General features: G+C 44.0%; 7 protein-coding genes and 1 long non-coding RNA gene across 14 annotated transcripts in view; 5 read left to right on the forward strand and 3 right to left on the reverse strand.

Annotated features, from left to right (window-relative positions):
- Positions 1-13,361, forward strand: part of ppip5k1a (diphosphoinositol pentakisphosphate kinase 1a) — a 49,261-nt gene extending 35,900 nt beyond the window's left edge. For 2 of the 4 annotated variants that reach the window (XM_080843658.1, XM_080843659.1), the window contains exons 28-32: positions 5,403-5,459; positions 6,995-7,171; positions 9,422-9,559; positions 9,873-9,986; positions 10,207-13,361. In XM_080843658.1, the coding sequence (XP_080699784.1) occupies positions 5,403-5,459; positions 6,995-7,171; positions 9,422-9,559; positions 9,873-9,986; positions 10,207-10,889 (1,169 nt within the window). In that variant the 3' untranslated portion in view covers positions 10,890-13,361. Of the gene's footprint in view, positions 1-2,135; positions 5,173-5,402; positions 5,460-6,994; positions 7,172-9,421; positions 9,560-9,872; positions 9,987-10,206 lie in introns of those variants that run through there. The other 2 variants (XM_080843660.1, XM_080843661.1) reach the window with 2 other exon arrangements.
- A 6,155-nt stretch (positions 13,362-19,516) lies between these two features.
- On the reverse strand, positions 19,517-56,461 carry map1aa (microtubule-associated protein 1Aa; the record flags this gene model as incomplete). The annotated part of the gene is made up of 7 exons (XM_080843001.1): positions 19,517-19,672; positions 21,238-21,461; positions 21,644-28,634; positions 28,788-28,928; positions 29,551-29,633; positions 55,384-55,485; positions 56,185-56,461. The coding sequence occupies 7 exons, from the start codon at positions 56,459-56,461 to the stop codon at positions 19,517-19,519; spliced, it is 7,974 nt and encodes a 2,657-aa protein (XP_080699127.1).
- Positions 56,462-61,503: 5,042 nt separating this feature from the next.
- Positions 61,504-86,988, forward strand: tp53bp1 (tumor protein p53 binding protein, 1). Of its 2 annotated transcripts, XM_080843233.1 has the most exons (30): positions 61,504-61,573; positions 62,224-62,440; positions 62,924-63,005; positions 63,165-63,231; positions 63,380-63,438; positions 64,952-65,023; positions 65,485-65,533; positions 66,333-66,466; positions 66,681-66,807; positions 70,626-70,705; positions 71,049-71,227; positions 71,440-73,309; positions 73,889-74,005; positions 74,335-74,529; positions 75,066-75,132; positions 75,999-76,088; positions 77,217-77,589; positions 77,766-77,834; positions 78,158-78,310; positions 78,621-78,847; positions 79,896-80,033; positions 80,551-80,897; positions 82,013-82,204; positions 82,644-82,841; positions 83,960-84,031; positions 84,446-84,646; positions 85,026-85,120; positions 85,583-85,779; positions 86,141-86,274; positions 86,487-86,988. In XM_080843233.1, the coding sequence occupies exons 2-30, from the start codon at positions 62,261-62,263 to the stop codon at positions 86,669-86,671; spliced, it is 5,949 nt and encodes a 1,982-aa protein (XP_080699359.1). In that variant the 5' UTR covers positions 61,504-61,573; positions 62,224-62,260; the 3' UTR covers positions 86,672-86,988. The 2 variants fall into 2 exon arrangements, with proteins under 2 accessions (XP_080699359.1, XP_080699360.1); XM_080843234.1 differs by lacking the exon at positions 79,896-80,033.
- A 294-nt stretch (positions 86,989-87,282) lies between these two features.
- On the reverse strand, positions 87,283-94,224 carry tubgcp4 (tubulin gamma complex component 4; the record flags this gene model as incomplete). The annotated part of the gene is made up of 18 exons (XM_080843144.1): positions 87,283-87,289; positions 87,575-87,714; positions 87,949-88,065; positions 88,519-88,653; positions 89,010-89,187; positions 89,340-89,484; positions 89,945-90,052; positions 90,370-90,475; positions 90,635-90,685; positions 90,926-91,050; positions 91,244-91,409; positions 92,429-92,630; positions 93,050-93,129; positions 93,310-93,366; positions 93,458-93,511; positions 93,632-93,754; positions 93,854-93,982; positions 94,147-94,224. 18 exons carry the CDS (start codon positions 94,222-94,224, stop codon positions 87,283-87,285), a joined length of 2,001 nt encoding a protein of 666 aa, XP_080699270.1.
- Positions 94,225-94,335: 111 nt separating this feature from the next.
- Positions 94,336-99,503, forward strand: cdkn2aip (CDKN2A interacting protein). 2 transcript variants are annotated; one of them, XR_013968743.1, is made up of 5 exons: positions 94,336-94,449; positions 95,183-95,432; positions 96,140-96,255; positions 97,695-98,298; positions 98,496-99,503. XR_013968743.1 is itself a non-coding variant. In XM_080843430.1 (4 exons), the coding sequence occupies exons 2-4, from the start codon at positions 95,185-95,187 to the stop codon at positions 98,192-98,194; spliced, it is 864 nt and encodes a 287-aa protein (XP_080699556.1). In that variant the 5' UTR covers positions 94,336-94,449; positions 95,183-95,184; the 3' UTR covers positions 98,195-99,503. The 2 variants fall into 2 exon arrangements, 1 of the variants encoding a protein (XP_080699556.1); XM_080843430.1 differs by having other exon boundaries at positions 97,695-99,503.
- A 1,976-nt stretch (positions 99,504-101,479) lies between these two features.
- On the reverse strand, positions 101,480-102,148 carry cartl (cocaine- and amphetamine-regulated transcript-like; the record flags this gene model as incomplete). Its single annotated transcript, XM_080843209.1, has 3 exons — positions 101,480-101,587; positions 101,789-101,872; positions 101,984-102,148. 3 exons carry the CDS (start codon positions 102,146-102,148, stop codon positions 101,480-101,482), a joined length of 357 nt encoding a protein of 118 aa, XP_080699335.1.
- A 14,549-nt stretch (positions 102,149-116,697) lies between these two features.
- On the forward strand, positions 116,698-118,465 carry LOC308369432. Of its 2 annotated transcripts, none has more exons than XR_013968757.1 (4): positions 116,698-116,801; positions 117,249-117,288; positions 117,498-117,607; positions 117,705-118,465. It is a non-coding gene; the product is annotated as an uncharacterized lncRNA (long non-coding RNA). The 2 variants fall into 2 exon arrangements; XR_013968758.1 differs by having other exon boundaries at positions 117,498-117,581.
- Positions 118,466-126,369: 7,904 nt separating this feature from the next.
- Positions 126,370-144,179, forward strand: part of iqgap1 (IQ motif containing GTPase activating protein 1) — a 47,906-nt gene continuing 30,096 nt past the window's right edge. Inside the window, exons 1-2 of the mRNA XM_080843054.1 lie at positions 126,370-126,541; positions 128,339-128,441. Coding sequence (XP_080699180.1) covers positions 126,496-126,541; positions 128,339-128,441 — 149 coding nt within the window. The 5' untranslated portion in view covers positions 126,370-126,495. The remainder of the gene's footprint in view (positions 126,542-128,338; positions 128,442-144,179) is intronic.

A 144,179-nucleotide genomic window follows, 5' to 3' on the forward strand; every position in this document is an offset into this window, starting at 1 on the left:
AAATGGAGTTGTTGTGTGTCCTGCATGACATCAGCTTGCCTCAGTCGATACAGGCTGGTATGCTCCTCATGTCTACACACTCAAACTCAAATGTCATGATTTCTGGTCCACGGATGTACACTGGCTAGAGTGATCCATGGATGTCACTGTCAGATGGGAAATGTAGTTTTTCTTCCGCTATTCCTCCACCCCCCCTCCTTAGTTGTACTTGCTTTTCTGACACAAGGCTAAAGGTAAATGTGTATTCTAGAGGTTTACACACACATTTGCAGGGGTTTTATATGCAGTCTTAGTTAAAGTCTACATTATATGCAGATAACAATAAACAATAACAATTTTGATTAGCACATACACATTCAATTCAATTCAATTTGATTTGTATAGCGACAAAACAATTAAAGTTGCCTCAAGGGGCTTTACAGAGCCCAGGGCCTGAGACCCTATACATACATCAGTGTATAATCACCATCAGTGTTTCTCCTACTGACAACACCATCTCTTTCCTTCAGTAACTGTTTCTCTCTTTCTTTTTACTTAGCCATTTTCAGTCCTGTTGTAATGACCATGTAGTCCACTGGGTGTCACTGTGTTGTCATGGAGTGTCAACCGACGTCTGTGTCTGCCATTTTCTCTCTCGTATGTGTGTGTGTGTGTGTGTGTGTGTGTGTTGTGTTGTGTCTGGGGCTCTTCATAAGGAGCCCTTTGTGCAGCGTCCACTGTGTCTGGCTCACCCCATGCTCATCCCATATCGTGTGTGTGTGTGTGTGTGTGTGTGTGTGTGTGTGTGTGTGTGAGTCACGCTAGACTTGCTCACTGCGGTCACACTTTCCTCAGGCAGCAGACTCTGACACACTCTCATCCGTGCTGTACGTCTCTTTTGTGCCATTTCTGTGTGTCTGTGTTTGTGGATTGATATACTAGTCATGTAGTCTTGGAATAACTGGCTTGGTATTAGACATGGAGAAATGCTCCTGATACTAACAGTCCAGCCAGACAAAGGGAGAGCGGAAAAAGCATCCCAGACAGTGCGGGAGGGGTGGGGAGATGATAGAAGCGGAAAAAATGAGAAGAGGGTCTTGGAGGCTTTACATTGAAGTACTCTGACGTTTTTATAAGACATTTCTTCAGGCTTTTTGGCTGATTATTTTGTCATCCTAAGCCTTATTTCATGTCTGTGTTTTTCACAGGCTAAATGAAAGAAAGGTACAGGATTATGACCTTCTTACTTTAAGTTTCAATTCACATTATTATGGGAGGTTAAGCAGCCTTTTTTTGTTTTTTAAAACTACACATTCTTAATCAAACTTTACATTTTATTTGAGTGTTAAAAAGTATGAGGCTGCTCAGGCTTCCTCTAAAAGCTCCCTGTAGACTGGTGGCCATTTTGTTTTAGTATTCCCCTGGTGAGATCCTCTGTCACTTGCTCCGTCCACTAGACAATGATGGAACAAGAGGCCAGTCTCTCTCTCTCTCACACACACACATACACATTCGTGCGCACACACACACACAGACACACACACACACACACACAGCAGGCCTACTGCCGTGGCTTTGTTTTTTGTCGTTTTTTTTTGTTTTTACTTCTCCAGTTGTTTGGGCGAAGGAACTGACACAGGTGACAGCTTGTCTGTCTTCGTCTTCATAAAAGTACAAATCAGACAAAAGCAAAGCCCCTGGGTGCTTTGTAGTGTGTGTGTGTGTGTGTGTGTGTGTGTGTGTGTGTGTGTGTGTCTGTGTGTGTGTCGGTGTGCTCGTGTGTGAGAGAAAGAGACTGTGTGGGGGCGTGTGTGATATGCCCTTTTAGATCAAGTCAAGCCCGCTACCACAAACACTGTACCCTGACAAACCTTGACAACTTGTCCTGGAGAAGCCTCATGTCTTATCACACCCCTTGTGTACAAGCCCAGCAGTATCTAGAGAGGATGACTGGTCCGTCAGCCTAAACCGTCCCCCTTCCCCACAGTCCTAAAGGTCCCACCTGTAGCTGCTGCTGCACCTCTAGTTCCCAGTGCAGATAGAGGAAGAGACAGATAGAGGTAGAGATGTGTTCATCCACTCCTCCCCTCTCGCTCTCTCTCTCTCTCTCTCTCTCTCATGATGGTAACGCCAGTGACCTCTTTTTATTTCCTCAGAGTTGTTGTGTATGCCGGCAGTAAAGCGATTTTCTGTGTCGTTTGCAAAGCATCCGACTAATGGTACGTCTGCTTCTTTCAAGTATATTTCCACTTCCTCTCCACTCCCCTTTGTCTTGCATGTTTGTGGAAACACAAAGTGTCTCACTCTTAATTTGTTTTCTTTTTGTTTTGGGAGGTTTCGTTCTTTTTCGTTTCTTCAGTTTTTAACATGGGGCACAGCCGTGTGTCTCCTTTTTTTTTTTCACTCTTTTCTTTTTTTCCCCCACCTCAAGTTCCTTAAGTTTCTGAGTCTGTGGTTTGTCCCCCATCTGCCTGGATACTTACAGTCTAACACCGCTGTCATGTCCTCTTCATAACCTGCGTTCAGAAAGTCACTCTCCACCCAGTGAAGTCATGTGTTACCAGTGGATGACTGCACCTGTGTTGTTTGTGCCGTTATTTGTGTGACTGCTGGAATGGTGATGCACACGTTGACGTTTGTCTTTCGAGGATGTGAGTCGACACCATAGGCAGCACGTCCTTATTGTGCTGAAACAGCCTTTCCCTGTTGGTATGGTTCTTCACTGGAAGTGCCTCACTGGATGAGGAAAAACTCAGGACAAATCAGCCATCTTGAATCTGAGCTATTCAGATCAAGTGTTTTTTTTTTCTCCTCAAATTTCAGTCGCTGCCAGCAGGGAAAGCGTGTCATCGTGATTTGTTTGTGTTTGTGTTTGTGTGTGCTTGTCTCCTTGCCATGTTGTGTGTTTATGTTTTGGTCTCGGGGGTATGAAACAGATGCATGTGAGGTCCCTTTGTTGTTTGGATGTGTTGTGTAGTGTGTGTGTGATTGCTGGTTCTGAATGAGGTCAGTGTTTGGGTGTTTCCTGAGCCCTGTTTGGTTGAGCAGGCTCCTGTGGTGGAGCGAGGAACATCTGTGTAGAAAAGACAGACATGACCCACCGAAGCTGCCCCCAAGAAGAGCAGGGCGCTCAGACCACGAGCGTCTGTCAGAAGCAGTCAGCCATAAGCAGGGGTGGGAAATGAGCTAATGGCGGTTAGCGCAGAAGTGGGGTTCGAACCAGAGCTGTGACAGAGGCTGCCTGGCCTGACCTGACCTGACCAGACCAGACCAGACCAGACCAGGAAGAGTTTAATTTAATTAGGTTTTTTTTTCCACAGCTATGTCAGAACAGAGATCTGTAAGTGCTTGGGTTTGTTCTGGGCAGTGTTTTGCTGTTGACCAGGATCGACCCATCATGCTCCAGTTCTTGCTTTGAGTGATAGCCTTAGTCATGGCCCTTAACTCTGGCATGGCCCTGGACCGCTCTTAGTTTTCAACTTTTGGAGTAGCCCCCCCACCCCCCTCTGCATTTGGTTTAGTTCGACCCAGTTTCAGGCATTAATTCATTTTATTGACTTAGAAAATGTAAAAAGGATGTGATTTACTTTCAGTGGGATGTTGAGCTGTTCTGTGTGTGGCTTTACACATGACACTTCATCTTTAGCCGAGGTGCCAGACTCATGAGGGCGGGTTCAATGGTGCTTTGACCTCTTTGTGGCTCTTTTGATGTTTCGTGGCTGAAACTACTACTAGAGCTGTTCACTGAACTGCCAGGCCCTCCCGCAGTCTAGCGGTTGCGACTCATTTTTGTTCAGAAGAAATGGAATACTCCCATGCATTAAAAAACCAACACCTGTAGTGGAATTATTCTCAGTTATGATCGTAAATATTATTTTTTAATTAAAACCTTGCTGCTTGAAAAATCCTTTTAGCATTTCAAGAAAGGTGATACTTTCTCAACTAGAATATGTTTAGCTATTGCATGTGAACAGCATCACTGTAGTTTCCATTGTGTTGCATTGTGGATAATGTAGTTCTTTTCCTCTGGATGCTCTAGACTTCCCATTAGGTGTGGTAAAATCTACATTCATTTTCATGTGTGCAGATCAACCTGCACAAGTTCATCACTGCAAATGCATATGAGTATGCATACAGCCATGATGTACTCTCACAGGTTATCTGTCGTGGTATAGTATGAGGTTTCCACATAGTAGTGTGTGGATGAATGAGCATAAGAAAATATCAGAATGAATAAACCAGATGACTATTAGCCAGTGTTATTGTATCATCTGAGATCTTCAAGGCAGTCTCTAAAAAAGTGCCTACATTATTAAAAAATTCTGAATGACAAGTTATAATAATTTATTCATTACTTAAATCAGCTGCCAGATAAAAGCCCTTCAGTTTTGTCAGAGCCAGATTGTCAGCATTGGGACGGCCAGACTGACTTCAGTTGTTCAAAACAGTACCATGGACTGACTGGCCTTGATAGAGACTTCTGTCAGCTTATCAGTCTTTCACAGTTAAGGAAGGCTTTGTGTGGCAGATGGATTTGTGTGTGTGTGTGTGTGTGTGTGTGTGTGTGTGTGTGTGTGTGTGTGTGTGTGTGTGTGTGTGTGTGTGCGTGTGCGTGTGTGTGTGTGTGTGTGTTTGCACGAGCTACTGTATCTGAGGCACCAGGACTATTCTCTTCTTCCACACACTTAAGAATGCATTCCACACGTCATACTGACACACACACACACACACTCACACACACAAACACACACACACACACACACACCTTGGAGCCTTGGAGAGTGTTTCTTATGTCCTTTCAGCTCATGTGCTGCTGTATTCATCTTTGACTTGTTCCGTACACACACACACACACACACACGCACACACACAGTCTTTCTTATCAAAAGAATCATGTCTATGTACACGTATCTATCCATGTTCCATTTTCCATTTTCTTGTGGTTAGGTGAGTGCATATACCTTGTGAAGCAGCTCTGTCAGGCTTGTGTAACACTGCTTCCCCCGGCGTGCTCTGTTCTCCGCCCTGTCAAGACTCTTCTTATCTCAGAACTGTTCTCCTTCATTGGTGTGGCAACACCAGTGAAACTGATTCACTTTGCCTCCATGGCTGCCACGTCTGTATAGCTGTATGCATTCTCCAGCTCCTCAGGGGAGAACACTGAGCTGTCTGCGGATGGTAACATTGTGTATGTAACAGCTCCAGCAGAGGCAGCCAACAGAGGGCATGTCAAAAAGAAAGTTTGGGGTGGGGGGGGGGGGGGGGGGGGGGGGGGTCCAAAGAGATTCTTCAGAAGCTGATGGACAGATTTTGGCGGACTGTGCTGCTTTAAGAATAAGATACCCATGCTGTTGGAATACATACATGGGATTTGTTTGGGGGAAGATGTGCTAAAATGTTCTGAAAAGCTGTCTTCAATATAGGGACGAGGGATGATGCCTATACCCCGGATAGGCCTTTACTGATGTGGTCGGCTTCAGGTAAAGTTCGGCCTGCAGCTTCGTCAGCCAGCCGAGTCGATTGTCAGATATCGACTATGCAAAAATAAATAAATACATTGGATTTTTTTTGCATATGGCACATGAGCCACCTTGCAGATCAGCTTATTTTCTTCCTGTTTGGAGAAAATGAGCTGTTTTCCTTTGTGCAGGAAATGCAAGCACGCAAGAAACAGGGGCAGAAATTCAAAACTTCATGATTAGTCAGCATGTTGGCAGAACCTGTTTTGACTTTGGATGCATTCAATGACCTCACTCTACTAACAGCCCGATTCTAAGGCTAGCATGCCTCAAAGTGTGAGTTTGAGGGTAATAATATGATATTAATAATTGTAATATGCTAGCAATCATATGAATGGACATCTTCAAAATAAAAAAATCGTGAAATATAATTTAGTGTATTATTATAATATAATAATAGTTAGTGCATATTGTGTGTGTGTCTGTGTGTGCGCGTGTGTGCTTTTACCTAACATATCCTCCATAGGTTTTCTTCCTCCAGAGAAAGGCCATTAAACAGTGGTTAAATTCTATGGACAGAACACACACATATACACACACATGCTACGTCGTGTGGTGCTTGGTAGGCTTTGGATGAAGCAGTTTGGCTATGGGTCCGTGCCGGCTGTTGGACTTGGAAGAGTGTGTGCCTCATTGGATGGTGTGTTGGACATTGCAGTGGAGTGCAGTTAAGTGGGTGTGTATGGTGTGGGGGTTGGATATTGGTAGTAAGATTGAGAAGGTGGAGTATCATTCTGTTAGTTTGTTTGTTAAGGGATCTAGAATAATAGAAATACATGGGATTCTGAGGCTTCTACTTGTGCTCATTTGAATGGGAACAGAGAATGCGTTGGGATTGGGTTTGAGATTAGATTGTGTAATCCTGGGTTAGGTTTGAGATTAGATTATGTAATCCTGGGTTGGGTTTTGACTCCAGACCCAGCACACCGCTCTCCTCTTCCATATTCTCCCTTTTTTTTCCTTTTCTCCCTCTTCTGTCTTTGTTTGTGTTTCCTCCCCCTCTCTCTCTCTATTCTGCTCTCCTATCCTTGTCCCTTCACCCCTCCTTACTCCTCAACCTGTTCTCCTCTGCCCCCGCCCTCTCACCCCTCCCTCTCTCTCTCTCTCTCCTGCTATCCTTTATGCTTTTTCCTTGTTTGGCCTCCTGCTTTTTTTCTCCCTTCTGTCCTGTTGCCCTGCGGCCTTCTCCCGTGCTTTATTTTTCCTCCCTTTCCTCTCCTCCTCTGCCTCCTCCTCTCCTCTCCTCCTCTTCCTCCTTTTTTCTCTTCCCCCTCCTTCTTCCTCTTCCCCTCTCCTCCTCTTCTTCCTCCTCCTTCCTCCTCCCCTCTCCTCCTCTCCACTCCTCCCTCTACCTTCTCCTCTTCCTCCTCTCCACTCTTCCTTCTACCTTCTCCTCTTCCTCCTCTCCTCTCTTCCCCTCTCCTCTTCCTCCTCTCCTCTTTCTCCTTCCTCCTCCCCTCTCCTCCTCTCCCTCCTCCTGCTCTCTTGTCTCCCAGAGCCTCTGGAGCAGCACGTTGTCCAGCTGCTGCGCCGCTTCTCCACCGACCCGTGTGGGGGCCTCCCCCTGTGCCTGGATGCAGGGCTGGCCCACCACCTCCAGCAGTGTTCCTACCACCTGCGCCTCTTCAGAAACTGGCTCATCTCTGGCCAGCACCCCCTAGAGTACCTCTACGGTCAGACGACCCCCGACCTTGCCCCCCTCCCCCCTACCCCCTCAAAGCTCTGCCTTAGCGCCGCCATCATTGGTGGAGATCTTCTCTGCTGCTGCTGTTGTTACTCAAAGCATGCACGCTTCAGGCTACATGTAACTCTGGGAGTTGAAACGCCCTTCTACTGGAGTGCGCTTGTGTGTGAGTGCGTGTTTGTGAGTGTGAGTGTGTGAGTGTGAGTGTGTGTGTGTGTGTGTGCGCGTGTGTGTGTTTGCGCATGTGTGTGTGTGTGTGTGTGTGTGTGTGTGTGTGTGTGTGTGTGTGTGTGTGTGTGTGTGTGTGTGTGTGTGTTTTTTGCAACCACTGCGTTTTAACCCATTTTGAGTGGTGCTGTGCTCTGTAAATGACCCAGATGAGATGTCAGCCATTTGAAAACAACAGACACGTTTGAGAGCTCTCATGTTCCTGCCACTCAGGCTATGGATGGGAATATGAGACGGCACAACAGTCAAACGGCAGCTGCATATCATTGACATTCTATCTTTGGCCTTGACGCTCAGAAACACAGATGTGTGCTTGAACTTTGCCTGAAACAACATAGAGTTCTGCATGTTTGTCTTGGGATTTCAGAAATCAAAATAAAGAGAGGCAGAAAGAGGACAGACAAGCCCGTCCTGATTTCGAGATGTGAACAGCTGTGATGTCAGCGGTGGCCTTAGTGGCTTCAGACTGAGACAGCAGCTGCGGTATGAGAGATGTGATAATCTCTATGGAGACGTTTCGATACATCTGCAGCTCAGGAAGGAAGGTTTTTTGGGGGTCTGATCACACACACACACACACACACACACATACACACATACACACACACACACACACACCTAGTGCCACAGTGATGTCTCTGTGTGGCATAATGCTGTCAAACTCCATTTGGACTCAGACCCAGTGTAATTATCCGTCTAGCTCCTACTATAATAAGTGGCTGACTGCAGTCCCAAAAAGAGATTGAGATAAGAGATTACCTTGCGGAGGTTAATTAAAATGGCTTTCAGTAAAGAATTGCGCTGTGAAGGACTATTATGAAATTACAAAGTCTACGTCGATGTAGTAAATCCCTCAAAAGGGAGATAAAGCTGTTGGCTGGCCGACGCCGAACCAAATATATACCAGAAACCGTTCTTCTAGCCAGTGATTAAATGCCACTTGAATAGATGATACTTGGTCTTTAAAATGTTTTAAAATGTTTTTACTCAGCAATCGTCTAAGTGTCATGACTGGAATGGTGTCTGGTAGAGTTCTTGGTATGACGATGGGTACCCCACATGCGTAGAGACCGTTCTGTTGCACCATGCTTTGGCACATTCTTAAGTACAAGACAATAGCAGAGGAGAGGACCACCCCGCTGCTTGGAGATGGCATGCCCACCGGTGCTGTGAGTGCTTGGGCTATGGCCTCAGCTAATTATTCAGCACCTCTTCAGGCAGCGAGTGGGAGCTAAGTGCAGCTGCCAGCGGGCACACTGACTGGTTGACATGGAAACCGTCTGAACTCATTGCCCTTAGTTGTGTCTGTGGGGACTTCCAGCTGCCAGAGACACACTGACAGGTAGACTGACACCATCATCATCGCCATCACACACACACACACATTCTGTAGGTGCTTCTGCTGTTGGAGTAGGACCACGGGTATCATAAAGATGGGAGAGACTTGGTTTTGCTGAAGTAACCGGTCACTAGATTTCACGTTGCAAGATTTCACATTTCTGGATTCCCGAGTTCTAGATTCTAGGGTCTAGATTTGGCATGCGTCCCTGCTTCTCAAGGTTTTAACAAGTGTGTGGTTTGAACCCTTTAACATTCTGTAGGTTTGTGTGTGGTAAAGTCACCTGGTGGACCTCTTAAAAGATTGACTGGAGTCTGTGTCTCTGTGTGTGTGTGTGTGTGTGTGTGTGTGTGTGTGTACTCCTCTCCTGGTACTTGGCTTGAATTGGCATTGCAGTGTTTGAGTGTTGTAGACCTGGGGAGAGACGGCTGTTTGTGTTACACTAACCTTATTGGTTACTGGGACTGAACTCTGTGTCTGTGTGTGTGTGGCGGTGTGTGTGCGTATGTGTCTACATACTGTCATGGTGCTGGGTGTACTCAATTGAGCTACCTACCCACTGTTTGGTGTATGTGTGTATATGTGCATGTATATGTGTTTTTGGAAGTGTGTGTGTGTGTTTGTGAATTTAACATGTCCGATTGTGACGTGTAGCGTTGACGTTCTCTGCAGGTTTTGAAGGCTGCTCTATGGTGCCCTCTATCTACCCTCTGGAGACGCTGCACAACTCACTCTCACTCAAACAGGTGGACGAGTTTCTCACCGGAGTGTGTGAGAGTGCTGGATACTCACATGCCAGAACCACCAGAGGTACACACACATCACGTTTCTTTACGCACACACACACACACACACACACACACACAAGCACACACTTATCACCCTTCCTCACTCTCACACTCGCCTATTACTCCTCCTCATTCACATACATTCATTCAAGCACACACACACACACACACACACACACACACAAACACACACACTGTATTACACCCCTCTTTCTGAGGCACTGAGGCCCTAGGGTTGATGCTGAAGCTGGAGGCTAGCGTGTCAGATGTGTGAAGGTTGTTGTTGGACTGACCCGGCGTGTCTCCCCGTGTGTGTGTGTGTGTGTTTCCTGAAGCTCTGTCGGCCATGTTTGATGTTAACCAACAGCCCAACGTGGACTCCTACATCCCCCAGCGCGTGCTCTCCTCCTCCGTGTCGCTACGGCAACGCTCCGACAGGCCTCCATGGTGTGAGTACTCAGACGTTGTCCCACACACCGTGGCACACTCACAATCCTGCAGTGTGTTTAATTTAGGGATTGGGGTTTCATTCTGTGTGTCTGTCTGTGTGTGTTTATGATTGTGTGTTGCTTTTTCATTTGTCCATGAGGGTGTTTTTTGTGTGTGTGTGTGTGTGCATACACACTCATGCGTGCTGTTTGCTCCGTGTGTGTGTGTGTGTGTTTACAGACAGCAGCGGCCCCTCCAGCACCGTATCCAGTGCGGGCCCATCCTCGCCCACCACGGCCGACACGTCGCCCCGCTTCAGCTTCAGCGAGAAGACCCCCTTGACCCCCCAGAGCAGCGAGGAGGCCCACTCCGCCCAGCACAGCCTCCACAACACCCCCACCAGCCCCCCCGCTCCCCCCACACACCCCATCGGTGTCGGGGGCGTCCAGGAGGATCACTGTCCCTCGGAGGGCCCGTCGGAGAAGGGGGAGGCTGGGGATTGGGCCGGGGCAGACGTGGGTGGCGACGGAGCTAACAAACATCCCAGAGAGGAGGGACCGCCAGACGGAACCACAGCCGACGAGCAAGATGTGAAGCCAGCGAAGGAACCAAAGGAAGACTGGGAGGCGCTGGAGGAGGAGGAGGAGGGCGCCCTGCTGAGCCCCAGGCTGCCGTGCCCGTCCCTGCTGGGGCTGGTGCGTGGGGAACCCCTGTGCTCGGTGCCGGGCTCGCTGCCGGTGCTGCTGGAGCTGAGGGAGAGCAGCTCCGAGGCGGAGACACCCCTCTCGCCCGACGAGCAGGAGTTTTTCGACACGCAGGAGGCGCTGGAGGAGCCCTGGAGGAGCAGCCCCCCGCCCGTCGCCCTGCCGCACCCCGGCACCCCGCTGGAGGTGGGGGGGGCTCCCCACGTGCCCGAACCCTGAACCAGAGGGGACGAAAGGGATGGACAGATAGATAGATAGGAAGAGAAAGAAAGTCAGAAGACGGGAGAAGAGTGACGACCATGAGGAAAGATGATAGCTCCATGTCACACAAACAAAAGGCTGGAGTGAGGAAATAGGGAATGGGAAAAAAAGGAGTGTGGAGGAGAGGAATAGATGAACACACGTGGAGCCTCTGCGTGTCTAAAGACAAATAGACAGACTGTTTTAGGCATCCATCCCTCCATCCTTCCGCTCCCCAGCGTTTGCTCTTTTAGTGCTGTGTCCAGAGCCAGTAGTCTTGTGTCTCAGTGTCCAGCCTGTCAAGTTGCTTCAAAGTGAAGTCCTGTGCCCTTTGTGACATCACGCCTGTCTCCATAGCAACAGCAACATTGACGGACATGAAGAGGGTCCAGGTGCCTCAGCCCCAGACGTGTGTTGTGTAGTGACTTAGTAGGAAGGGTGACTGTGTCGAGCTTATGTTAGAAGGGTCGTTCAAGGACCTAAGTGAAGAACATGGTGATTCCCTTTCAGTGGGAATCAGAGTGGACTGCCATCGCTTCTGAAGTGTACGAGTGACATTTAGACCCGGAGCCGCTTGATTGAATCAGCCCCTGGGTACATGAAGAAAGGATTCTCTCTCTTCTGTGGAGGTGTTTGCCAACATTCTCATTTGCACAACGCTTGTCAGAGAGGAAGGTCCGGACGCTTGGTTGACCAAAACTAAAACAAAATGGCCACCTGTTGTGATCGCCCTGCCTTTCAGAGAGTGTTCTCTTACTCCAAGGAAATGGTGCACCAGAAAAACCCAGCAGATTTGAAATGCAGAGTCCCATCCCCTCCTCTCCTCTCCTCTCCTCTCCTCTCCTCTCCTCTCCTCTCCTCTCGCTGACTGACTTGTGTGCAGCTGACCATGCTCTGACTAGTGCCATTGCAAATGTTCTCCCCTACGCTCGCCTCGCCTCTGGACCTTTTATTCCTGTGTGTGTGTGTGTGTGTGTGTGTGTGTGTGTGTGTGTGTGTGTGTGTGTGTTCCTGTCGGGTCGGGTTTGTTTTTGTGTCAGGTGTGCTTCAGTAGCGCTTCAGTAGCTTCACAGGAGGCAGGAAATGCCCCCACCCCCAGATATGGCGCCAGCAGTCTCTGTCTCTATCTAGCCGTGCACCGCCTCTGTCTGTATCTTGCCGATTCTCTTTCTCTCTGCCCCAGCTGGCCTTGCCCTCCGCTAGAGGAGCATGCTTCATTCGCTCAATCACTGCCAGTCTCTGCCAGGCACACATTTGAAGCTTAAACACACACACATACTCTCCCTCACAGACTTGCAAATTCTCTCATAAAGACACACACACACTTTTGTGTGCTCTCTCTCTCTCTCTCTCTCACACACACACATAAACACTGACATACACACACTCTCTTACAGACACACACACACACACTCATACAATATTAAGTACTGCTTCTGCCAAAGTCTCTTCTGCCTTGCCCACCATCAAAGCTTATAAAAATCATTTTTGCAAATGATGTATAAAAACAATGCACACACACACACATATACGTATATATATATATATGACAGAGATTGATGAATTTATCAGCAGTTGTTATGTTTAGATTTACAGTATTTATCTGCAAATGTAAATTGATATTTTTAATGTTGAGAGACAACGAACGAGATACTGTTGCAGTTTGACCCCGTGCTGTATCTGGTTTCTATTTTTGTAAATGAACAAACTACACTTTGAAAGGGGCAGTGTACTCATGACTTTTTCTATCACCAGTCACCACATCCAGACCTGCTTTCTGAGGTGCTCCTGTGCGATCGATGCTCCATGAGATTACTGTTCCAATGAGATTCAGTGCGTGTTTTTGCGTTATTGGGAAGGGTTCTGTTTTATTGTGTCTAAGCTGTCTTTTTTTTTTTTTTTAAGCTTACATCTTAAGAAGTAGAAGTGAAAATATAATGTGTTACTCCAACAATAGGACAGAGATACTGCTGCTAAACAGCTAACACTGTAAATCGACAACAACAAGAGCATTACTGCCCATGGGCACACACAGATGAAAGCCATTTGAGAAAAGAAAACTTGTGTACGTCGTTAAAAATAAAATATGTTACCTTTGGACAGCATTGGTACCCTGTATTGGTGGTAATATCTGTGTTTCCATTCCTGTTTTCCACTGTTCGTTCAAAACTTGAACAGAGAGCCCACTCTGAGGACATTTCAATTTAAATCAAAACCGTTTGAATGACTAGATTGAACAGGTTCAAGGTAAAACTTCATCATAGACCTTCCCTTTATTTTTTGTGGCCCAAGTGAATCATAATAAGCACTATTAATAAAAAAAGGCACATTTTATTTTTATCTCTGAGAGATCCTCCACTCAAAGGTGTACCTGCTGTCTTTAGGCTGTTAGTTTGAATTGGTGCAATGATTGATTTTGATGTTTCGAATAAAAACAATGCTTTGTGTATACCAGGTTATTCTTTTCTTTTTCTTGTGGGTGAGTGTGTTTGCAGGTGCGCATGTCTGAGCTGTTAAAAGGCTTGTGTTTGAGTGTGTACATTATTGTGTGAAAAAGTATGAAAGTTAATAAAAAAAGTAACAAATAAAGGTTTTAATGGAGTAGGGCTTTGCTGATTTATTTGAAGGCTTTTTAGTGATCGACATTAAAAGCATGCCATGCTTTATTTAAAGATGCAATTGGCAACAGTGCTGTTGAAAAAGTAAACATAAGAGAATACATTATATGTACATCTTTATAAGAACTATTTTCATTTTCAGGGTGTATACCATCTTCCATTCGGTCCCTCCATTCTGCTCACTGCTAAATCAAGAACAGGAACCTGAATAAAGAACACTTTTAATAAAACAGCCAGCAGGATAACGTAACACATACTTTTCTTTCTTTCAGAGTATTGTCATGGTAATGTGGGAGTGAAATGGCATGCCGTGTTCGATGAGAGGCAGGCGAATTTAATCCCAACTCCGCCTCTGTGGTTCCGCTAGTTCTTGGCCTCGCGCCTTGCCCCCTTTTCCCTGTTGCCCCTCACTCCCTCTGGAGGTCTAGGGCTCATTTTAGTCCCAAATGCAGTCAGGAGGGCCAAAACACACCAGACTGCGGAGACCAATGGACAGTGGACGCAGATGACTGAGCCACTGTGATGACTCTCTTTTGTCAGTCTAAGCGCTGCAGTCGCAACCACAGGCTGAGAAGAGAACATTCCGGAAGGTGTAGATATCTCGCTGTGAGAATGTGAGGAGTTGAGAGACAATTGTGTGGTCTTGTAGTAGTGCTGGATGAGCTCCACCATTTCCCAGTTTGTCCTCGATCGTCAGTCTCTGCCAGCCAGAGCATTAATGTGCGTGGTGAAAGAAAAAGAGGGGGCAAAAGATAGAGAGCTGTCCTCTGAGAACAGAGACATGTTGTCTCCACTGTTCCCTTCTGTGCCTATCCCCATAGGATCTCTCACTCAAACACACACACACACACACACACACACACACAGGCTGTTGTTCATGCTCATTCAGTTCATTTTCAATTCAATGAGGGAGAAAAAACAAAGGGCGAAAAGACAGACAGAAAGGAAAGAGTAGAGAAAAAATTCAAAAGAGGACAGTCAGGACATCTGGTAAAAGGTTGGGCCTTGTGACCCAAGCTATGAGATCATTGCATCTTTAGCATTAGCCCTATGCCAAGTTGGCACTCAGAGAGGTAGGTATTGTGTGTGTGTGTGGGGGGGGGGGGGGGGGGGGGGGGGGGCTACAATATCTCAATCACTGAAAGACAAAAGAGCTCCCTCTGTCTTTTCTTTACCTCTCTCAGTGGACGTGTGAGAGAAAAGTAGTAAGGAATAGATTCTGATACAGAGGCATTCATGTCTCCTTGACACGGTTATTTTGTACTATGTGCTGTTGAATGGTTTGTCATAATGAGTGAGTGTTTAGAGCCTGAGAAAATGATGACACAAACCTCCCTTCCTCTCTCCCTCTTTCTTTCTCTCTGTCTTCCTGTCTCTCTCTCTCTTTCTCAAAGACAGTTTGTGAAGGAAGATAAAAACATTTCTTCATACTCAGTAAACAATATCCTTAGCGTGGGAAGAAATGTGTCACATCTAACTGTGAGTTCTAGTTTTCCATTGCTCAGCAACTCTCCATAGAAAGACTTTGTCCTACTCCAGTTGCTGTGTACATTGTGCCTTTCGCAAATGCTTTCATTGTGTTGAATGCCTCCCACAGTAACTGGCTAGCACACTGTTCTGAAGCTATAGCCAACTCTGTACACAAGCTTGCCATCTCACCATCACCTATACTATGTGACTCGAGTCAATTCTTATATACTAGTATATATATATACTGTAATTTATAATATTAATAACAATATCATATTCAGAAAAAAAGCTATACCCATGGCTTACAATTTCTTGCACATAAAAGCAAATACACACTTCAAATCAAAGGAAGTTTTTCCATAAAGGTACTTTATTGATGATCACCAGGCTTTTGTTTTACTTTTTTTCTTTTAACAATAAATTTGCAGAAATTCTACACTTTTGAGGAGAGATCAAAGAGAGAAAGCAGGATATTGCACATAAATTAAGTCATCAAAAGAAGTACAAAGCAAAAAAAGGTGGAAGAAAGAAAAAAAAACAGTAAAACCACAATGCTCACATGACACTGCAGGCCGCAGGCAGTTCACATGTGCCATGTCAGAACCACAGAGACGGTTAGCATTTCTCTTTCCCTTACATATTTAAAATAGTATTTCAATTAGATACCTTAGCTATTACATACAGCGTTTTTGTTTTAACCCTAAAAAAATCACATGCAGAACAAAGCCAGGTGCGTTGGAGAGATGGGTGAGATGAAACTACACGGAGGGGAAGAGTTTGATTGGTTTTAAAGGTGCTACTGTTGTTTATGACGTTTTAGTAAAATGGATGGGTTGGGAAATTGAAGAGAACCCATCGAGATAAGGTGATCAGTGATTATTGTTATCATCACGTGATCTGGCAGTCTGGCACACACATTAGTGTGTGGTCTGTGGTGATGGGGACGAAGATGGTGATGGTAATGATGTCTGTGCATTTGTTTCTATAAGGAAAATTAAACCAGTGGTATAGGCCACGAACCAGAGGCTCTATATTTGAGTTGTAAACACTAAATTCTTTCAGAGATATTTCTTTCTTGGCAGTCGGTTGCTACAGATTTGAGTTGTTAATGTTCATCTTGGCTGTTTTCAAGCACAACTGCATTTTCGGTGTGTGTGTAGAGAGAGGCTCATCAGCCAGATACAATTACTTATGGCATATTGAGATCACTATTTCTTCTGCAGCGTCTGTCAGGTGTTTTGATCTAGAGACTTTTCTCCCGTTACTGACAAATCCCTAGGTTTCTCGTTCCATGAGTGTACATTTGTGAAAGCAGATTAAAAAGTCAGAGTATGAAACCCAACAAGAGCCGTTAGACTTTAGAGTTTAGAGTTTAGAGTTTAAAATCAAATCCTCATCTGTTTGCTTTGTATGAAAGATGAAAGACTATGATGAGACCATGCAATGATGCGCAATGGAGAAAAAACGCCCTCCAGAAAAACTAAAAGGGCGATCTGCAGCTTTTATTGGACATACCAACTTCAACATGTCATTCTCGTTATTTGCAATGAAGGGACTGCATGAACAATGCCAACCAGTCAGAGGAAAGAAGAAATGTGAGGGGGAGAAAAATCATAGCATTCACAAGCTCAAGTGTGCAGGCTGTTGGCTTGCACTCTTCAGGACCCACATGATATGATATACATGCACTTATTGTATGTGGTGCACACACTTCACATAGCAGCTCACGCCAGCGTCTTTAATTCTTTTTTTCCTTTAAAGGATTGCAAACGGCACCACTGTTAAGTTCACTATTGAGGTTGTACATTTTCTTCGTCATTTTCCGAGACAGAGAGAAGACACAAAGGAGTATTAGCAGTAAAGATTGTAAGGGAGTCTCCAGTCGTATCGTCAAGGGCATAAGATACTTTCTTTTTCGATTATCACACATACTGGTTGAATTTAGCTTAATGGTGAATAAGTATCCAGTTTTATCCTAAAGGGTCAGACACTGAAACTTTGGAGAAATGGACTTGAGTAAAGCCGATCAAGTCAACAGTTTGTTAGTGCAAACATATCACCGTTATTGTTCTAAAAGCATTATTCCAAATAAAATCTCTACTCACACTGAAAGGACGCTGTCAACAGCACCTTTGTCCATGTTTTCATAAGATCAGAAAAGAAAACAAACCATTAGAACTCTGGTCCCTTTAGACAGACACACACACACACACAGCTGGCAACTGTGTTACAAAATAAGTGATTCACCATGCTTGTATTGGACTCCCCATACCAACAAACTTACATATTGCTACCCTATATTCATTTCTATTGTCAATATTACTTAAATCGCAATAACCAGGGTGAAATACGTTTGCAGTCAGTGTGGGGTCATTTCCGTCCAGATGCATTTGAAGTTTAACATCATTAGCAATTCAGGTGTGTGCTTATTTTTAACATCTACAAGCCAATGGTTGCCTTGCAAGTTAAAATCACTATAAACTACTATTCACGAGTCCTAATTCAAACTAATTCTCCAAGCCAGGTGACACTGATAACTGTCTAAGTCAGTGTTACCAAGTGAAATCTGCACTGAATTATCCAAAAAGCATACAAGCTGGTGATGTTCACAATGTGCTTATCTATATAAGTAAAACCCAAGCCACCATTTCAGTCTTGCATCCATGTGTAAATCCCCACTCTGTCAAACGAGTAAAGACAGTCCCAACCAGGTCTTTTCTTCTTTCGAAGAAGACAGGGTGGGCGTTTCCAGGGGGCAATCATATTGCTTGCAGCCTCCATTTGGTCTGAAACACCCCTCTGCTGTTCCCTCTAAAGGGGATCACCCCCCTCAAAGCACATCACCTCACATAAGTCAAATAAGTCATGATGAGTATCCTATCTTCATTAACATGCATAAAATATCTTAATTAGGCGAGGGAACAACAAAGCAACCTGAATAGTATTAGGATAACAGAAAAGTGCAACTTCATTTGATGGCAGAACAGGGAAAGGATGAAGTATGCAATGGTAAAATGGAAGGTTTTTTACCATCATTTCATACAGTGTCCTGTTCCCTACCTTCCAAAAGGCTTCAAAACAACCCCAAAGATTTAGGATCCTTGAGGTCTCTAAAAACAACTCTGAAGAGTAAAGATGTTCACGAGGCATGTAGCTAACTGTTAGCACAAAGCTCAATCTACAATCAGCTCAATTGAAATTTTACAACTGTGGAGTCCAGTCCAATCACATTTGTTCCTTCCAGTAAAGCAACAATACAAGATCATAAATAAAAGACTGGAAAACATTTGACTCTCATATTAAGACATAACCTTAAACGTTTACACAATCTAGTGCTTTTAGGCCTTGTTAAAGAAAACTAACATACACTAAATAATACTTAGACCACACTTAATTATCATGATCGGCAGAAATATTCCAACAAAGTACAGTTACTCTCTAACATAGCAGTTTACACACATAACTGATTGTTAAGTGAATAGCAAATCTGGGAGAGTAAATATGTGTCTATGTATATATATATATATATGTCTATATATGTTTGAGTCAGGATCGGGATATTATACTTTATTGTACATAAACAAAACTGTACTGCCAGATGAACATCCATTCATCAGCCTTGGATCACTACTTTGTCTGATGCACAGCACTGTAAAGGCCCAGTGCACTGCATCAGTGGGTATTGTGTATACTGTGACTGCCACACAGAAGGAAAAACTAGGACTGAATGCACAGGCTAGCAACATCTCTACCTCTAACTGACCACAACCTACAATGAGCATTGTGCACACGGCCTAATGAAAGTCCTATGGTTTCTGTACTATTTCAGAAGTGTGTTTGTGTGAAGAGGTATTTAAAACAACATATACAATATACACCTGACTAACCAGGAACACCAGGAACACTTGTGTAACCGTATATTCTGACATCCACTGAAGTGGAAAGATGAGCATATGGTAGCTGTGAGATACACACACTGGAGTGTTGTGTTGTTGTAGAGTATGGTCGAGAAGAGGCAGTACTTGTTTGTTTTCTGTCATTTTGTTGTCGCTTAGTTTGGGCTTAAAGGCAGCAATGCATCCACAAGTTAAAGGCACATCTTCTCTAACACTCACAAGAGACACAAGTAAACTGTGCCCCTTAAGCCTGTCAGTCAGTCGATCAATCTGTCAATCAATCCAACTCTCTGTACCTTCCCACTCTCAAGTACTTTTTTTCTTAGGCAATGACAGAACAGTATAGCAAAACTAACATAAATGAAATTGTCATTAAAGAAACAAGAAAAAAAAACAGAACTACAACCAATAAAAAACAGACATAAAACATCCTAGGATTCGTGGCTGTTACCGAATAACCTCACAAACAAGGCTCTAATGGGCCAATCTCTAACACACAGAGAGCAGTAGTTGGGGGTCAATGGGGTTAATTGGGTGTGGGTGTGGGTGTGGGGGGGAGTGGGTAAGGGGAGGACGAGTAAGGTGCGTAGAGACCTTGGGGAAGATGGCTGTAGGGGGCTGTTTAGAATTCGATCTTGCAGGCAGGGAAGGACTCGTCCTGCATGACCACCGTGCTGCTGCTGGCCAGCACCATGATGTTGAGCTCCTGCTGCCTCTCGTGCGTCTGCTGGTACCAGTCACGCATCACCTCTGTGTCATGGGTGGGGATCAGGGTCACCTGGAGAGGAGGCGGAGGAGATGAGTAGAGGCGTGAAGCAGATTAGAGTTACACACTATGTGGACTGCATCCTTAGGCTCTCTGATGTCGGGGTTTTAATCATCTTTGGCGTCTTGCAAACCACACAGTCTTTCTGAGTAACCAACCTTTTTGCCAAAATTGTTCTAAAATGAGCTATCTAAAAATTCTCTCCGGATAGGAAGCTTGACTTTCAGATAACACTGGAGTAAAATACATTTATTGAATAACATAAAATATCGGCTACAGAATAGCTGTAAACGTTGTTGAATAGACTAAAGTAGAGTCCAGAGTCTCCTCTGCCATTAAATGTAGATATGAGGTGGAGCTGGTTGCCTCCAGATGTCCTTGCAGCGGCTCAGTGAGTTACTGTACAGAGTCTGCTGTGATTCTTATCATGGCTCTCCCGGTGCAAGGGAACCAGACTCACAAAGATGATGTGAAAATCCTTCTAAGGCGAAAGGGCCTAAGGTAGTGCCAGAGGCCCTTCCTGTAGCCTTTGCCCCACACCGCACATGAACTAACACTATTTAAATCATCTAAAGCACGAACATGGGTGGGTCAGCGCAACGCTCCCAAAGCCACACAATAGCTTTAGTTCATGCCCGATGGACCTCATGTTGTTCATGCTTGTTGCTCATCAATGAAATTAGAGCCCCTACACCTTTACCTAGAATTTCCACTTTAAACTTCACCAAAATCTCACACGGCTTATCTCCATAATGTTAAAAAAGAAAAAACTGCATGAGAAGAAATGTTGATAAAAATCCAATAATGCATCCAAGCAAAAGTTTCCAAAGAGTCAAGGGAGGTGATATGATGACATGTTACCCATCAGTTGTATCAATTTCAGCGTGTATCTAGCTTAAAAATGAAATAATTTACATTACATAATCAATACATTAATCAATAAGTTCTTATGAATTATACAGTACAGTGTGCAGGTAAGTGACTGATTCATACCCCACAGAGAAATCAGACATTCAGAGGAAGTGTTGAGTACAACTCACGGACAGAAAGGAATTATTTTGACAAAATTGTCTTTGAAATATCAAGGATGCTGCCAAATGGTTCATGAAATCTCATATTTTGATTTGGAAATGCTACTGTGCAAGGAAGAACTGAGCTATATACTATGGCTGACAAAACATACAACACCCCTCTCTTTTGCATTACAAATGACACTGCAAAAATACACTTGTAAGTTAAATATAGCACAATACCCATGAGAATCACGCATGCCTTTAAATTCCATGGTTCCTATTAGACATACTTGGAGATATAAAATTTACATTTAGCACATATGTATTGGTCCCAAGTGTCCTATGGCAGCACATACTGTACAAGTATCAGATCCTCCATGACAGCAATTGTGTTCTTAGCAGTGCAATATGCTCTCACCTAATGACTGGTTTTATACAGTCACTGATCTAACCACTGAGACTGTATTATTTGTCCTTAGATCATTTACTTGATCAGTAGCTGCTTGGTGCCAGTGAGTAATTCTATCAAATGGGACAAAAAAACACTCCGAGTTCAAACTTTACCTGGAGATTGGATCCCCAGTGAGCCTTCCCCTCCAGAAGTGCGTCCAGAACCCTGCGGCTTGGCTCCTCGCTTCCTGTGTCATTTCCGCTCACCACGTAGTAGGCCGAGCGAACGCGCTTAAAGAACTCCTGATCCACATTCTTTACACTGCAGTGATTGGGAATGTAGGCTAGATCCACATAGATTGGGCTCCCGGAGGAACTGGTTTTAGAGAAGTTAGAGCCTGCAAATAGAAAAGCGCACACAGTTTATGAGATATATTGCAGGTTTTTTGTATTTTTTATGGTTTATACATAAGTGGCCTGCATATTGCATGGCAAATCATACATTTGAATTCATTATCATTGAGCGTATGTCGTTAACCATTCATTAATTAGAATTTTGATGAACCATGTAGAGACCCACCTGTAGTACTTTTTACTCCATTAACAAGCCCTTTGGCAGGGTTGTAGCTTGACCTGGACATGTCATCCTCTTTAGATCCCTGTCCGTCTGATGTGCGAGACATCCTTGATGATTTCTCGACATCCTTCTTCTTCAGTGAAGTGTTCCTCGGTGAGGAATCCTTCGAGGTGTGTTTGACAGGAGTTGGGGACCTCTTGCGTCTGCCCGCTGGAGAACCTGACTTTGGTTTCCCAAGCGATTTCTTGGGACTCTTGGTCTTCAGCTCTTTCTTCAGCTGCTGCTTCTCTGAAAGGTTCTGGTCCAGATTCAGTGTGTCTGGATCCACCATGCACACGTCTGGGCCCGGAGGACGAGGAGCTGGGTCCATCATGGGTGCAGGTGGAGGATCATGGGTTTTTCCAGATGACCTAGATGAGGAGGAATAATAGCTTCCACCACCATAAGCCATACCTGAGGACTTATCCACTGGCAGAAAATCAGCATCCTCATCTGAGTCTACGTTGGCCCCTTTTACCTCACTCGATGGGGACTCCTCTGTTCCGGGTGGCACGTCAGAATCTGATTGTGAAGGTAAGGACTCGCTAACTGAGGTTGGCGGTGTTTCTTCTGCAGCAATTCCGGCTGCCATTGCTCCAAACATGTCCCTGTTGTGGCTATAGGAATGGTGAGAGTGTGATTTCCCCTTGTCAGATGGATGGTGTTGGTCAGCGCCCTCCTTGGACCCATCACTATCCTCATCCTCATCGCTGCCGAAATGCTGAAGGCTTGGGTTGATGAATGATGGGGAGATGTCACCCTTCCTCTGTTTGAACTCTGACGCTGAGTATCCCGGGGATTTCTTAGTCGAGGAGTAAGAGGAAGCCCCCAGGCAGACATCAGGAGGCTGATCAGAGTCATCACCATGGCTACCACTTTCCTCTGTATAGTAAGAGGAATGGAAGGTCTGGTCGGCAGATGCTAGTGAGAGAGGGCGAGGTGGATGCTCTGGTTCCGTCTCCTCCTCTTCCTCATACTCATCCTCATGTCTGTAGTGAGGAGGAGATGCTCCTGGATAGATTCCTTTTTGCTGCTGCAGCTCCCACTCAAAGGGACTCCTCACTTTGCTAACATCAGCCTCTGCTCCTCTCAGCGCTGGTGTAGCCTGGCCCATCACTGGCCCACTGGCCAGACTAAAAGGATTTGGTGGGCTCATGGTTACCTCGGAAGGTCCATTTGAGGAGTCAGGCTTTGTGGAGGATGAGGATCCATACGAGGTAAGGACGTCAGGGAGAGCTTTGCCAGAAGGTGATGTCGCCTTTTTCTCAGACACACTAGACAGGACTCCTTCCCTGCTGTCTGTAGTGTAGGTATCAAATGGAGATCTTTGGCACGGTGATTTGCTGAGCTTGGTTTCACAGACATAGTCTTCTTCCTCCTCACTTTCACTCTCGGTGTCTTCATAGTACTGTTTTTCAGATAAGTCTGTGGGAGCCTTTGGAGGTGCTCCATAAGGGTCCTTCATGTGGTCTTTTCCTGCAGACTGGATGAGTTGAGAATATGGCCCAGATGCACCAAACCCTTGACTCTTTAAGTCATCCGACCACTCCGGTTTGTAAAAGCATGCTGGTTGTGAAGCTGACATGGCTCCAGCAGAGCTTGCATGTTCTTTCTTGTCATCCATTGAGGCGGTGGACTGTGGCGGGAATGGCTTGATCTCCTCAAAAGGGCTAAGGGGTGAGAATCGAGCGAGACTCGAGGCGGACTCCGCTGTGGTGGTGGCAGGCGTGAGCTTCTCTGAGACTTCGAGGTACTCGTCTTTCACCAGCCCACTGGAACTTGAAAACGGGGAGTCCATTACCAGGGAGTGTTCATCTTTGAAGGAGGAGTACTCAAAGCCAGCACTGGCAGGTGTCTCGGGGTCCTCTCCAAACTGGCGGCTGGTGTTTAGGGAGGCTGAGGCTGAGGAGGAGTGGCTGTAGGAGGAGGAGGAGGAGTAGGCAGTGGCAGTGGTGGTGTAACTGAAGCCCAGTGACACTGAATCACCTGATTTTTTACCCAGGATGTCAAGTGTCTTCTGCTTGTCACTGTCCTGGTCCTTGTCACCATGGTAGTATTTATCCTCACTCATCTTCATTGATAGAGGTAAGTATGACTGGTCATGGGTGTTCTTCTTGTCTTTGTCTTCAGACTCCTTTTCACCACCATAGGAGTAGTCAAAACCAGAGGAGAATCCTGCTGGACCAGCGGAAGTCTTATTTGTGGAAAAGGGGGAGGAAGAATCACCTTTTCCAAACTGTGACAGATCCTCAGTGGCTTTGGTGCTGCTTGAGAATCCAAAAGGACCAGATGCAGCAGATTTTCCAGAGATTGTCTCAAAGTCACGTTCATGTGTGCTGATGTCTTTTACATCTTTGACATCAGGTTTTGAGGTGGGCACAAAGTCAAATGGATTCTTTGACTCTTTCTCAGATTTAATCTTATTCTCTTTTTCAAAAGCAATCTTGTACCTTTCATCTTCTGAGTCATCATCGTCATCTTCATCATTGCACCCTTGACCATATACTGATCGTATCACATCTCTGTCCAAAGCAGCTTCCTTTCCAAGGTAGCTCACGGTTTTGCCTGTAGAAGAACTATCCAATGTAGAATGACCTGAGAAAGGGGAACTCATTGGTACAGTTTTTTGCACACACTCTTTTTCTGTCTCACTTGCTGTGTCGGTAGGAGGTCTCACAGTCATAGCGCCGAAGCCTGATTGGCTGCTTGTGGTTTTGAAATCAGGCTCGGTCAATGATGGTGTTGCAAAATCTTTTCCATATGAGCTGAAAGGTGCCTCTTTGTCATCTTTTTTCTCAATTCCCATTGAATGGAATGATTCTGTTTTCTGTGTTTCCTTTGAGTCAGCTTTATCATTTTTTTCAGTTTGGTCCTTTTGACTCTCAGGGCCATATCCATACAAGTCAATTGGACTTGACTGGCTGTCATAAATGTCAGAGTAAGTGAAACTTTTCCCGTCTACGTAAGGAGTGTCTTGTCTTGTTTCTGCAAACTCCTTCTTTCGGTTCTCACGTTCCGCAAGGGAGCCCTGGTCAAAGTGTACACTTCGTTCACTCTCCTTGAAGCCTACTGAAGGGTGGCCTTGTTTGTCTGATGTTTCTTTTTGGCCATACTTTGTATACATGGCATCAGATTTGCTTGTCTGTGAATAAAGTCCAGCCACGGTCACTCCTGAGATAAGGACATCTGATGGCTCATCATCTTCTTCATCATCATCATCATCATCATCATCCTCATCTGAGTCTTGATACTCAGCTTTAGGTTTCTTCTCCCATGCTGAATCGGCCTTTTCCTTCTTTTCTGTTCCGTCCTTGTCCAACAACTTCCCATCTTTAAGGGACTTTGGCTCACAGGTGTACTCTTCATCCAAGAATGTGCCTTCCCTTTCCTCGTCAAACTTCGACTTGCCAAGAATTTCCTTCTCTTTGTCCTGTTTGGTAAAGTAGTCACCCTCACTGTCTTCCTCTTCCTCTTCCTCTGACTCATCGAAAGTAGCCCTGTCGCTGGAGAACCCCCTTTCTATTGGCTCACTATCCTTCTCTTGAGGAAGAGTAACTGTCTTTTTGTCATGTTCAGATTCAAATTTGTCTACCTTGGGCTCCGACTTTGGTGTCCTGTCCTCTGTGGGTGAGTGCCCACTACTGGTAAGCCCTGACAGTGTGGGAGAGGCTATCCTGGCAGTGCTGTCATCACGGCCCTCGCTCTCGGAGCCAGCACTTCTCTCAAAACCACCAGAGAAATATGGGGATGGAGAGACTGATTTTTCAGTGGAGTCACTTTTTGTTTCGTGTTTGTCCTCTTGCACTTTAAGAGGAAATGATGACAGTGGAGAGATAGAGGGAGGAAACACTGAAATGGGAGACTTCTTGAAGTCTTTGTCTTTGTCCTGGAGAAAAGAGGAGGATGCATATCCTTCATGAAGTTTGCTGAGTGAAATGTCAGCATTGGGTGTCTGGTCCTCATCTTCTTCATCATCATCCTCTTCCTCCTGGGCCTTGGGGATGGTCTTAAGACCAACCTCCATGTCTGGCACTAGAGGCTGATACTCCTCAGAGGGAGGAGACTTGAAACACTTGTCCTCTTCCAGTGAGGATGTTGGTGAGATAGTCCCTGCGGAATGTAAGTTCTCCTTCCCTGCGGTGGCATCAGTGCGAACAGAGAAGGGGATGCTGTTCACTGTATCCAGAAGAAGAGAGCTTCGGCCAGTCTCTTCTGTGTGAGGGGCCGTCACAGAGGCAATAGACTGGTCCTCAGTGATGGAGGCAGCGAAAGATGACAATTTGTCACATTCGGTGATAGAAGTAGCTGAAGAAATGTGTTCTTCCTCAGCCAGAGGAGCCGATATGACAACATTAGAAGCGTACCCTAAGGTAGATTCATGGCCCCCCATATAGCCTTTTGCTGAGAATGCAGACAAACCGGACATTGCTGAAGCTTTCATTTCCTTCATGCCATGGAGGGTGTCGAAGGAACCTGGCTTATCAGGAACAGAAATGTCATAGGAGCCAACATCATAGCGGAGGTGAGGAATCCTGTCTTCAGATTCGTCGTGGATCTCTTCATCAGAAATGGTCTGTTCAGTTTCTGAGTAGCCGGGGATGGTCTCATCTTGAATGAAAGAGATGTTCTCTGAGACACTGGTAGTTTGGCCAGCTTTAGATTCCAGGGATTTGTCTTCCCAGTCCTTGCCAATTTTCTCTTTTTTCCCTTCATCAGTTTTGTACTTAAACTCATCCTCACAAACTATATCTTCAGCCTCCTCCAGCTCTGCCTTCTCAATTACATCTTCTTCTTCCTCACTCTCATTCTTTTTTGGCTTCATTCTGACATCCTCTTTGGTGTCTTTAACATCCTGCCAATTTTTGTGTTTCTCCTCAAATCCTTTATCCACAAGGGGTTTCCTTTTGATTGTGTCCATGTTGTACTCTTCCTCTTCATCATCCTCTGAATCAGCATCCTCATCCTCATATTTCTCTGAGAATTTTCCTTGAGGTTGGCTTTTTTCCTCTTTCAGTGGCTCCTTGTCATCAGGAGGAGATTCAGTTTTAACATCTGCTGTGGTTGTTCCTTCACGTAGAGACGTAATGTGGGGGACTTTAGTATCAGAGAATGCAGGAGGGGCAGCCTGGAGGACTTTGTCACCTGCAAGGGCTGCCACAGGCAACACCCCAGCAGTCTTGATTGGCTCCATTTCTATCTCCTGCTTCAATGCCTCAAAGTCCTTGGTAAGATCCTCAGGAGACGAGAGCAAGGACCTGTCCTCCAGGAGTTCTTTGGAAGACTGCTTTTGGGGTACCTTTTTTTCAGCAGATTCTTTTGCCACTTTATTTTTGTCCGTCTTGGGCTTTGCCTGCACCTTGGCCTTGTTCAAAGTCTTTCTGACCTCAGGAGTGAAGGGCTTCAGGTCTGGCTTAGTGATTTTCTTTAGTTCTGGTTTACTAGTGGCTTCCTTCTTTTTCTCTTCCTTCGCCTTGGTTTCTTTTTTCTCCTCTTTCTTCACACCATCCTCTTTTTTGACTCGTTTCTCCTTCTTTATCTCTTTCTTTTCTTTATCCTTCTTTTCATCCATCTTAGATGCCCTCTCGTTGATGTGCTTTTTCAGTGACTTTTCTTTGAGAATTTTCTTTTTCTCTGGTTTATCCACACTGGCTGTCTTTGTCGTGATCTCCTTGGCTTTTGGTGGTTTTGATGCATTGACACTCTCCTTCAGTTTTTTAACCTCTTTCTTCTCCACTTTGCTCTCTTTGACTGAGTCACTCTTGGATTCTGCATCATCAAGCCCATTTGTTTCTTTCTTGCTAGCTTTCGGTTTCGGGGAGGATTTTAGGCTTTCCTTACTATCCGTTCTCGGCCTTATTTTGGTTTGCTTAATAACCGGTGGTGGAGCCCCAGATGACATGTCCTTTTGAGTGGCAACAGGGTACCGCAAGAAATCCAGGTGCTTTAGCCTTTCAAGTCCCTCAAATATCTTGTTCTGTGGGGTATTGCCTGGGAACAGAACTCTTACAATCTTCTCTGTAGGGCTGGCTGGAAGCCAGACCACCAGGGCACTTACAGACGTAAGATACGGTACAGATACTTCCCCTTCTTTCCCGTTAGGCAACACAATGCCAGTTTTGGCCTTGCTGTTCCCTGCCCACTTCTGCATGAAGAACTGCATTTCTTTGCTGTCCTTCACAGGATTGAGGACATACATGTCTAGTTTGCCAACGCCCAGTTTGTGAAAGAGAGTGACAGGTTCAATGGTGTTGCTGACACCCCTGCTGAGTGGCTCAGGCCTAATTCCGAGCTTGCTGAGGTACTGCAGAGTTAGTGAGGCCTCCTCGATGCTCTTCTTCACTTTCAAAGTTGATTCAGGTGATCGTAGCTTCTCAGGAACGTTGAAGAACACAATGCCAAGCTCCGGTGAGATCAGGTTCTTCGCCCAATCACCGTAGCCATTGACGCCTTGCGCCTGATCCTCCTCTTGCTGCTCTGCAATCTTCCTTTGGAGAAGACCATTGATCCCTGGCAGATTGTCTGCCCCAATGTGTGTCAGAAGGACTGAGTCTATACGGTCCAAGTGTCTCACTAGCTTCCAGAAGCAAGACCTCCGGTCAGATCCACCGTCGATCAAGATATTGAAGCCATTCACGGCAAACAGGGCTGAATCTCCCCGGCCTCCAGGGAAGATGTAACAGCAGGGTTTGGACAGCTTCAGAAACCCTCCGGAGGTGGGAGGCTCCAGGAGCTCAAAGGGTGATGGGACATCCACTGTCTCCGCGATGTACTCAGTGAACTCTGTGACTCCTTCCATTTCTGGCAGTGTGGGGTCTGGGTTTAGACGGTAGTCCAGGACCTCCCGAAAGCTCTGCTCCTCTATGAGGCCCAAGGAGCTCCAGCCCCCCTCTCCCTGGCAGGACACGGTGAGATTGGCTTTCTGCTGCTGAGCCGACTTGCTTAGGAGATCTTTAACCTTTGGAGAAAGATACAGGAAATCATTTTTTTATTATTTCAAAAATATTCATAATAATAGTCATAAAAGTCACACTCAGAATTAGCTTCAGAATTTTGGTATATACAGTATAATCTTCACATTATATTGTATGACATTATATTCCCCTCTTACCACAGGATCAGTAATAATGTCTGAGAAATTCTTGCAGGTGAAGACTCCACTTTGCAGTATGATGTCACCAGCCTGGTCTGAAACCTGACCACTGAGCACGAGAAGCTTCTGCCCAGCAGAGTCTGTGAGAAGAGAATTAATCTGCGCCATAGAGGAGAGAGAGAAGGGTAACAAACAATATTCCATTACATTTCTAGATTTGACTGTATCTTCATTAAGACTGCCAGCAATTTCAACAGGATTTTTCTTTGGCAATAATACTAAAAGTAATAAAATAATGAATCTAACACAACCCACAATAATAATAATTTAAAATTAAACAAATAAAAGATATAATGTAGTTTCTACAACACAAAATACTAGAGAAGATACTAGACTAGACACTAACACTAAACAATATGCATTTGTATGGGTGTTTTGGCTGCTATGATTGTCATACTTCGTTGGAGCACTTTTATTGGAGCACATAAAACATTACTGCCTTATATGAAAGATATAGTACACTATACTACACTATACTATATAATGGCTGTCCCAATATTATTTGGCTACACATGCTATTCCAATGTCCCTGTAACCTGCCTGTGAGTAAGCATTGGCTAGCAGAATATTAATTTGTGTTATTTGAAGACGATGACTGTAATAATGAATCTTTTGTTTCAGAGCTACCAGCTGTCAGTGTGTTGTTCACCTCTGCCCACACGCAGATTCCCAAAGAGACAAACGCAAAAATAGACAAAGGCACAGCGTCTTTCTCTCTTACCTCAGTAGCACTTGTGTCCTCAGTAGGGTTGACTAAGACAACGGTCTCAAGAACATCACTCTTGTATTGTAGGATTCTTTGTCCTGGAAAAAAAACAATAAAAAGATGTTGGTCAATCATGCAAATAAACAAAATCTAACATGGCATATCCATGAATATTTCTATGTATCTTGTTGTAGTAGAAGTGGTAACACTATTATCATTAGTGTTTCTATAGACTATCTAAGTGAGTCATCTTGGTCGTTTCTATTCTTAGAGAAAATGTCTGCCTTGTGTAAAATGTCCACAAATAAAGCCCTGTGCTTGGTCCAAATAGAGAAGCCCACACCTTATGATGTGAAAATAAACAGATGATGAGAATACTTATAAGGATAGTTAAATAAATGCCAAAGCTAGGGCCTTTTTAGTCTGGCTACAAAGAAGCTGACAGAAATGTCTATAGCTCTATTTTTGGGTCACAGCTCTATGAGTACCACTGAGTGCTTCAGCATCGACCTGCTCTGCTGCTATTCCCCCACACTGGAAATACACCTATTCATTTGTCTTGTGCTGTCTGGCTTTCACAGTGGCAACATCTTAATCCTCAAACATCTGTCTCTTCCTATTCGATGCCAGTCACCTCAACAAATATTGCAAATCTCCTACAAGCCCATCTCATTGGCTGTTGCCATGGGTACGGTTAACTGGCTGTTGCCGGCAGCCGCGTAACACTGACCCACTGTTGGTGCTGCTGAGCGACGCATTGCAGCATTTCTGAGAGAGGAGGGAGGAAAAAATACCCACGCTCCCCCTCGCCTCTCCTCTCCTCTCACTTTACTCTCCTCGCCTCTCCTCGCCTCTACTCTCCTCGCCTCCTCTCCCCAGGAGAAGGCAGGGGAGAGCAGGAGTCGATGAAAGAACAGCTGCAACAGCACTATCAGCATCTACTTGAGCCCAGTAAAGATGCGCTTTTATCAGGCACACTGACAGGAAGTGTGTGCCTCTTTGTTTGCGTGAATATGTATTTTTATCTTGTTTCATTTGTGTTGCCTAGGCGAAATCGGGGCAGTGCTTCACAGTGGCACTGGGTAATTTCCATGGCAGACTGTGTAGTGTGAGCATGCGTATGAGTGTGTTTGTGTGTGTGTGCATCGGTGTGTGTGTGTGTGTGCATCGGTGTGTGTGTGTGTGTGTGAGTTCGTGTGTGTTTGTGTGTGTGTGTGTAGGTGCATCAGTGTGTCTGTGTGTTTGTGTGTGTGCATCGGTGTGTGTGTGTGTGTGCGTGTGTGTGTGTGTGTGTGTGTGTGTGTGTGTGTGTGTGTGTGTGTGTGTGTGTGCTTATTTGTGTGGTGAGAAGGAAGGGGAGAGGCAGGGAGGGCCGGCTGGCACAGTCAAGCCTGTGTTGTTTACACTTTTACTTTCCAACAGAAAAACCCAAGTGATGTATGACAGCTGGCAGGACCCAACCTTTAACTGTAATCACTTTTACTGGTGACCACATACCACAACCACGGTCACTGTCACTCACAATTTGCACTCTCTTTCTCTTTTCTGTATTCTCCCTCTCATCCACAAAACAAAGCATGCCAGTGTGCTTGCGCGCGCGTGTGTGTGGGAAGAGCCACAAACACATGCGTAGCATATCGGGTGTATGTTTATGCTAATGAGAGACTAAAGATAGTAAATATGCTTCCAGGCTAGTTGAGCATTATGCTGCCCTACTGAACAAGTAACTAGAGTAGAAATAATCCCTCAACCCAGGAGAATAATATGGAATTATCTTTGCTGAACAGTTCAAGTGTGAAATGATAAATGTGTAATTTGACTATGAATAAATAGGGCCAATTGTGATTTCTCACGTTCAGAACAATCCATGACCCATGGTTATTTTCGCTTGTTGGTAGGTATAAGTGTGTAGACAGGAAGTCAGCCAGACAAACAGAGAGATCGTATAGACAGTATTTCTATATTAAGTACAAATAGCAGAAATGATTTGACCAAATACCTCATTTCGTCAGGTGAACTATTACAATTTGGAAAGGGCACAACAGGAAATTGTATTTTTGTATCTCTAGGTTTTTTTTCACACAATTGGCCTGTTCTTTCACAGACTCACCCCACACACACAATCCAGAAATATCAGTTGTCCGATTTCCAAAAAGGCCTACCCTCCCCCAAATACTCCTCTCAATTTAGACCGTCAAGGAGAAAGGGCTTAAACGATCAAGAACTATCAAGGGATGGCTTGTCAGCGTGACCTTGAAATCTCCCTCTCTGGAAAAACACACAGCAGAATACTAACCTCATCTTCTAAATTCTAGTACCTGTGAGGGCTTAGCTTTGACAGCTCAGTCATACCCTTACAGTCACCCCATAATAGCATTAAATGTGTCTACATCATCTTATGGGTGACATACGTATCACAGGTTGTGAATTAGATTCAGATTACATTAGTTGCCAATAATCACAGGAGAGCAACGCTGCATTTTGTGGAGGATTAAGTAAATGTTATGACCTTCATAGTCTCAAAAGAACTCTTTCAGTTTTACATTATATCTGTATGTAGATATATATTTTTATATATTGGGAATTATATACACCTGGACAATTTTAAAACAGCACATGTTGATTATAGGATTTCATGTTGGGAATAATGATAGAGGCTACAACCAATAGCCTTTCTAATGTGTGCTTCAAACAGCACACATTATTTTCAGCTGATGTCATGGACATGGCCATGAAATCTCTCCCAATGTCTATAAAACACATTTTATTGCTATGAAAACTGCTATACCTGATAACTTTTTCATTCCCTGTGAACCTTCATACTGAGCGAAAGGGGACCTGTGTGACTGGCATATTATCCGCCTGAGACAGCACTCTTACACACTGCATTACCCCTCCTCCTCCGGAGCCGAGGGCCGCCTGGGTGGGGACCAGGGTCGTTCAAATGCCACGCTTCAGCAGAGTTCACGCCGAGCCCCGCCAGCTTTGAAGGAAGCGGAGCTGACACCGAGGCCCACAGAGCAGAGCAGAGGCAGTCAGTTGGCTACTTATGGGCTGGGAGAAATATGGCCTAATTAGAGGTGTATGTGGATGCCTGTGGGCAGTAGCCATGCCTGACCTTACACCATGCCCAGTGTGAACAGAACAGCACTGGAGGATGGTAAGCAGGAAGACAACAATCATTCACACTCCACATGTGTAAGACAGTTGGTCTACTCCGTTTGTTTTATTTCTTATTTACTCAGTAGAACCCCACAGCCCGAGTAGTTCATATGAATGCTGGAAGAGGCTGTATATTCTATAGATTTAGCCAGAGGTGATATACTGAGTAAGATGCTTTTATCACTAGGTATGTCTGTGTGTTGGCTTCTCAGGGTCTATCAGGTAAGACATTAATAGACAGTGTAATGACTCTTGTCTCAGTGAAGAGATGTTTTGTGGTTTTATGTCTGCTCCACCTTGTATTACAGACAGTCATATCCAGTCTAGAGCAAATGCAAATTCCAGGACATCTGAAAGGGGAAATTACATAAATAGTGATTTGTGCTAAGAAAGGTCAGAGCTTCAGCACCAGGGACAGCGCCTAGTTCCTGAATTTACATCCAAACAGCTGTGTAACAGATTAGACAGTGCAAAATCCAGTGTGTTTTCATCGCTTCATTAGATTATTGACATTTGTGTGGAAGTGCATATCTTAACTGAGTTTTGAATTATTCCGGGTAACGTTAACCAAGTTAATTCCAGCCATCTGAGGACAGAGGCTGACAGGGGCCCTTTGGCAATAATCCCCAAACACATCAATACATCTCTATGGTCATTTTCCACTTGCTGATGTTCATTCTGCAACACACCTTAGACTGACTGGCTGACTGGATGACACTGCTCTAACCCCAGTTAAAATGGCTTCATGGCTATGTTTCCGTCACGCCACGTTCCGATGCCCTTCATGATGTGAGTGCCCTCTCAGCAAAACAGACATTTCTTCTCTGACCATTCCATTCCATTCCATTCACTGTCACTCTCTCTCTCTCTCTTTCTCTCTCTCTCTCTCTTTCTCCCTCAGTCTCTCACTCACTCTTTCTCTCTCCCCTGTCATTCTCATGAGAGAAGAGAAACACTGAGGAACGAAAATAAGGAAATGGAAGTGGACTGCTAGATAAAGAAAGAAAGAAGAGAGAGAGACCTTTCCAGACAGAGAGTGCCCCAGTTTTCTCTGTGTTACCTAAGGTGAGTGATTTAGAGGAGGGGTGGATGTATCTGTCTTTAATCCGCTACAACCCATGTCTTAATCGAGGCCAAAGCGATGAAACCTTTCCCAGCATGGACTTAGCCCCAGCGGACTTGCTGAGTAATAGACAACAGAACTCCACAAATCTAGCTTACGACTAGAGCAAGCCAATTAACAAGCTTTTAACAGGAGGTATGCGTTCGTGCAGGCGGAGTGGTGGGGAAACTATCAAACTTAATGCTTTTGTTTCAGCGTTAATATGGATTTTGTACATTATTGAACAAGTCCTGCTTGTTGGAGTTCCTGATTCTAAAAACATTGGCATTTTTCAGCAGAAACAGAAATTCTGCAAGAAGTTCTCCCAGCCATCTTTAGAGTTTTTGGGCCCTAATTGCAGCTATTGTGAGCTATGTGTGTGATTAATAAAAATCCACAAATGGCGCAACATCAAAGGCAGGAGTCGAGAAGAACTGTCATTTGCACTTATGCAAGCCACATCATTTGTTTAGTTCAAATCCAACAGACATCAGTGCTTGTTATAAAAATATTGAAACTTTTCAATTGTCATTGTGAAATGATTAAATATTTCAGGTTGAATTGATAAAAGCCTAGCACAGTTCAAACCACCAAAGTCATTGCTGTGGTATTATTAAAGGTAAAGGCTAGCAAGCTACATAGACTATTTGGGAAAATGTTTAGGTAAGTGAAGAGGTAAGTAGGGATGGGTAGCCCAATTTCTTTAGGAAGAGGGAAGTGGCAGAATGCCTTCCTCAAAACAATTTACATGCAACGCCCACCTTTTTTGATCAGACACACCCAAATGTCATCCGCCCTCAAAGACCCTTAGGTCATGTTATGAAATTACCAAATTAATGTGCCCTAGTAACCAAAATAACCTTGAGCAATGCCCCTCTTTGTTGCACTTAAGAACCTGCGGTGCGCATTTATCAAATTAGGGCCCCTTGACTTAAAAATAGATACATACAAAATCTGATGTTAAAGTTAATCATTTTGCAATAAATCAATAAAAGATTTTGTAGGCAAGTTTTCGAGCCATTGTGTATTCATAGAGCCTTCTCTGTTATTGTTTTGGTAGTTAATGCCTTAATCTCTTTAGAATTACAGCAAAATGATCACCATCACTCAATATTTCCTCACAGATACTTCATGAGTAATTTGATCACCTTATAATGTCACAATGGACACAGCTCTCTATCTGACTTTATTTGTGAACCAAATCAGTCTTGCATATCCAGGTTACAGTATATGGACAGCTAGAGGAAAGCTAAAGAGCAGCACATGTCTCTGGGAAGGACTGAACTATATGAGAGGGGGTGTGACACTGAGATGTCACAAGAACTAAACAGTGCGAATGAAATACCTGCTAATATATGCATCATGCCTTTTACAATTTGCACGTTCAACTATAAATAGGCTTAGCTGTGATCTTGTATTTAGGTGTGTGTGCTCATTGCTAATCTTCTGTTTAAACTAGCCAGTAATGTTCATAAAACAAACATAATTCTGCCCATTTTATGCTCTTCACCTTCACCTGAGCATACTAATGCCTCTATACTCATTACCAGCTAAACACCTGAGCATACTAAAGCCTCTAGACTAATTACCTGCTGAACACCTGAGCATACGTAAGCCTATATGCCCATTACCTGCTAAACACCTGTGAGTGAGGCTTTGGTTTACCATGATTATCCTCAACAGAGACACCAACTAGTAACCCTGTGGGTTGGTCTCTACTGACGAAAACCAAGAATGTGTTTCCTGTTTCCCAGAGTGACTACAAAAACTCTTATGAGGAAATAGTTCAAGACTGAAACACCCTCCTCAATAGCCCTCTCATTTCACGGTGCAGTTGAGGCTTTCATATGAATACAGAATCATACAGAGAAGAACTTTTCAGGGAGAAGAATTGGAGTTTAATATTAAGCGAGTGCTATGTTTCAGAGGTAGAATAGGAGGTCTATTCTTGTGAGAGTGGAACTATAGTGTTCAGGTGCAGAGTAGGCTCTCTAGAAGAACACAGACCCCATGTCCCATGAGGTGCTCTGCAGATAAGCACTTTGATGATGCACACACCCCCCTCTCTCTGTCCCTCTCACACACACACACACACACACACACACACACACACACACACTCTTTCAATTACTGTTTCTCTCTCACTCCCTTAAATACACGCACACACACACCTCTTCTCAACAGGTCAACTTTCATTTTCCTACAATCATGTATGCAGCTTGTATTCTAGAAAATATAATCCCTCGCTTTCCCATATATTTTCCAGCATACTGAGAATTAAGTAGATTCAAAGTCGATTGTTACCATCCACATGCACAAGGTGGGTAAATCGTGTCTCGTGTCCCTTTTAAAACAGCCCATGAAACACCTATAATAGTAAGATCTATCATACCTTCATCACCACACTTCAGGTAAAGCACCAAAAACCCCTCACACTGCTGTTCAGTCACACAGATCATAGTGTTTGCATTCACACAGAATCAAAAAAGTAAGTCCTTAAAATCAGGCGAAAATGGCTTTTTTGTGTGAATAGAAATTAATATAATATTCACAAAAACAGCCATGATTCAAAAGTTTTAGGAGAAGAGCTAACGGATGCTGGGAGAGGGAAGGATGGAGGTGGGCTATGCTGGTTAAACCTCTTACACATACTATTATACGATTATATATCTATTATTCCTAAAAATACCTCTACCAACTCTGTCACCTCTACTGGACACAAAATGTCAGTGGGCTAAAATGCAATGAGACTATATCAACAGCAAAATAAGTGAGACAAATCTCAAACAAAGCCTAGCACCACACAGCTTACGATCTAAAATCTGATTCTGATTCTGATTCTGATTCTGATCTATCATCCTCTACAATTACACGGAATCACATCTTGCTTCAGCCACTTATTGGACGTCCGGAACCTTGTCGCTGACGAGGGAAACTAAACACATTATGTAGGCCTGCACAGTTTAAATGAAATATTATGTGAATCCCAGCAGTCGTAGCCGAGGCACAAAGCTGTGAGGGGATCCTTTAAATGTTCTTGGTTACGACAAAAGTAGAAAAGATTCTACAGGTTTAGGCTGCAACCTACCCTAGAAAGGTGACGGGGACATTGCCGCATCCAATCATATAGTAGGCCTACGAATAGTTTATCTCTTCAGACACTGTATCATGACCATAAATCTGTAAGTCTATCGGAATTATTGTGCCCTGATTATTAAAGACTGTTAACTTGGCTGGGATATTGCACTGACCGCTACGAGTCGACACAGGCCTACATGTCTTAGGATTTACATAAATTCAGGGAGAGAACTGAATATAGAGTAGGATTAAGGCAGCGAATCAGTACCTCTCACTTAGAGAGATGCCCTTTTTATATGGTAGTGAACGGTTGAGCTCAAATTAGGTCACGAAAGTATCTTGACGGGTTGCTTTTCATTTTCTTACATAGAGCCATCGGGAACATGCACTGTGTTGGTTGCTAGTCCATATCAGACCAACCCGGTACAGTACATGCAGTGATTTTGAATACAATTTGATTGTCTGTGGATCAAAAGCGTGCAATAACGGCATAAAGGCGAAACGGTTTAAAATCCTTTATTTCACCCTTCCATAATCACATCCCCTTTGATAGGAGGAATCGGGTGTTCAAGGACACTATATACCTTACGTCTGTGAAATCCGAACTAGCCCTCCCCTTATGTAGAAACCATCAGAACACCATGATCCACGTCCCATAAACCTGATCCATCGCAGACAGATTATGATCAGAGCCGCTTGCCAAATGGAAACCGACAGCTCAAATTTACTGCATTTTTCCTGGTAAAACGAGATCTTGCTGTCTTTCCTCACTGCTACAAAATAATCAAGCATCGATCATAGCAGGTGCTGGAAGTCTACACATGCAGGAGGTACCAACGAAGCTTACACAAATACCTTTGATGTTTGCTATAAAATACGCGCGATGACCGGCTGTGCAAGGTGAAAGGTATTGACAAGACAGATGTGAATACGGGCACCGACAGAATGACACCTACCGTGGCGGATGCTCCTCTGTGTGTTCCGTGTGAATCCACCGAGCGGTGCGAACGCGCAACCCTACGAGCGTGTGTCTGTCAGGCAAAAGGGTGGGTGGGGCCAGCGCGGTATGCGTGTGTGTGTGAGAGAGAGAGAGAGAAAGAGAGACTATGTGTGGAACATGTATGTGTGTTTTGACATACACTAAAACTACAGACTGTTCTTCAGGAACCACATCATTCAAGCAGCCATATAACTATGCACACCTCACTGACTACCTGACGCTCGACTCAGAAACCTAAAACACAACACATCCAAAGATCAAACAACGCAATGCCCTCTGATTCTCCACCCCCCCCCCCCCCCCCCCCCCCGCTGAAACAGTGTCCCTCTGCAGCCCACAGTATGATTCTCCCTCAGTCCTATTTCAAACATCTGGAGGTGGAAGAGCAGCTGGGCATAATCAATGCAGGGGGCAGGGGAAGACAGCAGGGGTTCATTGGTCTCACTTTGCTCTTTATCAGTTCAACCCTATATGCCCATTAAACGACATCCAAACTGTGCTCAATGCGAAACATTCTTTCATAATCAGTTACACGTTATGTAATCAGTTAGTGGATATGCATCTCTGATGGACTCTTCCTGAGATAAGTATAGTTAGCGTACATTGTCCTATATAAAAATGCTGTCAGTTCTTCGTGGTTGGCCATGTTTGGGTGGCTTGGAGGAGCTGAGGTCTTTGTGTGGGAGCCTGGTTGGAGGCTCAGCCCAAAGCGTAGGCTGAGGGTCGGATCCATACGGGGATCAGCTGCTCACAGGGTGTGCTGTTTCTCTGATCAATACGAGCCCTGAGCGAGGCCGAGCTGAGACATTAGCGGTGGAATTAATCTTCCTCTCATCTCATCCCCTCCATCCCTTCACAAGCGGAACTCTTCTTCTTCTTCTCAGATACACACACACACACAGTGCTGTACCTAGGATTAATGATCCACAGCTCCCCCCTTTCACATAAACATACTCACACACCCTCCCGCACATGTATAGATATTCCATCAAACACATACACACACATACACACTCTTTCAATCACGCTCTCTCTCTCTTTCTCCCCCAAATATGCATACAAACACACATACACACACACACACACACACACAGTTCTTCTCAACAGCTCATTATAGGGCTGTCTTAACTCAGGTAACCCTTACCTTTGAGTGGCTCCTCATCTCATATTTCATTCTCCAAAAAGTATGGCTCCAACTGCTATCCTTAGCTATTGATGTCTGTTGTTGGTTAGTTTGTCAGTCATTTTGTCCTTATTTAGCACAGTACAAGAGGAAGGCCAGACAAGTAGTTCAAACCTATCACATCAGTCTGGCTCTCCATTAAAAATAGATCCCTCGTGCTTTCAGGTGAATCCTTTCATGTCCATTTATAAATGGCTTTGTTTCAGACAGACAGAACCCACAACACTGGGCTGAGCCGAGCTCTGAACACCGAAAGAGACGAGTCTGAATAGGACATCAAGTTTAGGTTGGGTGTGGTGTCCTGGATTGCCTGGCACTCTCCACAGACACACACACAGACACACACACACACACACACACACACACACACACACACACACACACACACACACACACACACACACACACACACACACACACACACACACACACACAAGATTGCCACTGTAGCAGCTGCTGTTGGGGGTCTGCCCAAATAGTCAGACACTGATAGTACTCTGCCTAGCTTGACACAGAGGCACCCAGACAATAAAATGGAGTGTGTTGTGACTGAATTGGCTTAGATTGATGATACAAGACGGTTTCAACAGAGTGTGTTGTGACTGAATTGGCCTACATTTATGATACAGGACAGATTCAATTTCGAAAATGTTCACATTACAGTCATGGACAAAAGTTTGTTGAGAAAATTGCGGATGCCCAGGCCGCTTTCTGTCTGAATAAATCCCGAACAACTGCATTGTGAATGGCAGTCTTACTACACTTTAAAGGCACCCAGTGCAACTTTCGAGGCTTAAAAATAAACATTCAATTTCTAGTCTTTTTTACACGAAGTAAGTTTCAATAACTCCATACCATTACATACCGACATTCAAGCAGCAAAGATGAGACGTCGTTGTGTGGTGAGAACTGATAGAAAATCGATAACAACAACAATCGCCGCCATTTTCTTTATTTTTTGGTAACCTACAATAAATAAAGCAGGTTCCAGTCAATGGAAAAATGGCTTCTCCCCACCGGCGATTGTTGTTGTTTACGATTTTCTATCAGTTCTCACCACACAACGACGTCTCATCTTTGCTCCTTGAATGTCGATATGTAATGGTATGGAGTTATTGAAGATTACTACGTGCAAAAAAGACTAGAAATTGAATGTTTATTTTTCATTGAATGTTTACATAAAGTTGCACTGGGTGCCTTTAACCTCTCACTAATCACTCATTTAGACCATCCTTCCTGGTGAAGATCCACAATGTGTGCCCTCTGAACGTCTGTGACGTGACTGTGAGATGGTCAATTGAAAAGTGACAAAAATGGGCTGACGTTAGATAATAATGATAATGATAATCTCAGGGAATCAGTTACATTTCTGATGCAATCACAGCATTCAGGGGAAAACGTAAATTGTCTTTATCAGTGCCTTTAATAGCCACCCTCTTGTGTTTGGAGAGTTTTTTTTATCACTAGGAACCGATTTGGTTGTCATCTAAGGACAATCTATGACATTACTTCGTTGGAAGAATAGCTTACAAACCAAAGGTTTATAAAATAAATTAAGCTAGTTCATTATAAATAATGGCATAAAGATGTGTAGTGTCATGCACATACTGCCGTAAATCATTTGGGGGTTATAAATAACCTCCAATCTTCTCACAATGAACATAACCTATATTTAGCATAAGCTCCTGAGGACCACCACTGCCATGGCTACAATCCCTGACAACTGGTCCACATTTGTTGCTGCCACACCCAATTGTGAGGCCATTTTGTGTCCCTCCAGAATGATCTCTTTGGCCATCTCATGCGAGTCATGTGAACCATTAAGATGTGATTTTGGGTGATCGTCACCACGCCCTCCCTTTATGACAGCATATCAATGCCTGCCTCAATGCAAAACACATTCACCCTCAGCCATTTGAATATGCAGACACTCCTGAGCCACCTATGGATATGCTACCATCTGTGTGTGTGTGTGTGTGTGTGTGTGTGTGTGTGTGTGTGTGTGTGTGTGTGTGTGTGTGTGTGTGTGTGTGTGTGTGTGTGTGTGTGTGTGTGTGTGTGTGTGTGAAAGAGAGAGTCAGTAAAGTGATAGCTCAGTGGTATTACACACGGATGCTCTAGCACATTGATCAAACTGAGTGCTTCCACAGAGACAGAGAGACTGATGGGGACATGCGGGAGACGAGACAGGCCAGGCAGACAGTGTTTCCCAGACCTTCCCAGGTGGATGCACAAGGGACACACAAGGCTCTACCCTCTATGTGTCCTCAGGCCCGTCCTGCTGAACTGTATAGAATGCGATCTGGGGAAGTGTCCATATTGTGTGTGTGTGTTGGTGTGTGTGAGTATGCGTGTGGTTGGGTGTGTGTGTGTGTGTGTGTGTGTGTGTGTGTGTGTGTGTGTGTGTGTGTGTGTGTGGGTGTGTGGGTGAGTGTGAGTGAGTTGACTGTGATCAGGACCCGGCTCCGCTGTAATCAATGACAAAGAGACTGCAGGAGATGGTGGTGCTACTCCTCCCTTCCCTTTACACACACACACGCACACACACACACACACACACACACACACACACACACACACACACACACACACACATACACACACACGCACACACACACATACACAAACACACACATACACACACACGCACACACACACACACACACACACACACACATACACACACACGCACACACACACATACACACACACACACATACACACACACGCGCACACACACACACACACACACACACACACACACATACACACACACGCACACACACACATACACACACACACACATACACACACACACACGCGCACACACACACACACACACACACACACACACACACACACACACACATACACACACACGCACACACACACATACACACACCAGGATCAATAGGGTCATCTGAATTATTCAACAGTTTGAAAGGCACAACAGCCCTACAATGCTGAGTCCTCACACCCAATACATACACACACACACACACACACACACACACACACACACACACACACACACTGACCATTAATATGGCCCCGCTCGCTTTTCAGTTTGCCCTTCCCATTAGTAGAGGATTTCAGACCATGGGTAAAACATCCTAAAATAACAAGCACTTCCATGAAGCTATGCAAATGAAAGCAATGCTCTCTGTATAAATCATGAACCAAGTCCGTTCAAACAAGCACTTACATTTAATGATGCTGAAGGTGCATTACCTAATGTCACTTGCCTTTGATAAAGGTGAAAATAGGGTACAAATGTGCTGAGAGTAAGGCTTCAGTCAAACATCCTTTATCAGCATGTACATAGCAAGGCTACAGTCCCATGTCTTTCCACATGACTTGTCAACAATATATTAAAGTGAGATTTGAATTCCCTTCATAGTCCGGAGGATCTTAGTCAGCTTATCTTGAGATCTAATTAGAGAGCAGAACATGAAAAGGTTAATGAGGGAGGAATAAATATTGATTAAGACTGATACAAGCTAGTAGGATTATTAACCGTAGTTGTTTAAAATGTTTTGCCCTAAATTCAGAGGAATCAACAAATATTTCATTCAATCCACAGTACTAACCACCTTCCTCTCACTCCTCTTTTTTCTCTGCCATGTTATTTCATGCTCTGCCAGCTTCCCTGGAGCAAAATTATCCCAACTGTTTTCTCAACTCCAAGGCATATCTCCACACTATTAAATATTCATGAAAATGTTTATTTTATTGCGCCGTATTACATCATGAAAGTCCAGGCCTCAATCCATACCAGGCAAATTGCCATGGGGGGGGAGTGGGGGTATGGTGGGGGTTGGGTAAATGGCAACAGAATGCGGCCCCTTTTTTGGTGCTCTTGGGTCATTACAGAGTGATCATCATTTTCTGCTGACCAGCCCTGATTGGAAATGATTAACACACCTCCAAACAGGAACGCACGTCGCACTGGGACCCATTTTAAGTTCTGCAATGATGTGTTTACGAGGACCGAGATCTAATGAAACGAGGTGAAGCCAATTGAAATGAACTCAGTGGCACAGAAAAAAAGCAGCTGTGGTGTAAACGATGTTGTCCTGCTACCAGCGATGGAGTCTGGAGTCTGGAGCCACTTCTGCTGAGTCTGAGGAGCTGCCAGTACACCCCCCTCCGGATATCAACTACGCCTCCACTCCACTGTGGTAATGGCACTCTCCCTCCAGGCCTGATCTGGATGTCATATCAGGAAAAATAAAGTCGGCCCCAGCACCCTTGGGTCTTGGGTGGGGCGGCATTCAATGGGAATATACACCTTTCTGATTGGCTGTGCAACTCAAGGCCTATCTGTCATCCCCCCCCCCCCCCCCCCCTTTCCCTGTCTGACGTTAGAGCGGCACTCAGAAAAACACTGCGTCAGCACTCCGCTCCGCTCGGCTCCAGACCTGCTCGGATGAAAGCCCACGGCTCCAGAGAACACCCCATGATGCTGGGATGTGGCCAGAACCGGGGTCGAAAAGGAAGACATTAGAGCCAATAATTAACTGTTCAAAAGCATGACTCCAAAGACTCCATGATGTGCCAACTGTAGAAGGGATACCTGAAGACTGTATCTCACATGAGGGACAGCTTTATGCCCTTTTCACTATGGTTTTCTGGGCAGTGACGAAGGTTAGAATGTGCAGTCGTGATGGAAATGATCACTTTAGACTAAATTCAGTCACTAAATCAGAAATGAGCCCCATAGCTCAGAGGACACGTTCAAAGATGCCACTGCAGTCCAGGGCCGGATTAAAACAAAGCTAAGGGCGTCTGAAAACCCCAGGGCACACAGACTGGCAGGTCCCTGGTTAACAGAAGAATTAGCCTAGGCCTACATCAGTTCACACTACAAATTTGTAGCCCATTCCTTGTTCGTGTGGGTGTGAGTATCAGTATCTGGGTATCGGACTGGTGTCAGGTATCCTACTCGGCCAATACCACGTCTCTGTATTCGTACTTGGAGTCAGGAAGAGTTACCAATAGCCTACAATGATAGGAGTATAATTCAAAAAATCGGATCTGTCAGGTAGCAATCAAATTGCATGTCATAATAGAGAATTCTCTCCGACTAGAAATCAACGGATTGAAGAATAAGCTTTTCAACGTGTTCTTTCCAACAAATAGAAATACGGAGCTGTCAAAACATTTGCGGCTTTCGGTCAATCTGAAAGCAAAGAAATGCATGACAGATATCCGCAGTCTAGCAGTATTTCGTTATCAACAGAAAGGAAAACGGTCAGACAGAGAAATATGCTATGCAAAGTCAGATAGTTTTGAAACAACTTGAACACCTTATAGGGCCATATGCAGACTTTACAAAAGCTACCAAACAATGCGCATCAACCAACCCTGTAAGCAGTTCTAGAGATAAAGGAGATGATGCCTAACAACAGCCCTGAAGATCATTGAAAATCGAGCTAAATGCACTGCTTCAGACTGCTTTAGCTCATTCCTATAAGTTTATTGATAAGTTAATAAGAAGACACTGATTCGACTGATTTCACTTCAACTCTTATCTAGTATTTGTGTTGATGAGTTGCCATGGAATAGCCCAGGCCACTGTTCCAAAATGTGTTTCGGTGTTTCGTTTTGAGGAGATCTAGCATTTAATTTATGTTGTATAATCATGTTGCCTTCATTGTGGTTTTCTGTACTTTTAGCCTTGATTTTGTCCCTGTTTGAAAAATGAAATATTTAACTTATTAATCATACCTACACAGCTTCCTTAATATTGCAGTGTATTCAACTCTAATATTACTGTAATAGCATATGAGAGTTTTGACATTCTCATTAGCATCACCTCATAGTTCCTCACAACTGGTGTAGCTGATATGTCATTGATAAAAATGCCACTATACCAAAGTGTACATTTGTTTGCTGTGTTAAGGGTGGGATAGTAGGATGTAGTATTTAATTGTGGTTGCAAATTAGTTTTTTCCCAGATGTCCTGAAAATATTGTGTGGTCATTTTGATGGGGGCCCTTTGAATAGGGCCCTTAGTGTTCTTCATCATACCTGCTGCAGTCTGGAGAAGCTTTATGTGAATGTGTGTGTGTGTGTGTGTGTGTGTGTGTGTGTGTGTGTGTGTGTGTGTGTGTGTGTGTGTGTGTGTGTGTGTGTAATGTGCACAATTGCATGTATGCATACATCACCCTTGTGCCTGGTTTGAGTATATGCATATGTGTGTGTTTGTGTGTGTTTGTGTGAGTATATGCATATCTGTGTGTGTGTGTGTGTGTGTGTGTGTGTGTGTGTGTGTGTGTGAGTTTGTGTGAGTATATGCATATGTGTGTGTGCGCGCATGTGTGTGTGTGTGTGAGTATATGCATATGTTAATATCCAAATCCCCTTTCTCCTGAGAGTCATTGAAAGCATGATGATGATGACTGAATGCCTTTTAATACCACAGAGCGATGAATTAGCAATAGCCAGAGAGGCACGCATGTCTCCTCTCCCCCGTGTCTGCTGGCTGTGCCTCTGCATCCCTGATGGGTTCCCAGGGGGATGGCAGCCCCACGTGAGCAGGTGGGCCGGGCCTCGTGAGGGATTGAGAGGACGAGCGGCTCTGTCAGGCCATAAAGAGGGGCGAGCCGGTGAAAGAGCCAAATTAATAGAACAATGGAGGAGACAGCTGGGCTCACGGTGGCCACTTCTTAGCCCACTGGCGTCTTCCCATCCCCTCCCCCTTCTCACCTCCTCAGGGAGAGGAACAGGATCTGCAATGATCGAAGGAGGATCTATTTCATCTGTGCAGTGCTTCACAGAGTAGCTAAGAGGGAAATCTGGAAGATCTGAATCTGAAAGACCTGTGTGCAGTGTTCATTAACCCTTTAGGAGTGATTTAGGGTTTTCAGTTCTCCCCCAGAGTTATTTTGGAATTGATTACTCCACTTTCCTTATCAACTAAATATTTATTACATACAGTATTGATAAATCATAATATGTCAAATAAATCCCTCTCTATACTTTTCCTTTCCAGAAAAGAGCTGGTCTGGTTTAGTTCAGCATCATAGTTGAAATGGAATATGATAATATTAGCTGACTTAACACTACCTCCACTTGCTATTCTCTAAAGTGTCATTCTGCGTTATGAAAAGGTGCATCAGGCAATTAGTCGTACTCCACTGAACTGTTTCTCCAGCAGTAAAAACCCATCATAGTTAGCCCTGCAGAACCACAGCAGCAGCAGCATCACTCACAGATGTCACACAGATGCCTCACGTGTCAGATCCACCCCCGCCCCCCTCCGTCCTCCGTCCTCCGTCCTCTCCCAGCCCCCAGCCTGACCTCCACCTGTCACAGGGCTGCAGTGAGCATCTCCCTGATTCCCCTCATTGCGTTACTCAGCTCTCGTCCGCTCTCCGGCCCTCTCTAATCCCTCCTCCTCCAACCTCCACATCTCTCTCCTCCTCTGTCCATTCTCTAATCCTTTTCACACATTTTCCTCTCCGCTTTACCCCACCCTTTTCCTCAAGCACCTCTGTTTTCCACGCCTCCTGTGCCCTGGGTTTACTCTCACGCGTCAAGGTGCTCGGACGACGGCCAGAGATTGAACGCCCCTCGAGCAACCAGGCCGATTAAAAATAAATCCATCTCTCTCTCGCTCTCTCTCTCCGTGCCAACAGGGAGACAGCATGCTCTCTTCCCGCAACATATGTCATCTGTCAGGGAGGCAGACCCCTGGCCAGATCCGGGTGGCTGGATCATCCGTAACGCCATCCCACCACCTCCCCACCCCCCAATCCCACATCCCTTCACCACAGGCTGACCATTCCCTCATTCCACCGTGAAGGAATTACTCCCTCTATCCAGGATTAGCAAAACTCTCCAAATGATGTGGGATGACTGGCTGGGGATGTTTAATCAGAGAGTCACAGTCATAACTCAGTAGTAAGTAATCTCTTCCGTTTCCCTCGACAACATGTGCAGATGCTTAAAAAGGAGTTCTACAGACATACTCAAAATCTGTGTATTTTGAGGGTTATAACAGAACCGTGCAGAAGAGGATGGAGTGAGATGGGGAACCGTGCAGGGTTTGAGTTTCTGGAAGGCACAGAGGCGTTGTTGCTTGTGTGAGATCAGCCAGTGGGGTTGTGAAGACTCAGTCGGCCATGATGACACTGCATTCCCTCAGCACTGCATTAACATTCCGCTCACATCAGCAGCATGGCCAGAGACGCACACTGAGCATGCTCACAACTCCGACGGTGGCACACTACTACACCCAGCGCCACTGCCGGGAACTTTATGTCTTTTTTCCCTTCCTCTTTGTTTTGGTCTTAAGGAAAAAAAGCAGTGTGTGTGTGTGTGTGTTTGTCAGTGTGTCTGTTTGTGTGTGTGTGTGTGTGTGTGTGTGTGTGTGAGAGTGTCTGTGTGTGTGTATGTGTGAGCAAGTGTGTATGAGAGAGAGAACTAGAGAGAGAGGGAGAGAGAGAGAGAGGAGAAGTAAGGGAGACAGGAGAGAGCCTTAGTCACACCACTGCACATGAACAGCAGGCAGTATTCTACTCTTTCAGAAACACACCAGAAAACACACACTCACACCCACATACACCCACATACATACAAACACACACACACACACACACACACAGACACCCTAATACATACAAACACACACACACATACACACACACACAGACACCCTAATAAATACAAACACACACACATACACACACACACACACAGAGACAACTCGATAATGAACTCTGGCATTCCTTTTCCTGTCATTACAGAGCGAGAAATCTCACTCAGTATTTTCACAGCCCTTTTTTACCCCGGTAGGCTTCACCCAGAAACCAGAAACCCAACCTAACAACCTGCCAGTTGGCAGTGGTCATGGCTTTATTACAGCATTGCTGTGTGGCTCCAGTCAGTGTTTTATACATCAGGGACATGTTAAAATGGGGGAAACAATTCCATCACAGGTATTAATCTATATAATTTACGAAATGACTTTCGCTGCGTAATTGCTACGTAGCGATAAAATTGGCACTAGGCTATTGCAATGGATTCGTATCAATAGTTCAGTTATAGGCAATGTACGTCATACGTATCAATTTCTGTTTTCACAAAGTTAGTGACTAAACATCCGCGCCATGGAGGTGCGGGACAGGAGGCCATTGGGCCCTGTGAGGCACCACTGGGGAGCACTGGTGACTGGAGGAGTGCCCGCACCGAACATCAACTCAGCACACTCGGCACACTGGGGTTCACCACAGCGGGGGAGGCAACCATCCTTTTCACCCTCTCCTCACTACTAACCTAATGCTACGGAATGGGAATAAACCATATGGAAAGAAATCTACAGACAGTTGTCTGTATCTGTGGCAACAGTAGATAAACACTTATAATTTAAACTATTGGTTTGCAATCTAATTCCATAGTGTAGAAATGGTTCCGTAACCATAGTCGGTGCCTATAATTTATGTGCAGCAAAGACTGGGTTCTGCTGAACAAACAGCAACAAAGGATGTTGCTAGGTTACGAAAATTAGTAAGACGTGCTTAAAAGCACTAAAAAGATGATTATCAGCTGTCGTGTGGAGAACAGGCACAGAGGTCAGGAAAGTCTTTTGTTTTTGAAACACTTGGTCAGCAGCAAATCTCTATAATGCTGGTATACTCATTTTCATGCAGATTTGGCATCACATCTTCAATTATGATTTCCCACTTTGAATCTTTAATTTACACATTTCTTTTCAAATCATTAAATGCATCTAAACCATCTAGATCTAGACCATTAAATGGGCAAAATGCTGGGTTTATGTCGGATGGATGTAGGTTTGGTGAGAGAGTCGTGATGCTGTTGCTGATGTTGAGGCGACAGAACAGCATTTAGCTCTTTTGAATAATTATCTTTTGTGACGGGCACATTGTTTGGGTAAATCCAATTAATTGCTGCCTAAGGTCACTGTATTTGCACTTCAGCTACAGTTTCAGTTTCCTTTGTCATCCAATTGGAGATGAAGGTTAGAGTGATTTAATTTAGCCACCTGGCTGATTAGCGAACAACGCCCCTCCTCCTCATTAAGGCTCCATAGACCCCTCAGTCCTCATCTGAATTCAACACGCAGTAAAACTGATATTACAGCAAACTTAACAGAATCCTAATTGTATTGACAGCCTCATTAACCTTCAGAATGTGGTGGCTTTCATAGTGTAGTTAACATGCAGTCAGAGTGCACAGCCTCGGGGAGGGGAAATGGATGACAGAGACGAGAGAGGCTCCAACTGAGGCCAGCGGACAAACACTGTTCCTTTTTCCCTGCAACACAAACACACACACACACACACACACACACACACACACACACACACACACACACACACACACACACACACACACACACGTGCGCGTGCACACACACACACATGTTTGAAGCCCTGATGGCCAGCCTGGTGGATTGAGCTTGGCCTTTGAGGGCACACTCAGTGGGGAGGATTGTGAGTCTATTATGAGGGGAGCTCGCCGCCCCCAGCCCTCCAAAGTCTATGATGTCTGGTACAAAATGAGAATTTTACACACACATATACCAAAGCACACTATGCACAGGTACACACACACACACAGACAGACACACACACACACACACACACACACACACACACACACACACACACACACACACAGACACACACAGACACACACAGACACACACACAGACACACGGACACACACAGACACACACAGACACACACGGACACACACACACACACACGGACACACACACACAGACACACACAGACACACACAGACACACATTAACACACACACACACAGACACACACGGACACACACGTACACACACAAACACACACACTCACACACACACACTCACACACACACTCACAAACAGCGGCGCCTTCTAGTCACTAGCTGCTGTGGAACCATCCAATCTGTCTCCCTCCCTATCCAACTTCATTTGGCATGCAGGTGGCACCCTCTCCCTCTCAGAGATGTTAATTAGACACGCGACTGTGATGTGAAATATAACGGCTGGAAGGAAGGTGCAAATGAAAAAGATATACTTTGGTAATCAAGTCATAAAAACACCTAATTCCACATCAGTGTCTTGCATATTAATTTCTTGTTGGGATAGCTCTTTTTAGGTAAGTGGCCTCTCAATTTTATGTTTATGTTTACATCAAAGCCTTGCCATTTAAATATCCCACAGCTGAATGACTTTTGTGGCAAATTACAAGTTACAAAGATTGGTTCCAAAACCCCATCACGGACAGCAGTCAAAGCCTCTCATCACCCACACTGAACTCAAAGCCTAAAAATACAGACTAATTCCTTGTCTGCAAAACCAAAACATGCTATATTGACACCATCTGCATGTGCTGAGAAGAACATACAAGAATGACCATCATAGCAATCAAACCACACATACTGCACGATTGATACATGGCATTAAGAGTAAACAAAACATCGTCTGCAATGTATGTGTTTAAAACGGCATAATATTTTGAGAGTATGCAGGAATAAGCCAAAACAACACTCCATCAGTCATACACAGAGTTAAAGCTGCAGCACCCCATGTAGTGTGCAGTGCATATATGACACCATGTGTGTTGCATTCATAGAACTACAGACAACAAACAACCCATACGGATGTTAACTAAAGGAGCACAGCAGAGACAACTTACACTCTGCATCACGCCATGGGTTAAAGTGTGTGTGTGTGTGTGTGTGTCTCTTACAGCCTTATACTGCCTCCTGCCAGCAATAATAGAGACATACCCGCCCTGCCCCATCCCAGCCTATCCCATCAGGATGGGGAAACAGGGATGTGAGGGGGGAGAGAAAAAGAGATGGAGAGGGGTAGATATTCAGAGGAGACGGGAGAGAGAGAGAGATAGAGAGAGAGAGATAGAGAGATGTGAGAAGGAGATGAATTGAGGGTGCAAAGTGGACAAGAGGATGGACTGTGTGAGATGATGAGAAGACAGGGAGACAGGAGGAGGTGGAGAGAAAGGAAAGAAGAAAAGGATGGATAGGCGGCGGAAGGATAAGGAAAAGAATAAGTATGAGGTGGGACTGAGGAATAATAGAGAGAGAAACTGATATATTACTGATGTATTATGCATCTGAGCTGGAGTGGATGGATGGATATGGATGGGGGCAATAGAGGAAAGGGAAACAGAGGGGAGAGGGGTGAGAGGATGGGTCGAGGAGAGGAGAGGAGAGGAGAGGAGAGGAGAGGAGAGGAGAGGAGAGGAGAGGAGAGGTGATATAATTACTCGGAAAATTACAACTATGAATCTGAACTACAGGTTGAGGGGAAGGTCGGTTGTGAAGGGGAGACTGTATGTGTGTGAGTGTGTGTGTAAAGGTGTGTATGCGTGTCCACACATGAGTGTGCATGTGTTTCAGTGGGTGTGTGTGTATGTATGTGTGTGGGTGCGTGTGTGTACAAGTGTGAGTGTGGATCCTGTTTCAGTGTGTGCGTGTGTGTGTGTGTGTACACATGTGAGTGTGAATGTGTTTCAGTGTGTGTGTGTGTGTGTGTGTGTGTGAGTGTGTGTGTGTGTGTTTGTGTGTGTACAAGTGTGAGTGTGCATCCTGTTTCAGTGTGTGTGTGTGTGTGTGTGTGTGTGTGTGTGTGCACACGTGTGAGTGTGTACACGTGTGAGTGTGCATGTGTTTCAGGGTTGTCCATCACTGCATCCATAGGCAGACCCAGTACTCACGACACAGAGGTGGCGGTAAAGACAAGATTTGCAGCACAGACCCTCGCCTGGGCCATAAATATTAACACCCCTCTGCAGTGATCCAGCAGCACAGGGCTGGACTGAGAGAGAGAGAGAGAGAGCGAGAGAAAGAGAGAGAGAGCGCGAGAGAGAGAAAGGGAAAGAGAGAGAAAGGAAGAGAGGGGAAGAGAGAGAGAGAGAGGGAGAGAAACAGAGAGAGAGAGGAAGAGAGAAAGGGAAAGAGATAGAAAGGGAGTGAGGGGGGAGAGAGAGAGAAAGACAGAGAGAGAGCAAGAGAGAGAGAAAAAGGGAGAGAGGGGGAAAGAGGGAGAGGGAGAAAAGGAGGGAGAGAGGGAGAAAAGGAGTGATAGAGGGAGAGAGAGGGGGGAAAGAGGGAGAGGGAGAAAAGGAGTAAAAGAGATTCTAGCCGTGCCACACCCTAGCCTGTCTACAAAGCGACTCTCATACACACAACACACACACAACAGATGTGTTTGTTCATCTACTCTCATGCACACAACAGATGTGTTTGTTAATTTAGTCTTCCATATTTACTCTTAAGGTAATACAATATGAACATGTTACACTAAGCAGTGTGTAAAGGTTATATAAATATATATATTTTAAAAAAATCTATATAATAGTGATAATGATGATAATGATGACGTAGGCTATAGACCTAAAGTCTGTCTGGAGAGGAAGGACATTTTCATGGAATTCAAACAATGATAAGTATGAAAAACAAACATTATATTCATAAACAACAGCTACAGATGTAATAACTGATTGATGAGTGGGGACAACTCCAACTATTTATCTTAAATGGTGTTAGGTTTCACAAGCAAGTGGCTTCGTCACTCAGACTTGGAGGCACCAGTTAAATCCTTTAATCACAACTTTCTCTTCTCTCCTCCTCTCCCTCTGTCAGACTCAATGATGAATTCATCTAAGATGTCTTCCCATGATTCATGCAGTGTCCACACAGGCAGAGGAGAATTTAACTGGGTTCTTAGAGTACCAAAACCTCATCAAAAGTTCATTTCCAAAGCCTTTACCGTAACTTTATATATATGCAGTATATGCTGTATATATATATATATATAATACCACCCATGTTTTGCTCATTAGGATTAATCTTGTCTCGTAGTGCCATTGCATAGTCTTCTGTTGTAGCTTACAACATGCAGCAAATACAGTTTCTCAATGACTAATTTCTGTAGTCATTTTCATCTTGAAAAGGGTGCTTTTCTCTTCAATTTACATCTTTTTATGTCTGTAGTTTCACATATGTGGGTGCTATATTGAGTTGCAACACTATACTGCACTATGACAGAAGGGTTGGATTTGGATATTATTTATTCATATTTAATTTTCTTGCTCCCCCCCCCCCACACACACACATCCAAATTATCAATCACACAACTTTTCTCAATCTCGCTGTGCATTTTTATGGGCTGCATCATATTTGTGTTAGTAACATAGATTGTTAATGGAACATCTGCAAATATGTAAAATATATTCTTTCCAGACACACCTGCAAGAAAAAACCCTAGAGGAAACCTTAATCCATATCCTGTATAATCATGCTTCACAGTGCAGAACATACGGAGCATAGAACATATTGTTACACAGTAAGCTTTCTTAGCTAATGTCACTGGTGGCTGTGGCTCTCTGTTCCGCATGGGAAAACTGTATTGCATCATCAGGAGTATTGACCCGTGATATGATAGCATGTGGATATGATGTGGAGATCGATAGAGCCACATAATGTAATGAACACCTCCAGGAACCTATTTTGGTAGGAAGAGAGTGAGGGGGTGCAGACAAGCATGAGGAGACTGTTAAAAGGGTTGAGCAAGTCTGTGTGTGTGTGTGTGTGTGTGTGTGTGTGTGTGTGTGTGTGTGTGTGTGTGTGTATGAGTGTGTGTGTGGTTTGTGTGTACGTGTGTTTGTGTGTGTGTGATTTGTGTGATTGGGTGTCTATGTGTGTGTGTGTGTGTGTGTGTGTGTGTGGTTTGCGTGATTGGTTGTGTGACCATGCTTGTGTGTGGAGAGGTAAAGTGACAGTGAGAGTGACAGAAAGAGATGGAGAAGCAATATACAAACAGGAAAGCCAAAGTGGGTGGTTAAAAACAGAAGGAGGGAAATCTGTAGTCAGCTCTCCCTGTGTTTTTATCTCTGTTGTTACGTCATGGAAAACCGAGGGGTCCAGCAGTACCAAAGCTACCTGGTCCAGGGGGTGTTTTATAAGGCCACAGGTAGTGACATCACTGAAGCCCAACCTGTAAGTCAGTGCTTTCCCTACCATGTGACCAAACCTATCCTAACAGGTGTTCTGAAGGCACAGTGAAAGGACAGTGCGTTTACATGTAATTATTCCAGTGGATTCTATGCATGCGGCTTCTTTGAGTCAAGTCAGGTTCAGCCTTTTTTTTTTTTACATATTATCAGGACAGACAAATACAAACAAAGGGATACTAAGAATAACTGCCAAAGAAATAATGCTTTTAGAATTGCATAAGTCCTTAGAACGTAAGTGTTATGAATCTGTCCCTTTTTAGTTATTTTTCCCCAGCGAGTTTTGCCCACCCTGGTGGTGAGTTAATATTGTTTCAGTTGTGTGCCGTTTGTCACGTCTTTTTCCCGTTTAGTAAATTGAGGTCGTCATTGGCCAACGCTTGATCATCCCCAGCATAAAAGGGCTGCCTCATTGCCTCACAGAGAAGCACGCCTCAGAGATCGATTTGAATTTAGCTTTTAGTTGACATTCGGGCCTTTGGCCAAGTTGATTCTGCTGGAACGTCGTGCAGCCTCACCGTGCTGCCTGGCCCCATTTTTTTTAGTTTGTGTCTGCCTTACCAGCATCTGCTTGCCCGTTTGGCGTCTATGTTACACCTGTGGTCTCTTTAGACCCTTTTACAGTTAAGCGTTAATAAAACCACCTAGAACAACCAGCGGTCTCTGCGTGCTACATCAATCTTTGCTCCTACCTTGCCTGTAGTTCGTAACAGTAAGCAACACATCACAACTAAGCATTGGTCCTCACATGCAGAGAGAGAGAGAGAGAGAGAGAGAGTGAGAGAGAGAGATAGAGAGACTCCAAGACCATGAGCCTGAGAATGAATACATTTGACTAGCTCTGTGCTACCTTCCCCTACTGCTTCTGCCCTTGAGAGGAGCAAGGACAATACAGTTATCTTTTGTTTCCAGAACCTTGTTAACCTTCTGTTGGGTTCTAAATGGTGTTTCTGTGTCTGCTGGTAGTGTGCTTCATACTTCACTTCTTCTATTCCTTCTCACAAAGTAGATGAATCACCCCTAATTCTATATTGTCAAACCTATCTTTAGCACAGCTTACAAAGAGGCAGAAAAAGAGCAGGCCCGTGACATAATCCAACTAAGCTGTTTTGTTATGCATGATATTCACATCACTGTTTCACTGCATGTTGCAAAATCTATATCTAGAAACATTAATAACAAACAACAGCATAGCTTGAACGACTAAGCAGCAGACATTTTATTTGTAGTCAGTAATTTTATCAGTATTGTTAACATACTAAATTATACCAGTGTGATTAACATGCTTCTTTGAACGAGATGCATATCTGACCTTTGACCTCGTGAGAGAACTGGGCGGAGTGGTGTTTCTGGAAGAGTTGGAGCTCTCTGTTCAGGTCACAGACGGTCAGATCAACGTCCCAAGATCTCAGCCCTGAGGATACAGCCACATACGTCAGGGCTTCACAGTTCGTAAGTACTTTTGGAATTGAGAAAACACTATTAAAACATAGTTTGTAAACTAGGCTATACACACGTGAAATCTCTGCTGAGCTTCTTCTCAGACACAAATTTTGGCAACCAATAGATGTAGAGATCTGATCATAACAATGAAGATCGTTTAGCCTGACTTGAGGTGTGTGTGGTGAGGTGGTTCGCAATAGGCTATCCGTACTTGGTGCACTGCCAATGCTAATATTACAGTAATATTTCAAAACCATCCTAAAATGCAGTGCACCATGGGTAGTATCCTATAGCATCACCTAATATGGTCATTTGTGTGAGTTATTTTCAAAATTGTTATGAATCTGTTTTGTCAAGAGTCATGTGTGATTAAAAACTGGTGACATTCAGCTGAACAAAACTAAGACATGACAATGAAGAGACGTTTGTTCCATGACTTCTGCAACAGAAATTGTGTTTTATGAAACACTGGAAAAGGACCCTTAGGCGTGCAGTAAAAAGATAAACAAAAGCTAAATTTGATGCAAAAGTGCGTAATGGATTAATGGATAATGTTTACTGTCAGATTCAGAAAGAAGCTCCTAAACTAAATGTTTTCTAGGAAAAAAAACTTTGATGTTCCTCATGACCGACTCATTAGGGCTTGAGAAACATGAAACTTCAGACTCACCACGTTTGATGTGCTCTTTGGTGTTCTGAAGCTGATCCTCTGTGGCGATTTCTCCTATCACGATTAGCATGTAATAATTCCTCGGGCATAACGGGGGACCAACACAACGTGCGCCTACCCGGTGCTGAGTAAGCTCTCGCGGCTCGTCCTGTTCCGGCTTAGCGCTGCGCTCCTTGTCTCCTGCAACAGAGGGAGCATCTCCTACCGGCATTTCCATGGCAACAGGATCTCGAGCTGACGCTGGGACCTCTTCCATTTCCATGACAACTGCTTCCATGAGCAGTATCTCAGCGAGACAACATCAGCTGAGGACCAGTGGGAGTGTCTCAGAAGAGGCGCGATTTCATTGGTCCTAAAATGATGTGGCTATTTGATGTCAGGCCTTGCCAATTGGTTCATTTCAAAACGAATAACTTTCAAAACCTCATAAATTCTTGTCTTGGTTTACTGACACAAAATTAACATATCATGATAGGGCACCACCCTTTTCACTCACTAACACGCTACTAATAGTCCTGCAAAGCTTTAGAAAATCGCTTTTTCCCTCTTTGCGATGTCCTATTTATTCTCTCATGAACTTGACAGCCTTGGAATGATTAACTGGAGGCCAGCCCGTGTGTCAGCCCAGTGTTTCTCCTGAGTCACCCGACTGTCAAAGAGTGCGCCTGTAAACGCGCCGATCGCAGCTGACAGCATGCTCAGATCCACAGCGCGCTGCCTTTGGGGAGCAAGCCCAGCCGTTTTTCTGGCCAAGAAAAATAGTCCTAGATGATTGTTTTTAAAACTATTTTTTTTTTAACTAAATCGTTTTTTTTTTTAATGTTTTGGTCATTGCTTAGAATAGCAGAGAAATAAGATATTTTAATGACTGCTTGTTTTTTTTAATGACTGCTTGTAATTACAAAGGTACTATCTGTGTGAAGGTGTGCGCGCCCTCACCTAAAAATCAGCCAACATGTTTAATTGTCTTTATCTCCCTCTGGAACGAAATACTGTTTTCTGATTGGCTAATGGGGTGTACATTAAGTTCGTATAACCGGACACCTTGGACGTAGTCCCAGTAGAAACGTTAAATCGCCGTTCCATATCAATGCTCTTGAGTGCTTTAGTCCAGATGTACATCTAGATATTCTTACCCAAGTGCAGTGAGCCAATCATAGTCTGGGCAGTCATTCAGCATACATATCCAGGAAGGGTCAAAACATACGCTCTTGATTCTATCCAAGTAAGTTAACAATTTGGGAGTGATTCTGCATCATAAATGCCATAACAAAACATGTAACAACATGTCAACAAGGGTAGACACATGAGGCCAACAAGATTTAAAATAACGGTTACTGACATATTAGCCATTTAATTTTGGATCATGCAGAGACACACATCATGATGGCAAGAATCGTTCAGGGTCAGCAAGACACACAGTGCACTGTGACTGTGTATCTGGATGGGAACAATGGTTATTGCCGTTATAGATCACCGGAGGCCATAACACGCCTCACTTTGCCAAAACTCCTTTTCACAACAAAATCACAGCGTTGTTCCTCAAAATGTGTAATTCAATGTAAAAAACGTAGCCTACACTGTCATCTGCTGTTGATACTGAAAAAGTGCACCCCAACACACTGCCTGTCAAACCCCTCGAACATTTAGGTATATCAGCAAACGTTGTTCTTCTAGAATGAAATGTAAACGATCTTTTATACATTTTAGGAACGATATTCCATAGACAAGCATAGCTAAGAGTTAAGTGTCAATAAGCCTAGTAACATCGTCAACTCTTTTTTGTGTCTGTAGAATTCTACTTTTAAATTATTATTATTAAACTTTTTTACTGCCTATCATTCATATCTGGGACACTTTTACATAACCGGATGACAAATTTGGGCTAATATAGCCTATACAGGTAATATGTCATTGGTAAAGCCGGGGGGAAGAAGGAAGACATGGCAAATGCATGCGACAACATGAAATATAGATAATCTTATTAACATCTGTATATGTGAATATCATTGAATTCTGTGTTGAAAGAATGTGTCCAAGGACTTTAAAGAATAGTGTATGCATCTGTAGGCTATATCTTGTCCTGCTTACGCACTTGAAGCATATATGTCCCAAAGTGATCAACATCCCTCAACTGCATGATAACATTTTCAATTGTGTTTGGTGGTTAATGTGTAAATCACATGCAGCTCACTTGATTGACGCGCGTGCACATCCAAAAATGCCATTGCATCTTTAATACGTGTGTTCCGCGCCCCGTTCTCCAGCGGATAGCACAAGGGGTGAGAGTGCAACTCAGCGCTTTCATTTTTCTGCAAGGAAGCAAGCTATGAACTTTTAATAATATTACTAGCTGAAGATCTTCTTTTACAGGTAATACGTGTCATTGCATCTTATTTAGTCATAATGGGATACATTATCTTCATTGTCTTGATATAATTAAGACTGTAGTCTTTCTTTTCGCCTGTGATGACACAGATTTGTGTTCAAGGGCAGGTTTCAAGGAGTGCTACATTTGAGCTCCGAACGATACCCACCTTGCTGCGCATTTTTGGTCATAGATTGTATTAGCCTACTAGCCTACTCTGCATCCAAGTTGAGAACATTTCACTTGCGGCATATGGTTAGACCAATAACGTATACATTAGCCGAGTGTTAGTGTGGCACTTTATTTAGTAAAGACATGCGAGTATGTAAATCCCATCTTCCTCCCCCCCGGGCGTTATATTCTAGCCCTGCTCCCGTCTTCTCCGCCGCCCTCTTGTCGGAAAGGGATGGTTCAGGAGATCATTACGGTAATCTCAGTGTATACCCACATGCGATTCGTGAACTCCGTATTTATAAAGGGCTTTGGAAGACTCGGCATATCGCATGTGAAACTCCCCACTAACATGTGTCAGAATTCAAATTAGCAATTTGAAGAGTCGCACAGGTTCCATGGTGACCATCACAAGGTGCAATAAACATATCAGAGGTAGGCAATGCTTGTGTGTATTTGCCGAAAATGACAGTAAGATGGCTGGCAATCAGGGCGGTGTGGATATAGGCTGTATCAGGACAATTTTGCTGTGGCGTAATAACAAATAGTTCATCAGGAATCTATGGCAGGTAATCCAAAAAAACACAGTGAAGTATTTTTTTATGATCAAAATGTAAGAAAAATAATTAAAAATTGTCCTGCTGAGTGCAGTTAGTCAAGTCAGGTTACTGTTATTTATATAGCACATTCAAAAGCAATAGGGATTGAACCAAAGTGCAGTTAACCATGTGGACAACAAATGCATTAAGGTTTCAGACCTACTAACAAGCTGTAGGCCAGAGTCTAATTTCGGCACAATCCTTTGGTATCCCTGATTATGTGGAGGCTGGGGGTATTGCTAGTTGGGTAACAGGGGTAATGGGGTGTTGAACATTCTATTTCATTCGTCTTACGCTTACTTGCAAGCTAGAAGGCCTAATTAAAATGTCTCTAACAACCTTTGTAGGAAATAATAATATAATAGTGGTTAAATTGAAAGGATCTTTTAGACAAGTTTTCCTTAAGGATGTTATCTCATACTGACTCTCTTTTTGAAGGCTGGACAGAATAGGAGTGCTTCAAACTTCCCCCTACACACTCTTTTCAAACTTTTTCCAAACAAGGGTTTTCCAAGATAGGTTTAAAAAAAGACTAGTGTGAGAAGTAAGACTGTATAGTGAGAAGTATTTTATTATGGTGAAAATTAGCTGACCCATGTGAAATTGTAGACCTACCTGTTTCGTCTATCCTACTGAACAGAAAGTTTCCCTGGGAAGTGAACTGGACTGCTGTGACGTGCTTGGCACAGGTTTTGGGCTTGGGTTTTGATCAGAATCAGAATTGGGTTTATTGACAAGTAGGTTTTCACATGCAAGAAATTTGTCTTGGTTTTGTGGTGCATACAAGTTAAGGAGAGCCACGTCATAGAGGACGTTGAAACTGGAGTCAGTAGGCTACTGGGCCTTACTGATGTGACGGGAAGAAACTGTTGGACTGCAGCCTCTTACCAAAGGGGTCTTTTGCAGAGTTTCTGCGCAGGGTTGGCGGGATTGTATGTGTTTCTTCTGACATTGTTAGAATCAGCAATGTAGGTTAAATTCTGACCAGACCAATGTATTTTAGGTGACCTATGCAATCCTTTTTAAACATTTGTGGCTCTTTTAGGTGTTTCTAAAATACTCATTGCATGCATTGGAACCTGATTTCTGAGGTGGCCATTTCTGTCTGTAGTTACTGTAGAGTATGACACAATTGCCACCATATTTATTCCTTAGGCCGGTGTTGTACCCGATTCAGCACCCCCGTCAGAAGATGCACCCCCTTGACGCACCACTCGCTTGATCGGAAAGGAAAGCAGTTTCGCCTAAACAAACGCAGGGAAAAATACTATACTACGATTTCATTATTTGTGAAAGAGATGGAAGAGAAGAACACAAGTGATTACAGTCTTTAGAACTGTTCTAAAGAGTACAAACCACCGATGTTTTTCTTCCAAAAACCTCGGATAATAGCGAACGCAAAAGAACACCTTTTTGTCCTGTGGAAATATATAGCCTACCCCAGCCATGACTACAAAATGAATTAACGTAATTTTGAATGAGCAAGTTGAATGTATTTGACACGGCGTTTCACAAGACTAAATAACGAAATGCAGTTTAGTATCTAACAGGAAGTGCAAATAAGCAGAAAGTGAAGAATATGTGCATATTTGAATGGCAGTGGGATATACATAATGAGATAGTATATAATAAGATACAGTATGATACAGAACTTAAGGGGGGGTGCATATCACGACAGGCCAATTTCATACCATGCAGAATAAGCACCCCCTGTTCAATTCTACTAGGAAGGTGGCACATGCATGAAACTCACTCTGCTTACTCATACTAGTCCCTTGGCTGTACTCTGAAAAGCATTTGATGTTGGGGTCAACAGAATTCTTTTAAAGGGGGGGGGGGGGGGGTGCATATCACGACAGGCCTATTTTCACACCAGTCAGAATAAGCACCCCCTGTTCAATTCTACTAGGAAGGTGGCACATGCATGAAACTCACTCTGCTTACTCATAATAGTCCTATGTCTGTACTCTGAAAAGCATTTGATGTTGGGGTCAAATATGATGTCTATGGGTCTTCCTGTGTCTATAAACGTAAACATTGCAACTCGCACATAAGCACCGCCTTTATCTTACTATGAGCCAATGGGAGTAGGAGTTTCTCATCTAGGGTTGACCATGACGCAATTGGCCAATCATAACGCAGCGTCTTCAGAATTTTCCCGCGAAGCAAGAGACAAGTGGGCATGAACCTAAGTTGAGAAACTTGGTGCGGTGGGCCGTAATCGGCCTCCTTTAATCGTTAGGTTTGGGAGGTACGTTTTTCTCCAATGCATTGCACGGGATTTGAAATGTCCCTAGCATAAACCCATGCTGTGATTGTACAGAGTTAATGTCGTTGTGGTTGTGTGCTGGACTTAACGAACGCTTAGTTTTGTGCTAATTTTAGCTAACGCTAGCATATATTGCTAGATGATCAACTGGGCCATATAATGAAAACCTTGCAACCGACATACTGTTAGTCAAAGACAGTGGTTAACTAAAGTGACCCACTGTACGTGATATATGAACTGATACTTCATGCACTCCGACATTTTCCATGGCTGCAAAGCTTCATTTATAGTGCTTTTCGATGTTGACTTGACAAAGCATTAATATCATCCACGTATGCCGAGCTAATTTAGCTGCTAGCTAGATAGTGTGCAGCAAGGGAGCTAAAATGTTTTCCATGATTAAACATGAGTCCCGGAAACACATTTATCTTAAATCTCTCATATAGTTGGTCGTTATGGTTGCACATATCTTCGTGCACTTTAATATCTTAACGTTACTTGATGCTAAGAATTAATGTTAAAGAACAGTTGTACCAAAACAGGCAGGTCCCTGCAACTTAATTTGAAATGGAAATGGCCAAAAGGCTGTATTTCGGAATAGGTGTTCACTGCATTTGTGTCCCTGATTACAGCTAAATCGATTACTTGCTGACGTCCCCTCCCCTCCACATGGATCCCAGTGGCAGTGAGCTGGACTACAGTCTCCCGCTGCCCGACAACCCGTGCCTTATCGTCGAGGACTCGCAACCTGATAGCCCAGCGCAAGAGGACGATCCCGAGAGCAGCTACCGCACTCTGCTAGCCAAACGCCTGTCCAACCTACAGCCCCCTGCCCCGAGTCCTGTGCTGGTGAGTGGGAATCGCTTTTCTGTAGAGCCATTCGATTGGTGTGCTGGGCTTTGGTTTAACTCACAGGGGAAATTACATTTGTATCCAGAGGCATACAATCTAAGTCCCTTAGGACAACAAACGATACTGTTCTGGCTTAGGACTCCTCAACAGGCCTTCTCGTTTTTTGCACATTTGGCATTTCTGTCAGGACATTGTTCTAAGAGAAAACAACAGATTGTTTGTTTACTTGTGTACTTTAGTTAAACTGCGTTGTCTTGGATATGTGTGTTATGTAATTGTTTTTGTGAATAAGTGGCGATTGTGTTCATTAGCTTCATGGTTTGGCAACTCATTAGTACACTAGTACTGTTTGTGGTTTAGATTTCCCTTGTCCTTCTCACTCGTACCTCCATCACTAGTGGAGTGAATCTTGATCAGAGTATGGACTTGCAGAGAACATGAACGGGAGAGGTAAATGAGGACAGTTGTGTCTTTCCATAGGAACTCATTTCCTCCCCTCTCCGAGACAGAGTTTCACAGACGGAGAACCAAACCAGTGGGAACCACAACAACCACTCCCTCGGTCAGTACCCTCTTGTGTTCTTCTGTTTTACGATTCTCATAGTATTTTTCTTGAGTTGCAGATTAGGGATGTCTTAGGGAGTCTTGTCAGCAGTTATCTGTGGACACTGCACTCTTTGACTGATTTTCTTTTTTTTTTCTCCATGTTTTGTCTTTCTAGAGCCAGACCAGAGCTTGGAGGAAAGTAGTCCAGTACTTGATATTGTCACATCAGGTGACACAAAAAGGTATGACAAGATGATCGTAGGCAGACAGTCCCAGTGTATTCAAGTGGAGAAAAACATATACTTCAATAAATGCCCTTATGTGATTGCATTTATGTCTGCACCTACTTGACCCTTTCCAAACAGTTGACCGGTGCTATTTTTGTAACAGATTGGATATGGAGGATGTGGAGTCAGGAGCAGACTCCACCACTTGTGCTCAGACTGAAGGTAATTACAATTTTTTAACATGTTACACAAGCTTTTCATTAGGCAACAACGATGAGGCCTAACTGTGGTGAGTAGGGATGCAACGGTACAGTGTGGCCACGGTTCGGTTTGTATCACGGTTTTTGGGCCACGGTAAGGCTTCGGTTTCGATATATCAATATTATCCTGCCGCTAACACGTAGTAGGTTATATTTGTCTTTTCTATTTAAAGTCAACAAGGTGCTTCTACTCACACTTGCAGAGACAATGCAAGATGCAATTAAATGTAAAGAAGGTACATATTAAGTCAAATCACAAAATGTATTTTAAACAAGGAACACTATTCTGGCCTTCTGTCAAAAACAGGCAATATTAAATATAGTAAAGTGCAGTATACTGTAAAGTAATGTGAAATGTAAACGTTGACATTATTCAATAAACTCAAACAACAAACATTGTCATTCACACACTTAAACCCTAGAATATGAAGTATGATATGAAGTGAACAGTCACTGTAAGGTAGCTTGTTGTCGCTCTAGATGTCCAGCCATCAGTAGAAAGAGCAACGAAGTGGGTTTGTCTCAAGTCGGTTTCAACTTCTCTCCTAGTCACTTCATACAGTTCTGGAATTATTTTGCTGCTGAAATGCGTGCGGGAGGGGATATTAAAACAAGGATCAATGGTCTTTGTCATGTGACGGAATCCCGTGCCTAAAACTACTGAATAGGGCTGCATGTCTTTCCCTATGAAGAAGCCCATTGAGTTGGTTATTGCCTTGTGTTTTTCGGAATTATAAGCATATTGTTGCTGAAATGCTGCAGCAATGGATGGTTGTGTTTTCGGCGACAAAACCAGCTCTCCGTGCTGCTCCACTTAGAGTTACAGCCGGGTGATGACGGCGCAAGTGGCTCAACATGTTGGATGTATTACCTGTGGAGTAGGCGATCGTAGTAAAGCAATGCTTGCACACCGTGCTTTGCTTGCTGACGATCTTTTTCCCTTTGTCATCATACTCCACACTGAACCCAAAATGTTCCCATACAGCGGATTTGTAAGATGACGGTGCCTCTTCAAATTTTCTTTTCTCCGTTTCTTGTTGACTCGCCATGATCGTGCTGCAACAGGGAAAGTTTCGTTTCTCCTCACATGGATCTCCAGCGTCTGCATTCAGAGCGCTGATTGGCTCTTGGGAAAGTCAGTACAAGTCTGATTGGTTGTTGCATGGTTGTGGAGAGCAGAACTCATCCCCTGGGTCCCAAGCAGTCTTGGCTATCGCCCAATACATGCGTGCATTCATTATAACCACATATTAAATTAAAAGTTTAATGTCACCCATACCGTAATATTGCAGTTCGCCTGGGTCAACCGAACCGAACAGGGCGAACCGAACGGTTCGCTAAAATACCGAAAACCGTTGCATCCCTAGTGGTGAGCCATTATTATAAATGTGTAATTAATCCTGTTTTTGTTCATGTCATTGTTTATTATCTCTGTCTGTGTGTGTGTGTGTGTGCGTGTGTGTGTGTGTTTGCAGGGAGTATGTCTCAGTTTGGGATGCTGGAGCTGTCAGAGAGTCAGGGATTCCAGGACGAGTCCCAGAAGAGTGGTGAGTGTGATAGAGAGGAGGCCACCGTAGCTCACACTCACACAGATAGCTCACACTCACACAGATAGCTCACACTCACACAGATAGCTCACACTCACACAGATAGCTCACACTCACACAGATAGCTCACACTCACACAGATAGCTCACACTCACACAGATAGCTCACACTCACACAGATAGCTCACACTCACACAGATAACTCACACTCACACAGATAGCTCACACTCACACAGATAGCTCACACTCACACAGATAGCTCACACTCACACAGATAACTCACACGCACACAGTTAGCGCACATTCACACAGATAGCTCACACTCACACAGAGAGCTGCCACTGCCAGGTGCTGCAGCAGGATTACACATTGCTTTAAGAATAGGCAATACCGTCATTGGCCGAAGTACACAGTCATTTTTGTATGGTGAAAGATTGTTGAATATGAGTGCTTCTTCTGCAGATGGTAGGAGGACAGCAGGACGGGAGGCCCAAAGCCAAGATTTAAGAAGGTATGTGTACGTCTATTAACACTGACAGAGAAAAACAAATGAATGGAGGAAAACTGCACAGCTGCAGTGGGGGTCATGGTCCAGCATGATCAGTAAAAGGACGTCTGTCTATATATACTGTACTATACTATACTTTCTAAACCTGATTGTTCAAATCCTTGATTGTGATTGGCTAAAAGCCGTTGTAAAATCCAGCATTACCTTACAATTTGACCTGATTACATTCCATATTACTGCGCAGCGAATGGCAAGGCATTCATATAGCGTATTTCATACCCATTGTTCCATCTGGCTGTTGCGTTGCTTCAAGGGTTGCGTGGCAACGATTTATTTAGGAACTATAATTTTTAGTGGCGGAAGAATGACGGTTTATCATTAAACTATTGTTTCTTAAATTGAATTGTCTTTATTTATGAAACCATATAAAATATGTGTAGTAACAGGTTTAGAAAAGCAATAAGCCCCGCGAGTCCGTGCTTTGCGCTGATTTTAGAACAGGTAAGGGGGTTTAACGGCACTCCGCTTCGCGTCGTGCCTAACAACTCCCTTACCTGTTCTAAAATCAGCGCAAAGCACGGCCTCTTGGGGCTTATTGCCTAAATACTTTATATATATATTACACACTACCCTTATTCCTTGGTCTTTGCCAACCTGCTCTACCCACCAATCCAACATGATGTGTTTGTCCTTGGTCTGTGTCTCCCTCATTTCTTCTTGTTCTTTACTTGTTCCTTTGTTCTGTCTGCCTGACAGTGTCCTCATTCTACCTGCCAATTTCTTCTCTCTCTCTCCCGTTCAGGTCTGAGGTCAGCTCCAGCAGCAAGGAGAGCCAGAGGCTGAGCATCCAGGCCCTGCTGCACTCCCAGGCTGTGGAGGATGAGGACATGGTGTCCTCTCAGGAAGACCTGTTCGAAGGGGAGGAGGAGAGAGCCGGTGGGTCATACACAAGTAAAGTACACAATTGAGTGTGATATAGTACTGCACAATTACGTGTATTTGGTGGGTAAAGACACCCTGCTTGCATTACACTGCCTATTCATTCGAGGTTGTTCTTTCCACCTAGTGAGGATGTCTCTCCAGCTATTCTACAAATAGGGTCTGACAAGTAAAGTTAACTTTGATTGTTGATGTTTACATGCTTGTTCAGGTACCCATGTTGACAGCACAGTGAATGAGTGTGGCGGCCGCTCCATGCCCACGTCCACCCCTGCCAACAGCCTCCACCTTCTCCACCTGTCTGGCCAGGGCACTCTGGTGCAGGAGAGCCTCTCCCAGTAAGTGCTGCACATTAGGAGACCTTTTCACCAGCAGTAGTTAGCATTGAAGTTCATGAAGAAATTGTTTAGTTCCTGTACCTCTTGACAAAGCAAGCAGTATGTCTGTCGTCAAAGTTGTTGAAAGCGTCCATTTCTCGACACGTGAGGACCTGTATTTAGCTTGCTTGAAATTAGCAATATGAGGATTATCCTCGTGGATAATTAACGGACCGGTGAGATTAGGAGCTGTGCTAGTAGTAATTGTGTGGGCAGTGTTGTTTATTTCTCATAATTAGACCACACATGAAGTTTGAATCATTTCACCGCCACGGACATCTTTGCATTTTTGCAAATGGAGGCCACACATGTCGAGAAAGCGCCCATTAGTTATTTAAAGTGGAGCTCTGCCCACTGCATCATTTTGAAAAGGCTACTCGTGGTGGGTAAGGGGCATCAGAGGGTGGATAAGAGGGCGTGAACATTCTTAAATCCCAAACAATTGACTCTACATCAGCGTCGGCTCAGGACGATGTTAAGTATTAGATGGGGGTGTTGTGCTTTTTTCCACCCATTGAATGTAGATTTTCATAGGAATGTTAATTTTGTCAATATTAACACCAGCATTGATGTGTTTCTTCACAGTTCCGTCATATTATTTAGTTTACAGCTCGGTGAACACCTTCAAGTGTGCACTACACTACCTAAGTCTGTTTTATATATATGGATTGTTTTATTTTCTTTATGTTTTACAGTGCCCTCCACAAATATTGGCACCCCTAGTGAATATGAGCTAAACAGGCTATAAAAAAAATTGTCTTTGCTGTTAAACCTCTTGGTTTTTCACTCAAAATACAGTGCCACTTGAAAGTATGTGAACCCCTTGAGCACTTAAGCGTTTTCTGTTGTTTTACCATGATTTTTCATTTTTTTATCACCAATTTTCCATAGATGAAATATCAGGTTTATTTTTATCATTTGCATGTACTTGTTTAGAGGAAATTGTTTGAGTAGCCGAAAAACTACATGAAACATGGAATTAGTCCATTTCAAAAGTAAGTGAACCCCCAGCTGAATTGGTAAAGTCAAGCAGGTAACAGATTCAGTGAAACTTATTTGGGTGCTTAATTAGTCAATTGAGCAAACCGATCATCTGAGACATCCTTAGGGAAAGGTTTGGGCAACACAGATTAAAAGAGAGAGGAAACCAACCAAACTACTGTAGTGCCAAGGTGTACCCACACAGATCAACAATGCCGAGAGGAAACGAAATATCCGAGAACATCAGGAAGAAGGTACTGACAGCCCATCAGTCTTGGGAAAGCTATAAGACCATCTCCAAAAGATTCCAGCTCGATCCATCCATCCAAGACAAATAATTTAGAAATGGAGAGCATTCAACATGACCGCATCTCTGCCTAGAAGTGGACGCCCATCAAGACCATCACCAAGAAGCACCAGAAGAAGAATAAATCAGGTAAAAGTCAACCCACACATCACCTCTAAAGAGTTTCGGACCTCTCTGGCAGCATCTGGGGTAAATGTACATGGGTCTACAATCAGACAAAAATTGTTGGTTTTGATCGTGACAAAATAATTCTATCTCGGACTCATCTGTCCAAAGAAGGGACTTCCAGAAGGCCTTTGGTTTATCCAAGTGCTCTCGGGCAAAGTTGAAACAGGCAGTTTTGTTCTTTCTTGAGAGCAGAGGCTTCCTTCTAGCAACCCGATCATGAATGTCATGTCTATTCAATTTTCGTCTGATTGTAGACCCATGTACATTTACCCCAGATGCTGCCAGAGAGGTCTGAAACTCTTTAGAGGTGATGTGTGGGTTGACTTTTACCTGATTTATTCTTCTTCTGGTGCTTCTTGGTGATGGTCTTGATGGGCGTCCACTTCTAGGCAGAGATGCGGTCATGTTGAATGCCCTCCATTTCTAAATTATTTGTCTTGGATGGATGGATGGAGCTGGAATCTTTTGGAGATGTCTTATAGCTTTCCCAAGACTGATGGGCTGTCAGAACCTTCTTCCTGATGTTCTCGGATATCTCGTTTCCTTTCGGCATTGTTGATCTGTGTGGGTACACCTTGGCACTACAGTAGTTTGGTTGGTTTCCTCTCTCTTTTAATCTGTGTTGCCCAAACCTTTCCCTAAGGATGTCTCAGATGATCGGTTTGCTCAATTGACTAATTAAGCACCCAAATAAGTTTCACTGAATCTGTTACCTGCTTGACTTTACCAATTCAGCCGGGGGTTCACTTACTTTTGAAATGGACTAATTCCATGTTTCATGTAGTTTTTCGGCTACTCAAACAATTTCCTCTAAACAAGTACATGCAAATGATAAAAATAAACCTGATATTTCATCTATGGAAAATTGGTGATAAAAAAATGAAAAATCATGGTAAAACAACAGAAAACGCTTAAGTGCTCAAGGGGTTCACATACTTTCAAGTGGCACTGTATTCACAAAAATCTTACCTTTTCATTGAAGTAAAATGATTGAAAAAAAAAAAAACTGTTGACATTAAATAAATATTTTCCCCCAAAACATGTGTGCCACCATTATTGGCACCCTTAGAAAAATCTTTAATTTAAATCTAACTGAAGTATATTTCCAGTCATATTTTACATTTTTAAGTTCACCTGTTTGATAAGGAACTCTTATGAGGTCAACCATGACTTCCAGTTCCACTGGCATACAAATATGAGGTGACACAGGCCAAATTCCATTAGTCATTCATCACTATGGGAAAGACCCAAATAACACAGTGACGATGTGCAACTAAAAGTTGTTGAGCTTCACAAATCAAGAAATGGACACAAGAAAATCTCTAAACAGTTGAAAATACCCATTTCTACTATCATGGAAATAATTAAGAAGTTTAAAGCGACAGGAGATGTTAAGAATCAGCCTGGAAGAGGGCGTGTTTGTACATTGACCCCACGCACCGTGAGGGGAATGGTTTTACTGGCAAAATAATCTCCAAGGATCACAGCTGGAGAATTGTAGAGGTTAGTTGAGTCTTGGGGTCAGAAAGTCTCCAAAACTACCATCAGATGCCACCTACATCACCACAAGTTGTTTTGGAGGGTTGCCAGAAAAAAGCCTCTGCTGTCAATCAACAACAAACTAAAGCGCCTACAGTTTGCCAAATGTAAGTCAGACTTTCAATGGGACCGAGTTATATGGTCAGATGAGACCAAAAAATAAACAAATAAACACAAAAATGGTTCCCCGAACACAGAATAAAGGTCTTGCCATGGCCATCACAGTCCCCTGACCTAAACCCCATAGAAAATCTGTGGGATGAGCTGTAGCCAAGTCTACAAACGTTTACCTCAGATTCTGAAGGATCTGAAGAGATACTGCATGTAGGAATGGTCTCAGATCCCGTGCCATGTGTTCACTAACCTCATCACGCATTATAGGAGAAGACTCAGCTATTATCTTGGCAAATGGAGGCTGCACAAAACATTACATTAAGGGGTGCCAATAATTGTGGCACACATGTTTTCGGGAAAAATATTTATTTAATGTCAATGTTTTTTTTTCTTTTAATAATTTTACTTTAATGAAAAGGTAAGATTTGTGTGTATATTTCGAGTGAAAGACTGAGAGGATAAACAGCAAAGACATATATAGCCTTTTTAGCTCATATTCACTAGGGGTGCCAATATTTTTGGAGGGCACTGTATATATACGGATTGTTTTATGTTCTTTATGTACACCCACTGTTATGATGCATTTGCTGTGATGAACTCTGTGCTGACTGGAGTGTGTGCTGTGATGAACCCTGGACTGACTGGAGTGTGTGTCTGTGTGCATTGACAGGCAGTCAGTGGACTTCGTGGCCGCCACACAGGAGAGAATGAGCCAGGCCCCCCTTATTGTCCCCAACTCCCCCACCGGAGGTAATTAACATCAGAACAGCCCTATTAGCCTCCCCAGCCTCCCCTCGCTACTAGAACACCTACTTGTTATTTAAATGAACATAATCCTTCAGCAGTTTACATAATGCTGACACTGGCCAGAGTTCTTGCATGCATGATTGATTTAAAAAAATAAAAAATATTGAGAATTACTGGTGTGAATGCAATAATAAAACAATGTTTGACAGAGGTTAAAATAGTCAGGGCATTTTATGACCATTGCCCACTATGTGAAAAGATTTGTCCGTACCAGCCACACATACCCATGACACTTGCTTCTTATTTATTCAGTTATCTGATGAAACCTCTGCATTGATTTGTGTAGATGAACCAATGGACATCTCCAACACTGAAGATAACCAATCACAAAGAGGACAGGATCGACCCGAAGGCAGCAGTCCAGTTCCCAAGCCACGCCCCACTTCCACTCCAGTATCCCAGAATTCTCCTGGTTTTGTGCTGGACAAGAGTTTAGCTCTGCCCAGCCAACCTGAGTTTTCTCATGTAAGACCTTAAGCTGAAACAGGCAAAGAAACATTGTGTGTAGAAACATAAAGCTATGTTTGTGATGTTTTTCCACAATCTTACCAGTGCAAATAGCAAAGAATGTTACATTTGGGGCTTATAAATACACTGCATCCCCAAAGCATAAGAAAAACAGAAAGCCCTGAAATCTAACCCCATACCTTTCTATTCTGTCTTTCCTGCCGTCACAGGACACATTCATGGCCACTCCTAGTCTGGAACAGCAGAGGACCAGTGGTCTCTCCTCATCACAGACACAGAGCCCCCCTACAGTGGTGAAGAACTCCTCCTCTAAGCTAGGCCCTAGACCTTCTCTCCACAACCTACCTGCTGCTGCTCCACACAAACATTCGTCTACCACAGCCCAACCCAAAGCGGCGCCCCCGACCACCTCCTCCCAGGCCCCAGAGGTAGGAGCCTCCTTCCAGCTCGAGCTCTCCTCATCCAGCCAGCCCAGCATCTTCTTCCAGAAGACCCAGAGCTTCCTTAGCGACGAGGACGAGGAAGAGGACACCCAGGCCACGCAGATAGAGGAGCAGGAGCCGGAGCAGGAGGCTGAGGGGGTAGATGCCAGTGATGCTGGTCCGAACCGCTCTGCGGCTGCCGGTCAGTCAAACACCTCCGGAGGTCGCCCAGGGCCACGCAGTTTTGGACCTGGTTCTGGGAGTGCAGGGAGGGAGATCCATAGGTCTCAGCCGGATCTGGCCCGGCCTGCCTCTCAAAATGTGAATGTAAATCGCTCCTTGAGTCAGGGATCGCCTCAAGCGATCAGTGCCAAACCCTTGGGTGGTGGTCTCTCCCAGCTGGGGCGGGTGGAGAGCACCGCTCCGAAACCTTGTCCTAGTCCGGGTGTTCCCGGTGGGGTGCCTTCTAGCTTGCCTTCCCAGTCGGTCTCGCAGTCCATGCTGTCAGTTCACTCTGTCCAAAGGCCCGTCCCTCCCGGCCAGAAGAACCAGCCCAGCAGCCAGGCGGCTGCCCAGACACCAAGCCAACGCAGTCAGCCTCTGTCCCAGAAGTCACAGCTCAGCAGTGAGGCGGTCTCCCAGACACCAAGCCAACGCAGCCAGCCTCTGTCCCAGAAGCCCCAGCCCCAGCCTAGCAGCCAGGCCGCCTCCCAGTCCTCAAGCCAACGCAGCCAGCCTCTGTCCCAGAAGCCCCAGCCCAGCAGCCAGGCTGCCTCCCAGTCACTAAGCCAACGCAGCCAGCCTCTGTCCCAGAAGTCACAGCCCAGCAGCCAAGCAGCTGCCCAGACACAAAGCCAACGCAGCCAGCCTCTGTCCCAGAAGTCACAGCCTAGCAGCCAAGCAGCCGCCAAGACACCAAGCCAACGTAGCCAGCCTCTGTCCCCGCAGTCCCAGCCCCAGCACAGCAGCCAGCCTCTGTCCCAAAAGTCCCAGCCCAGCAGCCAGGCAGCCTCCCAGTCACCGAGCCATCGCAGCCAGCCTCTTTCCCAGAAGTCCCAGCCCAGCAGCCAGGCAGCCTCCCAGTCACCGAGCCATCGCAGCCAGCCTCTTTCCCAGAAGTCCCAGTCCCAGTCCCAGTCCCAGCCCCGGCCCAGCAGCCAGGTGGCCACCCAGTCAGCAAGTCAACGCAGCCAGCCTCTGTCCCAGCGATCCCAGGGGGCAGCACATAGCCAAGAGAGGAGGAAAGACCTGGGTGAGATGGACATGGAGACGGGCGAAGGAAAGGAGGAGGGGAAAGAGAGCGCTGCAGGAGCAGGAGCCTCAGGCCTGTGCCTGGCTCTCTCTCAGTCCTTTGACCTGGAGCCGATGGAGGAGGCAGAGACCCAACAGCTGGTACCCGGGCCTCTGCACGCCAAAGGAGGCCAGACGAGCCCCGGGGGTCCCACAAGCCCCCAGAGGACAAGCCAGCAGCAGCAGAGGGAGAGGGAGAGGGGTGTGTCAGCGTCACAGCCCACTGTGGGCATCCGCAGCCCAGAGAAGAGGAAGGAGATGGAGAAGAGCATCTCCCCAGGCAAGGGCTCTCTCTCTCAGCCTGAGCGGGGCTGCAGGGTGGAGTCAGGCCCCCACCGGTCCCAGGGCCTGAGTGACAGCTCAGGGGGTAAGAGAGGAGGATTGTCTGTCCTCTGTGTCAGTTGCACAAAACCACCAAACATGTAGATGTAGTTTTGGACTAGTCCTGGATTGATCATTGTAGTCCCTTTCTGTAAGTGCTTCTGTGAGTTAGTTTCAGCACTTTACCGTTTGTATTGACTTAAATGTTAACTGGAACCTGACCTGATTTTCTTCCCACTGTTGCAAAAAGTCAAGTTATAGGCTAATCTTTTTGATCTGCATATAGAAAGAAAGATGGAGACAGAATGTAATTTTGGTTACATCAGCCTATGTGAGCGTCAGTAGACTTCTCAGTACATCTCAGTATTTATAGCAGCTTATGTGAGCGTCAGTAGACTTCTCAGTCAATCTCAGAGTTCTTCTCCCTGTTGAACCCTGATGTCTCAATGTAAGAGCAGAAGTGAGGGCAGGGCTACTGTTTATCTTTAAAAAATATATATATATATGATTAATAAGTAACTAATTGAGATATGAGTATTGCTCACTGATGAAGCAGAAAGTACAGGACTATATGAGATTTTCATTTGTCGATATGCAATCAATCCATGTTTTTTTTTTTTTTTAGATATTCCCTTCCACTTCACCCTGCCTAAAGAGGGGGAGCTCATCCGGCCCGTTGTCACGGCGACTCCCCCACTCATCTCCCAGCTGAAGAAGACGCCGAGGCACAGCACTCCCATTGGTGGGCGTCTCTCTGTCTCGCCCACTCTCTTTTTTTTTTAACGTTTTCGTTCTTTTATTCCCTTTCATTTTCTCTCCCTCTATCTCTCTTTCTCTCTCTCTCTCTCTCTCTCCTTGTCAGCCTCTTAAGGTCTGTCGCATAACAAATCAAGTCTGTGTTCATCCAGCAGCAAGCCACATTACTGACAGCCTCCTCGCCCTTGTCCTGGCATATGTGTGTGATTTTAAGCAGCCGTTAATGAAGAGTACTTACTAGTCCGTTATCAATCAGAGTTGCTGTGTCATACCAGTGTTTTATTTATTTATTTATTTATTTTCTTACCGTCGCAGAGATGACATCATTCTCAGAGGCGTCAGAAGGGGACGTCACCAGGGAGACCATCATGGCTGACAGCGAGATAATGGCAGAGGAGAGCGTGGAGGAGCCGGCCACCTCAGAGGCCTCTGGGAAACTGAGTCTGCGTATGAAGCTGGTGACCCCAGTAGAGGAGGGGAGTTCTGGGTCAGAGCGCTTCAGTCTGCAGAGTAAGACATGGGTGGAGGGTCAGTCTGCAGAGTAAGACATGGGTGGAGGGTCAGTCTGCAGAGTAAGACATGGGTGGAGGGTCAGTCTGCAGAGTAAGACATGGGTGGAGGGTCAGTCTGCAGAGTAAGACATGGGTGGAGGGTCAGTCTGCAGAGTAAGACATGGGTGGAGGGTCAGTCTGCAGAGTAAGACATGGGTGGAGGGTCAGTCTGCAGAGTAAGACATGGGTGGAGGGTCAGTCTGCAGAGTAAGACATGGGTGGAGGGTTTGTTTCTTCTCAGAGAAAAGAGAGACAGGAAACCGTATAGCTAACTAAGTGTGATTGGTGATTTTTTTACAAACCGGTTTTTGCATGGAAACACACTTTGATAAAAACCCTCAACTGACCTTCAACAGACTAGCTAGTCAGAGTATAAAGAGCACTGTGTGTGTCTTTTTGCATCTGTGTGTGTGTGTGTGTATCTGAGTGTGTGTTTGCATTTAAGTGATAACCCTTTTCATTGACTTTTTTTTTTTTTTTTTTTATATCTTCCAGAACCACCATTATCAGACGATGATGGCTCTGTTGTCAAGGCTACCACTGTTGCCAAGGCAGTATCTAGGTAACCTGCAGCAGTTGCTATGCGCAACATCTCATTTGTGTGGGTTATGATTTTAGAGCTTGCTCCCTCCCTCCCTCCCATATCTGATCTGCTGAATCACTGCCACAGCTATAGGCTGCCACTGCCTCTTGGCACCCGGCTCTGCTTCTGTCCCTATCTTGCCAGCAGAGAGATTAACTGTCCCAGACTGAAAACAATTGCACGCAATTACACGCAGACAAGACCTTGTGATGCCGCCTTAATTGCTTTGAAACTGTCTTGAGTTGACGAAGGGAGAAGGGGGTAGTCTTGAAGAGAGCGAAACGAATGGGGGGAAAAAAACTGCCAAAGTGGAACCTACTCTGTTGTTCTTTCACACGTTCTGAGGCAGCCATTATAGCCAGGGTGCTGTGATGCATGTGGACAGATGACAGGAAGTGCCTGTTAGCGCTGCTGCGCTGTCTCTGCAGGAGTCGGGGGGCTCAGGCAGAGGTTGCAGCATAGATTGTACAGCGCAGTGTTATTGTTTTGTCTTCTTAATCTCTTTGAAGTTTCATTTCAATATGTCCTTTAGCGTTATCTAACTCAGGTCTGCTTCATAGTTGCACAGCGATCAGTAACCTTGGCACGTGTTTCAGAGCGATCCGTAACCTTGGCCACTGTTTCACTACCAGTTGAAATGTGAAATAACTGATGATTTTTTGTCAACTGCTTTATCAGCTGTTGCACAAAATGACTGGATGCTGCTCATAACCAGCACACACTGCTAGTCTGCTTCTTATCCAGTTATATTTGCTATTGGATTATTCTTATGCTTTTATCAGGTCTAAGCAGATCTCTCTCTCTCTCTCTCTCTCTCGCTCTCTCTCTCTCTCTCTCTCTCTCAGTCCATCTGTGTTCAGTCGTGTCCGTGAGGCCCATCGCCAGGAGGAGGCGGAGGAGGAGGCCCAGCCTAGTTCTCCCTCTGCTCCTCTCAGGTACAGCACCTCCTCAGGGCACCTCCACCTACCACAGCACCCCCCCATCACAACACCCCCCATCACAGCGCCTCCCCATCCCAGCACCCCCCCTAACACAGCACCCTCCCCATCCGTGCACACCCCCCACCCCAGCACCCCCCCATCAACACAGCACCCTCCCCATCAACACAGCACCCTCCCCATCACAGCACTTCCCCCCACCATAGAACCTCCTCGCAAAGTTGCGGTATAGTGCGACTAGTTATAGCTTAGTGGTGTGTACAGATTTCAGATTCCCATCATAGTCTCTTCACAGCCAGGCTCTGATGGATGGCCATGTGAGGTGTGTTAAAATAGAGCTCCCACGCTGGTATGTATTTTTGGAAAGGGTTAAGTGGGGTCAAGAGCACAGTATCAGTCAGACCCGTGTGTGTGTGTGTGTGTGTGTGTGTGTGTGTGTGTGTGTGTGTGTGTGAAATGTGATTGTAAGATGGGGCACCTCTCTGGCCGTCTGTCTGTCTGTCTTTTTAACGTTCATTTTGTTGTTCTTTCTTTCCATCTGTCTCTCTATCTGACCCACTTCTCCTCACCGGGGTTCTATTTTAGGCTTCCTACCCTCTGGCTGTCCTAGAGAGTGAGAGCGAGAGACAGACAGACAGACAGACAGACAGACAGACAGACAGACAGACAGACAGAGGAGGAAGGGAGAGAGAGAGACAGATGGGAGGGGAGGGAAGATAGGGAGAGAGATAGACATTGAGAGGGGAAGGGCAGGGAGAGAGGGAGAGAGATAGACATTGAGAGGGGAAGGGCAGGGAGAGAGGGAGAGAGGGAGAGAGAGACCGAGGGGATGGGCAGGGAAGGGAGGGAGAGAGAGGACAAAATGAGAATACAGCAGCTTAGGGAGAGTACTGCATTAACTGTAGTGTCTTTGAATATCTCTGTATCTCATGAAAGCAGGTAGGTTTGGTGTTATGTTAGGACTGGGAAACATGCTGCATGTCAGCAGACTGCAGGTCAGGGGAGAAAAAATCCCTTGAAGGCCAGACCTGCCTGTGTTTTAATACTGTGTTCCATGTGTTTTGGTACTTTGTTCTGATGTGAAAAAAGCACATTATCTCTCCCCCTCTCTCTCTCGCCCTCTAGTGGAGGTTTGTTTAACTCTTCCCAGAAGATGGGCGGAGCCTCTCAGGACTCTGACTCCAGGCCCCGTCCCCTGGTTACTAGCACCCAGCTCAACAGCCAGGATGTCCACCAATCGCAGCCCCTCTCTCCCTCATCACAGAGGGGAACTGTGGGAAATGGGACTCTGGGAAAGCTTTCCCAGAAGGCCAATGGTGCTGCTTCTGAGAGTCCAATTCAACATGGACCTACTGGGACGCCACAGAGAGATGCGGTTCAGTCAGCACAGGTGGGCGGGGCAGAGCTGACCCTGCCCAGAACTCCCGTCAGACAGCGGGCCGTGTCACAGCAGACCAGCTTTGAGGCACCCGCCTCCACCAGCTACACACCCAGCAAGGTGACCACACACACACACACACACACACACACACACACACACACACACACACACACACACACACACACACACACACACACACACACACACACACTTAGTCTCATATACAAGAAGGCTGTATGTGCCCCTTTCACAGAAACTGGTTTCACCACATGTATGGTCTGTGTGTGTCTCAGTCCCACCAGAGAGCCTTCTCCCAGCAGACCAGCTTTGATGCAGCAGGAGCACAGAACTCATCTGGAAGAGTACGTGAACACTCTCACTCTCACTCTCACTCTCACTCTAACACTCACAATCATACTATCTCCCTCACACTCACACTCTCTACCTCACAATCACACTCATACTCTCTCCCTCACCATTACAATCATACTCTCTCCCTCACAATCATACTCTCTCCCCCACAATCACACTCATACTCTCTCCCTCACCTCAACTTCACACCCTTTAAATCTCCTAACTTAAACTCTATACCATATCTCTTTCATGCTACCTGCTAACATTGACCATTTGAGACTGTGTGTGTGTGTGTGTGTGTGTGTGTGTGTGTGTGTGTGTGTGTTTAAAGGGCGAACCAGAGCTGTCTCCCCCTCGGCCCACCCCAGGCGTGCGCTTGCGCAGACACGTGCGCACCATCCAGGAAGTGCGGACTACGGTCACGCGCATCATCACAGACGTGTACTATGACGACGGACGCGAGGTGGACCGAAAGGTCACTGAGGTGAGAACAAGGCTACTCATAGCTAGTCATGTGGAGTATTACATTCCCCTGTTTTACTGTACAAGTGTTTTAATTACATGTTTTCATTCACTCTGAATTACGGAAAGCATCTTGGTCCCAACATGCATAAAGCTGTATAGTGGGTTCCTATTGATGCAGTGGGTGCGTGTCCGTGTGCATGCGTTTTGGTGTGTGTGATCCTATTAATATGCTCTGTGTGTGTGTCTGTGTGTTTTAAAGCTTATGTGTGTATACTTATCTAAAGAACTTAGAATTGTGTGTGAACTCTCTTTCTGTATGTGTTTCCCAGGAGTCAGAGGAGCCTGTGGTTGACTGTCGGGTGCTGGAGAATGACCTCTCACCCTCACGCACGGGCAGCTCCATGACCTCTGGTGACCTCGCAGACGTCAGCTCCCTCTCCTCCAAAGCCTCCAGCCTGGCTCACAGCAGCTCGGGCAGCACGGGGACGGGCACAGGCTCTGGCCGACGGCCAGACTTCCTCATGCCCACTGGCCGCGGCGCTGCAAGGGGTGGCAGGTGAGCCCACTCTGCTGAAGGTTTTAGGTTTCACTGGAGGCGATAATCTGATTCCAGACCTAGAAGTGGAGTGGCTGTGTTATGTTCATTTATACATACAAGAGCCATGGTTCTTTAGCCTAGCCTAGCTTTGTTTATCAGGATCCCCACTAGCTGAGACTAACAAACCCTGTCATTCCTCCTGGGGTCCGACAGTAACAGCGTAGAAATTAAGCCTAGAATTACTGAGATATAAGCTATGTAAGAGCATATGGGTCAATATTTTGCCTACACGTTAGTGTGTCTGCAGGGTTTTTGCATGAGTCCGTGTTTTAACACTCTTCCTGTCATCTTACTAGCATTGTCTTTTCTTAGTGCTCTTACCTTTCACTAGTTTCCCTCTAGCTCCACTGTTTCTGGTGCCCACTGAAGTCTCCTTCACTGAAGTCTCCTCCACTAGTGTGACGCAGTGAAGTTTCCACATCCACCCCCCCTCTTATATCCTCTAGTGTTCTTGTGCTGCTGTGGCGTGTGGAGGCTTTGATGTTTGATCCCCAAATTAAAGCTTTTTTTCAGATCAGAATAAAGGCTATTTCAATCTTGTATGTCAAAGAGAAGCTTAGATCACTTTCTCTTGTCGAGTGATCTTTTCCCTAGACTAAAGAGCACATTCCTCGTGTTTTGAAGGTGCTTTCCGAGTATGCAGGAACCCGTGTAACCTTTCAAACGAACACATAAGTTCAGACATTTGACATTTCAACAAGAGTCCAGGGTGTACAGCGGTAAGGAGCTGAGAGGTTTAGACATTGTTTTAGAATGTTGGTGGGGGCGTTGTCTTATTGACCCGTACCTTTCTCTCTGTGTGTGCGTGTGTCTGTGTGCGTGTGTCTGTGTGCGTGTGTGTGTGTGTGTGTGCGTGTGCGTGTGCGTGTGCGTGTGCGTGTGCGTGTGCGTGTGTGTGTGTGTGTGTGTGTGTGTGTCTGTGTGTGTGTCTGTGTATGTGTGTGTGTGTGTCTGTGTGCGTGTCTGTGTGTCTCTGTGTGTGTCTGTGTGTGCGTGCGCGTCTCAGCCCCAGGAGGGGGCGCAAGCAACTGCAGAGGCCTGTCTCTGAGCAAGCCACAGTGCAGGGGCCAAGCCCTTTGACCCCAGTCACACCTCGTGGCAGGTCACGGCGAGGCAGACCCCCCTCACGCAGCCCTCAGAGCAGGTGAGGGGATGATGAGTGAGTGATTATAGAGAGTGTGATAACAGCCAGTGTGATTGAAAGAAACTTGATCATAGTGTAGATGAGTGTACATCGGAGTAATCAAAACACACGCACACACGCTGAGTGTCCTCCAATTTCGCCACACCCCCACGGCTCTGAATCATGGCCGAATCAACCTCCCACCGCACGGGCCGCACTAAACCATTTTCCTCTTGTTTGTGCCGTCCTCTCTGTGTCTCTGTCTCTGTCCTCCTGTCACCTCACTGGTCTGTACTGCTGCACCAGTTCTGTTAAACTTTCCTATTTTCCTCTGTCTTAACCTCTCATCTTACATGCCTGGGTGTGACCCATGTGTGTGCTTGTGTATCAGTGTGTATCAGTGCATGTGTATGTGGTGGTGTTAAGAGTTTTAAGTTGTGTACATGTTTATGTGAAAAATGCATGCCGTGTGTGTGTGTGAGTGTGTTGAGCTGACTTTCTTTTAGCATTGTGTTTCAACTCACTCCTCACTCCTTAGAGGTGGACGGGCTGGAGCACACAACATCCAGCCTGCACCATCATCCTCACCAGATGAGGAAGAGCGCTTCACCCGTGTCACCTCACCCCCTCCCGGACCGTCTGCACGCGCTGGGGGGGCTTCGTCCGACAGCAGCCTGGTGGGTCTGCGTGTGGTGGCGAAGTGGTCCTCCAACGGATACTTCTACTCGGGGCGCATCACGAGCGACCTTGGTTCTGGAAGGTTCCGGCTGCTCTTCGACGACGGCTATGAGTGTGAAGTGCAGGGTCGGGACGTGCTGCTCTGTGACCCCATCCCCATCGAAACCGAGGTCACGGCGATAGCTGAGGATGAATACTTCTGCACTGGTAAGTGGAAACAACTAAACAGTAAATAACCTAAATGTTTTGGAACACTTTTAGTATTAATTAGTGCTGTCAGTTTAACGCGTTATTAACGGCGTTAACGCAAACCCATTTTAACGCCGTTACATTTTTTATTGCGCGATTAACGCGTTGTTTTTTTTAAGATTAACGTTCTTTTTGCCCACCAAACTGTGTAGTAGGCTAACGTCACGTTTGAGTAAATGGTGAGCGCGATAGGGCGAAATGGATGATAAAAAGCTTCTGAATAGAAAGTTTACCTTTAAAAGTTGTGTCAACAGGCAGCTGGTTGAAAGCACAGAAGTAGTTGGCTTACCTTTTATTGGTAACCTAACTGTTACGGTTCATTGTTTTTGAAATAAGAGGCCTGACTTCTATGTTCACAGCAAACTTGAAAAATATTTATATTAAGCCATGGTTTAACTGCACTATAGGCTGAGTCCTTGTTTATCTTAAATGTGCACTTTATAATTTTATTTTGTACCGCTCTGTTTGGCAATGATGTTTTTCAATAAAATAAAACATTGCTTTAAGCAGGCCAATCCACTTTTCCATGTTGATAAGAGCATTCAAATAAAATAAAAATGATGGAATAAAATAATTGAAGTGACATTTAGAATAGATACAAATTTTCGATCGCGATTAATTTTGATTAATTTAATCGCGATTCATTTTGAGTTAACTATGACAAAAATGCGATTAATCGCGATTTAAATATTTTAATCGTTTGACAGCACTAGTATTAATATTTAGATAACATTATGTATGTCTTTGTGGATAATGCATACAAGCCAGTAAATGGCAGTGGAGAAATTCAACATCACATATGGATTGTGTGAATTGTTTGGCATGGCCAGAGGTTGAGTTGAATAAACGTTTCCATTAACGCCTGTCCGTCTGTGTGTGTATGTGTGCGTGTTTGTCTGTGCTTGTCTGTCTATGCGTGTGTCTGTGTCTGTCTGTGCGTGTCTGTGTGTGTGTGGGTGTGTCTGTGTGTGTTTGTGTGTGTGTGTGTGTGTGTGTGTGTGTGTGTGTGTGTGTGTGTGTGTGTGTGTGTGTGTGTGTGTGTGTGTGTGTGTGTGTGTGTGTGTGTGTGTCAGGTATGGTTAAAGGCCATAAGGCGCTGGGCAGGGATCTGCAGTACTGTGTGGAGAGGGAGGGCCAGCAGCAGTGGTACAGCAGGGCCTCGATCATCCTCTCCATGGAGCAGGGGAGCCGCCTCCGAGAGCAGCATGGCCTCGACCCCTACGAGCCCCTCACACCCCTCACCAAAGCTGCCGACATCAGTCTGGGTAGGTACACACACACTCACACACAAACAATAGACAGGCCTTAGATATTTGATGTCAGACATTGTTTAAACACACATAGTTCACACCCACACCCACACACACACACACAATAAACAAGCCTAACAAATTTGATGTCGGACATTGTTTAAACACACATAGTGTTCTCTCACACACACACACACACACACACACACACACACACACACACACACAGAACTGGTGTTAGTGGCCTTTTCTCTACAGGAAACAAGACAAAGATTGTAGCTCTAAACTATGTGTGATGGATAAGTATTTACACATCATGTTGAGAATTCACATTAGAGCACTACATTGATCACATTGTAAGACATCATTGATTTAGGAAAAATATATATAAATATATGTGTTTTATGTTTATGATATGTATTTATGTGTTTTATGTTTATGATATGCATTCCAGATAATCTTGTGGAGGGTAAGCGTCGTCGTCGTGGCAACACATTGCCAGGAGTGAACACGCCCAATCGCAGCTCCAGTACCAGCACCCCGCGCACCCCAGGGCCTTCTGGAAAGAGGAAGCTGATGAGCTCCACTGAGGAGGAGCAACCCGAGCGCACGCCCGCCAAGAGGGGGCGCAAGTCCGGCCCCAACAAAGCGGGTATGGAGAGGAATGAGTTAGGAGAGGAGGAACACGTGACTTGAGAAACATAGAAACGCTCCTGTAGGGGGAGAAGTGGACATAGATTTCAGTTTCCAGCTGAAACAATCTTGTCTTTTAAAAACGTGTTTTAGCACCTTTTGTGTTTGTAATTTCATTCAGAAGCAGAATTGTAGTAACTTAATCAACTGTTAAAATGTGTTTTAGAATATGTATATATATATATTTGAATGCTTGTATACCTTCCACATTTTAAATAGAAAAGGTGCTAGAAATTCTTGATGGACTTTAAAACATTTTACGGACTTTAAAACAATGTGTTACTATATATAGGTTTCTATGCAGACATTGTGTAAATGTAGATGAATAGTGGTTTTATGAGGTTGTTGTACAGATATTTCTGATGATATTGACTTTTACCATGAGACCGAATGAGTGAGAAAGTGCTTTTAAAGAATGGCCTGCTTTCAGTGCCATGGGCAGTGAATCTCACACTCCTGAGTGCAGAGACGAGGGTATGTGAAAACCGATCCCAATACATTAAAAACCTCACGGGGAGCAAGGAGAAATAGAACACGGTGGATGCCATTGTTTGTGTAGTTTATTCTTACCATTTCAATCATTAACGGTTGCTCTCTGTAAAACTTGTCAAGATGTACACATACATGTATGACATCAGTGACGCTGACAGCAGCTTTCTCCTAAGGAGAAGTTAATGGCAGAATCTATTAGAGCATCTTGCGCTTGGCGACAGCCCTTAATGAGGTCAGAAATAATGGGGTTCTCTGCCTCTGTGGTTCATGCGGTTCGTGTCAGGAGGCAGAGCTCTTGCTCATTGTTTGTGGCGTCGTGTGGCGTCGTGTCACCTTGCTAATTGTTTGACACCGTCACCTCTGAGGGTCTGTCTGTGCACTCTCTGTGGTCAAGGGGCGACACGTTCACTTTCACAACAATTTGTGGTGTTTGGGTAGCACAAAAGTCACTGTAATGCTGAATTTCAGTTTAACTTGACCTCATATCTGTGGGAGGGTGTGTGTCTGTGTTTACTGTGAATATGTGTGTGTATGTTTACTGTGAATATGTGTGTGACTGCTAATTTGGTGTGTGTGTGTGTGTAGGTTCGCGTGCAACTGTGGGTACGGCGGTGAGTAACACCTCAGGAAGCGACGCTGGTGACCTGTCCATCCACGGTGTGTATGGTATATAGTATGTACAGTATGCCTATGGTCATTTTGAAGGAACTGATAAAAACACCTGTAGTTCAACAAGCCTTCCAGGCTATTTAGCATGTAGTTTTATGATCAGGGTGTGTAACCCTGTTAAAATAAAATTTGCAGCATTATGTTGTCAAACTAGATTTTATCAGTGTCAACTGTACTGTTGTTGGTGTTACCATAGTGAGTCTGTTAACTTTTAGCTTTTTAGCTCAGTAGGTTTACACAAAAACATCTTACTGCTTCTTTAATTTAAACATTGAACTTCAACACTGTCTTTGTACTGCTTTGCAAGCACTACTATTTCCTACAGGAAATGCATGAAGTTATACTTAATCTATCTTCTTACTGTTCATTGGTGCTCAGACATAACTCTGTGTGTGTGTGTAGGTTTGCGTGCAGGGGCTGGTATAGGTGTGTGCAATACCTCGGGCAGCGGCACGGATGTGCCCTCTGACCCCAGTGACCTCCTGACCAGCCATGGGCCGCTCCCCACCAGCGATTCCCTCTTCATGGGTTTCGCCTTCCTGCTGACGGCTGCCTCGGTCAACGACCGCCTGTCCAACCTGGCCACCAGTGATGAGGAGGAAGGTCAGTGCTCCCCCCGCCCTGCTGGGGCTCGGAGTAAAGTTAACTCTAAAGTTAACAAACCCCCTGCCTGGGATGACGAGAACCACCTGCGTGCTGGACGTGTTCTGCAGTGTTGGAACCGTCCAATCAGATTTCCTGATGACACGGACAGGGGCCATCTGACCAGTACCAAAAAAAAAATCCCTCAACTTTTCGTTATATTCAGTTTTAAAAGCTTTTTGATTCACATGAGAGATTTTGGGTGCAGCTTGTTAGCTAGGCTGCCCTCCCATGACTTTATTAAGCTTGCTGCACTGAGACAGTGTTTGAAGTGCCCTTATGGCCTTCTGAGGGGCTGATGGTGGACTGACTCAGAGCCGCGCTCCTCTTGTGCCCTCAGACTACCTGCAGACGGCTCCCTATAACAAGCACTACATCGTCAGCCAGCTGGAGGCGGGGGGGGGCCTCGTTCTGCCCGACTTCAACGAGGAGCAGGTGAGTCACACAGACTGCTGTCAGGCCTCCGGTCCGACTGGGCCCCGGCCCATTAGTGTAGCTTGTGTAATGGGTTCTGTCAGACACAATAAAGTCAGAGGGACACAGCTGAAGTGTTGAGACTGTGATGGGGAAACAGAAGGAAAATGGCCCAGTAAAAACATTTAAAAAGTCACATTATTATGTACCCTTGAACCCTGAAAGTTAGACTTGGAATAAGCTCAAATTATTGAACAGTTCGGTTAAACATATTTTTTGGAGAAATTATATTAGTTAATGAGAGTTTTATATAAGCATAGAGGGATGAATAATGAGCAATGCCATAGAAGGGTGACCAATCCCAGAGCCCAGTGTCCCTGTGACTCATCCCTATAATGAGGCAACTATAACATCAGTGAAAAGCCCCTGAAGTGAAAACTTACTAGTGACCGTAGCCATTAACCTGGATAATCCACTCTGTAGTGTAAAGCAGCCTATCAGAGCCTGCTGATTGCTGACCAGCACTGCCGGACCAGGAAGTTCCTGCTGTGCGTGGCGAGCGGCGTACCGTGTGTGTCCAACGCGTGGGTGCGGGACTGCTGCCAGGAGCAGAAGCTGCTCAACTACAGGAACTACCTGCTACCCGCTGGCCTGGGCCCCGACCAGCGCGTCGTAGAGTGGTGAGGATGGCACTGCCACTCATTCTGTGTATTTCATTTGTTAATTTGTACAGAAATCAGGTCACCAGTTGCTTTAAAATGATGCATGATGTAGAAGTGGGTTGTGTTTTTGTAGGTAAAGCATACTGCAGATGTGTTGAACCTAGGTGGTTAAACATTTTAATTGTTGCAACACCCTCTTTAACTGTATGATGGTGATCTCCTCCAGAAGATGGATATTTACTGCAGATGTGAACTCATATACAACCACCTTCCACTGTTGGTGCTTGTTCTAATTACAGCGAAAAAATAGTACCCATGGTTATTTTGTAAATAATACCCATGGTTATTTTGTAAATAATACCCCTGTCATTTTGGACAGGCACCCACGCTGCAGCCCGTTTAAGGCCCTGAGGGTCCTGCTGGTGTTTGGGGGATCAGCGGATCTGTGGGCGGAGCTGCTGAAGCTGACTGGAGCGACCAGCGTGAAGCAGGAGAAAGGAGGGGAAGACACTGGTGCGTGACTCATTTCAGCAGACAGGCAACCATCCCATTAATACACAAGTCCTGATGTTGAAGTCTTATTAAAAAAATATCATTATATTTTTCATATCACATAGACAAGCTTGTTGCTGGAATGAACCTATTAACTGTGTGTGTGTGTGTGTGTGTGTGTGGTTGTGTGTGTGTGTGTGTGGTTGTGTGTGTGTGGTTGTGTGTGTCTGCAGACATTCCAGCAGATACGTTTGATGTGATGGTGACTGAGCGGTCCTGTCCTTCTGTGGTGATGAAACGTGCGAGCTCCCTCGTCCTGCCTGTGGTCTCCCTTGAGTGGCTTGTCCAGAGCCTGATCGTTGGAGAGCGCCAGGACTACGGCGCTGACCCCCAATATCGCCATGACTACGACCTATGAACTGCTAACCACCCCTTCCCCAAACTACCACCACTCCCCCTGTACCACCCTTAACTCAACATCAGCTGCTCTTTTGAATGTGTGCAACAGTGTTGGAATGGCCACAGCCCTGGCCTCAGATCAGTTCATGTATTTTCATCCATAGTGCATTGTGATTGGGATAAGGTCATAGAAGAGATCAGATCTGGGATGAGTTCTCTGTTAACCCTCTTGTGAGCGTGCACGGAGTTATTAGTGTTGGTGCATGTCTCCCCATGTACATAGTTTTAACCTGTCTGTTTTTATGCAGTAATAAATTGTGATCTGTTTGATTTTTACCTTTTTGGTGTTTTATTCATCTGTCTCTTAAACACAAAGAACTAGACATTATTGTTTTATATATTTACAATTCATACACCTGGGAGAAATGGAAACTGCTAAACCTGCTTCAAAATGGGGGTTTTAGTGCTTAACATCAACAGTTGGATTCGGAGGGATCACCATTAAATACTATGTATCAGTATGGCACAAAGTCTCTTCTGCACAGTGGCGTCATGACAACCGAAGTACACTTCTTGTGGAATGTGAATGAATGTAGCCTGGCGACCAGGATTCCCAGCTCCGCCTTAAAATCACAAGCTGCACACAGAACAAAGAAAAGTAATTAGACCTTAATGGAGCTCTGTCACGATGATCAATTTCTGCATTAATTGTGTGCCGGTTTATACTTCATTTTAATTACACTGTCTTTTCTAATCTTGAGTTTCTGTTGAGTTATTGTTGTCAGTGTCCCATACTCCAGCAATGGCTTATCTCACTAATAAGATGCTTTGCCCATAATGGCATCATGACTAAAACACTGGACTGTATCAGGATGCAGGCCTTCTAGGCTGATTACTGTAAGCCCTGCACTGGAGGACTCACCTGCCCAGCGTGCCTCCAGACTGGGTGTAGTATTTGTTGTAGTCGAGTCGCAGCAGAAGCTGGGCCAGGTCCGAGTTGATCTGGTGGTTCCTCACCGTGGATAAGATCTTAAAGAGCAGGAAGGACTGCCGGCTGAAGCCCTGCAGAAGACACATCAAGTGTTTCACTTTTTAACAATTTACTTCATTACAATATGTTCTTTCAAGAACTTTCACAAATCACATCTATAAGGGTACTTCAAACACATTTAAATAATGACTTGTGGCACCCAAATAATTAACTATAATGCAGAATCAGTTTGAGACTACAGTAAATGTTCCAAACACTGTGGCTCCAAAGATTTACTGAGGTGTTCCGTGGAAGAAATGTCAGACCTTGACCAGGATGTCAAGCTGGGCGGCTCCTCTCTCATCCAGTGGGCCAGCGTTCTGGCTGACCAGAGAACAGAAGTTATGGCACAGGTCCAGGATTTCATTCAGACAGTGGAACACCTGAGGGTAGGGAGTGAGACAACAGAATGTATATTATTCTCCTCCCCAGCGACGTGCACAGGAATTTTGAGGGGCAGTTACTCTGGCCTGAAAAAAGCATGAAATTCTTGGGCAACTGCACGTTTGCCCTCCTCGAGTAAAAAAATATATATATATATATATATATATTTTTTTTTCCCCTCGGAGGGGCACTTTTACTCAAGGAGGGCAAACGGGCAGTTGCCAGAGCAACCTTAGCACACTCCTGTGCATGTCCCTGCTCCTCCCTATACTCACCAGCAGTGTATGCGCATGGAACTATAAGGGCAGGGGAGGAATTTAAACTATGAACCTGAACAACCCTGAACATGATATCACAGTAACAGAGAACAAAAACAAAAAGATGAAAACAAGCTACAAGACGACCCAGTGAGGCTCTCCTTCTCTGGTCTGCCCAGCGGACGAGCTACTCACAGGCTTGAGCAGGATGAAGGACTGGGCCAGCAGGTTGCTGAGGAAGTGGTCGTGGGCCAGCCGGATGCTCTCAAAGTCTCTGGTGGAGTTGATCTGCTGCAGCAGATGAGCGAACTGAGACTCCAGCACGTCCACCTGGCCCACAGGGAGGGACAGGAGAGGACAAGGGGCAGAAAGAGAAGATTAATTATAATTAACAAAACACACACACAGACACACAGACACACAGACACACAGACACACAGACACACACACACACACACACACACACACACACACACACACACACACACACACACACACAGTCTAACTGCTTAAAAAAAGCAATAGTATTATAGGGTTAAGCACATCTGTTCCTTTGACTACCATGAGGACTGTTTTGTAGACTGGTGCTGGTTCTTAACCTGTATGTTCACATCTGTTTCTCTGAGCAGAGTCCAGTGAGCCAGACCATATTACCAAATCATGGTGGAGAGGCTTTGGCTGCTCACCTGTAGGTAGTACTGCAGGTTGTCCACCAGGAAGGCCATGTGGTTGCGGAGCCTACATTTGACAGCGTCGGTCTGGTTGGACTTGAGGCGCTTGCGCTGCATCTGCAGGGCCCAATAATGCTGCAGCTCAGACTGGACCCGCCGCACACTCAGAAGGTACCGGAACACCACGTTATACCTAAGGGAAGAGATATGGAGAGAGAGATGGAGAGAGAGAATAGGAAGAAAGTGAGATAAACAGGAAGAGGTCACCTTTACCGCTCTGTGTGTGTGTGTGTGTGTGTGTGTGTGTGTGTGTGTGTGTGTGTGTGTGTTCGGAGCTGTACTCACTTCTCCAGCACGGCCGGTGTGAAGAGGATGTGCAGGGGCCACTGCACCTTATAGGCCAGCCCCAGCACCGCCCAACCGTTAGAGGGGGCCTCGCGCGGAGACGTCTCCTGGGGAGGGGTGTTCCCCTCACGAGTACTGGACGTGTCTGGAAAGGGCCGCACAAGCATACCAACCTCTGTAAAACTCATATCATGCATAATAAAACACAACCTATCCACAGCCAAACAAACTTTGATTAGGGTTACGTTTGCAGGGGACAAAACTTTCAACAGTTCCAGTCAGTATGCTTTGATGGCATAGCAACCCTCACCAGGGTCAACAGAAACTGACTTTTACATCTATAACTCATTAGTGTGAGTGCTGACACCGGCTTTTCATTCTGGCTGCTAATGACCTGATGCAACAATGATTTTACATAGAGAAACAACTCTTCTCAAGTCCTTAAAAGACTTTCAACAAGAAAACATGCCACAACCAGTGTGCAAGGACAGGTTTGCCTCTTGTCATCTCTAAGTGACTACAACCTACTTCAATACGTTATGCAACAAAAAAGAAACGGAGAAGAAACTCTGATCCGGTTTTTTTGAGGTGGGGGTGGTCAGCACCTTTGCTGTCTTTGCCCTGGTAGTCGACGGTGAGATGCAGCAGGGGCAGCAGGTTGTCATCGTCCAGCAGCACCTTATGTGCCGCCTGCTGGAACGCCATGTTCACATCTGAAACACAGCGCAGCACATGACATACACACTCACACCGACACAGCAGAGGAGCAACACTGTGCTTATGCAATGTTACATAACCTTAACCTTGCAGCAACGCATATCATGTAACACATAGGAAACTACTGTGTGACGATAGTAGTAATAGAAATAGTAGTGATGTTGGAATATAAACAATTACAAAGAGGTAGGGAGGTGATGGTAGTATTGACTGAAACAGTTGTGGTAACATTAGTGGTAGTCACAGAGTTATTATGTTATTATAATTATTACATATAACATTGTATGTGATGAGATGAGACTGGTGCGTGTACCGTGTTCTGTAACAGCAGTGGGCGGGGTCTTAAGCATGTGCTGGGCGTGGTCGATGAACACCTGGTACAGCTCCCCACGGCCCAGCAGGTAAAAGTCCTTAATAATCTGAAACACAGGGGCAGTGGCAATTTCACCAAACGGTGGTCAGATAAAGCTGTTGCTTCTTGAGCAACTGATAACCAAACCGCAGCCGGTGAAGTAACCTCTTGTGTGCTCTAGTTCAATAAATATGATCAATGCTACATGCTGATCAGACCATCCTACCTTTAGCTGGCCAATGAGATCGGATTCCTCCACCATTAATGTCCATAGGTGCTGCAAACACAGAGGACTTCATTTAGGATTCATAGAAACGACACTGAACAGGCATTGAGGGAAACTTGTACTTAACAGAATAAATTCACATTTAGTTGTTATATTTTGCTGTTTACTTTTTAAATATGTAATCATGATATTTTAAGAGAACAGGCCCTTTTGGGGTAAATTCCACTTACATAGTAGTGTGTAGGTAACATACACACAAACTGTAATATATTTGCAACATAAAGAACTCACCTCAGCGACTGTGCTACGGATTCTGTCTATGAGATTCTCAAAGTCCACCAGGCTGAAGAGGGGCTGCTGCTTGAGCTTGTGGAGCTCAGCTGCGAAAATATCCTCCTGATGCTTCAGGATGGAGCCTGTCAAACATACACAACATGTCAAACATACATGAACGCAAGCATGCACACACACAAACACACACAAGCATGTGCATACACACAAACACGGGTGAAAAAAAAGGAGGTCCTGATGAGCCTTCAGCCCACAGAACACCCCATTCCCAAAATCCAACATTATTTAGTTGGGTGTAAATCAAGTTAATGATCTCACCGGCTCTGGAGGGGCTTTGGTTGTTCTTCTCGAACATCTGCACAGACTCGCCCACAAACAGAATCTTTTCTGCGACTCGGATGGGGATGTAGGAGGGCAGCATCTCCACACGCAGAGAGAACTGCTGCAGGGACGGAGCCAGCATGTTCTCCTCCTCAATCAACCTCTACAGAGAAACAGCAGAACGAGAGCGTTAACATGAGCACTTAAAGCTACACTACATCAGTTTGTTTGATATGTCAGCAAATCACTTCTTAAAATGTCCCAAGAACCTTTGGTATGCCAGTCGTTAGAAACACTTATGGCCTGAAGTTACTCAGTGAATCTTTATCTAATGAGAAGCTAAGGGAATTCTAGGAGAACTTGAGCAGGGCTGGGTGCAGCTCAGAGAGGGAAGGATGAGAGGAGTGAAGAGGTTTGTGCTGAAACCTCTGGCTCGGCTAGTTTCATTACAAAGTCTTATACGATGCAGCTCTTACTCAAAGAAAGTAAAAAAAAAAAAGAGAGTTGACGACTGCTTCTTTAAGATATGAAAGAGTTGCCAGTGGGTTTAATACTGAGAAAATGTTTTCAAAATTTTACTGGAATTACTTTAGTAATGTCTCCATGATCCTGGGGTGAGACATGGTCATGTATGTTTGGTTTCATGTGCCAGTTTTAGCCACACTACAACAAACCAAAAAGTATACAAAGACTATATATGTAACGTAACATAAAGCTTTGCCTATGAAAAGCTCTTGAACTAAGAGTCCTCTAGGAGCAACAACGGAAACTTTAAAGGTAGCAGTATGTAGGATTTAGTGGCCTCTAGCAGTGAGGCTTCAGATTGCACCCATCGAGTTCCTTTCCCTTTCCAAGCGTGTAGGAGAAGCCTAGGTGCCATCAAAACACGAAATGTCCTCTCTAGTGCCAGTGTTTTGGTTTATCCATTCTAGGCTACTGTAGAATCATGACAGTGCAACATGTCAGAGTCCGTGGAAGAGGACCCTCTCCCTATGTAGATACGATGGACACAACAATTTGTAGTTTCAGCTGATTATACACTAATGAAAACATAATTATGAATACTACATTCCATGTCTGCTAACAGATCCCTCTAAATCCTCCACACTGCACCTTTAAGCGTTCTCTTGAAGAAGCAAGAAGCACTTCTCTCCTAGGAGCTAAGCCCTCGCTCTCACCCACCAGGTCCTGCAGCTCCCTCAGCTGTTTCCCAGTCAGCCCGCCGATGCCCAGGTCTTCCTCCTCCTCGTCCTGGTTGGCTGCCGCGCCCCCAGCGCTCGGGCCCTGCTTTACAAAGAACTCTTCACTCTGATCCAGCAGCAGCCCATGCAGCATCCATGCTGCTAGCTGCTTATACATCACCCCGTGGCACACCGCCAGGATTCTAGAGTTATAGTTTACAGTTTAGGTACTTGGCAGACTGATTTTATCCAAAGCAAATACGATACAAAGAATAGAGTTATAACACCTGTGAGAAATTAGTCATGTTCTATGCCAAATGCAACACATTGACTGACCCACAGGGAAATGTGAACCCCTGTGTGAGAGCTGAGTGGTGACTCGGGATTGCAGATCCATATGAGGACAGACACACAGTACAACATTGGCCTGTGCTGAACTCTTGTTTCAGTACAGAATCTCAGTGGGAAAATATATATTAGGGTCCAGGATGAATGTAAACTGTTAACTTTGCCAAGTTATAACTTTGTTGACAGTTCAAATGAGAGGGAAATTAATTGTTATTATTAAATACCCAAGTATAGTATGTCAGCATGAAGAAAAGAGAGTTTAGAATACACCTACTTTTCTAAAGCCATGCGCACAGGAGGCAGTCCTCCACAGCTGTGCTTGTACACCATCTCCAAGATCTGACAACCATGGATCTAACAAAAAAAAAGAGAGAGAACACCATGTTCGGTCACATTAACAGTGCTTTGACGGGATCTCCATCACACCAATAGTCCCCTTAATTGTACAGTTACTGTAACTGTGACTGTGAGTACACATACACAAACAGGGGAGGGGGATGTGAATTTCAATCCAGTGCATATGTTTTGTCTCACCTTCTGTGATTTGATGGTCTCCACAACCACCATAACTGATGGAAAGAGTAACTGAAACTGGACAGAAGAAGTGAAAGTGAAAGGGGGCAGAGAGAGAGACCAACTGCAATGTATTGACCATGAGGAGCATCCATTTAAGTCCACTTACCTGGTCCAGCATATAGTTCACATGGGAGATTGACAGGTGTGGATCACCAAGAAACTACAAGACAAGGAGGAGTTCCATCAAACATAAATCATGGTTTTCTCAGCTGATACATTTCTATCGATACCACGCCGACCTAGACAGTGCTTATATAATTTATAAGCACGCTGTTCCCACCTCTTGTTCCAAGTCAAGGAGTGCTTGTCGGTATGGTTGTAGCATCGAATCCAGCCCTGTGCAAAAAGCCCGTAAATAGATCCCATGGAGTCCAGTTGGATTTGGCTGGCTCGCATGGTGCTCCTGTGTAGCAAAACAGCTGTCTGTCAAACATCTTGGTCAACCGTTTTCATTATTAGTACTACTTTCAGAAGTGGTTATCAGGCGTCTGCTATAACTTACCTGCTGATGGACATGGCCCGTATGCTGTTCTATGAACTCTGTGAATCGCACATAGTCTGAGCCCAGCTTGCACAGCCGATTTAACACACTTATTTCACTTGGGTGAAGGAACGGTAGCTCTTGTGATACCTATGGACAACATTAATAGCATTAGCATACAAAGACAGATGTTGTGCAGACGCTTCTTCTATGTTAAGGTGCCATGATGTAGTGTTGTTTACCAAAGAGTCTGTAAATTACCCCTGCTAACGTTAACGTTAGCTAGCTAACAGTTATCTCCCATCATATTTTACCTGCAAACCTGTCCTTTTGTTCCATGTGATTATTGTTCCAGGATATCCGCTTAATGCCAACAAAAGTTCGTGTATCATTTTTCAAATGAATAGGAATATCTCACAAATTAGACTCAGAAGGAGACATGTCATTCAAAACTATAAACACCGCCGAATCTCCTGCCGCAGCCTGATGACGCAAATATTCTCTGTTGTCGGTAGTTGGAGTTTAGGACCCAGGTCGTCAGCTACTACAGTTGTTGGTTCATTGTTATGGAAGCTCTAGCAATGGTTTTGTTGAGTGATATACGAAGACATTGAGAGGTTAGTAAAGTAGTTTAGACGAGCATTTATTTTACTACAGCATTTTTAGATTGTGGTGGGCAAGTTTTTACGGCCTGTTTGAGTTCAACGAAAACTTGAGTCGTGTCTCATGCATGCTAATGTAGTTAGCTTGAGCTTTCGTTAGCCATCAAGCAAGCTTGTCAGTAACAAGTCCGTTACACCTTGCTCGACTTTGTGGTGTGTACGAGGATTTTTGCGATCTGTTGTGTGGAGATTTTTGGTCATGCTTGTTTCTTTTGATGGGATGACGTCAACTGGAAAACCTTGTTTAGTATTAAAGAAGCGCAATAGCCTGCATAGCTTGCAGTTCGGATATGATAAGACTCGCCATAGCCAATTGTTCATTAGCGTGGCTAAATGTTCACAGGAAGTTTTCACGAGCTAGCTCGCTGTCCTGGTTGTGCCAACCTGTTTCGTTTCTGTGTAAATGCACGAAATGCCACTGAGGTACCCTTAGTACTGCTGAATTGTTAAATACTGCCTTGTGTTAATGGTCATGTTAAGTATTGGAATAGTAGGATTAGCAGACCAAAGCCAGTCTTTATAAATCAACTGGATAGCTATCCTACACATTAGCTATGTGTAACATAGTTGATGACAGGCTGCTACATACCACAGACATGACGTTGGGTTGGGGTGCTGAATAGTAAAGTGTTGGTGTATTGCAGAAGTAGGTGCTCACTTGTGTCTTACTATTCAAACTGTATCGCAGTGATGGCCGAGGAGGGACCGGGAGAGGACATTGTGTCTGAGTACCTTGGCCAGAACCCTCATCTGGTGCAATGGGTGGAATCGCTCAGAGGGATTTGCGAGACCAACAAACAGTGGAATGCTAGAAAAGAGTTCATTCTCCGCAACTTGGAGGCCTTCCCCACCGTTGAGCCAGGGGTTTCAAGTCCCAGCCTTGATAAGCTACTCTCCCTCTCCATGGTGTGGGCCAACCATGTGTTCCTAGGTTGTCGGTGAGTCCAGTTGTACATTGCTCTTGTAACACTGTAGTGGATTATTATGTTGTGCTCATATTGGAGGTGGTTAGTATACTAGTACATGTAAGTACATTTAATGTCAATTTAATGTATATATTTTTTTTTACCAGGAGCCTTGTCACTCAGATAAATACAAGGATGTGCCTATATTCTGGCTTTAGTCACTGGTACTAGTAATTTAATTAGTAGTCATTAAATGGAGAACAATTAGGTGGTATATTGAAAGTCATATAAGATTTGTGTAATAAAGCAGATTGGGTGCTTCTTGTCTATATTTCTATCTTACACAACGATTGACAACCTGTTCTGTAAATGTTAGTCTAACCTGCCCTAGAGTGCCAACATTTTCTGTTCTCACACTAAGAGCTGTTCATGTAGCACTTTCGTTAGTATTTTGCAATTCAAATCAGTGTTCCCAGACGCTCCCTCTTCATCTGTGCATGCTATCATAGTAGCACACCATAGCGTGACATGAAACAGTATCAATGGTCGAAAAACTATGTCGAAAACTGATAGACCTCCTTTCTGTTGATGCAGCCCGGGTTGGAAAAATGCTGCTATGGTAGTTTTGGTCCGTCATCCTCAAACGTATACGCTTGCAATTGAGATCAACTCTGACCACCTCTGTATCTATTCTGTCTCCTGTGGGGACGTGAAATGCGATCTGTGTGATTGCTTTGCAGCTATCCCGAGCCAGTGATGGACAAGATCAAAGTGATGGCAGAGGGAGTGAAGGTTCTAGATGCCCCGGTGCGGAAGACCAGGGATGAGATCATGGGCAAAGGAAAGAGAGGCCCAGGTAAGACCACCCCCTTACACACACACATACACAGAAGTGTATACACACACACACACACACACACACACACACACACACACACACACACACACACACAAACACAAGTGCACACCCCCCTACATAAACACAAGTGCACTCCCTCCTACATAAACACAAGTGCACACGCTTTAGATGCTCTCTGCATTCCTCTGTCTTTTTCCCCATTCTGACATCAGCAGGATGATCTAGCCTCATTTTTCGGTTCCAATGGAATTAGAGTTGAAATATATTGACACATTTTTATTGACTCAGTTTGTCTTTGTTTATGTGGTGCTTGCTGGTCCCATGGTTAATAAAAAGCGTCCGATAAACATTTGACTTGTTATTATCAACCTAGACATATCTGCCATTTATAACGGGGAAACATATTTGCCCCAAGATTTTCATTTGTTAGACTGCTATTCTCTGCCATTTGTATTCACAGGGGATGGGGAATGTGAAATTGTTTTGGGGTCTGTTTGCAAATCCCCTGCAATTTCATGCAGCAGCTGAGGGTGTTTTTTTGCAAGCTTCTTGGTAGCATGAGTCATAGTGAAGTGATTAAATTCAGCTAGTGACCTCAATGTCCTGAGGGTGGCCTCCAAACAGGGGGAGGCTAGAGCTGACCCTCACTCACATGTGACACCCCCCCTATATTGTGCAACAATATACAGACGTGGACATAATTATTGGTACCCTTCCGTTAAAGAAAGAAAACCCCACAATAACTTGAAACTGACAAAAGTAATAATACATTAAAATGTACTGAAAATGAACTTCAAAATGAGTCATTGCTTTTGAACTGTGGTTCAACAGAATAATAATAATAATTAAAATAATGAAACTGGCCTGGACAAAAATGATGGTACCCCTAGAAAAGATTGAAAATAATTTGACCATAGGAACATGTGAAACTAAGGTGTGTCCTCAAATTAGCATTACAGGTGTCTTCTAACCTGTAATCAGTCAGTCTGCCTATTTAAAGGGGGAAAAGTAGTCACTGTGCTGTTTGGTGTCGTGGTGTGTACCACGCTGAACATGGATCACAGAAAGGCTAAGGAGAGCGTTGTCTCAGGAGATTAGATAGAAAATTATAGACAAGCATGTTAAAGGTAAAGTCTATAAGACCATCTCCAAGCAGATTGATATTCCTGCTAGTGATAGTGCCTTGGACATTTTTTTGTGTCCTTCCCCTGACCTATACTTTTCAATAACCTTTTCTTATTTTCATTAAATATTTAAATTTTATTGACATAACTGTGTAGAAATCTGTCTTCACTTTGACATTAAAGAGGGCTTTTTTGTGATTTATTAACTTATATTGACCATGACTGATTTATAAAAGCGATAAAAGGGTAAAACATCCAAGGGGGTGAATACTTATGCAAGGCACTGTATATTGATGCTTTTTGATTGTGCAGATGGGAAGAGATCCAAGGATGGTCCTCTACCCAATGCCCCAGCCCAGAACCAGCCCTTCTTCAACCGCCTCTACAAGGCTGTGGCCTGGAAGCTGGTGTCCGAGGGCGGCTTCGGCGGGCCTAACCTGGACCACTTTGAGGTCCTGCGCAGCTGCGTGGAGACCTCCAAGGCTAGCCTAAGCTGTGTGTTTGTGCCGCTGAAGGACATCCCTGACCTGCCGGTGGCGCGTACCCAAAGGGAGGGCCAGGTGTGCGAATTACGCTGCCAGACGGTCTACCTGGGCACGGGCTATGGGCGAGACGAGGCAGCTGCGCGTGCTATGGCCTCCAAGGAGGCCCTCAAGGCCTTCCAGGGGAGGAAGGTGATTGTGAGGATCTGCCGCAGGAGGTTTCAAGGCAATGACGTGGAAGATGTGGTCCTGGTGGATGACCAGACACGTAACCCCACCTTCCCTCCCGCGCTCAGCTACCCCTTCACGCCAGAGCACGGCTGCTCCTAGCAAAGCGTGGGACTCCTGTTTTGCAACCCTTACAAACTCACATATACTACATGAGGTTACCTGTCTCATTGAGACTTGTTCAGTCTTATTCAGTGGACTTTGAAGTGAGTGTGTCATTCATCACTGTGTTATCTTCAATCTAACCTACAGTGTAATTAACTCAAAATATTTTCCGTTCTTCAGTCATTTGATTTTTTTTCCTATTTACGCATTTTCCTCAAAATTAAATTAATTTATGATTTAGTGAAACATGTTTTAACCTTTGCACTTGTGGCTGGCTATCTGTGTGTGTTTATTATAGGTCAGGGAACTACATCCATTCAATACACAAAGAGGCTCCGCACAGGAGGCCCCTCGACATGATGTTTTCTCTCTCCTCATCTCGTGTCAGTGCCCATATCAAAATGTGGTTTAGTAAAAGCCGACCCAGAAGCACCCAGCGGTATAGACACAGAACAATGTTTTTTTTCTTGTTTCTTTCTTTCCTTCTCCAGGCCCATTTTGAATGATGAACAACAGCACTGGTTGTGTTCTCTGCTTCCTGAGCAAAAGGCGTTCTCTGCAGTGCAGTTATGAAACTATTTTTATCTGTTAAGTGAAATTATGGACTCTGTGTTGTGCACATGTTTAGCTTTTGCAAGTGGTGCCAGATTAAATTATGAAGGATGCCTATAAGAAAATGGTTAATTTAGGCTTTGAGGCGAGCTCTTTAAAAGTTTGGTTTATTGGAATATGATGAAAGGTACCTTCATTTATTATATTTGATATTGTTTTGAGGTTATTGATTGCGTTTGTGTTGTGCCTTGGGGCTTTGGATGGGCACGATGATGTTATGTTAGTCCATTTTAGGGGTTAATATCTGGTTTAAAGGAGAGTTGGGGGACATACATCTTTTGACTAATTGTCATTCCTCATTCCTGCCTTTTTGATTTTCCAAAGGGCAGTCTTTGTGCCATCTGTCTCCTAACTCTCTGAGTACAGTCTATGGGTTTATGATATATCATTGTAAAGATGTGGCCCGTTCCCGGCATATCAGTGACCACTGTCGTTTTCACAAGAAAAGTTTAAGGCATAAAACCACTTTTAATCTGCTCTGTTGTAACCATGCAGTTTGGACTGTAGTGTGTTAAAAGAAAGAAAAAGTCACAAGAAAGTCTCACTGAGTTCAGCAAATTCAGTTGTTAAACGTCGAAGCTGAATCTGTTTTGATTTTTAATTTCTTTTTAGTAGTTATTTGTTATAGCGCGTAAGGCGGGGTGGCCAAATGAGAGTGCCGCTGCGCTATGTTTGCTTCTTCCTGTTGTCCGTGAGTGGCCGGCCGGCTTGCCTATGGTGTGTGTTTGTATTCGCTATGTCATTCGGAATACTTGTAAATAAAGTTGTAAAAAAATGAACATGATTGAAATTGCATTAATTAAGTATTGATCTCCCTTCAAAAACAGTTAAAGCCCTCACCAACCGTAATATGTTTGTGCAAACGAGAGCTCTTGTTTGGTTTCATTACCTTTGCCTAACAAGCAAAAATGTTTCTTGAATGAACGGTGAGTGAAAATTCCATCGCCTGGGCCAGACATGTGACAAAGAAAAGATGTGCCCAACAGTGCGGCTTGTTTATCTGACTGAAAGAATACAATGATGCGTAAATGTCGTTACCACCCAGTGCAATCAAGTGTTTATTTACAAGAAAGGCAGAAGTGATTCCGGAATAACATGTGATTTTCTTTGCACCAGGAAACTTTTTCAGGTGCATTTGTGCTGTCTATGTGGCTTTCATTTCCCCCGACACTGAAAGCGGTCAGCTTAACCACCCTGACATTTTCAGACACAGCTTTACATCTGTATTGACAATACAGTGTAGCCTTCCATAACTGTCGAACGCAGATTGGAGAAATGTCATCCAAATGTTGGGCAGGATTCTCGCGTCCACCTTTGTGCTAGGTGATGCGTTACCCAGTGTACAATTTACAAGTGGTGCTTCACAGCAGACAGTTAATCTTGATGTTGTGATACAGCTTGAGGAATGTTGTCCCTGTTTATCCACTAGTCGCTGTCTTATTATGCCCATGGGTAAAACTGACGGACAAGCGTGAGGTTAACGCAGACTGAAAAGACCAATGCGGCTGGCACTGTTGACTGACAGTTCGAGAGATTCGGGTGTTCGTCGTTCTGCCTTAATCAACACCGCACTCTAAAAATGTCCATCTCCCTTTGCCCACCTGGGCACAGAGCAAATTGGAGGCGCGTACATGGGGTCCTTGCCTCGCCTCTGAAGCTGTTGGTGCCCCCGGCGCGTCACAGTACTCCCACTGATTATTATTGACGACAAACGGATCTGTCAGACGTGGAAGAATACGTCCGACAGATCAGACCAGCGGGTCGGCGACAGGGCAGCAACAATAACCAGAATAGATGTGAGGATGACGTTTTTAAAAGTGGAAGGATTAATGAGTGTTCATTGGCATTGGTGAAAGATGAATTTATGAACACAACCCTTTTCTCATTTTGAAGCTGACACACACCAACTCCGGGTCTAAATGATCTAATAGAGGCAGAGACGTCTTTAGATAAGGTGACTTAGAGATGGATTGAAAGAGGAGACATGATGTTTTGTGTAGCCTATAATTCGCCATTATCTTGTCTCTTCAAATGTTATTAAACACTATAAAGACAAGCCTTAGAGAACACCTAAAACCACAGTGACTTGACATTATTCAACATTACAAATCTAGATTTCTGTTCCATGTATGTCTCATGCGTAATTTATTATGGTAAGCGTTTCACCAAGAACCCGGGCTTTCGGGTAACCTTTGCTGCGACATCTCATAATACAAGGAACCTTTAGTTGTTATTCGTCTCTTAGGTTTACACGGATCCGTGTTTCAACTTTATAAATAAAAACATATTTGAACATAAGTAAAGGCTAAATAAATGGGTTGCCCATTATTTGCCTATTACTTCATCTTTTGTAACATAATGCTAATACCGTGAACGTAGAAATGCAAACAAATCCACCCAAACAGTGACCACATAGACTGCTTTACAAAACGAATTATGACACAGTTTAATTGAATATATAATATCCGTTCACATAAACATCCAGTCGAAGCATCCAAAATGGGAGTCCTGGAGCCGTACTGTTCGCCGGTATTTACGCAGTCATGTCTTTGTAGTGGCACTTGTTTAGAGTAGGCTATCATAAAGTCAGTCATAGGAATTGTACATACAAGTGACGTGTTTTGATAGACATCAATTATTTCATCTACTGGCATTCAAACAGAGGGCACTTCACAAACACTTCAACAAGAAAAAGTTGCAAAACGCCCCCCTCGGGCAGTCACAGAGCTTGCCGATTCTGGCTCCTTTTCTGATGGCACACTGTTCTCCGACGTCGCACTGTTGAGATATGATATGATGCATGAAGACAACAGACTCTCAAATGTAAAATGTTCTGTACAAATGAACGCACAGGAGCCATAGGTAGCCCGTGTAGGATACTTTATCTGACTAAGTTCGATTGCAGTACATACAGCGAGTTTGTTCTGCTTGTATTACCAGTTCAAACTTAGTGATCTTATAGAATATACATGTACATACCGTTGGAACTCTTCCAAACTTCTTTTCCCAAAGTGGAATCCGTTTTGCCTGCAGTTTTTCCAGAACGTCGTGGAGAGCCCCGAGCTGTGGAAGTAATGCTCAGAGATTATCAGATATCCTCAGATAAGAATGATCACCCAGCTGATTCTTTTCATAGACTTGACATTACCACCTGACAACATCGCATAAACTTACAAGCTGTTTTTCGTTCGTCAAGTTTGGATCTTTGGGATAGAAGTCCCTGATGGCTCGCGAATCCAGGTCCAATTCCATGTCCGAGTCGTTCGTTTCAGCACCCGCAACGAAAGACAGCAGCATTGCGCAGGCCATCGCCCGCGTCCACAGTCTGGAGCTCTCCATGGTTCTCGTCGGCGCAAAGAGATAGACGCGCTTAGCTTAAGAATGGCTCCCTGTCTCAGGGATATCACTTTAGTTGAACCTCACTGCTGCCCTTCCCGCTTTTATCTGCTCCCCTCTCTGTCTGCCCTATCTTAACTTCTCTCGCTCCACCTTATCCATTGATTCTCCTCGTGCGTAAGAAACACGTGGATGAGTCATTGCGTAAAGTTGCTGGACTGTTCTTGTTTATGTAAATGCGTCAAATCCCGTGGGGCTAAAACTTTCTCTTCCCCTTTAGTATACGGCTGAAAACGCCTTTCAAAACACAGATGTTCAGCAGCCGTCTTGTGCCCATTCCGAAGATAAATTAGTACATATGAAATATTTCAGTACAACAAGGAGGAAAGCTTTTGAGTTTTTAAATATTTGATGTTACACGTTTAGCTTTTCCTCGAATACACCAGAGCACGGCAGGCATCTCATGAACTCAGCATAGTGTGTTACAATATTTTGTTAATTTATTCATGCCTTCACTTTTTGAAAAGCAATTGATTTGAAGAATAGCATGGTTTATGTTCTACTCCTTAACAGCCGTGATGTGGTGTTGTTTATGTTTTATTGTTTCTACTTTTAACAGATTTTCACTACCTAATGATCTGAGACATCTTTGGATATGTTTGCATTTGAATGTATTTCCGCAAATTCTTGTGTTAACATACAAATTAGTGATACAAATACATACACACACAGTTCAAAAACAGTTCAACACAGTCTGTATAGAATCTAAATGTAATGTTTGAAGCAGGTTGATGGTCATTGAAAAACACACTATTAGAATGTTACAGACAAATTACAGATTTACAGACAATTAGATATTAATATTAGTAGACTTGTAATGCTATTAGCAACAGGTAGGGCCATAGTAATACGATTACATAATCAGACAATCATTTTAATTCCATATATGATTTAAATAAAAACAGACTTTTTTCCAAACAGAATATCTATAAAACAGATACAGATGCATGCAGACCTTATAATGAGTTAGCTCTTTAGAACCGACTATTCTTGTTTCAGAAGGACTAAGAGACAAAGCTCACTTGTTTTTACAGTTCTGACTATTGAAAGCCTTGATCAGTGGGCGGCTCACTAAGGTCTCTGTCCAACTGCATTATGTCTGTAAATATTACAGAGTCAGCCAGGCCAAGGGGTTAGGACTGTAACTGAAAAAAGCAACCACACTGGTGCCTCCAGGGTACCCAAGCAAGCAGCCAACATTCTCACCCACCCTCCCCTCCTGCAGAAATATTTATACATGCTGTTTTTCCCCTCAAATTCCCTTAAAGATTCATTTTTTTCACTCTATCATTTTTGTTCCCCTCATTATTGTGCATATTTTTTTAAACAACGTGCAGCTGGCAATCTTGAAGTTTTAAGTGCAGCTTTGATCACCTCATTGTGGATCTCAGATGTACAGCTATGGTTGCCAGAAGAAAGCTTCGGGAGGAGACTAACCATGATGCACTGCTCCGTGGGCAGGATGACTCATTGCTCACTCCAATTACCGAGCCATAGAGTCCAGGAGAACTTTGTCTTTTCGCCCCTTTGTTTTCATCACATAACACACAACACAGTGTGTTCATTAGCGGTTCTTCTCTGTGGCTTCCTTGAATTCATTTGTCTTCCTGGGGTCAAGCTAACTGATCATACCACAAGAGGTTGGATCCTGTGTGTGAATCAACATGCAGGTGACTCTGACACAAGTGACAGAGCTGGGCCCCTTAATGACTCTCGTGACCAGACTGGGTTTGGGCTGAATATTAACTATGTCATTCCACTGGGAATGTGAGAAACAAACAGGGGGGAGGGATTTCCACTGGGATTTCTCCAAGATCATTCCAGGAGTAACCTCCATCCGTATCAATCACAGACCCTTGCTGGAGGCAAAAGGAAGTCAAAGAATTATTGACCACTGTTCATTGAAAGGACGTTTCCAAACACAATATAAGACGTGTCCAAATATAATATTCACGATAGGTACTGAAAATGTTTGCATGTTAAGTGTCTACTGTTATTACTTAGCTTCTGCTTTAAGTCTGAATTTAGAAAACTGTCATAGTCTCGACGATGTGAGTTGATGATTTTCCAACACAAAACAGCGTCTACAGAGTCACAGCAGCACAGCATTACATTCTACATTACTGAATTAATTATGAAAGTCCTAATAAGAGATGCTGATGCATTTCTTCAAAGGCTCTCTTCAAAGCAATATCTCTGGTGCTTAATATGCATTGCACAAGTGCATTCAGAATTGGAGATCTCTACTAGTTGTGCAACCAATGGATATCTAGAATTGTATAAATCTTTTAGTTTTATTGAAATAAGCTCTTGTCACCGTGAGGACCTTCAGTGCAGTATTGGCCATTCAAATTATTATCCGCACTTAATTAAGGTTGCCTGGTGCAATGCAACAAATACTGAAAGTCCAATTACTCCTCTGAGCATGCAATTGAAACTACACTGAGGAAACCATTTAGTTGATGTGAAGATATTTGTCATGCCCCTGTGCTGAATATCTCGGAGGTCTGTGCAGAAGTGCCAAAATGTTTGAACACATTAGTTATGTTTTCTCTTCCTTTTGATGAAATGCATAAAAAAGATATTGGATTTAACCACAGTATTTTGATGTGTGTGTGTGTGTGTGTGTGTGTGTGTGTGTGTGTGTGTGTGTGTGTGTGTGTGTGTGTGTGTGTGTGTGTGTGTGTGTGCGTGCGTGCGTGCGTGCGTGCGTGCGTGCGTGCGTGCGTGCGTGCGTGCGTGCGTGCGTGTGTGTGTGTACATGAGTGTTAAAGAATGAGGGGGTGGGCTGTGCTTTGAAATGTATTCCCAAATGGAAGACAGCTGTGTTGAGTGGGAGAACTTCACTCATCATTATTTCCTGCCTTCATTTCATGTCTTCCATCTTTCTCCCAGCTCCATAACAAGATCCTGTGTTTGCCTTTTCGTGTGGTGGAGACCAATAGTCTCACCCTCTTTCCTCTTTCTGTCTCTCTCTCTCTCTCTCTCTCTCTCTCTCCCTCTTTCTCTCTATATGCATCGCCCTTTCTGCCTGGCTTGCTCCCCAACTTTCTCTCCCCCGCCCCCCTCTCTCTTATGCTTTTTTCTTTTCTTTTTCCTTTCTGTCTGCACCCACCCCTCTTTCTTATTTCCACCTTCAGGATGCCTCAAAAGCAGTCCAATTATCTAACCTGACAGGGCCCTTGTGTTGGCATTGATTTCATGTAGGAGGGTGATTAAATATCTCTCTTCCGGAGCTATTTAAATGCTGTTTGTTCCATGTAAACAAAAGGCAGAAAGAGGCTGTCCTTAAATGCTGATGCAGCACAGGAAAAGGAGATTTGTAAAAGGTCATATCATGCTTTTCTGATTTTCCTCCTTTCCATTAGTGCAGTGGTTCTCAAACTTTTTCTGTCATTCCCCACTTTGAACAAGTGGGCCTTTTCAAGCCCCACCTGTCCCTCATCTAGGGATGAGAACCGATAAGATTTTAACGATTCCGGTTCCTTATCGATTCCTGCTTATCGAACAGATTCCTTATCGATTCTCTTAACGATTCTTATAATTTGGTAAGGGGCGAAAAAAGAGCACAAACGGGTTTTTTACATAAATGTTCTTTTATATAAATGTCTAGAATGTTTACATACACATTTAAATAAAACTTACATAACTTAAATAAAATGTGTTCTGTTTAATATAAACGTTCATACAAATAACAATGCTCCTTCCTTACAGAAGACGTACTAACTGCAGCCTGTAACGATGACAGACTAGCAGCCTCTGAGCCCGTCTGATTTAGAACCTCATCATCAGCTTAATTGGATGGAAATGGAGATTATTTATAGAGCGAACGCTGGTTTGCACAATGAAAAAAATGGCACTAAGAAAATCGCTGAATTTTCTGATCTGACATACAGCCCTTGTTATTGAGGTAAAGGACTGTATATTTTCTTGTAGGTTGCTTGGTTGTATTGCTAATAGCGAACTATTATGCTAAACGCTTCTAATAGCAATGTAGAGTCCACTACAAACACAATAACGTACTGAAACATAATTACTTGTATCATGTACAAACTAGGCACTCAGTATATTTAACACTTAGCTATTGTTGCCACTGAATTGGCTACGAGAAACTTATCCATATCGAACTGTCAAACTGAGGAAGCTGCACGCGTTGCTTGAAATGAAATGAAAAATTAATTTTCAAGTTCGCAAGTACCCATTTTAAGGCGCATATGTGCACTGTTGAGCCCTTAATATTCCTAGTTATACAGTTGAATGGAGAGGGACAGAGACAAGAGGGCCTTCAAACCTTGGCGCAGGTGTCAGTGAAGCACAGGTGCAAGCTAGTTTTAATGACCCCATTATGATGTCATAATCCACAGAGTTCTGCCATGCAAGTCTATGGGGGAAAAAGGTGATGGAAAAAGAGGAATAAAAAAGGAGTGGCAAGGAGTACCGCCAAGAAAAGTCATAGCAGGTTGCACCGGATCGGGCCGGACGTTTCGGTGTTTGAACGGCGTCTGTACCTCGAACGGGCGAGGAGTAGTTAGCGTTACAAAAAATGGGGAGAATAAAGAAAACTTGACAACAACAATACTGTGCTTCCCTTCGGGCAAGCACACTAATAACAGCGACTTCACGCAGAGGCTCTGGCTTAGGGGCCACCTGAGCTCATGGGCCCCTGGGCCTGGGCCCAGTAGACCTGTTTGGTAGTCCATCCCTGTTGCCAAGGCGCTCACAAACTGGCTTGTGAAATCGACTTTGGCTGACTTTTGAACAACGTCAACACACTGGACGTGTAAAACACACGGTACAGTTCACCTCCCTAATTGCACTTTCATGCTCTGGGAAAGTTTTTTTTTAACTGCAATTAATACGCTGACGTCAATCATAAAATCTATTGTCTAGAAAATAAAGCATTGCCACAGATCATGGGTAAAAAAAAAATCTCCCGTTCATTGCGTCCATTCGCGCCCCACCCTTTATGAAACGCTGCATAAGTGTGTTATGTAGCTCTTTGTGCATGTAAATGGTCTGCAAAGTTACAAAGCCCAAAGTACTCGCCAGAGGGAGTAACACTCTCCCGCATAAAAAAACAAACACTTTTCTCAGCTGCCTGCATCCAGGCTCATCAAAAGGGGCTAGGCATAAAGACAAGCGCTTAAAGAGCGTTTCTGACAGAGGTGAATAGAGAAGTACAGTATGACATGAAGTATATGTAAATGTACGTTTATATGTATCTAGACATACAGCTCTCATAACCTGGTTTCAAATAGGTACTGGATTATTTGTGTAAAGTGTAAAAAATACATAGTAATTTTAAAGGGAAGTAAGGTATCAAATCTACTGTTCACATCGTTCTGAGTAGGTCAAGTATGTCGAATAAGCGTGAACTTTATTGCCACTAAATCCAAGATTGAAATGGAAGACCTGTTAGAGGAGCCGTTACACCTATTATTTAATGAATGTATTTTCACTTTCCTGACCAACAGGGTTGGGAGTGGATGAAAGGTTCTGCGTGTTAGCCTCTTTGCGCTTTTCTGAAATATAATATTTATTTGAGGGCCCTAATCTTTGTAAATTTAAATAAATTCGGAAATTTTTCAGCATTTGTTAGTGCTATGTTAAAGCAATATTATTACCAGTTCAGCAGACTGACCTGTGGTTTCACCAGGTTTCACCACAGCTGCAAGAGCATGTTTGGACCAGAAGTGATAAGAAGGGTCAAACTGTGCTTCTTTCGACCTTGTGCCTCGGACGTCATAGACCCACCACGTGGTTATCCCTGCTGACAAATTGAATGGCGCCAGAGAACGCTAAACTTCTATCTATATAAACCTTGCACGATGTTTTTAATTGTGCTTCTTTCTTGCCTGCTGCAGTCTGGGAGTAAGCCCGGGCTCCCTCTCTCTCTGAGAGATGGCCCGTGCTTCTCTACGACCTGCTGGGACGTGGGTGACCCTAACAAGCTTGCTGTTGTTGTTTAATAAATATACTTATGCAACTCCGGAGTCCTGATGTAACTTGAGTACATTTTCACCTAACATTGGGGGTTCAGTGTCTTACTCAAGGACACTTTGACACTTGTGAGGAGAAGTCAGGATCAAACTAGCAACCCTCTGATTGCTAAACGACTCCTCTACCTCCTGGACCACTGAACACAAACACATAATAAATAAATCATCTTGCAATGCCATACAATAACTAGAAAATGCATTTCCTGAAGGAAATACCAGTGCATGAAATGCAAAAGTTAGGAAAGGAAGAAGAAAAGAAAGAAGAGTGAAAGAAGGAAAGAAGAAAGGAAAGAAGAGTGAAGAAAGGAGAGTGAGGAAAGGAAAGAAGAGTGGAAGAAGAAAAGAAAGAAGAGTGAAAGAAGGAAATCCTAGTTGAAGAAGGAAAGAAGAGTGAAAGAAGGAAAGAAGAAAGGAGAGTGAAGAAAGGAAAGAAAAGTGAAAGAAGAGTGGAAGAAGGAAAGAAGAGTGAACAAGAGTGAAAGAGAAAAAGAGAGTGAAAATATTGAAAAAAGGAGATAAAAATGGAGTGAAGAAGAGAGATTGAGTGTGAGAGAAAGTAGACTGAGAGGGATAGAGAGAAAGATGGAGAGATGGAGAGAGAAAAAAGTAGAGAATGGAAGGTGTCTTAATGTTCCTAGTTACCGTTAAATTGAGAGGGACAGAGAAAAGGTTCCTTGGATTTGGCGCAGGTGTCAGTGGAGCACAGGTGCAAGCCAGTTTAAAGACCCTATTATGATGTCATAATGGCCCAATGTAAGTCAATGGGAAAATTTAGATTCGTTTTTATTTAATATCTTAAAAAGTATAAAGTTTAGAAAAGTGAAAAATACATAGCATAAGTGTCCTTTACAAGACCTACGCGACAAAGTTTGAATGAAGTTTCTACGTTAAACGGTTCGGGCTGAATTAATCGCAGAAAATGGTAAGAAGAATAAGAAGAAGAAGAAGAAAATGCCTAGGAATAACATTTACATTTACATTTACATTTAGTCATTTAGCAGACGCTTTTGTCCAAAGCGACGTACAAGGGATAACAATACAGGGCATTTCATGGCACTGTAATTAATAACCTTAGTACCATTTTCCTTCCCCTTAGTTTGACCCGTGTGGTAAAGCACTGGTGCATAACAGAGACAGAAGGTAGAGATAAGAATGCCAGGAGGTATGTGAGAAATGTCAACCCAAGGGCCAAGGCAACTCTGGAATGTTCTTAAATGGCATGTTCTGTAAACAATCGACCCACGCCTATACTGAAACTATAAGTTCATCTGTGTTTTGAGATCCAGTATGTAGCGGCCGGATACATAGACCCGTACAGATTAATTATACTTCTTTCACTTATATGGCTGGTGTATCTCTGTGACACATTCCTTCATAAGGACCAAAAGAGGGGATGAAGATGAATAGGAAGAGATTAGAGGGAGTATTAGAGGACAGAGAGAGAGGAGTAATCATTAGTCAGAGCAAAAACTAGTGGCTTTTCTGCGTTTTAATTACATGGATAGCACCACAAACACACACACACACACACTCACTCAGCCACACACACACACACACTCAGCCAAACACACACACACACACACTCACACACACTCACTCAGCCAAACATATACACACACACACAAACACTCACTCAGCCAAACATGCATGCACACACACACACACACACACACACACACACACACACACACACACACACACACACACACACACACACACACACACACACACACACACACACACACCAGCGTCTCATTAGCAGGAGCTATCTATGGTCACCGCATCAGGGAGCAAAGTTGAGCCAAGGTCAGTGAAAACCACCACCCTCTGTATAACAGGACACCACTCTTCACCAGTGAGACAAGGTCACTGCAATCAAGCACAGAAATATTCTCTTTACGTAAGAGTCTCTTGTATCTGATTCCCTCTGTTTCTATTTCGTTTTACAGGGGGAGATACCACAAAAGCAAGAAGGCAATCAGTTCTGCATGAGATATTTGATGATTTAACTGGTTATGGTGTCATCCCTCTCACACAAAAACGTACTGATGAAATTTAATTCCTTGTGACGTGCTTTAGATAAGAATAACGTTGAGTGTGACCCTGTTAAGGACCTATTCAATACGAGCTTTTAATATCACTTTTATTCTCATTAATTTGTAGCTTGAACTTTTGAGGAAAGTTGATCTCACAAAGTAGCTTTGAGACTTGTTAAAGAAGGAAGTTTGAGATGACAGAAATATTTTGAAAATCATGGCACATCCATCAGATTTTAAAATCAGAATGTAGACGCAACCACAAATCATATCCCTATTTTGACGTTTCTAGCATTACTGATGCTGTCTTTTGTTGATGAAGGAAAACATTTTGGCTGCATCGGAGAACCTTTGAAATTAGACAGGTCTTCCCACTTCTGACAGGTTTCATAACTAGGTAAATTAGGTAAGGAGGAGTCCATGGAGGTTTGAATGAGAGAGCTGAGAGCTGCCTGAATGCCCACGTGTTCAATGACTGATAAAGCTGGATATTTCCAGACCAAGATATGATATCATACAGTCCTGCCCACAGAGGCTCCCGATTAGGAAACATGATACAATTCTCTGCCCTGTGTCAACGACGCTATTGTCCACATGGGACATGGATGATGATTCAGTCTCCTTTCTTCAGGCAATCCCTCAGACTTCCATACACCCCTGACAGAAACAGCCACTAAAGGCCTGGGTGATGGAAGTGTCATGAGGGCTCATCACATAAAAAATATGTTGACTTGTACCACCTGAACACATAATAACATAACAAGTCTGCATTTTTTCATATTCGGACATGTATTATCTCACGTCCCAAAAGGCATTGCGTCATACTCCCTGATAGATCAGTGGACTGAGACTGTGATGTAGCTCTGATTTACCACCACTGCTACTGACCTTAGAGGTTGTGAGTCGTGAGATAAGTGTACCGATCGATCGTTGTTCTTGTGCGCTGTCACAGTGAAGTGCAGAGAGTATTGCAGGAGGCCCTTTTGAAAGGCCCATTACCGGCGCTGGGGAGTATGGGCGAATAGACGACGAGCCAAGGTGTGCCACTCACTGCCGCGCTGAAAGGCACCAAATGTGCAGCCATTTGTCTTGTGGCCTCTCGCTGTCAAACATGCGGCTCGCTGAACGGTGGCATGAGGTGCAGGGGGTGTGGGGGTGTGGGAGCGGGGGTGGGGGGCGCGGATGGGTAAACTAGACCAGGTGTAGGTGAAAGTCTGAAACAATCCCCCCAGTCTCAGAACGACGTTTCAATCCAGAGAGTGAAATGGAGCCATTATAACATTCTGCTGAATGCTGAATTCATATTTCGCATGGAATCTCAAAGCAACTCATTCATATTCATCTATGTACATGTACATTGCATGAGCAAACCCTTTGTGAACATCGCTGGATTTCCCTTTTTCTTTCTGTTCATATAGTAGAACCATTATGTTTGCATTATGTTTGCAAAGATATGATGTCTGGGTCAATTTCATACACATCGCTTTAAAGATACCTGATGTAGTCTCAGTTATTTCCTGTAGTAGGCTACACTTAAAGAGACTCATGGAAACTTTTCTAATGGATGAAAACCTGAGCAACGCATGAAACAAAATTAGGAGGAGCGCTCTGCCATGTTACATCATATTGCCCCCTTCGCTATTTGTGTCACGGCCAGTATAATGTGCTAAGGCGAAAGGCTCTTCAGATCCTTGCTGTCACAAACTATCTTCTCACTTTTGACAGTTTTCACTTTCATAATTCCATCCTGTTACTGTTGTTAAATAATAGATGACAAGTTCTCAAGCGGAAACAGAGGACCTTCCAGGCAATCTCGTAGCCTACCGGGTGAGTGTGCCGGCGCAATGTGACAGATAAAAAGAATATTAAAAAGGTTGTTGCTGGGAATGACCTCAACACAGACATATGTTTACTTTAGCTTCACGTACACTTAAAGATTGACACGGACCGGTGCTTGTCAGTCTGACTGAATTAGCTGTCGTTTATCTGCCTTTTCATGGCGTTGTCCTCTTCGGTCTATTTCTAGTGCCATACACGCAAACAGAGAGAGCTTTTCTATGTTGCAATGTCGTGGGACCTTGTCTGGTCATTTTGTGTAAAAAACTCCAGACTCACATGAGACTCCTGGGGCCGGAACACAGAGGAAACCCGAACAGCCGGGAATAGGGGCGCTCTCCGTTGCCCTTCGTGCGTCATCATAAAGTAATTAAAGGGCTCGGAGCGATGTGCCTTGCCTCTCTGCCTTTTTGCTCCCCTGCCTACACAGCTTTTATTTGCTATCTATGGACAGTGTGCACATGCTTATTTTCTAAATTGCACTGCATGGATATCATGCCAGTTGCGTTTGCCGTCAACTTTCCCAGTGATCACCAAACACCAAACATCTTACTCTTGTCGGCGCTGCGTTTTTTTAATAAAGTAAACACCAGCGCCTTTGCCCTCCGTCCCCTTACCAAACCTTAGAAACAAATTGCAAGAGAGGTTACTGACACAAACTTACAAATCCATACAAATGGCAAATGACTGCGTCATTCCCCTCTTTTACCAATTTCATCTGAAGCCTGACAGTCAAGTCTCCCAAACTGTTAATTTGCAAGTCTATACACTACCAAGTTGAAATGACGGGTTTAGCTACTTTGTAATATTCCATCAAGCACTGCTTCTTTGCCATATATTCTGTGTAAAGAGGTTGGTGTCGTTTTTGTTTCTTCTTTTCTCTCCGTTCAATGATCGAAACAAGCTGTGCTGCATCCGGCAGGGTGGGGATGTTCCTTCCTGACAGTAAGTGCTAAATTGGCACAAAGACTACGTGACATTTTCATCATAACTCAAATTAAACTAGGAAAAGACGAAGTCAAACGATCAGAGCGGGGGAGCTGCGTAGGCTATCCTGGGAGTTATTAAATACAAACAGTGTAGCAATGACAGTCGGGTCCGACATTTCCTCTCTGGAAAGGCTTCATTACCCAAATGTCACACACTGATTTTAGAAAACCAGCACTCTTGTAATTTTACAAGTCTCCTCGACACTGGTCGCATCTGCACTACAAGGTCGACAAGAAGTACAACATCAACCGGATACTTCAGGCAAGGTTGTGCGCTTGGACATAGACCATCCTTGATTTACTCTTAAGGCTAAGCCCTGTGTGATTCTGGGACATCTCTTTTTCATGTGGATTCAGATCCCGTTAGTGATCTTCAAGGACCCGGAACACCACGGAAGAGGAGCATCTGTGGACGAATGTGATGAGAATGTGGTGTATTACTGTGCTCCAAGAACCATCTCCCACAATGACATTGAATGGGCACAACAGTTCCCCTGCAGGGACAACTGTCTGTGTAGGAAGTGTGTTCTCTCATTAGCAACCCAGCCCAACCCAAGTCCCCCCCCCCCCCCCCCCTTCTTTTTAATACTGTGAGGTTAATTTTTTAATGGACATTAAACGCTGGCATCTTTCTTAAATAGATTCAAAGAAAACACCCCCATACTCAGTGTAATTATGCCTCATGAATAATTCACATGCTTAGAGCAGTATTTGTCTTCACCTATGTGATGACTCATTCTCCTCTCTGATTGGTTCCCTCTTTATTAATTGGTGCCAGGTATTGGTGTCATGCCTCATGGTTGACAGCCATATTGGAGTAGTTTTCTGAGTTCAGGGACTCTCATTGGCCCAGAGGTCATTTGCTGCTTGTCTCTAAGCATCTGCTTGATGAAATATACTCTTTGGTTGCCATTGTTTTACTTTTAAAAGGAAAGCGTTTGGAAAATAGTCATCCAATTACTTTAGTTATTGAAGATTATTGAATTCCCTTGTAAAACGCACCACACACACACACACACACACACACACACACACACACACACACACACACACACACACACACACACACACACACACACACACACACACACATAATACCCCCCCCCCCCCCCAGCCACGCCCACATTTTGTCTATGCAGGAAAACCCCTGTCATCAGGCCCAACAAGCCATTGCTTCTCAACAAACACACACACACACACACACACACACACACACACACACACACACACACACACAAACACACACACACACAAACACACACACACACACACACACACACACACACACACACACACAAACACACACACACACACACACAAACACACACACACACAAACACACACACACACACACACAAACACACACACACACAAACACACACACACACACACACACACACACACACACACACACACACACACACACACACAAACACACACACACACACACACACACACACACACAAACACATAGACCAACATTACTACCATATCAAAATACTGTGGTTAAATCCAATATCTTTTTTATGCATTCCATCAAAAGGAAGAGAAAACATAACTAATGTGTCCAAACATTTTGGCAGTTCTGCACAGACCTCCGAGATATTCAGCACAGGGGCATGACAAATATCTTCCCAGGTGTCAGTGGGATCAAACAAAAACAAATGACTATTTGATGTAAAGAAGAAAATGGGATACATGCTTAATCATGTCTATTGGTTTTGTGTATACCAACCAACATCAGGGGACCATGCTTGATGATAATGTATGTATTTACATAACTTTTACACAGAAAACAATGCCGTTAGATGGAACTTGTCTATCTACACAATACACCTCAACCGGTATTACTGTATTTCAGATTTTAATATATTCCAAAACTCAACGCATCATTCTTTGTCTTTTGAAGGTTGCTCTCAACTCCCTACCACACCCTTCAATAAATTAGGGAAGTCCTTCCCCTGATATACGGAACTGTTGATGCAGTACATTAATATAGTCAGTAGGTGGCAGTAGTGTGTTACAAATCTATGAGATTGGCTACTGCTGGGGGGGGGGGGAATCTAGTAGCAGCACTGAGAATAAAATTAATCTATGTGTTTTGAAACAAAAGTAAGAATGGTAAAATTCATCAGGATTACATACTTAACTCTGAAATATAAATTCTAATTATGGAGATGAAAGTTCTAAAAACAGGAGATGATAGGAGGATTTGGTGATAGAAAGAAGAACCTTCAGGATTAAAGGATTATAAAAGTTTTTTCCAGCAGATAGTGTAATTTCTCTTGGTGCCACATAAAACAGCTGCAGTGTCTGAACAGGGAAACACAATGACCTTGGTTCTCTGTCATTATAAATAATGAAACAGTTTTTCTTTTAATAATAGTGTAGACATGTGCACTACACTAATGCCTGTTTTATATATACATCAACACTCAATACCAAGCCCCAAGGGGAAAGAAAACAGAATTAAATACTTAAATCATAAATAAATTATTAAGTTAATGTACACAGTTTCTTTTATTACATTATTATTTTATTACATTTTGTTACACTGTGACTTGTACAAAAGTATTGATCAGTTCTCAAAAAGACTTAAAAAGGATGAAGGTTGGCATGGCCCACAGACATGTCAGTGTTGATGAAGGAATGCCATCATCAGTTAAATTGAACCAGGGGGGGGTATTCTCTCCCACACTTGTTAATCACATTGTAGTGTTTACTGAGTGAACAAGTCCAAATGCAGCCATGGACACTCCTGGGGAGTGTGTATACAGTAGTACGGTATCCGTTTATGGAGGTTTCTCAGCGGAACCATTAGAGCGATGCAATTTTTTTTTCCCTCAAATTATTCCATCCGGGCCAGATGGCACGTGATGGATCTTTTTCATATGTTTAGAGAGCATCTACTGGGCTGTTCATTTGGGAGAGACACGCTTCATTGCCTGCAGAGAAAGACAGAGGGAAGGCCTCAGACCCCTGCGGACTCACTTAAAGTCCTCCTTAGACATGGCACATGAACAAAAAACATAGAGGCATCTTCCAACATACCTGATGTTAGTGTGCAGCATACCTAGTGTTAGGGTGCACTGATATTCAACCCACATGACATAGAGATACACTGCAAAAAATGCTTCTCTAACCTAGTGTTATTACTCTTATATTAAGATGAAAAATCTAGTTGGTCTTGTTTCTAGCTAAATTGTACTTACCTAGTGCTTTCTTGGTAAGGTTATTTTTACCTATTTCAAGCAAATATAACTTGGGCTGTCTTGATGAGCACATTTGCACTTAATTTGAGTTCTTTTAAACTAGATTTGAGTACTAGATCTTAAAATAATCCACTTTAAGTGTGGGAGTCTTATTTTAAGTTGAAAACGTTTAATTTCAAGCATAAATTTGCTTGTTTTTTTCTTAACGGATTAAAGGTCATAATTCAAGTTATTTTTCAAATATATCAGTTTTAACAACCACTTAATTGAACCATGTAGTTCAAGTGACCTAAATCACTTAAAAAACACAGTCAAATATACTGAGATACATGTGGATTACCACTGAGCACAAGATGCTCAGTCAGAAGTGTCGTCATAAACCACAAGGTTTCCTCAAACTTGGTGGCACGATCGGATTCACTCGAACACTCAAAACGTCTCTGAGGCTGCATGCCAGTGATGTGAACTGAAGCAAGTACAACAGCTGAAGAAAACATCGTGCCTTTCTACTTCAAAAGCTAAAGGTAAGCTCACATAATTTAACTTCTGCCTACTTTGGTAATTCGTCAGCGATATTGAAAACCAAAATGTATCGTAAATGACCAAGACCTCTGGTTGAAGTTATAAACTTTTTAGCAAACAAAGCTAGCACAGATGGCGTTAGCTAAGACGGCTAACCTAGCACATTAAATTCAATTGAAGCACATTTCGACTGCGCTAACGTATGTTTTTAACTAGTGCCAGGTAATACAATGTCAGAAGTGTCTCTATTAGTCTTGTCTGTGAAAAGAAAGCTAGTTTAGAGGACTCATTTAGTGTGAATGTTGGTAATATAATAGCTAGTAGCTGCAGTTAGCTCTTAGCTGGCTAGCTACTCTATTAAGTATCCCCCACACTGACAGAAGCTTTGACATGAAGTTCAAGATTTTTTTCTTTCTGAAAGAGTAAGAACCCTTTTCTTTAAATTACAGATGGAGCAATTGGACATGACAACACAGTAACTTCTGGAAGGTAAGTCTAATAGTAGATATGATAGAAGATGGTTGTATAGATAAAGCCAAAGATTGTGGCTAGACTGGCTATGCATGTTTTCCTGGTCATTATCGCCACATAGCCGATATGCTTCCACTCTTTTCCTTGAATCCTCAGTGCTCTTAAGTATCCATAGTTTCAGAGACATCATAAATATTGCTGATTCACTCTTACCCCTTTGTTTGCAGCTGCACAGATCATTGCCTTGTTGGAGGTTCTCCTAAAAATGTTCCCTTCCTCAGCCGTCCCTCCAAGAAAACTCAAGTCAGCAAGTGAGGCACTACACAATGTCCTTGAGGTGGGTTTTAGTGTCAGTACATAATGGTTTCATTTGTGAATTTCATGTGTTTGGTTTAACTTCATTCTGCCCCCCTCCCCCAATTTGTTGCTTTCAGCCATCTGAGGACCCCAATGTCTTCTTGCGTAAAAGGCCGCTTAGCAGTCCTGTCTTCATCATCGACTCCAACAATGTGCTTCCGACAGTAAGCAATACCCCACTGACGACCTTGCCAAGGGACATGCTTCCGGAGTCCCTCATGATACTGATGGGATGCTGTCATGTGTGCTAGTTCACCTATTCCAAGTGAATTGCTACGCTATTGTCCATAATATAAACAGATGTACTGAAAGATTCTATTGACGAGAGTGAAAAGATGACAACATATAAAAAGGTGCTTGCTAACCGGCAAGAATTCATCCAAACCTAGTCTGTCTCTCCCTCTCCTCTTTGTCAACCTCTCTCTGTATGTCACTCTTCTCTATGCCCCACCCCCCCCTCTATCTCTTTCTCTATATGTCTGGAGGTCAGGACAGCACACAGTAACACAATGTCCAATGTATTTCCAGCTAAATTTGTTAATGATTTGTTTGCTGTTGGATGATTTCCGACTGTTTGATGTGTTGCTGAATTGTTATCGTTTATGTTAGATGTCAATGTACCTCATGTCTGACAGTTAACTAAAATCATTATGTGTAATATGTAATTAAGTACATTTAAGCATTCTGATGCTTAATATTGTTCATTATTGTCAATACCTGTTATTGGTTTTCTTCATTAACAGGGTAAAAAAACAGTGATAAATAATATGTTGTGAAATGTTTCCATGATTTTAAGAGCTATTGGTCTGATTTGAAGTAACTTAAAGCTTTAGACGTACTCCAGGTTTGAGTGATGACAGACTTCTTTGGAAGTTACTATATGACTTGAAATCAGTGTTGTCAGTCTAAATTTTACTCTTATTTTAAGATTTTGTGGTCTTATGTAGAAGCCTGAATTGTTTCTTATTTCAAGTACTAATGCCTCAGAAGATCACTAGATTTGAGTGACATTAGGCTTATTTTGAGGTAACTGCATGGTTTGAAATAAGTAGAATTAGTCTTATTTCAGGACATTCTGTGCTTGAATTGTCTCTTATTTCAAGTACTAATGCCTCAGAAGTTCACTAGATTTGAGTGACATCAGGCTTATTTTGAGGTAACTACATGTCTTAAAATGAGTGGAATTAGTCTTATTTCAGGACATTCTGTGCTTTTGGAGTAATGGTCTTATTTTAAGAAATCTTAACAAGCCAAATTTGCTCAACGCACTGGCAGCCAAATTTGCTTGTTTTAAGCAAAATCCTGCTTAAATATGTAATTATTTGTCTTAAATCTAGAGGGGCATTTTTTGCAGTGTAGGAGTTGTTTGCTTTCCCAGTCTGATAGCATGCATTTAAAAAAAATGAATTACGGATTTTAATCGCCAGAGTTATAAGAAAATTACACTTTTTCTTAGGTGAGCAAGGGGCTGTGCTGACTTCCACATAAGGAATTAAGCTTGCTCATTCATTAAATGTTCTAATTATTTCCAACAAGCTTCTCATGCCTCCGTTTCTACATGCGCTCCTCAACGCAATTAAAACGGTCTCCACTGGAACAAAGCCGGCTCTGATAAACAGCATGCCATAATATAACTACCACCACATGCAACTCGTGCAGCCTAAGTTAAGGGATTTTCAATGGCAGGGCACTGCAGGTAACATATGCGCATATTGAGGATCAAAAGTATGTGATGGTCATAGGGCCTACTCATGGCTATGGACCACAGATGGAAGGAAGAACACCAACCCAGTACCCAGTACACAGTTTTTACCCAGTACACAGTTTTTACCCAGTACACAGTTTTTACCCAGTACACAGTTTTTACCCAGTACACAGTTTTTCCTGGAGCTAAGCCTCCATTAATGACTAAGATGAGGAGCTTTAATGGCTGGTGGTCTTCATGTCTTCATCTTTTGGTGGTGCACTAATAGCTCATCAGTTTGTTTTAGGGATCTTATATACAACAGTAATTGGTCCAGGTGGAATGCCCTGACCAATCAGCTTATTGATTTAGCTTTATTTGCAGGGCTTGCAACAGCTGATGTCTTGGGGATTCTTCTTAACATGTCAGATGCATACATAATGTTTGCATACAGCACGCTATATGTAATGAGGTGGTCATTATATGTGTGGGTCTGTGCATGCATGCCAAAGGGTGCATCTTCATGATGAGTGTCTTCATGCGTGTGTGTGTGTGTGTGAGTATGTAAGTGAGTGTGCTGGTTGAGATGTTGATATGCAGTTGACCGGCAATAAAAGGTAAGAGTAAAACAAAGTCGTGAAGCAATCAGATAATTTGGAGGTATTGAGTCCAGACCTGTCCTGGGGCAACGATTGAGCTTTGTAACCTCTTTAAGTCGGCTCTGATCACAGGCTTATTAAACTTCGTAACCTTTGAATGGCAGCTCTGATCACATGCTTATTAAGCTTCGTAACCTCTGTATGTCAGCTGTGGTCACAGGCTTTGCTGGATTGAAAAGGCCAGTAGATAGGATCACAGATGAAAGCTGGAGCAGCTGTCATATCTCCTTGTAACTATCATCTGTCTGAAGTTTCTGTGGTGATTATTGAGACATTGCATGATGTTAAAGACAGAAACAGTATAACTGACACTTACAAAGACACCTAAACAAAAGCAGTCATGTACATAGACTCAAGATATAAACAATACATTACCTTCACACTGACACACACACAGGCACTGATCTCAAAGCACCCAGCGGTGATGTCATCAGGGCTGCCCTGAAGGGTTCTGGGAAAGGGACCAAACTTAGCTGTGGCTGAACTGCTTGGCTAAGTATGCATCTCCATGACAGCAGGAAACTCACAACAAGCAAGTTTTGATTGACTGAATGCACAAAAAAACCCTAGATTGTCTACCTCCCAGTGATATTTTAAAGGAAACTCCTGGGCCTGGTTGTGCCTCAAGGGCTCTTGCATACATGGGAACTCCTCCTTGTCAATACTGTGACATAGGAGACTGTGTGATGGCATCTTTTAGTTTGTAAATGACAATTTGAACATCAACTGTGCATCAAACTCCATGTATACTACTCATTTGGGAATCACGAAAACAAGCTGTGATGTCAGGTTAACTGTGAATTGGTTGTTGCGGCATAGGTTATTATCAAGTCACAGTTTGCTGATCAAGTCACGAGGGCTCAATAAGATACAAACTTTTGCTTACTTATCCTGAGTGATAACCTTTTATTTGTGAGGCATTCCAATGACTATGGATAGAGGGAAGAAAGAAGAGGCAGGGATGAGAAGAACAGTATAACGCAGCAGGGAAAGGAGAGTTCAGGTGGAGAAGGGAGCAAAGAAAGAGGTGCAGGAATGAGAAAACAGAGAGACTGAGAAGCAACGTGTAAGAACAATTAAATATAACAATGTTCTCCTGAGGAAATCCTGGTTCTCTTTCTGCCCTGTGATTGCTAAGGCCTCCCGAGCTCAGTCTGTCAGGCTGGCAGAGAAGGGGGATTGATCCTGCCTCTCAGCAAGTGTGAAGGCAGGCATTCATCTCATCTGTGCAGGGCCCATCTTAACAATCCCCAAGGGGTTCTCTCCCACAAAAATGATAGATCTCCCTCCCCTCGGTGCCTTTGCCCGTGTCGCTCATAGCGAAAGAACGCAATAAAAACTGAACTCATTCTCAGAGCTTGTATCAGTATTGATGTTTGTTTATTGACCCTGAAATGATGCTTCCGTAAGAAGAACAGCGGGGGATCATTTCTCCTTGCAGCACACCTTTGGCTGTGTCGTTTGCCCTTTGATTGGCTCTCATAGATTGCCATTATGGGGGCATCCATGCTGAGTTGCTTAAACACACAGGCTTCAGGTTTATGACTGACTGGATGCACAGTGGAGTGTGACTTTGCTCTTGTCATAATATTTTATTTTTTACTGATGAATCTTAAAGCTTCTCACTGACTCGCAGTGGTAATAGCAAACGTTCATTGCAGTTTAGGACAGACAGGCAAATATTTAATGATTATTGTTTCATGTATGATTTGGGAAATAGAGGAATGAATTTTAATGACTGTTAGGTAAGTGTCTAATGTGTTTAAAATGTTTTTGTGAGAAAGAAACAAAGAGGGACTCTATTATACAATACTTAAACTAACTGCCATGACCTCTAAACGAATACCACAGTGGAGCCATTTTTATCAGTTACTGTCAGACAATTGCTTTGGTGGGTGTTTAGTGTGCACTGTCATGAAGTCTTCAGTAGGGTGGATTACTGTAATCTGGATTTCCCAAAAAGACCATTAAATAGCTGCAGCTCACTTAGACTGCTGCTGCTAGAGGTCTATTGAGGACCAAGAACAGAACACACTCCAGTTTTTAAAATCTTCACGCTGACTCCCAGTTAGTTACAGAGTAGATTTTAAAGTGCCGCTACTAGTCTATACATCTCTGAATGGTTTTGGACCCAAACAAATCTCTGATATATTTAAAGAATATAAACCCAGTAGGGCTTTTAGGTCCATAGACTCAGGTCAGCTAGTAAAACCGAGTCCAAACTAAACTAGACTAAGCACTTAGCTGTTCTGCTCCATGCAACTGGAACAAACTGCCAGAAGATCTTAGATGTGCCCCAAATGTAGCAAGTTTGAAATCTAGGTCCAAAACATTTCTCTTTTCATGTGCACATGATTGTGAGAACTTTTCTTATTGTACCTCACTTCTAGAAGTAGACGTCTAATCACTTCAGGCAGAAAGTGATGTCTTGGTCTTATTTGGAGTTCCTAACAAGATTAACACACAGTGGGGGCTACTTGTACTATGTTTTTATCCTACTTTATGTACTTGAGGAACTTTCATTTAATTATGTTTTCTATCTATTATCATGATTTTACTCCTCACCACTTTATTTTTCCTTTGGATAATCATTTTGCTCTTATTTACGTCAAGCACATTGGATTTCCTCTGTGTATGAAATGTGCTATGTAAATAAACGTGCCTTGTCTAGTCGTTTGGCAAATAACAAGGCTAGGTTAGAGGTGTGAGCACATACACAAATAAACAGAATGTAGGTAATATGACTGTGGGGAGATTGATCTCAGGATGAATGCATTTTATTTCATGCATTTCACACAGCAGTTGGTGTTCTTCACAGTCTAAGGTCTTCAACTGAGGACTCAATGCTTCTCAATATGAGATTTAATGACTAAGATTTTGTCTGCAGCATCCTCTCTGCTGTAAAAACTCAAATACAGTTTATATTACATTTACTAGATGCTAGATGAGGATCAACCCCGTGTCTCTCTAGCTTTTTGAACTGTAAACTCTTGAAAAAGATGGATAAAGAAAGTTTTACCCCCAAAACATTGGTAGTGAATTGCATCATAAACTCTGGTGCTGTTTTTAATATGTGCAGTTTGAGTATCATAAAGGTGTATTGCTTGGTCATCTGTCCCTTTTAAGATCAGCTGCTGCTGTCAATATGATGTTGCAATATCTGCAGACACGGGCTGATTAAGAGCGTGAGGATGAGTCTTTCTAGCAAGATTATGCTAACAAGAGCTTATCTTGACAAGCCACATCGATGACATTTAAAAGGGGATTGATATCACATCTTGTTTTGTAAGTGCAGTGGTAATTTGGTTCTGGTGACAGATTCATGAATGGTTTTAGTCAAGCTTGTTGTGTGTCTCATCTCCTTGAGAGACACACCAACACAGTAAACAAATTATTCTGTGGACGTACTGCATACTGAAAAAGCTCAGACGTTATCTGCTGCATGATCTCCACTCAAACCATCCACAATGCAGCAAAATGTACTTTAGGGTTACCATGGGATACATGCAATATGAGATGACATGGGAGGCATTAGTGGAGGAAAGCTGAATACAAAAGGAGTTCTGCAAGGATTTGACAGCAGTTTTGCAGCAGTGAGGATTGAACAGGGTCAGCATGGGCTGCCCTGTTGCATATAATCTCTATTATGTTGCATTTTTATTTAAAAGCTGTATTTTTAATATATATAAGAGCGGCATTAACTTATATTGAAATAGCTAAGATTAACACTGAATTTCATGGAATATCTTCACATTTATCAAATGATACAGTAGTCCTGGAACAAGACCTTAAAGCAATTATTTTATTTATTCCATTAACCATGACAAGATTCGTGAACATCATCGTTAACAAATACATACAATCCATGTGCAATTTGCCCATACTCATGCACACATTTAATTACAACGCAAATAAATACAATGCACATATAACTGCAAGCACAGAGCGGGTGAACATCCCTCAACCGGTGGAAGTGGCGGTTGTTGCTTGTGCTGTTGTTGAGGCTTTCATATGCACTTCAGTAAGTAGGAGTTGCAGTTACTTCCCCGGCCACAGTCGCATAGAGTCCCAAAGCGTGGTCCATACTTCATGGCGCAACGGGAACCCATCCCACACTGTAAAATAAACTCACAGCAGTCATCATCAAGCACTGCGTCATGAAGATGTCTTCACACTACCTTTTGACATAAGAAGGCTAAGTAAACTCTACATTATGGACCCTAATTTGCATAATTTCTAATTAATAATATTTTATCTGTTGAAAGGAAAGAAAGGGTTAAGTGGGATCAAAGCATTTTGTTGTGGACTTGCTTAGGCTAATTTAGCTAAGCTCCTTTATCTCGACTGGACTCTAATTGCATGTAGGTGAACACTGTCCATAAGAAAACATTAATTACTGACATTTCGCGGCTAGTTGTCACTGTTTACTCTACCAGAACTTTTTAATTGCATCACCACTGACTGCTCCCACAGTTAAAGCGTATTAAGTCAAGAAATTCGTAAAGCATAGCTCACAACAGCATTGTGTTAAATCTTTCTCTCTCTCTCCCTCTCTCTCTCTCATCAGTTACTCTTTACTCTTTACCATGGCGATCCCTCTCTTTTCCGAGCTCGGCAGCTGCTCATGGTATCTCCCTAGAAGCACGTCCATTGCCTGCAACTGTAGGAGAAAGAAGATAACTTTCTAAGATAGCGAAGATGTGGTTATAGTGAATCTGGAAAAAAGTACAAACATCTGCACTTCACATTTTTTTTGAGAAGATGCATAGTTCAAGGTATACCTCCCTTTTTTAAATAAAATGTACTATTTTGCTAAAAAAATATATTGTGAACGTGAAACAAATCTAGCACATCTATGGGTATAGATTGAGAATACCCATAAATGTGTTGGATTCTTTTCATTTTCAAGTACAAGTATTTTTCACACTACAAGTATGAAAACTAAGTTGAAATTATGATTTAAAAACCCAACATTTTGCGTGACTCACCAAATCTCTCTCCGCAGATACGACAGAGTTCTGTGGCCCAACATCTTCTGTCGACACTTCCTTTGACACCTGTCCGTTACAGATGACGGACAGGAAACTGATGCATAAGAGACCAAATAACATTCCTACGCTATCCATGGTCCTGAGAGATTGGTGAAACTCAGAATCCGGGGTCACCCAACTCAAACTCAGGGGCAAGAGCGAAGACTGGAATGACCGGACGACTCTCCTTTATAAACAAACAAGCTCCGCCCGCAAAGCTAACGTTATTGTCCTCAAATGCATAATTTATCGGGCTGAATTTGTCCAGTATCTACTTGATGCAAACATAATGAAAATGAACAGCAACAATACCCTTTGCAGGCGCTTTGCAGTTGCTCATTAAATCTAGTTACGCTTCCTGAAAATCACTGTACACGACCCCACTGAATAGGTTTAATGTTTATCTGCAGTAAATGAGTCTGTGGTTGCCTAATCGTCGAAATAAACTTTTCTTCATTCAGTTTAAAATAAACATTAAATAACATTTGAAGTTCAAAAATCAATCACTTTTTTCTCTAAAGCATTTGAATATTGAGCTCGTACTGCTTCAATGAACAGATTAGCCAAGGAATAAACAAATTAAAAAAGAATGCGCCTATCATCATTTAAATATAAATGCATTTGGGATAACGTGAGAAATAACTTCGAAAGTTTTATATTTTATAAATCCAAACTTTTGTGCTCAACATCACGGGTGGATAAACAATATAACACCAACATGAAAGCAGACCAGCTGAATTCCAGAGGACCCAGATGGAAAGATCCGATGAGTATTTGTCACACCCGAAACAGAGGTGTGGATAATTCAGGCTACTTTCATGAATTTAGAAATCATAGAGTGAACAACGTAAGGCCTGTCCACAGACGCCTCTGGAATTAAAATGGGGACGCTTTGGAATTTGTGGAACGGAGGTGGAAAAAAGGTTTTAGTATTTTAGGTTTAAGTATTTTAAGTTTAAAACAACAGCTATAGCCCTCATAAATGCAAACATAAGTGGGATCTTCTCTGGGTCAGGGTCGCATGTGTACGCCTAAATAAAATGGATGCTAAATCTGTCATACTATAATTGTAACAGCACACGATGGGTAATGCGAATTTGAACGACTTCAAACACTAATAGCAGAGTGAGCATATGTTTTTACGTTTGGAGTATACGTAGGTGGGGCCAGAAAATACCATAACTGCCGAAACCAATGCATGCCTACACTGCGCGGCAGAGGGAGCTGCTGTCGCACTTAACTTGGTTGACTTGTGATGGTTATTTCCTGAAACGCATACTTTTGGATTTAGGAAGAACACACCCAGTGACATCAGTAAGAAAAAAAGCCTCACTCACAGACTGTGCACTGAAGGAGAGAGGGGGCAAGGGGTGCCTTCCCGAAAAACTGAGAGCAACTTTACTGGGAAGATCTGGAAGGAACCACGGGCACGCAACATAAACCAGCGCAACACCTGGGGAAGTGTGGATACTTTTGAGAAAGTTTTGAAGAGGCAATGTCAACTTCAGACGAATCAGACGGGCTTCGGCCACGTTATGGGTGTAAGTGCTCAGAACTTTTTCTCACTCACCTTAAGTCTTAAGTTACCTATTGTCATAGAGACAGGGGTTGCTTCAACTTCATAAGGATGTGTTGGAGCATCATTAGAGATTTGCAACATTTCTACGAATATGGTCTGCAAAGTGTTGCGAAAACAAATGCTTAACCTACTAATGTAAAAGTTTGTCCACCGTCTCTGGCGTATCCTTTTGAATCAACGTGTAACTCCGACTTCCGCGTTTTCATTAATCGCTACAGTTCCTCGCCCTCCCTTTCATCGATACTTGTTTTTAATATATGTAATTTACTATCAATTGGTTCTTGTGCCAGGTAGAGCACATCTTTGTTTGAGGTCAGAGTAAAAGACAGCAAATGTCGACTCGGTAGCTGAATGGATTTATATTTCCAAAATGTTTTCGAGCAAAAAGGTGAACATTAGTTGCCCAACTTGGAACCTCTCACAAGCCTGGTTGTGCTTTGTGATATGTAAATTATTCATGCAGTACATTTTATCACTGTGTACAGTTGGTAAAGCTTCAGCCACAGCAGACGTTATGGTTTCTCCAATTTAAGGAAAGGGTGGGATAAAGCCTAAACGTTCATGGAACATAGAAGTATTTCAGCTTAAACTTTAACTTGGCCTCCGCAAACCATGTAATTTACTAGGTCAGTACTGAAAGGGCCACAATGTCACAGCCAGCGCCATAGACAGTGATAGAAGTAAAGTTTATGGATACATTGTAGGCCACTCACCGTTACTGCGTAGCTCATTACAGGAATATTTATATTTTAGTAACGATGTAGGCGGGATTTATTAACGCTTTCAGACCCCTTAGCATGGAAATAGGAGAAGTATAACCCACCCAAACGTTAACCTACGAAGAAAAGCCCAGACCAATAGACCCCCGACTGCCGAAGTAGCCGACTTGAGAGACCTGTGAGAAGATTCTAAATAAATGGAATCCATCACATCCACGCCCCAGCCGTGTCCTTTTCATTAGTTATTAATTTGATGAAGTAGCAATAGCATAATCGAGAAAAAGACTAGGTCTTAGAAGTGTGTCTGTATGTAAGCGAAAACATCAGAAACATCATGACTAGTAGAAACTCAAATGTCCATTTAAAATTTTAGTTTTGACAACGATTCCTTTCACTGACCAGAGGCCCCTCTCCCCAAGGTTCAGCAGGGAATCACTGTTCGATTTTAAAAGCACTGCTGATCTTCCAGCTGGCACACACACTGTAAGTCTGGTGAGGTCTGAAAGTTACAGGGACATCAACATTCTCCTCTTAGTCGGCCATCCTTATGACTCTTAGTAAGACTCTCGTAAATCATTTCAGTATGTGAGCTCAGCACAGCTTCATGGGGAGAGCGAGGAGGGGGGAGAGAGAGAGAGCGAGAGAGCGAAAGAGCGCCAGAGGGGTTGAGGCTCCTGCCAAGTTATGCAATCACCAACCTGCATCAGCCCAGCCTCTGTACAGAGGCACCACAACCTTTCAAAAAGCCAATAAGAAAACCCCAGAGTAACGAAATGAATGAATACACTACTTTGTTTCACAGCTTCAGTATATGTAATATGGGGCAAGGTTCCTGGGCCAAGAAATGACATGAAATATTGGTGTTATTTAATCAATGTATGTAACCCCATGCTCCCAGCTCAAAGCGGACATAATTCCTATGCTGGGCTCGAGAGAGAGAGGCCATGTTTGTGTCTGTTGCGTTGACGAATCGCAGTGCTGCATGCATGGGACGTTTATGTGTTTGTCACTCGTTAATTGGTTTTGTTGTTTGTGTTTAGCGGTCCTGGATGGCGAGCACAGGCTCACGGCCGAGGAGATGGACGAGCGGAGGCAGCAGAACATGGCCTACGAGTACCTGTGCCACCTGGAGGAGGCCAAGCGGTGAGTGCTGGGGGAGGGGTGGGGTGGGATCGGGTGGGTTCGGGTGGGGATGTGGTGACTTTAATGTGTGCAAACAGGGGGAGGGATGAGAGATGTTTTGCTGAAACCCAGCTGTCCGCTGAGATACAAAGGGGTGTGGACTTGATTTTGTGCTTTCAGTTTCTGGTGGTTGAAGAGCTGGACTGAATGTCTGTGCAGGGATGATTGGGAGTTTTGAATGGGAGAATAAGCACAGTTGTAGACCGGCTTGGGGTGGTCATTTCGGGGATATTCGTGTAAGACTGGGATGTGTGGTTTAGAGGCAAACCCGGGTAAATTACAGTGGGGAAAATAAGTATTTGAACCCCTGCCGACTTCGCAAGTTTGGCCACTTGCAAAGAAATGTGTGATCTAGAATTTTAATGGTAGGTGTATTTTAACAGTGAGAAACAGAATATCAACAAAAAAATCCAGAAAACTGCATTTGATAAGATTTATGACTTTATTTGCATTTGATGCAAAAAATAAGTATTTGAACCCCCAAGCAAACAGCAAGAATTCTGGCTACCAATGGCCAGTTATGTGCCCAAAAAGCACACAGATTAGTCCTCATTAGGTCTAACAAGGTATACTGATCTCAACTGGTGACCTGTATAAAAGAAACCTGTCCAAAGAATCATACTTCACACCTTCAACCTCACCACCATGGGCAAGACCAAAGAGCGGTCCAAGGACGTCAGAGATAAGATTGTAGACCTGCACAAGGCTGGAATGGGCTACAAAACCACCGGCAAGCAGCTTGGTGAGAAGCAGATAACTATTGGTGCGATTATTCATGAATGGAAGCAACAACAAACAACTGTCACCCGCTCTAGGTCTGGGGCTCCATGCAAGATATCCCCTCGTGCGGAATCAGTGATCATTCGAAAGGTGCAGAATAACCCCAGAACTACACAGGGGGAGCTTGTGAATGATCTCAAGGCAGCTGGGACCAGAGTCACCAACAAAACCATTGGCAACACACCACGCCGTAATTTTTTGAAGTACTGCAGCACTCGCAAGGTCCCCCTGCTCAAGGAAGCGCATGTACAGGGCCATCTGAAGTTTACCATTGCACACTTGAATGATTCTAGGGAGGATTGGGAGACAGAATGTGGTCAGATGATACCAAAATCAAGCTCTCTGGCATCAACTCGACTTGCCGTGTTTGACAGGGGGGGGAATGCTGAATATGACCCCAAGAGAACATCATACCCACCATCAAGCATGGAGGTGGAAACATTATGCTTTGGGGCTGTTTCTCTGCCAAGGGTACAGGACGACTCCACCGCATCAAGGGGACTATGGATGGGGCCATGTAACGTGGAATATTGGGCTTGAACCTCATTCCCTCATATCGAAAACACAACCTTAAAGATTTGGAGAGGATCTGGAAAGAGGAGTGGACCAAAATCCCTCCTGAGATGTTTGTAAACCTGGTGACCGACTACAAGAAACGTCTGACGTCTGTGCTTGCCAATAAGGGTTATTCCACCAAGTACTAAGTCATTTTTGTCAGTCAGTTTTGGGGGTTCAAATACTTATTTTTTGCATCAAATGCAAATAAAGTCATAAATGTTATAAAATGCATTTTTCTGGATTTTTTTGTTGATATTCTGTTTCTCACTGTTAATATACACCTACCATTACAATTATAGATCACACATTTATTTGCAAGTGGCCAAACTTGTGAAATCGCAAGGGGTTCAAATACTTATTTTCCCCACTGTAACTCTGTTTTGAAGCCATGGGACTCCTCTAAAAGTGGGTTTACCACAAATCCAGGTTTGTCACTAAACCACGTGCTTGAAATGCCCCATAGGTCTGAACTGTTTTGTTTGTTTTATGTACCTGCTTTGGTTTTGCTCAGTGAGTCAACTTTTCATATGAAGGGAGTTGTCAATTTAGTATTGATGTAAGGCTTATCTTCTAGTGAGGGTTGCTGTAGATGTTGACTGGATATAACTCTTAGGGTAAACCTAATCCAACCTAAACCTGTTCTGGGATTTAGTGCCTTGTGGATTGTGGTCATGGGCTGGGTTCGTATGAAGCCCCAAACAGGGTGACCCACTGAGATTTAGGATCTTCGTGGTATGGGCCCAGTTGCCATGGGAGACGGGGAAAGCTGTGGTGTCGGAGCAGGACTCGGGACGTGGTCACAGTGTGTCGCCTGGCTGGCAGGTTATCTCGCCTATAAGTCTGTGTTTATAGCATGGGAATCCTGGGGGGGGGGGGTTGAACATTGGTCAATCAACTCTGAGTATGTTCACTCTGAGCCAATCAACACTGAGTATGCTGACTTAAAGGGATAGTTTGGGATTTTTGACATGAATCTGTATGGCATCCCCATCACCAGTGTCATGCAATCACACTGACTTACCCCTGGCAGCGTCCTGTGAGCAGAGTTCTCGTCCAGCTTTGGTCAAGCCGAAAGTAGTCTGGCAGGTTTGCTAGACCCAGCAAAATAAAACGTTTCTCTTCCCAAAACATTATGTGTTCAAAAGAGTGATATATTTGCATCCCAAAAACATGGTAGTGGAAAAAGTCACACGTCGTTATCACTTGGCCCTATTTTCTCTCTGTTCGTATCAGTACGCGCGATACCGCAACCTGACAGCTCGGCTCTAGCTCTAAAGCTCTAAAGCATGTATTTTATTTGATTAGTGTGTATTGTGCTGTTCATGGAATAGTTTTGTCCATCTGCTGAAAGTTTAGTCATATTGTACATACCACGAGGTTCGCCAGCTAGTTCGCTGGGAATTCCCCATTCCTGTCGCTCCGTGAGCTAGCTGACTGTACAGCAGTACTGAATGTATTTTGTTTTGATTTTATTGGTGCAGATGCTGTGACGTTTTGTGAATGAACAGGTATGTTGCTGTTTCAATAGTGTAATATACAGCCGCGTAAAAAATTAAGAGACTACTTCAAAATTATCAGTTTATCTGATACTTCTAATCACCATGGCTACCCGTGTGAAAAAAGGGTTGCCTACTTCACCCCACTGGAGTAAGAAGTTCTGACTTTCAGAAAAGACCTCCGTGAAGACAGTCCCCCATGTCATTCGACAGTTAAAAAAAAATATTGCTTGTTTGTATTTGTTTGTGCCATAAAAAAAAATCATCGTTTGTGCTGTTAAGGGTTTTAAGTAATTAAACTTTACATTTTCTGGTGAGTGATGTAAAAATGACTTCAAACCCTAACAGCACAATGATTTTATGGCACAAGCCAGCACAAACAAACTGCAAAACATTTATTATTTTTCTAATGACATGGGGGGCCAGCTTCATGGAGGTCAACTGTGACGGCGAAGGAGAGATGTGGGAGAGAATTGCTGTGTTTAAATGCAGCGCTCTATTCATTCCCCATTCAGCATTTAACCACACTTTCTTTTAATGTTGGTGGAATATGATTTAATACAATTTTATTTTAACTGAAAAAATGGTAATGTCTAATCGGGTCCCCAAAATCTTCTCCCGTCATAAGGCTTTGCAAATAAATTCAACTTTACAATTGATGGGTAAACAAGGAAAGGACAGACCATGGCCAATAGCTGCTTCAGGCTCAGCAGGTAGGAGGAGAGAAACTCTGTGGTTGTTGCATGTGAGGTTCAGTCAGTCACCATGTTCACTGACCCAAAGTTTGAGTTGCCTCTCTCTCTGCAATGGAACCCAGAGTTACCCTCATTTCAGGGTTAACAAAGAGAGTTAAAACTAAAGCCGCTTTCCGGAATACCCCCCAGGCGAGTCTGAGATATTGACTATTCCCAGGGCTTGGCTGGCCAGTCGGTCATTGTGAAGACCCATCAGAACCGATCGCCTCTTATTATCCAGCCTGACCAGCAGCCACAGGTTAGCGCATCAGGGTATGATTTGATCAAGGCTGAAATGGATGCCGATGTCACCAGTGCCACAGGGATCCGATTTTTTGTTGGAATTAAGTGCACACCCATAGAAACACTTTGAGATACTGATTTAAGACATGGAAGGAAAAAAACATTCAGTGGATTTATTCTCTTGGACCCATGAATGTTTGTCCATTACATTCTGCCCCTATTGCTCTCTAAAGTGAAAGCTGTTATTCTCCGATAAAGCTTGCAGTTGTAGTGTGGTGTCCATAGGCATAGTGCATCCTGTGCACACTAAAAAGGGGGGGGGGGGGCAGGCTTTGAGAAACACATGCGATCCTCGGCTACTGATCTCATCTCTCTGTTTTGAGTTTGAGACCTGTTGTGCCTTTCATGAGTGACAGCTAGCGGAAGGAGAGGCCAGAGACCTGGCTTTTCCCCTCTCATGTGGTTAGTCTTAGCTGATGGATGGAGATATGCCTTCTAGCACTCCTTTCATCTGTTACAGCTGGATAGTGTGAGTGTGTGAAGGCTTCATACTCTGAGAACCTGAGAACTGCAGCACTAAATGTCAGGCTTTATTTTTAACTCTACATTGTGGTTTTATAACGGTGTGTGTGTGTGTGTGTGTGTGTGTGTGTGTGTGTGTGTGTGTGTGTGTGTGTGTGTGTGTGTGTGTGTGTGTGTGTGTGTGTGTGTGTGTGTGTGTGTGTGTGTGTGTGTGTGTGTGTGTGTGTGCATTTGTATATACTGAGAGGGACAGGAACCTGTTTGTGATGTGATTTTCCCATTGTGCGCTCCAGTGGGCACTGGTGGAAAGAAATCTTCAATAGGCTTGGGTATTTCTTTTTTTCATTCAGTCATACTTTCTGGACTTTTCACAGGGGTACACGGTGTGACGGAGAGAGAAAAAAAAAAAAAAAGCTGAGGTGCTGGTCATTGCAGCAGGTGTGACACTGTGTAGCCTACAATGCTGTGTGTCTAATGTGCAGAGACAACTCCTTGTACAGTTAAAAAATATCATCCTACATTTATTTTACAGACAGCAAGAACTGGTTTATTTCAAAAGCAACACTCTAGTTCCTCATAGTCGCAGAACGCACAACGTAATCACCCCAGGATGTATGGGAAATGTAGTTTACCAATTTCCTAACAGAAGAGTGAATGTAAACGCATAAGAACATAGATGAGATCGCCTTATAATATAAATATAAGTCCTGTGTGCGAGTGGTCACTACAAGCCAATTAGTTATTTTCCTCCAAATAATTCTTCTGTTGGCAAGTTGGCACCGTAAAAGATTAGTAGAAAGAGGAGCATCTGTATTTTTGACAGTTTCGAAAATCATACCTTAGGGAGCTCTTAATCTCCTGGTGTACCGTAGCCTGGTATCTAATGTTGGTTTTGACAGAGGTGATGGGCCATTCATTAATGCCCTCATACACTCTCTCTCTCTCTCTGGGTCTCTTCCCGGTGACAGTCTTGACTCTTGACTGATTCTGCCTGTCTTAATCTTTTACACTTACACACACACTCACACACACACTCGTACACACATACAAGAATACATACAAGAGGAAGTGACTCAGTCCCTGTTCATTTCAGTGTTTTACTGTGTTGCTGCAGAAACCCTTGGTTGTCATAGCAACATGTTCCGGTGTGTTCATCTCTCTCTCTCTGTGTGTGTGTGTGTGTGTGTGTGTGTGTGTGTGTGTGTGTGTGTGTGTGTGTGTGTGTGTGTGTGTGTGTGTGTGTGGAGAAAGAGGGAAGGGAGAAAAATTGTCTATTCAACTGTTGAAAGCCTGTGCATGGCTGAACTGCAGCTGCACTATTCTTCTGTTTATCCTTTTCTTCTCTCACTCATTCAAACATCATTAACTGTGTGTGTGTGTGTGTGTGTGTGCGTGTGCTCACGTCCATACATATACTCTATTATGCCTGAGGAGCGCAGAGAAAGCGGTGCCTTCCCCATCTTTATGAAGTCATTAATTTGTTTTGTTTACACTCTGGCTGACATCACAGCTGCAGCGTGTTCCTGGCACTCTACTCGCTGTAGGTTGAGGGCGTGAGCTAGTCCTGGGTCTGAACACTCTGTCACCGGCACAGCGACCCTGAGGGGGTGAGTCCATCTTGGGCCTGCATGCCCTCAGGCCCAGGGCTGACAGGCTGGAATGCAGGGAGCATGCGAGACCTGCCAAACCCAAGACTGCTAGGAATGAATGGCATGTTCTCAGCAGGTGCACAGGTGGAGTGTGTGTATGGGAAAGCGTTTGTTTGTTTGTGTGCCTGTGTTCTTTCGAATATGCATTAGCGAGGTATGTTGTGGTTGTTGGTTGTAAAAATGTCCTTTGCCCCCGTACAAATGAAGGCATTTGTTCCTCTAAGCAAGATATTTAGTATGCCTGTGGTAAACACTGAAGGTGATGAAACAGCCGTCAGGTTCCTGTGATGTGTACACGCGCGTGCGTGGTGACTCTGTGACCTCTGTGTGAGGTGTCTCGAAGTGGGACTGTGGTCACAGCTTTAAGGTCTTGACCATAAGTGGACACAGAGGTGCCATCAAACACATGATGTCAACGTAGAAGGCCAGCCACTCGGCCTGGTTGCAAATGAGTCAGTGATCTTATCGCACTCATTTAAATGTGGTGTTCTTTATGTGGTTGATGACGCTCTGGAGCTCATTGTAAACGAACGAGGGCTGTCCTCTTTCTTTCTTTCTTTTCTCTCATAATTAACTGAATAGGGATAATAATATTTGAAAAGTTAGGCTACAAATGGTTATCCGAATATTCAATTATTCATGCACATCACTAACACACACACACACACACACACACACACACACACACACACTCTCTCTCCTCTCGCTCTCTCTGGTGAGACATGAAGCATTGCTTTTCCTTTCAACGTATCCTAGTAAACATTCTCTCTGACCACCCCAGGCTATCCCGTCTCCTATCCAGAGAAGCCGTGCTCTGGCTGGGTCACAGACATTTGGCAGCTGGCAAAAATGCCTCTGACACGTTGCTATTGTTTTTTTTTTTTACTGGGGTCACAGAATGACCTCTATGAAAGTGTTACACAGAATGTCCAGAATTCCCTCCCCTGGCTCATGCTGCATGCTGATAGTAGATGCGCCACCCTCTCGTGCTCGGAGAGATGGCTAGGTGGGTCACCAGTCCCCTCTGGCTGAGGGGGAATGCTGTCTGTCACGTTTCATAGGATCTCAGGAGGAGCTCTGCTCAACTCGTATCGTCTCGTCTCCGACTCCACTGAGAGAGACTGGAGCTTTGTTGGGATAAGGGATACGGACAGGGAAGTCCGGATGCTGAGGTCAGATTGAGAAACAGAGAGATGCACTGATGAAAGCTGTTTTTGGAGTGGGAGGGTGGTAATGGCCATGTTAACAGGTTACATAATGTCCACAGAACATAATTCTAGGCTCCTAAATGCCACATTTTATGCCTGCAGTTATTCCATGTTTAAGGTTTGTTATGTGATCACTGTCCAGACTGAGTAAACATGGTTTTGGGGAGTTAGATATATATCTTGGCTAATGTGTAGGTATGCATAAGTCCTTTGTGTGTGGTTGGGCTGTTTGAGTTCTATTGAAAATTAGTCATTATTTGTCACAATGTTGTGAGAACTTGGATTAAAGACAGTACAACTGTATTCTGATTCATCCATTCTCTCTCTCAAAGTCGTAATATGTTTCTGAAAACTGTCAAGAGTTTCTTTATCGCTGAAACATGGATGATTTCAGTGCCTGATAGATTAGTTCCTGAACCTTGGGTAGGTGCTCCGTTGCCAGTCAGTCTGAAAGGCCTTATTGTGTCGGTCTGGCTGAACTCTAATTACTGAATTTGATTCCAGTTCACTCTGAATGGAATACTGAACATGAGTCAGTTTGCCCCCATGCACCTGGTTTGTCCAGGTAATGCTGTGTGCGTGTGTGTGTGTGTGTGTGTGTGTGTGTGTGTGTGTGTGTGTGTGTGTGTGTGTGTCTGTTTATTTACAAAGAGGCCTCAGAATAGGATAAGTGTGAAAGCTGGGATGCGTATGTGCATGTACACCTGGGAGATGATGTCATTCCACTTTCGAAATGCATACCACACCTTGACGAAGGCTCCAGCTTTGAGATACCATTGGTGCTATAGTGTGTGTGTTTGTGTGTGTGTGTGTGTTTGTCAGCACAGCAACTGAGGTACAGTTACAAAGTATTATGGCAGACCTTTCATTTGTCTGTAAGCATTATTGTTGGGCTCTCTGAGCGCGTGCACACACTCACACACACACAAACACACACACACACACACAGTTTTGTGAGATAAATGATCTTCTCTAAGCTCTATAAAGCACTCTGCCTCTTCTGTAAAGGACAATCACTATTCCCAGTGCTCTGTGTGTGTGTGTGTGTGTGTGTGTGTCTGTGTCTGTGTCTGTGTAGATCTTTGTTTTTCTTCAGCTAGTATTTTATGTCCTCCCTCCCATAACTGCAGATGAGTTGGGCGGTGCAGATTATTGTGCAGCGTTGCCTTATGGCATGTTTTGACTGCAGTATTGATGTACCACAGAGAATGCAAAGCAGCCAAGTTATTCTCTGTCTGAAATGGCCAAGGGCCCAGTGATGTCAAATGGTTTTTTATGAGATACAAATAACTTGTGGTTCTCTGGCTGTTTGTTTTGGGTGAGCTGGCAGGACACCGAGTCTGTTGCCATAGTGACAGCCGGAGATTGATAGGTGACTTGTGTAGTGACACCTGATCTAGCTTAATGACACTTTCCAGCAAGACTACTTCTCATTCTCGCCCTTTGTTTTATCTCTTTCACTCACTCTTTCTCATCTGTCTTTCACACAGGTGTCTTATACTTGTTAAGCCTTTCTGTTTTGTTGTTTTCTTCTCTCTCTCACTCTGACACACATGCTCACACACTTCATCTACACACGTATACATTATTTTTCACCTGTCCGCATCCCTGCCCGGTCCACAACTTTCTGTCTGTTTGCCAATCCACTGCTAAAGGCTCTTACCCGTCCCCATCTGTCTCACCCTTGCTCTCCCATCTCCCATTTAACCTTTAACCTTTTTGGATTTGAGTGGATGTTGTTGTTTCTTAGCCAGTGCTGTACAACTTCAACTCCTTTCCCAAAATCTGAAAATGGCACTCACGCACTCAAGCTGAAAGAAGGTTACATATTTTGCATGGAGTCCACTCAGACTTTTTCCAGGGCCCCTGATAGCGTTGATAAGGAAGGAATTCTGTGACACTCCCCGGCGGAGGGGGGAGGTGTCCGTAAATCAGGAAACCCTGTCCAAAGAGGCTTGGACCTCTCCAGGCCTCTCACATCCTCCGCTTCAGAAATGTTTTTCTCAGTCTTTCTCTCTCTCACACACACGGCTGGTTCCTCTTCTGAGTAAAGCCCATTTTCAAGCAATTTCCTGTTGCGCTGCAAACAAGGCCTCAGATAGCATTATGTAAACCTTGTCACTTCTGCATTTTGGTCTTTCTCTCTCTCTCTCTCTCTGTGGCCTTCTCTGTATTATTTTACTCTTTTACCTCTCTTTTACTGTGGTATGTTATCCACTTGTCTCCTACTTTTTTGGAATCTGAAAAAATATGCTTTGTCTTTGCAAAATCTAGAAAGTTCACATGGAAAAATCCAATATTAGCCAGTACTCAGGGTAGAAGTGTGTGTGTGTGTGTGTGTGTGTGTGTGTGTGTGTGTGTGTGTGTGTGTGCACTTAAACATCTTGCTTTCTGAAATATTTTGTAGGTCAAGCCCAGAATGACCATAACTGCTTCTTTAAGATTCCCGGGCCTTCTTAACCTCCTCCCTCTTTATAAAGGTCATGGTTTGAAGTAGGTTTACATGAAGAATGGGCCTGTTTTTGGCTGCCTGCTGCGTGCCGTGCGGGTAACAGCACTGGACTTGTAAAGGGCAGCAGCCCTTTAGGAAAAGCTGTGGAAACGTTTAGGCCATTGGTTGGCAGCCAGGCAATGTTTTTAATGTGTCATTAAGTATTTCACTGTTATTTCAATGTTCACTGTTTCATATCCTTAACACCTCTTAACAACTAGGCAGTTTCATGAACAGGGAACATTTGAGATTACCCACATAAATATATGATAATGTTTGGTGCCTGTATGTGCATTATTAATTAATAGAATAAGCATTACCTGGATAATTGAAACCAAGTCCAAAAACACATTTTTCACTCTTTTTCACCCTCAAATGTATGTTCTTTTTCAAAAATAGCAGAAAACTGGAACACACTAGAACATTATGCAACATTCTACAAGTGTGACTTCGAAAAAGTGCAGAAGTCACATCATTTTAACGGAAAGGGTGGGGTGGGTATTTGAAATGTTGGCCAAATCTGTAAGAGTGTAACTGGTTGACCTTATTTAGCAGAGGAATGACCTCAGACATGCATCAAACTTAGCAACGGCCTACCAAAAACATATCCAGACACAATTTGAACATCATAATAACTGGTATAGTTATTATGATTAACACAAGGGACGGTAATACATTTTACAAATATTTAACCTTATACTGATGGCGAGAAACTATATTTGTTTCAGATGTTCACTCTAACACACTTCCAGTATTGTGAAATTATTGTGACAATAAGGCATATGTATGTATATATTTACAATGCTCAAATACAATAGTTATGTAGTTACTCTACCTTTATTCAGCCCAACATTGGTCTTCTGTATACCGGTTTTACCCAGTCAGTACAAACACTCCAAACCAGAAATTATCGAATTAGATCTGTCCAGGTATTTTTCTGTGCTTGATTGATCATGCCTAGAGAAACACAACACTCCCAGACTGTAAACCCATCTCTCTGGCACTCTTGACAGACTCTAGGAGTTCCACCTCAAGTCTAGTTCTCAGAACACTGCAGGTCCCCGTATCTCATTATTGTACAAATCGTATCCATGTTCCTCCCATGGGATGAACAGTTAGAAATGTAGTTCTGGTTGCACGGTAAGTTCCTTAGTCAGTGTGACAGTGAAGGAAAGACCCCCAGCAGTCAAAGGCTCCATAGAGACATGCTGCGATAAAGCCAGTGTGTCCGTGTGTAGATAACTGTAAATTAGTGTGTGTGTGAGTGGAACTGAAGAGAGGTGTGGGTGAGTAACTGAAAAGAAGTGTGTGTGTGTGTAACTTATGAGACGTGTTTGTGTGTAACTGATGGGACGTGTGTGTGTGTTACTGAAGAGAGGTCTGTGTGTGTGTGTGTGTGTATGTGTAAATGATGAGAGGTGTGTGTGTGTTGGCAGACTCTTACGGTCAGTAGCGGACTGCTGTCCATGTGACCCAGTGCCAGCCTGGCTGCTGCCTGTCATCTACACACACACACCCACACACACACACACACACACACACATACACACAGACAGCCTCTCCCTTGTTAGTACAGAAAAAAAGAAAAGAGTTTGTGCCTTCATGTTTGTCCAGCGCCCTCACACCCTGCCCTCAGGCCTCTCTCTCTCTCTCTCTCTCTCTCCCTCTCTGATGCACACAGTCTCTCTTTCTTATACACACAAACGCTGTGTTCCCTCTCTTCTCATTCCTTTCTTTCTTTCCCTCTCTCTGTCTCTCACAGGCTCTTGGTTTATCACAGTCTCTCTCTCTCTCTCTCTCTCTCTCTCTCTCTCTGTTTCTGTCTTTCTTTTTCACACCCACACAGACCTAGTCTGTTGGAATAACCACCCCACCTGCTAAATAATGGGAAGTAGGCATGAGTCACTTTGGAGGTGGGAAGACGAGCGCAGAAGAAAACCCTGAAGATTGAGAGAGTGTGTGAAAAGACGGACACACACACCCACACACACACCCACACACCCACACACACACCCACACACACACACACACACACCCACACACACACAGTTTCTGGATGGAGGAGTGCTTATTCAGCTGCTGGAGAGGACTGGAGTGGAGCTCTGTCCTCAGTACAGTTTGAGCAGAGACTCCTGCTCTGGTGAACACACTACAGAGGACACAGTAGAGATGCTGTGTGTGTTTGTCTGTGTGTCTGTTTGTGTGTTTTTGTGTGTTTATGTGACCTTAAGGCCACAGCTGGAATACCAATGGCACAGCGGCACAATAGAGGTATTGTGACGCTTAAAGCAGGATGCACAGGTCCGACAAGATGACCCTCCAGTGAATCCCCCCAACCCCCGTCTCCCAACGTCTCTGCCACTGTCACCCTTCTTTACGCACTAACTCAGTTGCTCATTATTCTACACTGAGTCCACTGCCCAGGTCCTCATGGCCCAGTCTCATAGATGCTGGTACTGGGCATATGGAAAAACTTTGGGGAAGTAATGTGAAATGTGGAAAAAGGGAGTCACAGTTGCCCTGTGTGTGTGTATGTGTGTGTGTGTGTGTGGGGGGGTCAGCTGGGTCTTTGGCTGTCTGTTCAGAGGGGTCAAGCACTAGATTCCACTGCTGCAGCAAAGCATGTAATGGACTTTTTGGCAGCTTGGCAGACACACATGCACATGCAGATACACACACACACACACACACACACACACACACACACACACACACACACAGAGAGAGACCAACACACACACACTTCTAATTCATCCCTCCCTCTTTGACTGTCCCTCAATCTCAAAACTCATTTTAGCATGATCGGCATGCTGCGTTCAAAGGAGTGTGAAACAAGTCTCTGTAACAGAAGTATGTATGAGCATAGATGCAAGACCTTCATAACATCTGTGTGTGTGTGTGTGTGTGTGTGTGTGTGTGTGTGTGTGTGTGTGTTTAGCATTGTTGTATCTGAAAGTCGGTTCATTGGTGAGTCTGTGCGTGCGTGTGTGTGTGTGTGTGTGTGTGTGTGTGTGTATATAGACATAATGTCTGATGCCAATCCAGTCGAGTATTTTCCACCCGCTTCTGCTTGGTCACACAGACTCAAAGCAGTGCTCTCTGCCTGCTCCTGTGTTAATTAGACCTTTCAGTGATACCCTGTCATTCGGCTCTTAGAGAGGAAGAGAGAGCGACCAAGAGGGAGAGAGAGAGAAAACGGGAAGGAGGAAGAGAAAGGAGATATGTGGGCGACGAGGAATCTGTGAGATGAACTCAAGCTGTGCCTTTGTCCTTGGCCATCATTTGCAGTACATTTCAAATTGGACACCTGGTAACCTGCAATCAGCCAAACAGCAAGAGGTCAAGTCAGGGAGAAAGAGTCATGAAGATACATAAAGGATTTCCTTCTGACTGCATCCAGGAAAGCCCCTCAGCCCAGCCTTGCCATACACAGAGAAAGAAAGGGCAGATACGAGTGTGGGTGATAGAGAGAAACAGAGAGAGAGAGAGAGAGATAAAAAGAGCTGTTCCTTATTTGGCGGGCCTCAGCATTTCCACGGTACTCCGATAAGGGCGACCACAGATTTGCTTTTCTCCTGCTGGTGGGAGCCTTAAGCAAACACCAGTTCCTGGGCAGCCACAGGTCGGCCATTGTGCTCCCCGTACCGTCACGTCCTCCTCACCCCACAGAGAACGCAGGGTTGCAGAACAACAGAACAGCACACAGAGACCATGAGTGGGGCGGAGGGGAGTTGTGGTGTTGGGTTGAAAGGCTTGTGATGGGTGGGGTTCTGTTCTTTCATGCTGAAGCATTATATTTTTATTGATCAGGGTGTCCTGACTATCCATTTGAAAATGTTAATTGAGAAGGATTAAATGGAGATTTCAGAGGGATGACCCTTGTTAATGGAGGGATGACCCCGTTAGTAGGCAAATCAGCTTTCAAGGAAGTTCTAAAAAAAAAATTAACCAACAAGCATGTAATCCTGTGAATTTGTTTTTGTGAGGACAGTAAAGTTCCCTGTTGGGTTACCTGTACAGATAAGACTTGCACTTTGTTGCTGAGGGCGGTCTGCTCTTGAACTTGATGTGTTTGTAGGAGTGGCATGTGTTTAAAAGAGTTGATTTATGAACCAACCAAACCAAACCGTCACTGAAGACATTAGAGAAGGACAGAACGTGGGGGGAAGTGGCTTCTCTGCACATATCCGGTCAGGCTTGTATTTCTCTGTCTCTGGACACTTCAGAGGAGCGTGGTAGGTCAGACTAGCTGGTGTATTTGAGCTCCAGCAGTCTGTTGTCTTTCCTTTGGGACAGTCATCTCACATCTTTTTCTTCCTATTGCGCCGACCTCTGAACTCTGTGTTGAATTGAACTTCCTGTGTCACGCAAACAGGAAGTCTGGTTGACGGCGCTAATCTTGGCTGCCATAGTAACGCTGATTATTGGATGAATCACGGCTTTTTTTAGCCGACTGCTTTGGCTTTGTGATTTTGGCCTCTTTCTCTGTTGTTCTTTATTTGGTAAAAGATGAACACAGACTGCCATGATCTGATGTCTCTCACAAACTATCATTGAGTAACTGAGTGCCACATGTGTGGCTGTTTGTTTTGCTGGGCTGTGTGTTTGTTACCTGACTGGCCATTTTTTTCTTCTTCCCTGAGGCCTGGAATTTAATTATCGTCAGTCTGCGGTCCTATTCACGATTGTGACAGGGTCCAGGGTGTGTCGCCCAGCCCAGCCCAGCCCAGCCGGGAGTGAGAGGGACCGGGGTGTGTCGCCTCTTAAAGAGCCATTAGTAAGCTTTCACTGATGAAGACGTAAAAGCAGGGAGGGTGTATGTGTGGGTGTGTGTTTCTGAATGTGTATATCAGCCTCTGTCTACTGCGGACACTCCTAACACAGTGTGGAGTCTCTGCAGTCTGGATGGGGGGTTGTGTGTGTGTGTGTGTGTGTGTGTGTGTTGGTGAGAGAGAGACTACCTCTTTGTTCTGAAGTTAACTTAATTTACTGGCCTAGATATTACTCCCCTTCTTTTGTGTTGGGGGCTGCACATGCATTTGTGTCCAATTAGGTTTCTTAGAAGGTACAGGCCACATCAATAGCAACTCATGATGTTTTTGCATGTCTTCATGTGTGTAAGTAGGAGTGAATGTGACTGGGTGTGACATTCGAATGTTCTGTGTTGAGAGTGGTGGTGTGCGTTCACTCCATGTTCACTCTAGAGAGAGCTGCCACTGTCTGTTGTTCTGCCGCAAACCTCGGACTCCTCATATTCTCACATCTAATCACATTGCTCTTTTCACCTTCACATCACCTAAAGGTCTTTCTCTCACACATGCTTCCCTCTGTCACTGAGATATAATTGGCACTGTATTGACCTGCATCAACCAGCACTGGCTCCAACCAGCTCTGTGGTTATCTTGCTTATGGAGATAGCTGTGATGACTGTCCTGTCAGAAGTATTTGGAGTATCTAAATGGCTTGTGTGGTATGTAAAAAGGTCCGTCACCTACTGCTGCACAAGTTACCATCACAGAGTAGGGCCGTAGAGGCCAAAACCAATTAAGATGACTGCCTGGTTAAATTACATGATCTAGTACTTTGTGAGTGTGTACATCACCTGGTTTTCGTTTTTTTTTTTTTTTTTACACTAAAGTTTTTAGTGTTGAAACTTGAACTTGAAACTTGAACTTGAAATTCCCTTGGATTTTGTAGGGTAAGGGGGTTGGTCTTGCATGATCTCAGATGTAGCGACATAAAAAGTAATGTTGAAACTGACTCCCACTACACTGGCTGTTTGGCTGAGCCTGTGTGGTCCGGCATGGTGAGGCGTGGCAGCCATGCTCCGGCGGTTACACACTCCTCCACCTCGCAGGCCACGCCTGCTCACAGCATTAGGTCACTCCATCGAAATGCCCCGAGGAACGCAGTGAACTCCTTAGACATGCGGTGGAGAAACCCACTGGCATGTACCCCCCCCCCCCCCCACCTCTCTCTCTCTCTCTCTCTCTCTCTCTGTCACACACAAACACACAC

The sequence above is a fragment of the Sprattus sprattus genome (genome assembly GCF_963457725.1).
Source record: "Sprattus sprattus genome assembly, chromosome: 8".
NCBI classification, from domain to species: domain Eukaryota; kingdom Metazoa; phylum Chordata; class Actinopteri; order Clupeiformes; family Clupeidae; genus Sprattus; species Sprattus sprattus.

What these genes read in the sequence shown, in the direction of transcription:
- tp53bp1 (XM_080843233.1), top strand. Translation starts at nt 62,261, where the DNA reads ATGGATCCCAGTGGCAGTGAGCTGGACTACAGTCTCCCGCTGCCCGAC. An exon ending in CCAGCTACACACCCAGCAAG is followed by an intron (nt 77,590 to 77,765) that starts GTGACCACACAC and finishes TGTGTGTCTCAG; the next exon opens with TCCCACCAGAGAGCCTTCTC. An exon ending in GTCCGGCCCCAACAAAGCGG is followed by an intron (nt 82,842 to 83,959) that starts GTATGGAGAGGA and finishes GTGTGTGTGTAG; the next exon opens with GTTCGCGTGCAACTGTGGGT.
- cdkn2aip (XM_080843430.1), top strand. Translation starts at nt 95,185, where the DNA reads ATGGCCGAGGAGGGACCGGGAGAGGACATTGTGTCTGAGTACCTTGGC. An exon ending in CATGTGTTCCTAGGTTGTCG is followed by an intron (nt 95,433 to 96,139) that starts GTGAGTCCAGTT and finishes ATTGCTTTGCAG; the next exon opens with CTATCCCGAGCCAGTGATGG. An exon ending in CAAAGGAAAGAGAGGCCCAG is followed by an intron (nt 96,256 to 97,694) that starts GTAAGACCACCC and finishes TTGATTGTGCAG; the next exon opens with ATGGGAAGAGATCCAAGGAT.